Source organism: Equus przewalskii, chromosome 14, assembly GCF_037783145.1.
Source record: "Equus przewalskii isolate Varuska chromosome 14, EquPr2, whole genome shotgun sequence".
In the NCBI taxonomy this organism is placed as follows: Eukaryota; Metazoa; Chordata; class Mammalia; order Perissodactyla; family Equidae; genus Equus; species Equus przewalskii.
The window spans coordinates 62,885,988-63,007,883 of NC_091844.1; the positions used below are offsets into that span (position 1 = coordinate 62,885,988).

The window sequence follows — 121,896 nt, forward strand, 5'->3', positions numbered from 1 at the left end:
TTTATAAGCTGAAATGAGCTAGATATAATGTAAAAAGAATTGAGACTTAAGTCCTTTTTAAAATTATTTTATCATTGAACTTTGATGCAATTATTTTGAAGATCTTTATCATTAAGTGTTACCACCCTCCTCCCCGTTGACTGGACAGAAAAGGATGTTAATATTTTTGGGTTTTAATCCAGTCACTTCGAGTCTTATATGTTTCAGTTGGCAAGCTAGATTTGTTAACTGCTGACACAATCTAGTATATGAAAATAAGTCAATTATTTTTATACCTCACATTATCAACAGTTGAGTTTTTTAATATAATTGATTAGGAACAAGCAATGTTACTTAAAAAATTAATGAATAGAAGAGAATGATATTTCTTATAGCAGAGTTTTTCTCTATATGCATGTCTGCCGGACTCTAAGAATTGGTACATTTGCATTGTGGTGTAGTTGGACACCGGGATGCACAAACTTGGCTGAACTCTACAGGGGAGCAGCAATGTATCCATAGTCCATATTTTTCTGTGTGTTCATTCATCCATTCAGCACATACACATTGAGTGCCCACTAGGTGCAGTGAAGGAATCATGCTTCCGTAGGCACATGAGGAGTGGGACAAGTGAGTGTCTTTATCATGTGGGTCTTGTACATTTCCAAACGTCCTCCACCTTTTCCTCTGTCAGGAATCTTCTTTTGATGGCAAGATATGATGGGAATTGGGAAGATGAGGAGGATCTGTTTACTTTTAGATTTATACATTCATTTATGTTTTTGTGTCAGTTAAAGGAAACATTAGCAAAAGTTCCACCTAATCATGTGGGAAAGCCTTTACTGAGGAAGCCAATGGGACCGGCCCACTGGGTGAGTAGTGATCCTCTTGAGTAAATTTCATAAGGAACCATCTATCTATCCCATGATATTTGTGCCGACACTTACAGTTTGAGCTTAATTTTTAAGGTGTGTTTTCTAATCTGTAGTTTACTAAGTGGACATCCTTAGAATCATTTTTGTGAATCTTAAGATTTATGCAGAATAATTTTATTTGTGTTAGAAGCACTTACCTCATAATTTATAAATATTTTACACAGCTGATTAAAATAACTTGAAATTCGGTATGACGCGTGTTTCTAATTGCCAAATGGATTTACCTTCAAGCCAAAAACTTCAGTGATCTAAGCTTCACACAGTGAATTATGGGAAAGCAAAATGAGAATTTTGTACTTCACATATTCTTTATTATGTTTTGAAACCACATTATTTTGCCTATCGTTTCGTTAATTTATTGTTATAACTTTCGATATTATATTTATTAAATAATTTATTTTGTGCTAAGTGCTGAGGATTCAGTTATGAATGAAACAGACACAGCTTCTTCTCTTTTGGAACAGAGGGTCAAGCAGATTTAAATTCTAACTGGTTTTTTTTTTTAATTTCATTTCAGGAAAAGATAGAAGCAATTAACCAAGCTGTAGCCAATGAATATGAAGTTCGGAGAAAGCTGCTAATAAAACGTTTGGATGTCACTGTCCAGTCTTTTGGCTGGTCTGACAGAGCTAAGGTACACATTAAATAATTTAAAAGAGCAGAGTGTTTATAGACATGATCCTTAAACATTGCCAGCCCAGTTTAGATGTAGTAACGACTACAAGAGAAATACATAGGAGGCACACACAGGAATTTTTCTCTAGTGAGTTGCTGAGTAGCAATTCTTTCAGCTATTCAGCAATAATAAAAACATTTATTTTTCAATTTTTAAAATATTTTTCAACAAAATTGTGTGTTATAAACCCTACTAGAAGTACCCATTGGTAAGAGAAATGGAAAGAGTATCTGAATTACTAAAATAATAAATTGTTGAATTTTTTGTTTATTATACTGTAAGCTAACAATTTAATTTACTAATTAAAGTTAGAAATACTGGCCTTTTCAAGACCAAATATTCTGATCTATTTATAGAGAATTGGAGAATTTAGTTAAGGCTTAAAGTTTTATTTCAGCTTAAATTAGATAACCCAGGCAAAGGTCTTGGTCATTCAACAGATATTTATTAAATATCTACTACATGATCAGTAAGTAGGAATTAATCGGCGCAGTTGATTAATCTGACCTTCCTAGAACCCTGAAATGGAGCTAACCCTCGAGTTTATATGGAGGTCGGTCCAGCTGTGTTAGTATTAGATGTTCCCTTAAGAGTGCGTTCATTTTTGAAAGTGGATTTTTCTCTGAATTTTTGGTAATTGACTCAGAATGTTTTTATTTAGTCTTCGGTTATCTTGCTAATATGTTAGTTTCACCTAAAATCTTTAAACCTTAGCACAGTCCTACTTGGCTGCTAAATTGTTGAGGTAGATGTTTATTGAGTTACAGTATTTTAGTATTGGAAAGGAGTCTTAGACAGTCTTAACTCACCTCATTTTGCAACTGAAAAAATGGAGACCCAGATAAATAGGAGGCTTTGCCTAAGATCTCATGGCTAGTCAGTAGTAACACCGGGAGTAAATTGTTCTCTTCTGTGACTGTTGTTTAGGAAATACCAGTCCTTTCTTAAATTTTCTTTGATAAAAACAATCATTTCACTCTCAGCATGGTAGATATACTTCCAAAACAGTAACCTGCAACTCTCAGCTACAAAACATATGATTGATGAAAGTTCACTGACCAGTCAACACACTGTGGTTCTGGTCTTGGCACGGCCATTAATGGACTTTACAGCTGGCATCCTGATACAGTGTGTCTGAGTTCCAGCTTACTCTCCTCATTTCTGACATCTTTAAAATGCCGTCTTTTAATCTAGGTAATATTTAAGATCTTTTTGAACTATATAATACACAGTGATTCTATGAAATATATAAACATCCTGGGGAGAGGATAAAGAAATATACAAATTAAGTTGCACAAATTTATTGATTGTTTCGTTTAATGGAATTTATGTACTAGTATCTCACTTTGAAAGTTCATTTTAAATCACTTTTTAGAAATTACTTTGATATGCACAAAGTGAATTTTTGTTTCCCATAATGAAATTTATGTACTTATATCTCACTTTGAAATTGCATTTTAAATCACTTTTATTTGAAACATATGAGAAACCATTTTCTCAAAAGTTTTTGTTTACATTCAACATTGATTGAGCACTTATAGGTACTATAGTGACTGAAAGAAAAAAATATGACATATTATTATAATTTTCATAATGACAATCTTTTTATCCTTTTAATTATTAAAGAAGGTTTTTTTAAATGAAGTCACTGATCATCCCTTTGTCTTAACCATAATAACTATTTTCATTTTAGTAGTCTCTTCCTTACTTTGTCCATATGTACAATCGTAGTAAACATACCTTTTTATGTCCTGTTTTTTCACATTATATAATCTAAACATTTACCATCAATATTTGACTACCTGCATATAACTGACAGACTTACCTGATATTTTTTGTTCTTGTGCTATTTTGCTATGTGTTGTGGTTGTAGTTGCTGTTTCTAAAATTTAGGTTACTTTAATTTGCATTTATTGATTCCGTGTGGAAAAAACGTTTAATATTTGTTTGAATATATGTTCTCTTGTGAACTTTCTCTTTATATTCTTTGGTCATATATCTTTTGGGAGCTTGTGTTTCAAATACATTTAAAGGATATATTCAAGTTTCCTAATTTCTCAGTGATCTTAATCATTAACTTAAACTTCTACTAAATAGTTAAAGTATAGTCCCTTTTTTAAGTTTATTATTTATAATAGAGGGAAGTATTAAATAAGGGAAGTCACTTTTACAAGTGTATTATGTTAAGAGCATAATTAGTACAAATTAGTCACAGCTAACATTTTTTATCTCATAGTAAGCAAAATGGGAAAATTAGAAAACACAATTGTTGAAATGGGCTCATATTCTTATATTTAAACAGACAAGATGAATATATTTGATCTGAGACCTGTGGCAAGGGGAACATTTTTACCTTCTCAGCCCCACAGTCCTAAAAGGAAGCCCCCTACCCTTGTGTCCCCCTCCCACCCGCTCCCTGCCATCCCTCCTTCCTGTATCAGCAAGTCTGACAGCTGTACTGTGAGATAGTTCTTGACTAGGTAGGAGCAATGGTGAGTATGTGACTGTTTCCCTCCCTTCTGGAGCCTAGTAAATATTGTCATCAGACATTTTGGAGATCTTTAACTTATTTAATATGAATGTTTCTATGCCATTTTGAAAATTGACATTTGTCTTTGAACACTTTCTTTCAACAGAGTCAGACAGAAAAATTAGCAAAGGTTTACCAACCAAAACGCTCAGTCTTATCTCCTAAAAGCACTATTTCTGTTGCGCATCTTTTGGCTGCAAGACAAGACTTGTCAAAGATTTTAAGGACGAGCAGCGGCTCTATAAGAGAAAAGACTGCCTGTGCCATCAATAAGGTGACTACAATACCTTTAATTTTCTTTCAAATACATTTATTTCTGTTTATAAAGTAAAGTAGTTTGAATATCTTTCTTATCCCCTAGGTGTTGATGGGCAGGGTGCCTGACAGAGGAGGTAGACCCAATGAAATTGAACCTCCGCCCCCAGAGATGCCGCCATGGCAGAAAAGGCAAGATGGCCCCCAGCAGCAAGCAGGAGGCCGAGGAGGAGGGAGAGGTGGTTATGAACATTCATCATATGGAGGACGAGGAGGTCATGAACAAGGAGGAGGGCGAGGTGGACGTGGTGGCTACGACCATGGTGGCCGAGGGGGAGGAAGAGGAAATAAGCATCAAGGAGGCTGGACAGATGGAGGGAGTGGAGGAGGAGGTGGCTACCAAGACGGTGGTTATCGAGATTCGGGTTTCCAGCAAGGTGGCTATCATGGTGGCCACAGTGGTGGCTATCAAGGTGGCGGTGGTTATAGTGGCTTCCAGACATCTACGTATACAGGAAGTGGATACCAGGGTGGTGGATACCAGCAGGACAATAGATACCAAGATGGTGGGCACCATGGCGATCGAGGCAGTGGTCGTGGAGGGAGAGGTGGTCGTGGAGGGAGAGGTGGTCGCGGAGGCCAGGGAGGAGGTTGGGGAGGAAGGGGGAGCCAGAATTATCACCAAGGGGGACAGTTTGAACAGCACTTCCAGCACGGAGGTTATCAGTATAATCATTCTGGATTTGGACAAGGAAGACATTACACTAGTTGAGGCTACAGAACCTTACATTTTGCTAGAGCTCAAGTAATAGAAACTTAGTTTCAGAATCCTGAATCCAGCATAGATTTTGAATTCATGTGAGACCACAGGTGGCAGGCAGTTTCCTGCGTGGCATCAGCATTTGTAGGTCTTCATTCAATTCTGTTGGTTTTTTTTTTTTTTAACAGACTTGCATAGTGCTGTTTATTTGAGAAACACATCTCTCCTTTGTATGAAGAACTTTTTAAAAGGTAATTAAAATTGCCTTTAATTGCCCAGTAGACTAATTCCACAGTCAGAACATGCATACTTTTTTGAAGAAATTACTTGAATAAGTAGTTTTCATGTTTTCAATATGCAGTTTTGAAAATGAGGATTCGCCTAGATTTTTACAACTAAGAAAGCTTCCTCAGATTAACAATCCATTTATATGCGTTTTCCTCAAAGTCTTCTAATGCCTGTTTTCCAAGCACAGTTCTGCCCTGATTGGCTTTTTTTCTGGAAAGATGATGCCGCATTTGCTTCACGATAGGCCTTTTAGGTCGGTTCCTATTAAATGAGCTCTTCTGCAGATAGCACATTCAGTAGCCTTATCCTTTTGATGGAATACTGTACCATATGCTCAACTCTGAAAACCTTGAACATGGCCAAAACCCATAAAGATATAAAAGCAAACTCAGTTGTGAACCTATAGTCCATGTAGGCATTTAGTTAAGTATAGCAACTCAAACTGACCTGCATCCATTCAACACAAGTTCCTCCTTCAACCTTATTTTTACTTGAAACCTGCTAGAAGAAACAGCAAACTAAAATTTGTTTTATGCACGAGTTAATAGCACTGGCTCAGCAAATACAAGTTGGTTTGCTTTGGACGGAAGGCTTTTTTGTAATGGAAGAAATGCACTACCAAGGAAGAGGACAAATTTTTGCTTAGTGCAGGAGGCCCTTTCTTATTGCTGCAGAAAACAAAAGCCTGGCTAAGTTGATGTTTGACATTCTCCTTTACTGAAATCTACATGACGCTTCTTGCTGGGTTTTTGTGTACGTAAACATTGTCAAGCTGTGAAAGAAAATGGCTGGAGGTGTGCTTTGTGTGAAAGGTGAGCAATAAAGTATCTGTACGTTCTCTCTTTGGTTTGAGTTTTATTTTAGCTACTTTTTTAAACTGAATTATTCTGGTCACTTGCTTCAACCTTATGTGCAAGGGCTTTGTTCTCCAAAGATTCTCGAGTGTTTCCTTGAGACGTACTTTGTAGTGAAAGATAGCCCTTACCCTAAAACCTTAAATAAATTGAAAAATAGCCATTTCCAGATTTACCTTTTACCATAACATGATAGCTAGAAAACTTCACTACTCATCTCTGGCCGCTGGGTGTAGCTGTTGCTACACAATGTATTAGGCACAGAAATTAATGGCCCTAATATTTTAGGGCTTTTTTGTTTTGTTTTGTTTCTTCATTTTTCCTAAGAATGAGGAAGATTTTTCTTAAAAAGAAGTGAATTGAGAATATAAATAGATGTTTGTAAAAAAGAGAAATAGTATATCCTTTTCCTACTAAATTGGGCTTTTGAGAGTAAAAAATCAACTGTCTTGCCATTAAAAATATTCTATTTGCTATTGAGATAAGCACATTCTTTTGATAGCTAAAACCATTTTTGAAAGCCTCCCTTGATCATTTTGTTAATTTTACCTGTTTATTAGATTTTTTGGCTAGCATTTACCATACTAAAATGTTCAAACTTGAAGACAATTTAAAATTCTTTCATTTATCATTAAAGATTTTAAGTTCTGTCTTGAAAGTTGTAAGTGTTGGTCTCTTTACTTAACACTGTTAACTATGTTTAGTATGTATAGGAGTTTCCTAATAGAAATTGTCAAGGTTTACCTATCAAAATGCTTTCTTAGAATGCGTGCACATTCACTTTGGGGTTTGTTTTAGTCTGTTTTGTAGCCTCAGATGCCACAGTATGTCTGATGAATGTTTCATTTTTTGACAAATATAATTTTGATTTATTTTTATTGTTAAATTGCTTTTCCAATATGAGCATATGAGAGAGCAAATTATATATTTCCCCATGATGACTCTAAAACTTGCATCTTCATTTTCTGCTTCAGACAAGAATTTTTTTTCACATTATAATCTCATAAGAGAATTGTCTTTTAGTGTCTCTTCTTCCACGTAGATTAAGTTCTCTGGAAGTAGGATATTTCAAACCACCAGTTAGTTTTGTTATGATATTAAAATAAAGCTCTTAGATTTTGTATAGAGTATGTCTATTGATTTTACACACGTTCTTAACCTTAGCCTGTAGTAAATAATGACTTACTGGAGTAGGGAATGTGGGGATTTCTTGGAGAAACAAGAGAAACCAATTTTTTGGGAGGGAGTTTCTGACATTGAAATCTTAAAATATTATCTCATAAACAGAAAGACTGAGACACACAGTACCTTTGTTAGTGCTTTGTTTCCAACCTAACACCAGGAACTAGAACAGGATGTCAACATTCTCTATGAATATTATCAAGGATGTGCCACTATCATTTTCATTTTTTGCTGTAGATCCAAACCCAGCTAGTGCCCAACTGTGCCAGGCATAGAGTTAAATTCTTGCTAAGTGAAAGCATTTGAAGCTATTTCCATGTATATTTACTGTTTTCCCACTGCCCAAATCACATATTCTTGGTTTTTTTAGATTTTGCCCATTATTCTGTCTACCTGTATTATATCTTTTTGAAAATAGATTTTAAATATGTGTAGATAATTATCTTCCCCTTAAGTAATTTGGGTGGTGTTTGATTCATTTGGTTTGTTTTTTGTTTTTTTTTTTTAACAGAGCCATTGGGTTTACCTAAATAAAAAAATATATTCATCACAGGGTATCTAACATTATATAAAACTTTTTTTTCCTGCTTTTCTTGTTTTCTCTTATTCCTCACCAACATGGCTATAGTCACTAGAAATGCTCTTGTTGTTTTGGTTGTTTGTGTGCAGTAATGTATCCCTATGGTTCAGATCACTGATTGAAACAGGTCTGCATGTCAGTGTTTGAACTCACTTATTCACGGGTGCTGTTAGTCACCTGCAAAATTATGTTGGTAAAGAAGTTGCATAAACGTAGCTGCTGGCATGAGAACTTCCACAGTAATCATTCACTGCCTACTAAATGTAAGTGAAGAAGCCTAGGTGGGAGTAGAAAAAACGTTTTAACATGTTCCCTAGGAATTTGAAGGAAAAAAATCTTGAAAAAAATCTATTAAATGACCAGTATTTGTTAATTATGTTAATATACTTTCTTGAAGAAAAAAGGCCTGTAGTTCAACTTAATAAACAGTTGAATCCCTGTTATATTCCAGGCACCGTGTTGGGCATTTGAAGCACAAAGATAAGTCAGAAAGTCCCTGCCTTGGAAAATGTCTGGTTGCAGAGCCAGAAACATTTAATTGCATAATTTGGTACAAAGTGAAAGTTATGCCGTGTACCACGACAGCATACCACGACAGCACAGTGGTCAGTATTGCTCATATGAGGTGGAAATTGGCAGGAGAAATTGGAAGGGTTGTAGGGGCCAGGTAATAGAGGCCTCTACATGTACCTTCCTAAGTAACTTGGAGTGTGCCAAGTCATGTAGCGTGGTCAGACTTGGATTCTGTATAAATCATTGGCTAAAGAATAGAGAACAGATTGAAGGAGGGGAGCAAAGACTGGAATCAGAAGCATAAAGCTTAAACTAATGTAGTGAAAATAAGGACAGAGAAGGGACAAATTTGGGAAATATTTAGGAGGTAAAATTATAGGACTTCATTAGTTGGGATGAGAACAAGAAATTTAGTATGACTCCTCGTTTTTTGTTTTGTAATTGAGTGAATTACAATACAATCAAAATTATAAGAAGGGGAAAAGGTATGCTGGGGGAATGATCTCAATCTGCAACTCGGGAAAGTGCGTGAAGACAGTTTTGGGAATGATCGGTATCCAGTGATTTTGCGTTGAAACATTCAATCAGCGTAATGATGCCGTATTAAATCACCCAAGAGGGGGGAAAAGAGCATGGGACCAAGGATGGAATTTTGGGGAATAATTTTTAAGGGGTGAATGAGCAGGGTCACAGAAATAAGAGAAAAACCAAGAGCACAGTAGCATGGAAGTCTAGGTTTTGTTTAAAGAGCAGTGATTTATTACTGGTCGTTGAAAGCAGTGTGGGCACTACTGTTAACCCATCTCCCACGGGGAGAATGAAGCCCGGGATGGTTGCATAGACTGCCCACAGCCCTGTAGCTAGTAAGCAGGGGAGCTGGGATCAAAGCTAGGTCATCTGGCTCCATAGCTTAGTAACCAGCAAGCAACCAGGTGCTATGGAGACTCAACAAGCCAGGGCTTAAAAATATCCATTACAGAACCAACGCTGATGGCCTAAGTGGTTAAAGTTCTGCACTCTCACCACTTTGGTGGCCCCGTTCAGTTCCCGGTCGCGGAACCACACTGCTTGTCTGTGGGTAGCCATGCTGTGGTGGCAGCCCACATAGAACTGGAAGGACTTAACAACTAGAATATATAGCTATGTACTGGGCTTTGGGGAGGGGAAAAAAAAAGGAAGGTTGGCAACAGATATTAGCTCAGGGCAAATCTTTCCAAGCAAAAAGTATATATATTACATCTCGTGATGTTTCCAAGAGCACTTTCAGAATAAATACTGAAGCGTTTCCTGGAGTTTCAGGAAAGAATGAGACAGGAGAAAGTAAGTTTTAACTACAGAAGCTTCACTGAGGAGGGAAGGACAGAATAAAACAACTGTAAAACTTCATGGGGTTAAGTATTACACTCTGAAAGTTTCCAAAAAGCCAAGGAAATTTTCAAGAAAATGTAGTAATTGAACATCTTTAAGAACCCAGAAGTGTCAAGTGTAGAATTCTTTAGGAAGTCAATGTGAACCTATCTAGCATTGACTGTATCTTAATGCTGTTTTTTATGTGGCATTTATGAGATGGTTGAGATGAGTCAGGTTTTCTCGGGGAAAGGTGTGAAAGTACTATCAAGTCGTCCGAGCAGGTAGGTTTACTCCCAGTTGTGCACAGCCTCCAGCATTTCCCCAGGCCTTAGCCCACACTGTCCCTACTGGCTCCTAAGCCTCACCCGCTTGGGAATCCTTTCTCTCTCAGTAGTGACCAGCTCACGTGGTACAGCAGACCAATGGCAAGTCGACTGCACTAATGTGAAACTACAGAGAAACATGTTTCATTCTAACTAATCCTCACTTATCAGAAATTAATGAAAAAAATTTGAATGAAACAAGCAGAAAGTAAATCCCAGCCTAAAGGGAAGAGTGAGGGCTGTTGTCGTCTTCGTTACAATGATGGTGAAATATAGTTTGCAGTCTTGCGGTGCTGCTGTCATATCAGTTAACTTCTTACCCGATTATTTAAGTGCTTACTATGGAAAGACAAAAGCAATAGAAAGTATGTCCCCCCTCGAGGGACTTGCTCTAACACGAGGACAATGAGATAGGTGCCCATATTAAAATTTGAAAGCACTTTGCGTGTTTTGTTTTGAGGGATGAAACAAATGCTGGCCTAATGTTTCATTTAGAGCACCAGGAAGCAGGTGATCTGGATTCAGAATTCTGGTGCTCTAGCCATGTGACTTTAAGCAAGTTATTCAACTTAGCTGGACCTTAATCTTCCCTTCCAGGTTCAAGTTTGGAACAAGTGTCACAAAGAAGTGTATAGCACTCAGTTCCCCTTCCTACAACTTCAAAACCCCCTAGGATATCCCAATTGCCCACATATACAGAGCCTTTGATGGACAATCTGCTTTGCATCTTTTTGCTTTTTAATTCTAGGGGTTTTTCCTAATATAAGCATCTTTTCCGTTGTATTTAGTGTGTGACTGTGTGGAACAGAGCAGCTCTGCAACAACCCTGTCAAGGACAACAGAGGGTGAGGTGAAGATTAGGAGACTCGTTGCTCATTGGCTCATGTCACAGCACTCTTTTTATATCTCTTCCATTCGTTCCCTGTAGTTGGTCACTCTTTTTCTTTTTTTCATCAAAAACAAAGTAAAATAAGGTAGGATGATGCCTGTGATTTAGCAAAGTGTTTTCCAAAATGGAACAATCAATAATACACAAAGTCATTCCAAAGGATATGCTGCTTGGATGGATTGCTCTAAGGAAGGGAATCAATTTCCAGTCCTCATCTTCCACAAGTACTCTCCCAAACCAGCTGAGAAAATAACTTTCTCCACTTTATCAAAAAAAAAAAAAAAAAAAAAACCCAAAATGCATCTCCTCCTGTGAACTGCTCCAGAGTGGAAAATCCTCTGGGTGCCAAACAGAGACAATTCAAAACGCTGGTTCAAGCAAGTCTCCTTTAACATCTCTTCAAAGCATCTAAGCCCTTTAAGTCCTTTTATACTTACTTCCCTTAAGGATCAAATTGGCCTGTCTAGGGATATCCTGAGTTCAGAGCCACAAAAAGAGTATTGGTTAGTTATATGGTGGGGTTTTTTTAATATATAATTAGACTATTTTACAAAAACCAAATCTATTAATATACATTGGATAAAACTCAAATAAAACGTCAAATGACTTCTTTCAGATTCAGGGGTCTTTATTCAATAACATAGTTAAAACTTGTTTTATCAAATCATGTCATGAGATATCTATTCGAATCACTGGCAAAGCTCATTTCATTTTACAGCAAACAATGAGCTTATTTAAATTTATGGTAAAACATTTTGTATATAAACTTAAAAATGTGCAGGTGAGCAAAAAGGCTTGAAGACCACCGACTGGTAAAAGTTTCCATGTGTGTCTGAGGAATCCTTCATTGCTAATGCATTGTCCTAGACCAGAGATGCAGAGATGTCTCTCTGTTTATGGGACAGAGACAAGACCCCTTTTGAGAATGTCATCTCTGCTATATTTGAAGTGTATAGAACACCACCTTTGAAGTCATTTTAGCCATAGGAAAAAGAAAAGTGATGATGTGAGGTACTGCAAAGAGGACTATATTAGGAGTTCAGAAAAAGTGGGTTCTTGTCTCAGTTCTGCTAATGACTCAGTTCTGTGATTTTTCTGTTGTATTAAGTGATGATTAAAAGTGTGACTATGCATTCTTCTGCAGACATTCCTTAGGAATTTGCTGCACGGGGGCATTTGTCACCCTCGTTCACCTTGCCTCAGTTTGTTCCTCTGTGACACACACCCTAAGGAATTTTCACACCATTTCGTTATTATTATTTAATTTTTGAATAGTAAGAGACAGAAGAAAGGAAGTTTTAACTAGTTACAGAAGCTTCACCGAGGAGGGAAGGACAGAATAAAACAACTGTAAAACTTCATGGGGTTAAGTATTATCCTCTGAAAGGTTACAAAAAGCCAAAGAAATTTTCAAGAAAATTCAAACGGCTCAAAATTCAAACAATAGAAAAAAGGTATTCAATGAAGTCTGCTAACTTTTGTCCTCGGCCATACGGTTTCCCTCCCACAGACATCTAATTTGTTAGGGATGTGTGTGTGTGTGTATCCTCTTTCAGAGATATTTTAAACATATAGAGAGTAAATATATTCATTCTTTTCCCCCATTTGTATACAAATGATGGCATGCAGTACATACTATTTTTCATCTTGATTTTTATTTAAAATTTATTTTGGAGAGCTTTCCATTTCAGTTCATAAAGAGTTTCTTGGTGACAGCCTGGTGGCGTAGTTGTTAAGTTCACGTACTGCTTCAGCGGCCTGGGTTCATGGCTTCGGATGCTGGGCGTGGACCTACACACCACTCATCAAGCCGTGCTGTGGCGGCATCCCACATACAAAATAGAGGTAGACTGGCACAGATATTAGCTCAGGAACAATCTTCCTCAAGCAAAAAGAGGAAGGGCCAATATTCTTCATCAAAAAAAAAGAAGTTTGGGTTTTTTTTTTCCTGCTGAGGAAGATTCTCCCTGAGCTAACATCTATGCCAGTCTTCCCCTACTTTTTTGTATGTGGGACACCTCCACAGCATGGCTGGTAAGTGGAGTATGTCCACGCCCAGGATTCGAACCCATGAACCTGGGCCACTGAAGTGGAGCACGCAGAACTTTAACCACTCAGCCATGGGTCTGGGCCCAACTTCTTAATTTTTTTAACATCTGAATGGTATTACATTGTATGGATGTAATAATTTATTTAACCAGGGCTTTACTAATAGATACTGGATTATTTCCAGTTATTTCCTATCACAGGTAATACTGTTGTGAAAAACCATGTTCGCTTTGTACTTCTCTTGTGTCCAAGTATATCTTGAGAGGTCACAAGTAAGAGCCTGAATTCTGGAGACATACTGCTGGGGTTTGAAGCTTGGCTCCACCACTTAATAGCTGTGTGTCCTTGGGCCTGTTACTTAACTTCTCTGTGCCTCAAGTTTCTCATCAGTAAGAACTCAGATTAGTGAGGAGATTCACTGAATCGCCCTATGTAAACTACTTGGAACAGTGCCTGATATACAGTAAATGCTGTATTAGTTACTGCTAGTACTTCTATTGTTATCATCATCATCATCTTTAGGATAAATTTTCAGACTTGGAATTACTAGGTCAAAAAGAAAATACATTTCTAATTGTGATGGATATCGCCAAAATGGTCTTTATCAAGCTTCCAGATTTACATTTCCAACAGTGATGTATGAATAGAATGTCTATTTCCCCACACTCCACACACCAAGAAAGTATTTAAAATTTTTGAGTCTGATGAATGAAAGTGTTACCAGAATGTAGTTTCAAGTTACATTTCTTTTCAGTGAAGAGGATAACCTGGTTTCATGAGTCCTTTGGATTTCCTTTGGTGTGAATTATCTGTTTAATTTCTTTGCCCATTTTATTTGAAACCAGGATGTTGAACAATTTGTCTTAAGAATTGGTAGCTCTTTCTATATAGTAAGTTAGCTCTGTGTTAGTGACATGACTTGCAAATATTATAAAGGGTTTTTTATTTATGTCTTCACTTAGCTTTTGGTGAGATGAGCCACTCAGACTTTTTATTTATTTTCTTTTACATAGCTAATTTTTTTTTTTTTTTTTTTTTTTTTTGAGAAAGATTAGCCTTGAGCTAACTGCTGCCAATCCTCCTCTTTTCGCTGAGGAAGACTGGCCCTGAGCTAACATCCATGCCCATCTTCCTCTACTTTATATGTGGGACGCCTACCACAGCGTGGCGTGCCAAGCCGGGCCATGTCCGCACCCGGATTGGAACCGGTGAACCCCGTGTGGCTGAAGCGGAAAGTGCGCACTTAACGGCTGCACCACCTGGCCGGCCCTACATAGCTAATTTTATCTATCTTCTCTTTTATGGCTTCTGGGTACTTTGTCAAACTTACAAAGACTTTCTCTAGCCAAAATAATAATTTAAAATAATTACTGCGTAGTTTATAATATGGTTTGATTTTTTTCATTTAATTCTTGCAATCATTTGGAAATTATCCTGATCAAAGTTTTGAGCTATAAATGCACATTTATTTTAAGATCGCTACCCAATTATCTCAAATTATTTTACTGAATAATATTTTTTTTGAAATAGTATGAGATGCCAGCTTTATCGTATACTTAATTACCATGTTGCTGCTTCTATTTCTGGACTTGCTCTTTTATTTCTATCAACTTGTACCTTTGTAATAGACTGTTTCATGTATGTTTTATTATCCAATGGGGCTGATTAGTATTCACTCGCTCCTTTTTTTCAGATATTTCCTAGCTATTCATGTTTGTTTTTCCCCCTATGAACTTTGAAATCAATTTGCTAATGCAAAAAAAAAATTCCTCTTAGTGTTTTTTGGGGGTTGCAATAAGAAAATCAAAGGTTAACTTGCAGAAGACTAAAATCTTCATGCTGTGTTCTTCCTATTCAAGAACTTAGTGTCTTTCCCTTCATTTCAATCTTGTGTGTCTCTCAGGAGCGTTTGAAAGTTTAGCTTGCTTGTTTCTCATTAAGTTTACTCCTTGATATCTTAACTATTTTTGTCACTCATAAACGAGGTATTTATTTTGTATCTTCTGATTGCTGTCTGTATTTATGAAAACTTATTTCTGTCTATTAATTTAATGCTCAACCACCTTATTGATTTTGTTTGTTTTTCCTTGTTTTCTTAATTTTTTTTTTTAAAGATTGGCACCAGAGCTAACATCTGTTGCCAATCTTCCTTTTTTTCCCCCCTCCTTCTTCTCCGCAAAGCCCCCCAGTACATAGTCGTATCTTCTAGTTGTGAGTGCCTCTGGTTGTGCTGTGTGGGCGCCGCCTCAGCAAGGCCTGATGAGCGGTGCCATGTCCGCGCCCGGGATCAGAACCAGTGAGACCCTGGGCGGCCCAAGCGGAGCGTGAGAACTTAACCACTCAGCCACGGGGCCAGCCCCTGTTTGTTTGTTTGTAATAAGTTTTCAGTTGATTCTCTGGGGTTTCTAAATATAGAGTTGTATTATATTAATTATTTTGCCTACTTTTAAATATTTACACCCTTTTCTTTTTCATCTGTTTGTATTACCTGATACCACAAAGGCAATGTTAGATAACAGTGACGATAGGCCTTCTTATCTTAGACAAGTCTCTAGTAAAAATGCTTACAGTGAGGAAACTCACTAAGTATCAAGCTGGTTTGGGGGTTAAGATAAATTTTAATCACATTTAGTTTTCATCTATTTTTATTTTTAGGAGCTTTTAAATCAAAATGTGTGCTGAATTTTGTCAGATGTTTATTTAGCATTTATTAAGACCGTCATATAATTTTACTCTTTAGATTTTATTAACCTAATCACTTATATTCATGGGTGAATAAATATTGAACCATTCTTGAATGAATTCCTAGTATGAACCTTCCATATTTTTTACTGTACTTGGAATATTTCAGGTTTTCTTTGATATTCATAAATGAGATTATTCCAGTTTTCTTATTTGGGGCAATTCTTATTGGGTTTTGGTGTCAATATTATATTTGCTTTATTGAAAAGATTTTAGAAGCTTTTTTCTTGTGTTCTTAGAACAATGTAAGTTACACTGAAATTATCTATACTTTAGAAGTTTGGTAGAACCCTCTACGTCTGATGATAATTTTGGACAGTAGCTCCTCAACAACCCCACTTGCTAATTCTTAAGTCAGTTTTTGCAGATATTTTCCTAGAAAATTATGCATTTTAAGTAGGTTTTCTCTTTTTTTCTCATCTAGATTTCAGCAAAGTAGCCATTTATTTTATTCTTTCTTGTCTGTTAATGTATTCACATCCTTAAGACTTTAACTCTCCTCTGAGTAGTGCTCATGCTGAATCCTGTAGGAAGGATGCACAGTGTTTCTACGATCGTTTGTATACAGTCTTCAATTTCAATTTGCTCTCTGATTCAAGAGTTGTTTGAAAGATTTGCAAGAGGTGAGTTTTGTTTTGTTTTAATTTCTGTATTTTGGGGACTTCACTTTTCTAGTTTTGCCGTTAAGTTCTAATTTTGTAGTATTATGATAAAGTTTTATCTGTACTATTTCTAAATTTTTGAAAGTTACTGATGTTTTCCTTGTGACCCAACATATGGTCAATTTTTGTGAATGTTTCACTGAATAGGATGGAACTGGAGATGCATCTCTGTTTTCAGAGGACAGAGTTCAATATGTATATATATCCATTTTTCACATCATGGTTTAGAGTACAGACTCTGGAATCAGACTGACAGGATCCAAATCCCAGATTCACTACTGTGATCTTATGCAAATTACTTAATTTCTCTGTGCCTCAGCTTCTTCATCTGTAAAATGACTGCAATGATAACATTTACCTCTTAGGGTTGTGGCGAGGATTACATGGGTTAATCTGCACAAAACATTTAGAACAGTGTCTGGAATGAAATAAGTACCATATACGTATTAGCTGTTATAATTATTTAGATCTGCCTTGTTAATTATTTAGTTCTTCTAGAACAATACTGTCCAAATGAAATATAATACAAGTCACATGTGCAATTTTAAACTATATAGTCGCCACATTAAGAAAGCAAGGAAAAAACGTAAAATTAGTTTTAATAATATATTTTATTTAATCCAATATATCAAAAATATCACCATTGCAACTTGTAAGCAATGTATAGAATTTATTAATGACGTATTTTACCTTCTTTGTTTTGTACTGTCTTGGAAATCTGGCATGTTTTGCACGGCACACTTCCATTTGGGCTAGCCGCATGTCAAGTACTCCATAGCCGCTTATAGCTGGTGGCTACTGTATTGGGTGACACAAATCTAGCAACTGATTTTTAGTATACTTGGTACTTGGTATACCATGAGCTGAGGAAGGTGAAAATAAGTGTCTTATATAATTAATATATTAACAATATTAATATATTCTGTGTATTTCTCCTTGAATCTCTTCTACTGTTTGTTTCATAAATGTTGATGCTCTGTAATTTGGTGCAAAAATATTCGTAATCATTGTATTTTCATTGTGAACTGCAGCCTTTAGGATTAAAATTGGCCTGTCGTTATCTCTTTTTGTACCTTTTGCCTTGAATTTAATTTTGTGTGATACTAGATTTATGACCAATGTTTTCTCTTTGTTTGCATTTGCCTAGTATATCTTTGCCCATTTTTAAGTTTTTCAACCATCTGAATCACTTATAAGTCTCTTGTACACATCATAGAACTGGATTTTTCTTTGTTGTCATTCTGAGAATCTTTTTTCTTTTAATAGTTGAGTTTAGCCTATTTACATTTATATGACAGATATGTTTGACCTTAGTTCTATCTTATTATATTAGGTTCTGTTTTCTGTTTTTATAACTTTTAAAAGTCATATAGGGTCTCTGCTTTGGTTTTCATATTTATTCTGATATTTAGAAAGATTTAGAGTTTTGTTCCAATGTTTACTTTTATAACTATGTAGAATTGCTTTCACCTTATGTTTCTTTAAAAAGAATTACTAAGAAAAGTGATCCAAAACCTGGAAATAAGACAAAAAATGGCTGCATGTCCTTTTGAGGGGGTGTCCTAAAGCAATGGCTGACAAGCCTGCCTAAGGGTCATCTGACTTTCTGGAGTAGTGATTCTCAAGTGCAGTACTCAACTAGCAGCATCAGCACCGGCATCACCTGGGGATTTGTTAGAAATGCAAGTTTTCAGGCCCCACCCCAGACCAACAAATCAGGAACTCTGTGGATGGTACCCAGCAATCTGTGTTTGAGCAAGACGTGCAAACGATTCTGTTGCACAGGCAGTGGTTCTCAGCTGGTGGCAATTTGGCCTCATGGAGGACATTTAGAAATATCTGGAGACATTTTTCATTGTTACAACTTAAGCAGGAAGAGGGAGTGCTACTGGCATCTAGTGGGCAGAGACCAGGGATGCTGTCAAATACTCTAAAATATACAGGACAGCCCCCACCCCTTTCCAACAAAAAATTATCCAGACCCAAATGTCAACAGTGCAGAGGTTAAAAAAGCTCTCTTCTAGGAGAATTTAACTCTGTTTGGTATTCTCTTTATTTTGAATTCGGGCCCAGATGCTAACTTGAAAAGAACTTGATAAGATGCAAATAATTTTTATCTAGTAGAGATGCAAATTATTTCTGTGCAGTAGAGAAGATAACCCAAAGGTTATGGTTTAATCACCCAGTAAGATATTGTGTTAGTTATCTATTGTCTAGTGAGATACCCTAAAACTTAGTCACTTAAAACAACATTAAGCATTTATTATTGTCGTGGTTTCTGTGGATCAGGAATTCTTTAGTTTAATTCTTGGAGAAATTCTTAGAGAAACGATTTTTATACGCTTTGTAACACTCTTGTTGGTTGGGTTTTTTTTTTTTTGAGTGAGAGATCTTCTGAGTTTGTTTAACTGTCCTTTTTCCCTCTAGTATGCCCTGGGTTTTTGTTTTTGTTTTTCTTTTTTTTTTTAAAGATTTTATTTTTTTCTTTTTTCTCCCCAAAGCCCCCGGGGTACATAGTTGTATATATTCTTCGTTGTGGGTCCTTCTAGTTGTGGCATGTGGGATGCCTCCTCAGCATGGCTGGATGAGTGGTGCCGTGTCCGCGCCCAGGATTCGAACCTACGAAACACTGGGCCACCTGCAGCGGAGCGTGCGAACTTAACCACTCGGCCACGGGGCTGGCCCCATGGGTTTTTGTTTTTCTTAACTCTGTTTTAATTTTGAGTTTTTATCCAAAATTTACGGGAAGTTCGTGTAGGGAAGGAGCCAGGCTAGAGTCCAGGCCAGGTGAAATTAGTTTTATAACTTACATTTTGCATGTGAGTTCAGTTTGCCTTTACATCCTGGTAGGGATTGGAAACTTGGGATTTTTTTTTTTTTTTTTTTTAATCACAAAGCCTCTGTTGCACTCTGCTATCCTGCAGACTGATCGCTTCTTGCAAATACTCGGCATTTGTGTGTTCTCCCCCTTCTGCTTCCAGGAAGAGCCTGTCACCAGCTGGTATGTCTGTTCCTTCTGTTGTAAACAAAGGATTGAGGATCGGACTTCAGACTGTGCCCCCTTGCTCTGAGAAGGGTATTTGTTGCTGCTTGTTTTTCGTTTGTTTTTATTGGAGCCATTGAATCCTATCTACTGTAGCAACGCCTCTCCATGTCCTCCTAAATCCTCTCCCATCAATCTTTGATGCTTTTGGCTCTCTTTCCTTTTCTGGGCCTAGGATTTCAGATCGCCCCTCGTTTCTCTGTAAATGAAACTTGTTTTTTGTTTTTCTTCTCGTCGCTTTTTAAATGACTCCCAGAAAGAGCGGTAATGAATTCTTTTTTCCTCAACTTTTTTTTTCACTACAAACCTTCAGAGAAGTTTAAGAAAGAGTACAGTGCATATCCATGCACTCTTTTCCTGGCTTCAACAATTGTTAACATGTTGCCATATTTGCTTTCTCCCTCTACACAGACTTGTTTTCTTTCACTGAACCATTTGAAAGTAAATCGCACATATTGATACTTCATCCCTAACCAGGGAGCAGGCATCTCCTAAAACTAAACACACCCTCCTACCGCCTACGTAACCGTGAAATCATTGTCACACTAGCACTTCATTAACATTCATTCAATGCGTCATTTAATATATCGTTCGTATTTAAATTTCCCCAATGGCCCCCGAAAGTGCTCTGTTTATTTTTTGATTCCGAATCCAATTAAGGTTTACCACTTTTCATTTGGTTGTTGTGTTTCATTAAATCTCTTTTGATCCAGAACTACCCCTGCTCTCCTTTTTCTGTTTTTTATGACATTTTATTTTTTAAGTGTTCAGGCCAGCTGCCTTGTAGAACGCCCCCAAGTGAGGCTTTCCTTATGCTATTGTGTATAAACTGCAAGTCACTTAGGTTCTGAATGGATGTGGATTCCAACATGCTTGCCAGTAACATTTTTAAAAGAAAATAGTAAATGTTTTTGTTTGAAGTCCAAGTACTCTCGAGACTTCAGCAGGCAGTTTTTGGACGCAGCCTGGAGGAAGCTATTTCCTGATAAGCCTTAAATTCCAAGTAGTTTCCTATCATCATCACCTTCAATAGTTGTAAAATACATTCTGGCTGTCAAATAAATGGCGTATTTTTTATTTTAAAAAAGTTAATTTTTGTTTTTCTCTTTCTTCCTAGGTCAACTAAATTCTTTCAAGAGCTAGCCTCTTAAGCACACTTGTGGTTTGACCTATTTTTCTTTAAACTCATTTGCATTTTACCCATTTGCTTTCCTGATCTCGCCTACCTATTTTCAAACAGCGAGAATGGCCAATGTTAGAAAACAGACCAGACCTAACCCTACACACACAGAGTGCCAGGAAGAAGAAAACCTCTTTGGAATATTTTTCATTTATACTTCTTTGTTTAAATAATTCTTTTTTTGACACAAAACATAGTTAAGTCTTGTGTTCAGAGCCTCCAAACTACACAGCTGTGTAACACATATAGTCTGGGATCTTGAAGACCAATTTTAGGGAAGAACCCTGCTTAATTGCAGACTCATATTAACCTACTTATAAGGTTTTTACAAAGTACTTTTACATATATTATTCGACTTGATCTTTACAACAACTCTATGAAGTAGTTGAGGAAGGTGGTGAAATCTCTTTTTCAAATAAGGAAATTGAGGCTCAAATAGATGTACATGACTTGCCCAGGATCTCATGACCATAACTGGCAGAGATGAGATTTCAAGCTGGTTGCAGATTGCGTGCCAAAGATATATTATGGTAATTTCATTTGCCTGGATTTACCTCCTCGGTCATCCTCGAGTCTTGTGTATTTTGGCAAAATCAATTTGTTTATTTTAGGAATAGTTAAGCTTCCTACTATTAATGACATCTCCCCTCTGTAGGAGTCCTGCTGTTAGACAGTGAATCCCTCTGACCTTTGGAGACTCTCTGCTACCACGGAAATCTGGGGACATTATTGCTTCAGGAGGCAGCCCTTAATACAGCATTCAAATACCAATTAGGGCCACCCTCTGGTTTAGGCAGATCTTAAAAAGCATCAATCCAATTTACACATCCTTCACTGAAGACACAATCGCATCATCTAATGTACCCTCTTCTGGTACCTAATAATATTCACTGTTAAGCGTTTGGTTTTGCTTTTGCTTTTCACCTAAAAATGTGACCATGATCATCAAACCTATAAAACAAAAGTCTGGAGGAATCAGCTCTAACAGTTCTTTCTGCTCCACCATGGGTTTGCCTATTTTGTTTATTTTACTGATTGTGGGAAATTGATAGATTGGAAACATCAGAGTCGCCATTGGTTATGAGTAAATGATATAATCAAAATTATAAAGCAGCTTATTATGGACTAAAATTCCTCTTCTGCAAAGTAATAATGGTAGTGTGTGTATATACATGTATATATATATCTCTCTATATACACACATACACACATTTATAGTTTATATACATATATACACACACATGTTTGTTTTATTTGTGTGTGTATTTTTCACTCAAGTTACACTTAGTGTCTTTGTAACAGGAAAGCTGACGACATAAAACTTTTCGTATATATGAAAACTCAAAAACAATCCCAACTAAGTGGCAAGTGCAATCATTGTTTTGAGAAGAAAAAGAACAGTCCAACATTTATTAAGAAGCGTCTTCGTGAATTTTCTTAAAATTAGAAAAAAACCACAAGAAAAGTTTCTTATAGTCAAATTGCCATTTTTTGTTTTTAATTTTGTTAACATGTATTTCCTCACATTTATGGATAGGATAGTGTACATACATAGAACCAGCACTTGGGGATGGCTGTTTGCCTTCCACCGTGCTTGCAAATGGTAACTGTGTTCTCTTATTTTCTAGCTTAATCACAGCTCCCTCAATGAATAACTTCATTGAATTTGCAATCTCTCTGCAAACTGATCTCTGAATCTGCATGGCACAGTTAAGCCAGTTCTAGCAAATTTGGAACTGTATCTTAAAAAACCGTCTCACCTTACCACCCACAGGCTCTCAGCTCCTGAGAGCAGAAACCAAGTGTTGCTTGTCTTTGTGCATCTAGCACAGAACCTGCCCAAAGCAGGTGCTCAGCAAGTATTTGCTGAGCGGAACTGTCCTCAACTACCTAATGGAAAAAGAGAAGAAAGGCATTTCTTCACTGGACTGGCAAGTAGAAATGAATTCAGCCTTACCTGAAATAGACACACAAACTCCCAGAGGCGGACCAGCGTACCTCTGAGGGTATGGTTTCTGACCGGTCACTTGGGAGCATCATGCCCCTCACCCACAGGCTCAATTCCATCTCTGTTTTTGAACATCGTGGTCCAAGTTCTGTCTCCTCTCATAATGTAAGAAACAGATCCATGTCTAGTTATTTTGAGTCAATGGAAGATATTTAAAATATTGATACTTTAAAAGTTTAAATGAAATGTTAATCAAAGGTGGTTTGTGATGATTTGCTTTCTATGACTATTTTTTAATTACAGATGGCAAATTCTTAGGAAAAGCACAGGGGATTCTCATTCACAACACAAAGTTTTCTTTTCTTTTCTTTCTAAGATCTTATTTTTCTCCCAAAGCCCCCTGGTACATAATTGTGTATTTTCAGTTGTGAGTCCTTCTAGTTGTGGCATGTGGGATGCCGCCTCAGCATAGCTTGATGAGCGGTGCTGTGTCTGCACCCAGGATTCGAACTGACAAAACCCCCGGCCACCGAAGCAGAGCATGAACTTAACCACTCAGCCATAGGGCCAGCCCCCAAAGTTTTCTTTTTTAACAAACAAAATTCTTAAATCTATTTTGAGTTTCTAAAAATTTCTGGTGGTTTTGCATTTCACTAAGCGGTTTGTTTGATGGTTTGTTTTCCTCCTAAATTTTATTTCCAAAGGCTTGAACTGATTTTTTAAATTTCTAGTGACATTTCTTAACAGTAGTCTTAATAGAAGACTTAAGAAAGATAGCTAAACCTAGTCAGATGGGGCCAGTATAGTTAGTTATCCCCCATGGCAATCATAAATATTAGGAGAGTTTTCACGGCTGTGTCATAGCTTCCTAGTGATGCAGAATTGGTAAGACTTATGTGATATATAAACGTGTGACTTGTTACACATCATAATAGCAACTGTATGGTAAGAACCATGTAAACAGCTTCTCCTTGTAGAGATCATCATTAGAAGAACCACTGCACTCCAGGATCTTAAGAGCTTCCTTGTCCTTCAAAAAAATGCTAAGTCCTGGTCCCATCCAAAAAGCACGTGAAAAGACTTTTAAATTGACTCCTTGTTAAACTCCCTCCCAAAAGTTTATAAAAATACTGAAATAATATTCTCACAAAAAAAGCAAAGTCTGAGTTTAGAGAATGAGTATCAAGCACATGCACAAAAGCTTTCATTTGACCCGTATACAAATGGCTCTAGAGAAAGATACATGAGAAAATTACCAACTACAGAACACGATCTTCGCGGCACCTGACTCAGGGCAGGGGAGAACGAAATAAATAGTTCATAGGGTAGATAAATCTTCTGTCCCTTAGTCCTGTTAGGGAGAGCCCACGGTGGCACAAGGCAGTAAACTTCCAGATAAGTTCCTGAGAGTTGAAGTGTTCTTCAGAGTTTCTTATCTTGCTTCTTCTAAATGCCAACGTTATTGCCTTCAGTATCCTCAGCCTGAAGTCAGCCATCCTGCAATATGAATCAGAATCTGTTGTATGGCTGGGTCTCATTGAACAAAATAAAAATATTCCTAGAAAGTAGTTTATCAGATAAATTCGAGGAAATATCTCAAATGATCCATACCTTGTACTCTCAACATTTAGAGGGAATTAAAAGATTGTGTAGTCCACCCATCCCATGAAATCTTAAAGACGTCCATGCAGAGTCCAACAAGGATGCTTACTATAGTGCTCCCTAAAGGGTGACCCACAAAACGTTGGTCTCTGAAATGTTCTTTGTTGAAGTTTCCCTCTTAGAAATCCACATTGTAAATTAGTATAAGGGCACTGAGAAAATTTGTAAGGGAAAAAGATATATATCTCTCTATGTATAGCTATAGAGAGAGATATACATGAACATATTCAACTTTGTTTAGTCCAGCATTTTCTAGCCCTTCTATGATATTTGTTGATTATATTTAATTTAGCAGAAGATAACAGAAAACAAAGAAACATTATAACAGAAATATACATATTCTTACTGCCAAGAGATTAATTCTGACCTGTCCCTGCCATCCAAGGGGCTGAATGGTCATTGGTGAAATTATATCCACCACCACAGAAAACGTTTACACCCTTATATTTTAAAATGAGTGCAAATCCTGGAACTCTGCCAAAGGAAATGTACAGATTACAAACACAGTCTTTTCTGTCTATCAGTTTTACTTATAGGACTCATAAACATCATCTGATCCTAAATAATAAAATGTGTAGATCATGTCTCCTAGGCCATTCATTGATCTTGCCTGGCAGAAAAATTCTTAAATTTGAAAACTCCTTTGCCTACATATTCATCTCTTGGTATAATTTTGTCACATTTTTTCCTTCTTGCTTTTTTCCCAAGCCAGAGTAAATGTCTTCTCATTTGTTACTGATATCGATGAAAGTGAGACTGTATCCTCTATGCATTTTACATAAGAACATTCTGCTTTCTTTAATTAGCACAAATAAAATTAAATATTAGTGTTCAATGAATATCTCTATGATTTATGAGATGAGAAAATTGAAAGGGTAAGCGAACACCTGAATATAAAGATCCAGCTTTCAAAGAATAAAATTAAGTTAAATTTTTAAAAACCCAGATCTTGTTTCTATTTCCTTATAGAGATTGGAGAGCAGGAAATCCTACCCATGTAAGTGATTGTCCTACGCCTAACAGGCTGTGAATTTCTCCCATCCCAGGAGCAAGGTTTCCGTAACTTGAACGGTGCTCAGCCAATAGAAGTGAACTCACGGCTAGTTCCACTATTTGTTAAACAAAAGCAGGTACTGCTCTGAATTCAAAGATGGCGCATGAGGTGGGAACCATCCTGAGAGCTCCATCCTGAAGGGGGCATCCTATGTGAATATACTAAAAACCATTGAATTCTATACTTTAAATGGGTAAATTTTATAGTATATAAATTATATCTCAATAAAGCTGCTTTTAAAAGTTGGTGTTATAAGAAAGAAAAAAAAAAAAGGCTCAGCAGGAACTCATAATAACCTCCATAAGACTGAAGATAATGTATGGCCTCCTTATTAATTGTCTTCAGTGAGGAAGGAACTTGAGGAATTTTGGTGAAAGGTCATGGGAGTTTTTCTCATCATGGGAAACTATGGAGAGAGACCGTGTGTTTAGGTCTCCTGAAGAGTGGAATGTGGAGGACCACCCATAAGAATAAAGAGCACTGACTTGATCCAATGGGATCTCTGCCTAACCCAATATTCTGTTTATGAGAATGATTCAGTAGGGAAGCAATGGCTGCCCTCCATGACATTGCTTTAAAGGTTAGGAATATGACACCAATTTCCCTAAATCCTTTTTTCTTAATACACGATGGACTATTGACAAATTTATCTAAGTCCATCTTGAATCAATTTACATTTTCAGCTTGTTCTAACAATTCCATATGCTTCCAATTCACTTTGGATGATTTGAGTGAAATTTCTGTGTAGAGGCAGAACCTGGCTTGTAGAACCTTGAGGTCCCCACGTCTCTGATTCTTACCACTCCCTTCTCCCTGATGCTGTCAGAAACCTCTTTTTTCAGTAGGGGCAAGAGTTTCCAACTCTCCTTCTCTGTCTGTAAGTCTTTTGCTTCCACTGCCTCCCCTGGGTTTGAGTCCTGATTCTACCTTGGAAAACTAAGCTGATCAGTATAGTGTATGGGTATATTGGATACATGCCATAGACATGGGTCCCTAGATATCATTTCAGCACACAGACATGGCAACCCTTACTAAATTTTAGAACCTATCTGGTTCAATTTTATCCATGATGAAACTGAGGTCCAAGGAGGAGAAATCATTTGCCCAGGGTCACAAAATTAGGCAACAGCAAGACTAAAAGTGATGTGTCTTGATTTCCAATTTCAAAACTAACAGGCTGCCTCCCAGACTCACTCATGCTCATCTCAGCCCCTCAGCCTCCCACTTCTGATTTTATCACTGGTTGGATCCAGCACTGACCTCACCATCCTGTCTGGTCGCACCCATGTCTGCTTCATCCTGGTCGGGTTCGAACTCGGTGCCCCTGTCAACAACATCCACACCAGCCTGCACCCTGGGCTTCTCATTTTCCCACTTGGCAAAGCCTTTGTCCTTAGCTGCTTTGTTATGGAACTTGGATTTCATTTTGGGGAAGGTGTGGGACCCTGAGTCCCCCCAGCCAGCCTCAGACCATACAGGCTCGGTCTGGGTAGCCTGGCTCGTGGTGGCCCGCTGCAGCCTCACAGAAATCTTGCGAGAAGAGCCTGTAACCAGTGTGATGGCTCTGCTGTCCAGGTCTCGGTGTCCAGCAGCAACACCAGGGAACTCGAACACTTCATCCTGCACTGGAAGGGGAAAGATTGTTGTGATTATTGTGATTCTTCGACATCTGACTGCTTTATGGCAAACCATCAAAGTTGGCGCAAACAAATGGAGTTTGACAAGCAAGATCCTGGAAGAACAGACAAGAGGCAGAACTAAATTGGTTGCAGGTGAGTTGCCCATTAGTGAGCCCTGAAAGCAGAGGGAAACAAGCTTGACTCAAGGGTTTTGCCACCTCTGCTCACCCTGAAGAAGGTCTTGGTGTTCATAATGACTCTGGGTTCAGCTCCAGAACCCAACCAAGGTCCAGGTGTGGGAAGGTGAGCAGAGAGAAATCGTGGTAGGAGAGAAAGTAAAGAACATTACCTGGGGGCAATGAGGGGCTTCCAGGCAGCGAGCCAGGACTACTGCCCAAGGAGGGCACCCGGGCAAATCTCCTGCAGGCCAGAACCAGGAGGTCTTTGCACTGTTTGTGACAATTGGCTCCACAGTCTGAAAAACCCAGAGTATCACAGATGATTAGTGGGAACCACATGCATTTGGTGCAGACTGGTCTTCCAGGGTGGCGCTTGAGCTGTCAGCCTCCCCTCCCCCATCTTCATTTCTGTGTTGAATCTGAGTCTGGCTCAGGCACACAGAGTGTGTCTAGCAGCTGGAAAAGGGCCAGTGGGTCACTCTTGCCTTCCTGGCATTCCTAAAGTCTCACATTTGTTCAGCTTCTTCCTCTACACAATTCATTGAAGCGCTGGGGAGCAAACGAGCAGGGGCTAGCCTGAGTGGGGAGTTGCCTTTGCCCAAAACTAAATGCAAGTCATAAAGGACTGGGGTTCTTTCCTAGGCCAAGACAGATTCCCCCAAAGAGGCCCCTGAGCCGGAATGAGGGCAAGAAGCCCCAGCTTCTAGTCTCTCCCAGGACCAACTCTTGTCTCTTTTACAGTGATTGTTTACAGCGAGATGTCCCTCCAAGCAGTATTTGTCTGCACTTTTCATTCTTCTTCATTTCCCAAAACCTTTTCTAGGGCAAGTGACGGTATCTTTTGCTTCCTTTCTTTGCATAGACACAGAAAACAAGGTGGGCACATGCTCAATAAACATGTTCCAGATTTGACTATGGCTTTGAAATGGCATGCGGCAGATTCCATGCCATTTCCCATTAGGATGCTTTAGTTAAGAAAGAATATTAGTTACTACTTGGGGTAAAAAATTTTGGCCACTTTGGAAGATAGCAACACAATTATTTCATATGACGAGGGCCCTGCATTTCCGTTAGGCTCACTGAACAGATATGATCATTTTAAAGAGTATACTTCTCTCTTACCATCAAAGAGAAGAACCATTCTAATTATTTCCAATACCCATTTTTTCCCCAAATGGTCTTGTGTCAAATGGTCTTATAAAGACATCACGGAAAGATCAAATTTTAATATGTTCAGTGTATTTTAATTAGTTTTTTCACTCCATGTGCCTTTAAGAGAAAATATCATATGTACAAAGATGATCCAAGGGTTTAATTGATTTTTATCTTCATAAAATTGTGTGTGTGTGTGCGTGTGTGTGTGTGTGTATGTGGGTGGGTGGGTCTTTTAGGAGATAAGAGACAGAAACCAGAATAAAACTAATGACTTATTGCTGAGTAGTAAGATATCGCAATATCTTTGCTGCTTGAAAGTAAAAATCCAAAGTTAGACGAAGATAACTGATACAGAGAACTAAAGGGGAAGTTTTTTTGAGCAGTAAAAGGTGATTCCCATCAAGGTTCAGGAAAGCTCTCTGTTCCTGCAAAACGAGGGCCAAATACTGACAGAGGGCTGGAGAGAAAAAGGCATCACAAGGGTATAACATTAATCTGAAGGCATTCTGGGATTAAGATGTTTCTTTTTGTAGTTTATTCTATTTTTCAAGAGCATTATCCGATTCTTCAAAGAACCGGTATAGACAGTATGCATAAAATATCCAGGAATTTTTTAAATTAAACACCAATAAAGTATAATAATCATATATGTGCAAGTAGCAACACATTCCTAAATGCCTGTTAATATGCATGTGTATTGCATTTATCAAATATATAGTTACTCAATTGTTTATAAATTTCAATTAAATGAGGGAGACATATGAACGAATTCATTGAAAGCGATAAAAATAAGTTTTCAGGTTTCTTTTCTCATCATCTGTGATTCAGTAGAGAAAGGAAGAGCTATATGAGAGCGGAAAGAAACGCGTATATATTACAGAAATGAGTGTGTGTTTTTTTGTCCCTTGAAGGGTATAGTTCTTGTATACAGCATTTTAGTTAGGCCTGTCCTGCTTCAGAATTCCCACCATAACCATATGCTCATGATTAGCAAGACATCTTAGAGATGGGGGCTCACGTATGCAGGTTGATAAGGGTGGTTTGCTTGCTCTTGTAACAAGCTAAAAAACTCCAGTCTGGGCTCTCCAGAATTCCAGGGATTCCTTTCCTGGACTCATTAACTCTTCAGAAGCCAGTGGCCCAAAAGACCCACGTTCTCCATGATGCCAAGAGTTTTCGGAGTTTCACCAGACAAGTTTGATGCCTGCCCCAAATGTCACATTTTTAAATTTTAACCAAGTAACATTTATTTACCTTTGCATTTGTATCCTTGCTTGATTATGCCCCAGAGCTGTAACAAAAGACAAAGGAATGTCAGGGAATCTGAGGAAAAAATCTGGAAAGAAAACAAGGCCACAGAGAAGGAAATCCTGGGAAGCGTGATGACTGGTAGAGCACAAACAGGATGTAACTGCTCCTGACACCCTTCCTGTCAGATAGCAGAACCCTCTCCCAGCCCCCACCCCAGCTGGGGCAATAACAGGAGTTATGCTTCCCTTTTCTTTCTGGGAGCCAAAGGGAGCTGGGATGGGAAACCGATGCTGGTGCATTTACTGGACTTTGGCATAATATGCTCTCAGGGAACTTTATGGGGGAGATTGTCACTCTATCTTTGGAAGCCCCCAGCACCCTCTGCCTTCTTTTTAATCACACTAGCTGCTCTTGACACCCCCTACAGGAAATTTAGCAACCTAAGCAACACACATCCCACTAAAGCATTTCGATTTTGCTAGGTTATTTTCTGAGGAGCATTTGTACCTTGAAGGAATACAGAAGAGAAGAAGATCTGCCATTTATTCATGTATTCATTCTCCGTATTTGCTCCGTGTTTGGCCTGTGCCAAGGCTGTGGGAGATGCAGAAAAGGCAGAGATTCTGCCAACCAAGTAGGAAGCAGGCTGGAGGAAAGTGACAAACGACTCAGGAGAGATGAGAGGGCCTACAGTTCCAGGAGGGAGCTTTTGCCCAGCAGTTCAGGGGCATCATCCTGGTGGTGGTGTCTTTGCCCACCTGACACACATCAACTCCATAAAGAAGGGGCCTTCCCATGTTCTTTCTCGTGCCTCCCACAGCACTTGCACATGGGTACCAGGGACACCAGAAACATGCGTTAACAAATATTGATGCATTAAATGGGCTGAGCTCAAGCTGGAGAAGCTCCATTCCCAACCTTTTAGTGTTTAGGTTAGGTGGCTGATATCTACTTAATAAAATGATTTGAAGGAAACAGGGCCCATGGCCTACTGAGGCTGATGGGGGTGTGTTCACAATGTATTATAGGGGAACAATGTCCTGAGTGTCATCATGGCCCAATGAGAAGAGTGAATAGCTGCCAATGTGAAGTGACTCAAGGGCATTAGGAAGGCTACCCCTTGCCTTCTTTCTGACAAGGAAATTCCACCAGTGGAGAATAATTCCGCTGAGCCTTAAAAGTTACTTGGTCCTTCAGAATACATTATTAAGATGCAAATGTCTCCTGGAACAGGGCATTATTTTGCTTTGGGGACAGGAAGAATTATTAAGACAACTAACTGGAAGCAAGTCGTCAGGTGCTTAGGATGACTGGAAGAGGGATGGGGAGGAGTGAACACAGAAAAGGGAAGTGGGTGGTCAGGACAATCACGTGTTCAGAACTATAAGGATCTTTAAGATCATCTAGTTTGCTTCTCTTTTATACAAGGTGAGTGTGATGATCCAGGGAATTAAATAATTTGCAAGGTCTCACATCTGGGAAACTTTGTAGTGTTAAGAAATTGTTTTCTAAGGGAGCCCTTAGTAGTAGTCACAACAATAATCATGATGGCTAGTGATTATTGAACTCTCGCTATGTGAGAGGCACAGTTTTAAGCTCTTTATGTGTATTAACTCATTTAATGTTCACAATATCCTTATGGGATAGGTAATAATAATTTTCTCATTTTTACAGATGAGGAGACTAAGCTACAGAGAAGTGAAGTCACTTGGCAAGGTCTCATAGCTAGTAAGTAGGGGAAGGAGAATGTGTCACTTGAGGGAAAGACAAGAAGCCATTGCCCTGGGTGTTTTGTGTGTGAGCAAAAGCTACTGATCTAGGAAAAGAAAGGATAAGATTTAAGAAGAAGCATCCTAATATCTGGATATGGCACGTTATTAGCATAGCTGCAGGAACTGCTGAAAAAGATATAGTCGAGATGAGTGGTAGGTATCAGGAGGGGAGATCAGCGCATCCATCGCTTGCTAATGATTACTTAATAACTTGGAGATGACTCTAGGCAGGAAGAGGCTCTGGGTCAGCGTGCCAGCCAAGGACAGGAGACGGCGACCTCATGTAGCTGGTACACAGGAGTACTTCCCACAGTCCTTTGATTTGAGACCTCAAGCTACCGTCAGATTTGGAGCAAATGTTTGTGGTATAAGGAGCACTGGACTGGGAGTCAGGAGACCCGGATATGAGTCATGGTCCTGCTGCTAATGATCCATGTGACCTTAAAGAAGTCACTTAACTTCTCCAGACCTCAAGTAAGGGAATTAGCAAAACTCTTTCAGTTCTGGAATTCTAATTCTAAAATAAATACATTTCAACTAGTGTCTGTTTGCCCTCCTTACCCTTAAGATGGAATTTATTTCAAAAGCAGGTGGTCCAGGCACTGAAAAATGGTTCCTCCACATTCTCCCACAATTCCCTCCAAGAACACATCTACTGAGTTAAATTTATAAATCCCTTTAAAAACCAATGGACTTTAAAAAAATGTGTGAGTAAAGATCAAATCAAATTGTACCAATGAAATGAAATATATTTTGAAAAAATAAAAAGGGCTATCAAAACTTTAAATGAGTTAATTTCAATTAAACTCCAAAAGTATCAAGGAATACTAAAAAAAAGGAAACATTTACTCTGAGCTATGTGGCATGCAATACGTCTGCTATCATTTAATCACCACAACAACATGACAGGTAAGTTTTAACCCCCTTTTACAGATAGGAAAACAACCACTCACAGGTGGTCAAGAAGTTGGTCAAAGACATAGAGTTAATAAGGGGCAGAATTTTGATTCAAAGCTAGGGTTCCAGACTGCAAGTCCAGAGCTTTCTACCTCATCACAGCTGCCTCAAGAACGTAGTGCCAGCAAAGCTGCTTTCATGAGTTGGGGAGAGGAGTGTGGAAGCCCCTGAGAAAAACTACCTTTCTGCTTCTACAGAACCAGTGACTCCATAGAAGGAAGAGACCTCCAGAAGGGCTGGAGAGCAGAGATAAGATCTTGAGATATGATAAGGGCCCTCCAGCTCTCACACCACACCAAAGGACAGATGTCTCAACCTGACTTTTGGCTGAGCAGTGCCATGGCCCAACAGATTCACCGGGCCCCAGTCTGAGGGAGAGAGTTACACATGGCCCCATCCCACTTCAGCATTTTTCAGGTCTAGATACATCCAAAAGTTCCCATCGGAAGTGAGAAACAAGAAAAAGGAGATGTATTCGTTGTATGATAAAGTGGTCAAGTGATGCAGTCCAGAGGCAAAGCTACTAGAAGAAGAACCTCTCCTTCCCCGGGGTGGGTGAAAGGAGCTAGTTAGGCCGGCCTTGCCCTTGATGACATCAGCTGTTATGACTACCTGAGGCCATTTTTGAGGTAACCACTGCCTCTTATTTACCCATGCTCAGAGGGGTGTGTGCTTGAACACAAACCCCTCCCTTTGGGTCTGTCACAGCCAGTTCTTCAAGCATAGTATGGGAAAAATGTAATTTAGTGGTAGCATATAATATCAGCTATGAATTCAGTATGGGTCACCAGTGAGCCATGACTCCCGAACGAAGCTAACAGAGCTGAGCTCTGGCATCTTAACAGAGGAGCAACAGTCATACTCACCTGGCTGCTGGGCCACCCTCAACTAGAGTACCACAATTTCCATTTTATATAACTTGCGTGTCAACTAGAAGATGTTCAGGGCCCAAGAGTATTTGTTTAATATGAGCACCAAAGCCAGATTTAGTTGTCAAAGAATTACCAAGTGTGGGGAAATGAAGTGTACAATCTTCATTTGTTGCAGTGATGCAGGCAGAGCACAGGATTCAGAGTCAGAACACCTGTGTTTGAGTCCCAGCCCTGGTTCATTATTGGCTGTGAAATCCTGGGAAACTTGAGTTATCCTCTCTGGACCTCTCCATCTTCATAGGCAAATGGGGAGAGCCACATGCCCACCTCAGGGACTAGTTATGAGGATTAATTACACTAACGTCCATGGAAGTACTTCCTTACCGTCAAGTGCCAAGTAAATGTTATTTATTACTATAACCATCTCCTCCCCAGAAAGACTTTTTTTTTCCTTTTTGAGTTATGAATTATTGAGCCATGCTATGATGGATTTCTAGTAACTGACACCATATGAAACAAGAACTGGGAGGAACTGGCTAAGATGAATACTCCCCTTAATTGTACTCATTTATGAGTATTAGCGATGAAGGCCAGGGGCCATTGGGTGGAACCTTTCCTGGCAGGGATTACAGACACTCCGCTCTCGAGTTATCAGGCCTCATCAACCTTCCCTGTCTTCACCAGCCCTACATTCCTAGAAAGAACAGAGCTAACCCCGCAGATTTTGCTTTTGCTTTTCATTTAATTTTTAATTTCAAGGAGCCATCCTGTTTTGTTTCTGATCTAAGGCAGGCGCTGGACTCCGTTAGTGTCTCATTTTCCTATCTTCTCAGAATGATACACAAATAACTCCATACAAGAGAAAACAATGGAAAACAGACTTACAAATCCTGCACAGTGTTCGCAGAAGGTTGGCTTGAGATAGGTCATCTCCTGAAAATTATGGACAAATCCTGGTCCCATTTTACAGTGCAGTTGGGACTTAGCTCTCAGGAAGTAAGCCATCATTTCATCTTTACTTATTAGGCCATCCCTGTGAAAAGAATCCAAGAAGTGAGGGATCTTTGAATACCATATTGCTAAGTAGTTGCCACGCTTTAATCATCCACCTCCCCAACCTTTGTGGCCAAAAGCAGGTGGGGACTATTCACATCTCTGTCACATCTGAAAGGAACAGAGGACCTCAAAGGACAGCTTTAAGTGCCAAAGTCATTCTTAGTAAGCAGAAGGTGTGCGTGTGTGGAGACCACATCCTTCTGTGCCAATTCAGAATTCCTTTATATCTCATCTGTCCTCTCTTGGGGTGCTCCTGTTTCGAAGGCAGTCATGCTCCCATCCCCTGTTCTCCAGCCTCCACCGGACACTGCTCCTACCAGGTTTTGCTCCATCTCTTTACCCACTCCTTCCTCTGTCTATAAATACACTCAGGACTTCCCCTCTTAAAAAATGTCTTTCCTCATTCTTTCTGCCATCTCCAACACTTGTCTTTTCTCTCTTCCTTCTCTTACTCCCAAAGTTTTCGAAAAGAGTATTTATTAGACGTTGTTTCCATTTCCTTCAATTACTCTTTACTCCATATAATCAGGTTTCTAGCCCTACCGTTCTGTTGAACCTGTCACAATGACATCCTCATGGCCTTTTCTCATTCTTTGAACTTGCTGACCTCCTGGCAGCATGTGACCTGGGGACAGGTTTCCTCCTTTTTGACACTCTCTCCTCCATGGACACCTGTGATTCCATGCAGCCCTGGTTTCCCTCTCGCCTCTCAGGCTCCTCCTTCTCCAGCTCTTCTGCAGAACCCACTTCTTCGTTTCAGCTTCTACTTGTGGGGAGAGGAGTCCCCGAAGCTGCATTCCTCAGGCCCCACGCTCATGTTCCTCTAAACTTTCCCATCAGAATTTGCTCACACTTCTGGGACTCCAGCTTACACAGCTGGGCTGAAGACCTAACAGCTCATATCTCCTGCCCTGACTGTTCTGACTCTTGGTACCGCATCGTCAACAACTTGCTAGAATCTCTTCCTGGATGGTTCACTGTCCTCTCAAAACCAACATAGCTAAACTGTCTGAAAAGAAATCATGGGAGCTATGAATACTCCAAATTTCGTTTTTAGAAAAATTATAGATATTTACATATCTGCTTGGATAATCTCAGTTCTAGCTAAAGAACCAGCAGAGAAAAGAAATGAAGACTAGGAAGTGATTTTAAGTCCACGTCCTATGTGTATGCCACTGACAGAAGCAAAGTAAGGGAAGAAGTGGGTAGTTTGCAGGCAATTTAAATTTTATTTTCTAAGGGAATTTTATGTTTCTAATAATTTAATTTGTTTAAGAAGTTTTCTTTGTTCTAGATACACAATGAAGATGAATTAAGGTTTTAAGACATTTATGATGTCTTTCCTTGATGTGTTGAATTGCTTACCGATTTTATTTTTAAAAAATCCTCACACCAACAAAAATTTAGTGGATTTTAGTGTGATATAATTTGGATATTTAACCAATATGAAAATCCAGCATTTCATTACAGTTGATTTCTAAACTAGGAACTAATTAAAAATTAAGCAATCAAATTATTAATGTCAGGGTTTCTTGGCAAAAACTTTTTTTAATCATTATTTTTTAATGAGCTGGGTTTTAGCTTCTAAAGCCATTTAATTTTTCAGGAATCATTTGAAGCTAAAGAGAAACATATACAACCTTTGACTAGCAAAGAAAAAAACAAAGCATGGCCATCTCTTAGCTATCTGCAGCCATCACCTGCTCTCCTAAAGACCATGAGTAACATAAAATAATCTTACTTACTTGATGAGTTTTAAGATTGCCTTCAGGCCCGCTGGTGCTGAGGACTCTCCCAGGCTAGATCTAACTATATTTCTCCTCTATTCTTTTTTCATGGCGGTTTTGGGCTTGATGAACTAGCTAAGCAGTGGAAGTAATATGGGAAATGGAGAGCCAGGTTAACTTGCAAATGAGTACTTGTACCCAACATTGATGAGGCGGTCTGCCTTGTGAGTCCATCCAAATAGTCATGTCAGTGAGCACCAAGGAAAAATCAGTGAAAAGTTACTTTTGGCTCGTCAACACACTAAGACTGAAGCAGTCAAGATGTAAACTAAAGATTCCCCTGCTTTCCTCTGAAAATCATTTTCTGCTTCAGGACAGTTGCATTAAAATGTAACAAAATGAAAACTTACTGATCTTTGTCCAGCACACAGAAGGAATCCAAGAAGGGAAAATTGGCAGCTATACTTTCAAAGTCCTCTTGGGAGATGTACCCATCATGGTCATGGTCATAGTTTCTAAACACAGACTGAAAAGGAAAGACAAATATTTATTGAATGACTATTGGTGAGTCAGGCTCTGAACTCATGATTGAGAAAGCAATGATAACTAGCATATTATTCTTTCTATCAAGGGGCTTAGAATCTAGTGAGAGATAATGAAATCAAGAAGCCTCTATGGTATAATAAGATAAGTGCGATGCTGAGGACAAAAACAGAGTGCACTGCGGGGAGATGGGAAGGAGATTTTAAAAGGTTTCCTGGAGAAAGTGAGGTCTAAACTGAAACCTCAGGGTTGAGCAGGAGTTAGGCTTGTGGAATTCACAAAAGCCAATACTACAACAATAGGAAATGCAGCTTTAAAATGTTTATCTCAAAAATTAAAGCATACGTTAAATGCAATTCCAATCAAATTCCAGTGGGAATTTGTTTTAAATGAACAAATTGACTCTAAAGTTAAAAAAGAGGTGACCATGTTGAGAAGAGCCTAACACTGTTTAAGGTGAGAAGTAATGAGGGAGAATGAGCCCTATAGGAAATCAAACAACCTACAAAACTACATTAATCAAAACACGGCATTGTAACTTACTGCAGAGAGTAAAGTCCAGAAACAGATCCCTGTGTATATAGGAATTCAGAATATCAGAGAGTATCTTTTCAAATCCACAGGGAATTTATGGATTCTCCAATAATTGCTTTTGAGTTAAATGGCTAATAATCTGACAAAATTAATTGCCGCCGAAATAAAGTCTAGATGCATTAAATATTTTAATGTAAAGCAATAAAGCTGTAAAAGCACCAAAGGTAAATAGATAAAAGTATTTTTCATGCTTTATCATCTTTCAGTGAGAAAGGCCTTTCTTAGCATATCAAAGTCAGATGTCACAAACAAAAACATTTTATTACAATAAAATGTAAAATATCTGAATCAAAAAAGCTCAATTAACAAACTTAAAGAAAAATAGAGAAAATTATTTGCAACATATACGAGAACAAAGACACAAAAGGAAAATAGGCGATCACTGAGGTAAAAATGCAAATGACCGATATACTCACGGAAAGATGCTCAGCTCTGCTAATAATTATAGAAGTGCAAGGGAAACTTTTTATTTTTTACCTCTCAGACTGGAAAACATTAAGATAAGTGATAATTTCCTAGAGTACGTGAAACTAGGCCCTCTCATATCAAGTTGGTGAAGTAAACAGCCGCAATCTTTCTGGAGGCCAATCAGTGCTTACTCTCTGACTCAGCAACTCCACTTCTAGGAATTGTCCTGAGGAAGTAACTGAACAAGGCTTCTCAAAGGCGTACACGTGTATATGCATGTGTGTGTCTGTATATGTATGTGCGGGGAGAATAAAGTCACATAAGTTCATTTACAAATCATCAGTGGTTATCCCTAGAGAGTTGAATTACCAAGGCCTGAAAGTAAAACTTTTCATTTTTTGTATTTTATGTAATGTTTGATTATGTACAATGATTCGGGCTTTCTTTATAATCAGAGAAAAATAAAACAGATTTTTCCACTGCTCTCTACTAAGTTGGGTTTTCAAAATGGTTTGTAAGTTCTCCCTTCAAACACATGTATGCAAACATATATTTGACCTAGAGTCCAGTTAGAATGAATCTTTCTCTCTTTTTCCTATGGTTTCTGTCTATTCTATCTATATTGCCCTAGGTCACAAGCTGCTTTAGGAGTATTTTGGGAAGTTGGCAAAATATAAATGAACAAATTACTTAATTAAAAATATGGTTGTTTAGCACCCATTGTAAGTTTATCCATAGATAACAGAATTGTGCAAAGTCACAAAGCATTACATTTTTTTGCAAGTCCAATATTAATACTTATCTACCATTAAAATTAACTGTTATGGAGTGCCTACTATTTATAGTCTAATATCCATATTTATACTGAGAGTACAATATTTTTTGTGGAATAATAGTTAGTATGAAAATTCACAATAGAACCTAGTCTTTCATTTAATTAAACCAACAGTAGGCAATTTATTAAACTGGGCCAACCTTCCCCATGAAATTGGAATTTGAGAGAAGAGAAGAGAAAAGAGGTAAGGAGAGAGGGAGAGAGAATGAGAGAGCAGGACGGAGGGAGGGAGGGAGGGAGAGACAGACTTCCCATGTGGAGCAAAGAAAGTCTGTCTGCAGAGAATGGAGTAAGCATTCAGAGCAAAGCAGAGACGAGAGTAGGAGAAAGAATAGCTGTGTCTTCCATTTCCTGACTCCAGACCTTCCTGAGCTACAACTCCATCCACCCTGGATCCTTTACCCACCTTCCCTGGTTCCAGGTTGGGTCTGTTACTACTGTATCATCATGTGGCCTCCACTGGACCTTATGGCTTTCTTAGCCCCTTCCCTCAACTTTCTAATCTTTCCTTCCTGCCTCAGATACTCCGCATAACGTTTCTTTCAGCACCGCATAGTTTCCTGGACGAACCAAGATGTAGAACATTCTTTCTTTTTCTTTAAACACCTTTTCCTATCAAAAAGCACATTATATCCCAAAAACTTGATCCTATGGCATCAAAGTATGTTCCAATCCATTAAAGGAGATGTTTAATCAAGGATCACAGTTTCTAGTACCTAAGATGTCTCCATTTTTCCCACATTGGCACCCCTACTCTTCTTTCTATATGGAAATTCTGACAGAGCCTTGCCCTTCATTAAGTGATGTCTCTGACCTAAATGGCATTGTGCTACTGTGTCACAGACCCCCAAATATGTATAGCCAGAGAAACTACCCAACCTACAGGATCTTTTCCTACCCTCAAGTAACCAATTGTTCAGGCATTTTATTGTGACCTATGTGGGTTTTTAATGAGTAGATTCTAATCCACGAACAGTCCTTAGGTTGAGGGACAATGACAGAGGTGTCAAATGCCTGGGAAAACTAGGAGTTAGAAGTAGATGAGAGTATTTGGGCAAGTGAGAACAGACTGACATGAAGGGGAAAGGGGGCCTTTCTGGGAGATTCTCCTCCAGAGCCCAACGCCAGGTAGACCTAAGTATCTGCTGAATTGTTCCTACCTCCAGAGGGCTGTTTTCACGGACTCCATCTGATTCCTGGACAACCAGAGAGTATCTGGAAAATATTCATAGAGGAAGGGGTCTTCTAGCCCTCACTCTTTACTCTCCCTCAACCACTTACCTCAACTAATTTCCTTATGTGCTTGTTGATGACCGTGGGGTCTGGCTTTGGCATCACTCCTGATGCCCACTCCAGGGGCACCACGGGCTTGGTGGGCGTCGTAGGGGAGGTAGGCTGCTGATAGAAAACACACACATTTTTCAACTTTTTCTGGAGCCTTGAGTAATTAGGACCAGGGACATTGAGAAAGAAATATAAGTTTTTTTATATTAATAATACCATTAAAGACTTATGTTTATGTAGCACTTAAATGTTTTGAAAACAAACGCTGATGGAATGTTTGTCAGTGGAATATTCTGTCAGTGGAATCTAATCTGTAACCGAATACATGCTTGGATTGTGCATTTTGTTTAGCAGCAGCCTAGGTTCTATTATTTTAAATGGAAAAAAATATATTGCTCTCCTAGCCCATCCAAAAATCCTACCCAAGTTCCTCAAATATTACTAAAACATTCTCAAACATGTATACATACATACATACAATTCAGACATATTTTTGTATAATACAACATATATAAAACATTACTTATGCAATTCTTTAATACTTGGTGTTAGTGATAATTTAGTAGACATGTGCAGTAAATGGGTCCCAGTGCACGGCCAAGTTTATGTCCTGATGCCAGCATCTCTCTTGATATGCTTAATCACTTCTGACTGTTTGGCTAATCATTAGGTCTTTCTAGCCCTCTTAGGTGAACATGCTTTCTCCACAGGTTTTTCCAGGTTCTTGCAAGACATTTTCACTTAATAATGAGAAGGAGATGGTGGCGATAATGCATAACATCTTTACACAACACAAGCATGAAACACAGCCCTATCAGGAGACCAGCCAAGAATGCTGTGCACTTTGCATCCTCCCCCTGGGACCCTCAGACAACGTAAATATTCTTGCTGGCGCATGCATTCAAACCTGTATTAGCAGGGTTTTTTCACTTGATACTGAATTGGGAATAAACATTTTTGCAAGAGGAACTCAGGAGTAACTGTACTGATTTAAGCCCCTAACCACGTTGTGAAGTAGGTGTTGCTGGTCTCCCGTGGGTTACCAACAGGAGCAAAAATTACCTGCTGTCTGGCTTGGTCACCCACACACTGACACACTCATGCACACACACTCACACAATCACTTGCACACACACCTGCACACATCATGGCTCTTTCTATCAAGCTTTTCATCTTGTTGATCTGATGAAGGATAAACCCACGGTTCCCAAACCATACAGCTAGGTGCCCTGCCTGAAGCATTGCAGCGAACTCAGAGCGCACCAAAAGGTGCTTCAAATGTCCAAGGGAAACAGAGCGCTACTCACTATCTGTCGGACACCACACGAACTATCAGCTTGAAGTAGTTCGCAATTCACCCATTAGATCGTGCTACATTTCTTTCAACGATACCATATCTTTACAAAGCAAAAAACTCAATGTGGAACAAGAAATAAGAGCAGCAGAACAAAATTTAATTCCAGAATTTAAGAAACCGTACAGTGCCCAACAGGTACACACATCCTTTAGTAAGTAATTGTGGTTACTTAGGAATGAAATAAAAACTTTTTTTCAATGTATGTATGTCATTTTTTTCAAATGGGCGCTAAGTCATTAGAACATAAAATGTTTGCTAAGTTGCTTGAATCTAACTATTCTTTAAGTGGAACCGTTAGGTATTTCTTCTGACCCAGAGGTGAAAAAACACAATTTAATTAAGCCTTTTTGGTTAGAAATTCATGCTCAGGTTTTTATTCGGAAGTAGGAGTGTGAAAAATCTGACACGTGAAGTAAAACGCAAAGAAGAGCGAGTGAGGCACTGAGGGTGCCACGAACAGAAAAAGGCGGAGGAGCTCCGGGACTAACTATTCAGGTTAGAGAAGTCGACACCCACTGTAAGCACAGTGAGGTGACAGGTTCTCGGTAACGTCATCCTGACTAGATATTGTTCCCTAGTATCAGCACATGTCGATTACTAAGTACAGGGGCCGGTCAGTGGCGCAGCGGTTAAGTGCGCACGCTCCGCTTTGAAGGCCCGGGGTTCACTGGTTCGGATCCCGGGTGCGGACATAGCACCGCTTGGCACACCATGCTGTGGTAGGCATCCCACATATAAAGTAGAGGAAGATGGGCATGGATGTTAGCTCAGGGCCAGTCTTCCTCAGCAAAAAGAGGAGGATTGGCAGCAGTTAGCTCAGGGCTAATCTTCCTCCAAAAAAAAAGGAATACTAAGCACAAACTAGGATAACATTTCCCTTAGAGAAGAGACAGAAAGAGACTGGGAAATGTGTTTTAACAGACCCATAGGATTTTAGCACTCTGAAGGGGCTTTCAAAGCTTCTGCTTTTACAAATGATAAAAAGACTTTCCATGTTTGATGGAAATGTCCCCTAAAATTGGCAGCAATTTATCTTGAAAATAAACCAAGGTAAATCTAAAGAGCACAAAGCAGGCAAGCATGATAAATGGGCTGTTCCTCCCCTGTTCCTGATACAAGGGTGCTGGGAAAATGATGGGCAGCGCGGCCCGGCAGGAAAAGCACAGACGCTGAACACAGACAGGCCTGAGGCCGAATCCCACCTCTCCCACTACTGGCTGTGTGGCCCGTGAGAGACGCTTTTGCTCACCAGACTCAGTTCCTTAACATATGAAAGAGATGACACATATATGATGCCCTGCCAGGCATCTAAAAACCAACTGGTAGCAATTCAGGTGCCTGGTTATGGTTAAAGGAATGTGTCTGCAGGTGGAAACGCTGCGTGCGCATATACAGTACAGCTTACTGCACCACGGCCAGGTTCCTCACACCAAAGCTGCAAAATGAGGGTGGAGCTTAGGCATTCCTGTTTTTTCGGTAACTTTACCTTTCTCTAGCTCTGTCTTAGCCATGCTAACTTTGAAGTGTCTGGTCCCCACTCCTCACTTTGTCTGTGCTGTATCTTCTGCAATGTCCCCAGGAGAAGGGCCTCTGGGGACTGGCAGGGAGTTGCATGTGCTGATGGAACCACCACACTCACCATTTTAAAAATGGATGCTACCAGGTCCACTGACTCAGACTCAAGTGCATGCCCTCCTGGCACCAGAGAACAGCTCTTGCAGTCATTCTGCCTCTTTCAGTCTGAGGGTTCAGAATCACAGCAGGTATTAACAGATGGACAGACTTAGGGTCTATAGTCACTGGCAACATTCCACAGAGTCCAACTGGTAAGAAGGTAATGCATGAGACCTTTATAAGAAAACTAATCTCAGGATATGAGTATAAGAAGTGAGCACAGGGGCCGGCCTGGTGGTACAGCGGTTAAGCGCACATGTTCCGCTTCTCTGCAGCCCAGGGTTCGCCAGCCTGGATCCCGGGTGCAGACATGGCACGGCTTGGCAAGCCATGCTGTGGTAGGCGTCCCACATATAAAGCAGAGGACGATGGGCACTGATGTTAGCTCAGGGCCAGTCTTCCTCCATAAAAAGAGGAGGTTTGGCGGCTGATGTTAGCTCAGAGCTAATCTTCCTCAAAAAAAATTAAATTAAATTAAATTAAAAAAAAAGAAGTGAACATGGACACTTTTTCCTTCAACATGCAAACCTCATCCTCACTGTAAATTTCAAATTCACCCAGGTATTTTTTAATTAGTGCAAAACATATCTAAGATACAGTCCACTTGCTAAAACTAATGAGCAGTGTACATTCAGTAAAACAATGTTCTCAATCTCATTATAGAATGTTTCTTTACTAAGAGTCAGCCATCAATTAAGTGAGACACTAGTTAATGTGATATTGAAATTCTGAGCTGAGTCAATCATTAGAAGAGGAATTTGTGAATTATGATGAGAGTATTTAAAATTCATTAAATCTAGTTTTATATTGAAGGGGATTTTTTTAAAAGCCTGGAAGCGTCTAAAACATCTTTAACGTTAAGATAAGCTGTGGTTTGTTGTTTTTGGTCCTATATGCAGGTGAGAACTCACCTTCAATCTCTAGATCACAAAGCACCATTGTAATGGCCAATATCTGTAAACGACAAACTGTTGTGTTTGGCACTGATCCTTAGAGAGGACACAATACCTACCGATTTAGAATTTCTAGGCTCCAGCACCAGTGACAGTTTGTAAATATCATCTTCTGTGTGATAGAGGTCCAGAGAAAGCTACAAGAAATTAGAATGGATAAATAATTATGTTGGATCACATTTATTTATTTATTTACATTGCTGAAATATTTTTCAAATTGAATGTTTAAGCCCAGTGTCTAATAATTTGAGCGAATGTAGAACAGTAAAAAGATGGCATGCAGGTGTGGAAAATGAAATTTTAAAAAGAAAAGGTTAAACCTTGTGTGGTCATCAGCATCAACAAGAACCATTGACTCAATGCCTCAATAATATTTATTGAGCAGCTACGAAGCGCTGAGCTGGAGATGAGGGATCCTTGATGTTTACAGGCTTGAAGCAGGGGCAGAGATGTAAAATAAGACTGGTAAATGCAATAAATGCTGTCTTAGAGGCTTGATCAAAGAATTCTAGAAACAAAGGAGTAATTAATAGATTTCTATTATTTTAGGGCATTGTGCTAAGTCCATGTGATAGAAAATGGTATACAATCATTTCCTGCCCTCAAGGGCCTGACGGTTTATTTGAATAAATAGGAATTGCACACAAAATGATGTGTTCATATCAACAAAAGGCAACACATGCTAAGTGTGAAGTAAGTTGCCGCACTCTAAGTGCTGTAGGAATTGTTCAGGGAGGCAGCCTATAAAGCACGAGGGAGAGGTTTTCGAGTCAGGTAAACCCAAGTTTAAATGCGGAGCCTGCTACTGGTTAGCTCTGTCACCTTGAACCGGTTATTTCCTCTCTGCCACTCAGGTTCCGCATCTGTAAAATGGGCGTGGCCATAAAAGTCCCTACTGAATTGGATTTTTATCAGGATCAAATGGAGTAATGCATGTGAAGTGCCACACGGGATCTGGTACACAGTAAAATCTCAAGAAACATCATTTAGTGTTGTCGATGTTATTGTTATTATTATAGCTGTTACTAATAATATTATTACGGGTAGGTGCCAGTGAAGACAGAAATGATCAGGATGGCATCACAGAGGCATTTGTGAACTGGGACCTAACTGAGAGGACTTGGACAAATGAAGAGGGAGAGAAAGATCAGGGTAAGGAAGACAACAAGACCAAGATTGGAGAGCACTGAGGAAATCTGTAAAACCTTAAAACGCACAGTGCCCTTCGCCAAAAGAGAAGTCATGAGACTTAAAATAAGACTGGCTCCTTCTCACCCATGTCCTTCAATGTTAAACACCCAATTCATCACCCACTTCATCAGCAGAAGATAACCACATGCTCTCTCTTTTCTTCAACCACTTAGGCATGAAAAATTTCCTCCAACATGTTTTGTCTAAAGATACAACTTAATGTGTATGGGTGCAGAGTGAGGGGAAAAGAAAGAAACGAGAAAACTCAGATGCAAAGGATGTCCTTCAAGGATTTATCTTCTTGTTCTACCTTATTTAAAAAAGTAGACATTAAAAAATGTCATTTTTGGGGGCTGGCCCCATGGCCGAGTGGTTAAGTTCGCGCGCTCCGCTGCAGTAGGCCCAGTGTTTCATTGGTTCGAATCCTGGGCGCGGACATGGCACTGCTCATCAGACCATGCTGAGGCAGCGTCCCACATGCCACAACTAGAAGGACCCACAACGAAGAATATACAACTATGTACTGGGGGGTTATGGGGAGAAAAAGGAAAAAAATAAAGTAAATTTTAAAAAAATAAAATAAAATAAAATTTTTAAAAATGTCATTTTTGAATCATTCATTCATTCAACAAATATTCATTGATCACATAATATGTGCCACAGACCATTTTAGTCACTGTTCTAGTGACTAAATGTAACATTTAAATTAAGGATTTCATAGCTCAGGGCATATATGGTTTTCCCTAGACTTTGTCACCTAGAGTTCTTTTCTAAGCATAATAAAATTGACATGATTTTACTATAAAATTTCCCCAGCATCAATTCAGGTCATGAAAATCCAAAGTTCACAAAGAATGGAAACTATATCCACCCTCCCCTGAACAGCAGTCACTCCAGCCTCCCAGGGGCTCTGCCTTTTTGCAGGAAAGGAACCATTCCCAGGTCACAAACAAATGCCTTGAGGAGTCAGCCCATCGCACAAGAGTGAAGCGGGATTCATGAAAGAGAGATTTTGATAGAGACATCGGTATAAAAATGTCTTATTTGGAAAAAGTGTCTTTGCAGATGTAATTAACTTAGGGATCTTTCCTCTTAGCTTGACGATAAGAAAAATTTGTGATAATAAATGGGATCTGACGCTGGGTCTCTGTGTTAGGGAAGCAAGAGGGAGAGGTGTGGTCTCTGATGAATGGGCAACAACCACTACTCCACTGAGGCAAATTGTCGTCAGGCTGACAACAGTTGCCATATCTTCTAATTTCTCAAGAGAAGTCAAAAATCTGGAGTTTTATATGAAACATCCCAATTTTTAAACAGTGGAAACTAATAAAAATTTTTATGATTCTACATGGGCCAAACAAAACACACCTGCCATTGGCAGTTGCCCACCATTTTGTAAATTCCCCAAAAGATTCTGCTGGTCTCTCAGCCCCATGAAAGCAAGCAGTGCATGTGTTTTTTCCACCTCTGTAATCCCAGTCCAGCTTGCCGCCTTGCATTGTGAATGCTACACAAATAGAAAACCAAGTGATTTCTTCCTTCTGAATTCCTTGTTATCAGGAGTTAATCCAGACTTTGATGAGCATCTTCCTTTCCTCTTAACTCAGCCTCCAAGGCCTGACTGTGCACTGATGATTGATGCTGGCATCTGCTGAAGGTGGGATGGCAGCACTGCTGGAACATCTGACCAGAAATCCAGATAAGCTACACACGAAGTGGGGAGGATGCTCTTTCAAAAGAAACAGAACATCTTTGGGTGTTTTTATATGTCAAATGGATAGACATCTGACCCTATAATGGAAACGTTTTGGTCTTTTCCAAATGTTTGCTCTCCATTGATTAGTGAGAACATGGGAAAGTCACTAATCTTCTTCAGTCTCAGTCTTCTGATCTGTAAAATGGGAATCATAAAAAAGCTCCCTCCCAGGAGTGTTGTGAAGATTAAATGAGCTCGTGTGTGTCTGATGAGGTTTGTTCAGAGGGCCACATGGATGGGGGCTGCAGGGATTGCCTTCCAGTCAATGCAGCAGCCAAACGCCACTGTGCTCATCCATGAATGTAAAGCCAGCCTCTGGGTCACTCCTGGCATCTCTCTGCTTTCCCAGCCATGATCCTACTTGCTTTCTCAGATCTCTTCTGGGCTTTACAGCCCTGCACAGAGTGACCTGTTCTACTTCCTACACACTTTTTTTATAACAGGCAGCTTGTCAATGAGATTTCAAGAAGGTTTGCTTGTGTCTAATATATTTTGAGTTTGGTTGTTTCTGAAAACTGTTCTGAGTCACTATTTCAGGTTGTTGCATTCACGCCTGATCCTATCAGCAAAGATGGGTTGTAGATTTATCCTGCACATTAGAACCTGCATTGCCGTCACTGGAGAATTGTGAAATAAAATACACTTGGTCATCAAATTACCTACATTCACCATTTTTGCAATTGTTCTTCTTCTTTTTTTTTTTTTTATGAGACTGTAAAAATACAGGGGCTTTCCACTTATTTGCATAGACTCAGAATGGTAAACGTAACTGATAGATCTAAAAATACTATCAAAAGAATCAGACTATTTCATATACCACAAAATAAGAAGCCTCAGCTTTGAAAGCTCCTGGTTATGTGAACCGGGATCACAGTGGTAAACGTCTTCTCCAGATCTTCCGTGAAAAGGGGAACAACCCAAATCCCAGGAGTCTGGTGGTGTGCCCCTCCTTCCTTCACACGCCCAGTGCTGCGCAGGGGACTAAGGTTACAACGACAAAAATGGTATACACGGTCCTCGCCCTCAGAGACTTTGTCCTGTAATTAACTCCTTTTCTACACATCCATGAAGAGGGAGAGAGAGAGATATTAAGTTTTACAGCTGCAAAATAAAATAAATGTCAGCAATATGCCCACTTTACAGAGGAAACATCAATCAGAGGCAAACTGTCCGAGAGAGAAAAAGCCCCAGGCTGGGATTCAGAAGTTTGCCCTCTGCAAGCCTTTGGTCCTTTATGGATCTCAGGTTCTTCACTTGTAAAATAGGAAGAGGAAGGGGTGATGTTATACTCGCTGCTCCGCCCCAGCATCATCTCACAAACGGGGCATTTGAGAGAATCTACCAAAGAAAGGTATGTGAAAACTGCACTCAGTTATTACAGAAAGTTCGAGCATTGCCGGGCAGCCTGCTGCACAGAGGAGGCATTTAGTGGTTGTTGATTCACTTAAGAGCTCTCATTTTTCATCTTCCAGGGTGTTAATCATATATCAGCTACGTCACCTGGGGCCACGATTAGAATGGCAGAAAATTGACCTACAGTCTACAAAAGAATCGGCCCCTCAGATGCATTTGGGCAGCCGCAGTCAATCGTATGGTTCTAATCCCAACATGTGTGCGCTTCATGAAATGCTCACCGGACTCCAGCAAACGCCCCATGGGAATCTCCTCAGTCCTCATTCTGAGGAGATTAATCCCCCAGGGGCCAGGAGAAATGCATGAATATTTCTCTGCCTTGAACTTTCTCCTCAGTTGTGGGGAGAGAGGAAGGATCTTGGCTTTAAATAGAAATTGGCTTGATGATCAGTGACTCATATGCGGGACCGTGCTGGCCTGATGAGCCGCTGGGCCGGAACTACGGAATCAGGTTGACACTTGGTTCTTTATTCTCAAAGCTCCACCATTCCTTACATCTAGAATCATAGAAGTTGAGAGCTGAAAGAGACCTCACAAATGAGCACAAAACCCTTTACAAACAATCCAGAGTCAAGGCTGGTTAGCAACGAGACAAAGCTGGGTAACTGCGGAGGCGGGGCTAAAAGCCGGATCTCGGATCTAAGATTCTTGCCACCACGCTATACTATATAGCACTGCCAGTACTAAGTATGGTGTTTGGTGGCTTCTAAATTTTCCTTCAACACCTTTGAGAGTGAGAGAGAGAGAGATTAAGCTGGCATCCTCTTCGTTTCTTCTTTCCTTTCCAACAAAATGGAATCGTTTCTTAGCTTTTATTTGTAGAGTTCAGATTTTCCATTTGCACCCCCAAAATTTCGTTCAAAATCCTTCAATATTTTTCTAAATATCTGTCATAAGGTTGCATGCTTCATTTACAACTCAGTTTCCCTGCTCCATCATTATCTTTTATCTGGATGAGACATTGCCCCAGTGTAGGCATCTGCTCTGTGAAGTGATCCTCTACGTCGTGGGGACAGCCTGGATACAGACGCTTGAAACCTGGTTGCACCTTGAGACTAGTCTACAGTTATCACCTGTGTCTGTGGGTTTACAGTCTCATTGGGGCTGCAACTCTGGTCACTTATTCATGGCAACAGATTTACATAGCAAATGATTAATAAATGCAGGTGCCGGGATTATTGAGGTTTTTTCCCCCAATAGAGAATGTGTGTTTACTATTTGCCACACAAACTCGAACCCAAGAGATTGGTGTTTCTGTGTGTTGGCCACTTCTGCTTTATACTAAGGATGCGGCTGGCATTACTGCGTACACTTAGGGGTTTTGTTGTTTGGTAAACAATTTACATGCTCTAGCAATAACTTGTGAGAAGGTCTGGGAGCCACACTCTTACTCCAATGCAGCAGTTCTGGGGCATCTAGGCTCTCAGAGCTTCAGAGGGGTTACTGTTTTCATTTTCCATGGCCATCAAAGGAAAATAGTCAATTCAGTATTGCAGCCAAGTTTCAGATGCTACAGTGCTATAAACTCAAACAGGGAAGTTGCTCCTCCGCTTGTCTAAGCAAGGGTGAGAGAGTTTGGTTATGCCTCTTCCCCCAACAAAGAAGCAGCCAATGGGAAATGTTCTCTTCTACACACCTGTTGTGTCTAAAAGTGCTAGGACCTGGAGACCAGCAGAGGTGTGTGCCACGAATGCCAAAAAATAGGAATGGTAGGCGAATGTCTTCTGTCTGATGTACATCATTCCTAAATACAGCATTCAACTCATCTTGTTGAGCTCCTAAATATGCCAGGTACCATGAGAGGGGCTGGGAACGTGATGTATAAGGCAAGTAAACAGAAAAAAATCTAATGCAAAGCGATACTTCCTATATTTAAGAAAGTGTCAAGTGCAAGGGCGACACATGACAGATACATTGCTGTTTTGAAAGGAAACAGACAATGCTCCAGAAAGATAGAGGCTTTTGAATTTGAGCTAGTCAGAGAGGTGGGCAGGGAAGGGATTTTCCAAGAAAGTGCAAAGGCCAGGAAGCAGAAGGCAGCAGATAGTGGTGGAAAGTGTAGGTCCAATATTCCTCAAAGGCAGGCGTGATGCGGGATCGAGTGATGACAAATAAGTCTAGACTGACAGAAAAGGAGTCCTGAGGGGCCTCAGATGCCAGGCCGGGAACTGAATCCTGGAAGTTTGAGGAGGTTGGTGGGGGGCAGGAAGATCAGAGGGGAGGTCCTTGCATTACTCCAGGCTTCAGCTATAGCAGCACAGCGAGGATAAGAAGAAGCAGATGAGTGGAGGATGTCCAGAGGGAGCTGATTAATTAGATGAGTGTGGTGACAGAACATGAGGGGCTGAGGACGGGTCTGGAGGGCCTCTCTAAGAACTCCAGAAGCGGGAGCTATAGGGGCAGAGAGCAGGCCCCTCAAACCCAAGGGAATATTTTTTGCCTGGCGATTCTAGTCTCAAGTCATGCTGGTTGTGTGTGTGGGGTTCCCCTCCCTTCATCCTTTGAGATTTCTTCCTATCTACTGACCCTGAACTCAATCTCCACCCCCCTACCCAGTGCACTGCTGGCACAGATCTTCCCTGCATCCGCTGGGAAGTGAGGTGGAGAACAGTTACTAGCACAAACTCCAGTCCCCTGGACTCACCGTGAGCAGGTTGATCAAATCCATGTTGGGTTCTAAGTGGTGAGAGGCATTCTGTAGGGAGACCAGTTCACTCAGGGTAACGGAGAGCTGGTGCATTTTCACAATATTCACTTTGTTCTCCTCTGTCCAGTCTGGGAAAATGACATGGACTGCTATCAAGTCTTTCAAGTGGACGCCAAGGATGGGGATTTTGAAGCCGTCGCAGTCGGCAAAGGCTTTGCGGTAATTGCAGTAATTGCCGTTGGAAGAGACCAGCTCTGTCATTTCGTTCCAGTTCTGGGAACAGATGGAAAAGTAGAATTTTCAAACAGCCTGCCCTTCTGCCCACCCCCAGACCCTGCAGTGTGTGGCTAGAAAATTCGTCAGCTACTGAGAGAGGTATCAATTGCACCAACGTTGATGCAAGGAAATATAAACCGAGAAAAAGAAAATTAGAAAAATGTACTAGGCCTGGCTATGAGTTGGACAGTCTGTTCCAGTCTGCTGCAAAACAGAAAGAGCCTGCACCTCTGCCTACGTACCAGGGATGTTGGGATGTTAAGTAGCATCATATATATATATGATTTATATATATATATATAAAAGTATTTTGCAATTCATGCAAATATTATTGTCCACAAATACAAGCATGTATTGTATTATTTAAAGTATGTAGTATATTCAGATTTCCTAGTTGTTCCAATAAAGTTGCATTTGAGATACTACTTTTATGGGGTAGGAAAAGTCACACTGAGGTGTGAGATAGCTGTGGTTCTGGACTTTGCCACTAACTAGAAGGGTGACCTTAAGCAAGTCACTTCACTTTAGGGAGCCTCAGTTTCCTTTTCTGTAAGAAAGAGGAGTGCAGATAATTTTTGAAGACATACTGGTAATTCCAAGCCCCTAGGAGCCTACACTGAATTCTCATTCTTCAAAACATTTAAAATGTGTTTTGCTCTTTACTTGAAATTCAGTACAAAGCTAAAGGAAAATGAAACACTTACATAATGAGCCCCATTACACTTGGAATGAGTGCAGTGTTTGAGGTCAGACAACAGTGCTTCTCTGGCTTATATCCTCCTGTTTGTATGGACAAGTTATTGTTGGTTGCCTAATAGCAACCAGACCTTCCTAACAGACCCCAATTTTGATCAGTCTACTCTTTCCCAAAGCAGCTCATGTGACTCAGAGGGAGCTGTTTCCTTGCCCTGGTCCAAGGATGGGTTCTGATTTACTATCATCATCATTCCATCCCTCTGGTTTATGATTGGTTCAGGAACATAGAATTAAGCCAATCAGTACATTGTATTCCTCTGGCAACTGTTACTGGTCCAGGGGTGGGGGTGGGCATGAGACTTGAGATGGTCCAATCTGTCTAAAAAGATCTTTAATTCCATGGGGGCAGAGCTGAAGAGAGTTCTCCCGTCATGAACAAGAGAGCATAAATTTCCTGTTGCCGCAGACAACCCAACCAGGAGGGAAGCCAGTCAGGTGGAAAAAAACAAACAAAAAAGAAAAACTGATACTCAGAGGAACGCAGAGCAACTGAGCCAGAGCTCTGATCAGACCAGGCCTGGAGTCGGCCCTGCCTCTAGACTTCCAGGTATGTGAGACGATCCATTTCCTTACGTTTAAGCAATCTCAAGATTTTTTTTAAACTTACAGCTGAGTGTCCTCAGTGATACAGCGAAGTACACTCTTACAAGGAGATCTTTTCATAAGGATGAAATGTTCTTTTGTGCTCAATAAGGAAAAATATTATTTTGGTCTGGAAATAAATATGGCAGAAAAGCTCGGTTTGAGATATGATCATTGTTTGTTTAAAAAATATATTTTTGTTCCTGACAACTCAGCTATAAATTTGAGGAGTTTCTACACAAGGCCCACCTCTCCCCCTTCGTTTGTATCTTCCACTGTGTCGAACACAGTGCTATGAATAGAGCAGGTGTTCAATGACTTCATTTGAGGAGGGGAGGGGAGGAATAATTTCTGTCTTATTCCCTTGTACCCACCCCCTGTGTGTATCACAGCGCCCATCACGTAGTAAGTATCAGATACATGTTTGTTGAATATTTACAAGTGCAATAGGTTAATAGTATACAAGGCATTCTTATTGGGACGGTTGTCACCACTTTCAACTTGTTTTTCCAGGTGATGTGACCATGCCCTTCCTATTTTGTCCCCCATGTGTAACCTACCATTGTCTAAGAAAACTTCCCCCCTCTGAGTGACATCTGTTAGGAGGGTCCTTCCCCCAAACAATTTACAAATGAGTTTTTCACTTTGGATTGGGATCCAATCCATTGTACCTTTGTAACTTCAGAAGAAAGATGAGAATGGGTCTCTTTGAGGCGTGAAATGGAACTATGACTAAGGCCTCCCACCACCGCCATCAAGGTGTTAAAATTTTTGAGCTGAAGGAGCTTCTGCAATAAAAAAAATTGTTAACATCAATGCTTTGTAACAATTTTTCAATTATTCTGACCTTTCTGAATTACAGGTGAATGCATGCAAAATTTTAATAAGGATCAGGGAAAATAATATCAATTTAGAATTAAGTACAAATGAATTACACTAGAAAAATATATCAATCATTTCACAGAAAAATAGCTACATTAAATGTTCTAAGTATTGCCAATTAAAAGCAATCTTCTCGCATGAGAGAAGTGTGATTTTGTTTATTAGACATTTATAATAGTTTAATTGTCTTTTATATTGTGAACCCCAAATTTCCTCAATGACTTTTCTCAATGAAGTGAATGGACACCTAGAATCCTTTAAGAACCCCAGTTTAATTACCAGAATTACATACCTTGGCAATATTGATGAACTTTGTGATGACTTCTGCTCTTTGCTGGGGAGTTGGTTTGCTAAGAACCATCAACTGGACCCACTTAGAGATTCCATTAAATAAAGCAATAGATCTCTCCAAAGTTGGGTTATTCTCCAGGCAGCCATGGATGACATAGCTTTGGTAATCGGTGAACTAGTAAAGGAAGATTCAGAGACTCTGAATTACACAGAGTCTTTGCAAAACCAGAAATTGGAATGTTGCATAGAAGAGGTGAGATATTGTTTCGTAACAACATAATGATTTCTTTCACTTCACATTTATAACGGTATCTTAAAAGTTGGATATACATGTACACTTGGCATGCTATTTTGTTGTATTTCACTCCCTCATACTCAGAGACACACTTAATATACACATCACAGTGTTGGTGGGGGAGAGGAAAGGACAAGGCTCCAAGTCACATTCCAGTGAGTCCCAAATTTGCTGGATCATAAGATCCATCCAGGGCATTTGCTAAAATAAATGATTTCTAGGAACACCCCAGACCTAAATGGTTAATATCTCTAGAGGAAAAACCTAACTCCATTTTTCATCCACTACTGGTGATTCCAATGGTCAGGCAAGTTGGACATACAAAGGCAAACATTAAAGAAGAGGAAATGAATATAAATATAATGATTTCAAGTCAGAATAATTTTGTAAAGGTTTTCAAGAAAAAATAGTAATTGAAGTAAGGCAGCTCGTTAGAAAACAGACACATTTCAGGAAGTCAGCGTGGATGCTGTCAAATACATATGAGCCTTCTATCATGTAAACAGTACGGGGGTTCCCGCTCATGGCCTGCCTGTGGGGAATCATGAAGGTCCTCTGCAAGTAGGATTGCTTGGTGAAAAGAATCGGTCTTTCAGAAATCCATACTTCTAACCTCATGTTCTTTTTTGCAAGCAATAATGTAATTCCTTCCCCGGCATCTTAGAAAAGAAGGAGGAGGAGGAGGACTGCCCCAGAGCTTGCTGACGTGAAGACAAAGGCTGATTGTGAACCATTGTGGAAATATTATCGTAACGAGTGGAGAATGAGTAGGTGCCGAGAAGCGACCACCGACAGGAGGAAGAAAAGGGATGTAGAGAAGGAAGGCTATTAAGACAGAGCAGGAAAGAAAAGTTTAAATCAGGATCTCCATCCGGGGAAAGAAAGAACCTGAAGTTGAGATTCTCCTCAAAGCCTACAATTCCTATTTTCAACCTATACCCATAATTAGGCATTTATACAAATCCCAACCCAAATAAATATTTCTTCCCCCAAATGAAGGGCCTAAGAAAACATGTTCATTTGGGAGAAGTCAATGGAACGAAATAAACCTTGAATGGTTAAATTTCCGCTGAGAATTTAGAAAATCATGCTTTAATCCTATGAAAGGAGACATTGAAAATAGCGACAGAAATATAGCTCCTGAGCCATAAAATAAAAGACAGGATAATATTTATCTTTGGTTAAAAGGGATTGTTCCCGTGAATTAAGGGCACTTTTCCAGGGGAGCACAGTGACAGAGACTGCCAACACTTCAGAGCATGAAAACGCGGCTCTTGGGAAAGTTGGCATGGTGGTTGTTATCCTTGGAAGAATAAATGTCAAGTTTCTTACTGAGATCCTTCTAAAAGATTTATGCTCCAGAAAAGTGAGGTGCTCAGCCAATTCAATGGGCTCCAGATGGTCAAACAGCAGACAGGCTTTTCCCTTCTTGGATACTTTTTTCCTCTGTGTGACTCTTCTCATCCAGTCATAGGAAGGACTATAAAAGAAAAGTGAGTCTGGTCAATGTGCTGAAAGCCCATTTCACTCAATGGAAGTTATTAACCTACTGACTCTGTAACTCTTGGCCTGCTTCCAGGGGCTTGTGCAAAATACACACCCTGTCCTTCATATTTGAGGAGAAAACCGCTGACCCATTGCCAATAGAACATAAACTTCCAGTTATTTTTCCAGACAGGGTGTGTTTGCACTGATCCATCCAGAATCCCTTACTTGGTCTTTCTTATGACCAGTAGGATTTGATCATAAGGGAGAGGTCAGGGCTAGGTATATAAATTTGAGAGTTTATCAATATATAGGTGGTGATTTAAGGCACATGGAAACCACCAGAAGCTGGTGCTCATGCTTTAGCAACATGTGGATTATCTAAAAAGCTTGTTATAAAGACAGAGGCCTGGACCTCACTGCCAGAGATTCTGATTTACTAGGAATGAACCTGAATAATCTGTATTTCTAACAATGTCCCTAATGATTCCAGGATTACTCACTGTTGATAACTCTTAAAGAAGTATTCCAGGAAAATAGACAAGAGTATGAATGCCTAGGACACTAGAGCATGTATTTGCAAGATGGATAACCATACTTAGGCTCATAAAATAGTTTTCTCTGTGCAAAGTTAACTAGTTGATAGAAAATACTAGCCTAATTAGCACCAAGTTCCTAATAACTGAGCCGACCAGTTCATGACACAACTATGGTCAACATTTGCATAGCCTTAGGCTGACCTCAGAAGCACCATGTTATAGGACTTCTCAAACTTGAATGAGCATATGAGTCACCTGGGGATTTTATTAAAATGCAGTTCCCAATTCACCGGGTTTAGAGTGGGCCCTGAGATTCTGCATTTCCATTGAGCTCCCAGGTGACGCCAATATGGCTGTCCACAGACCACATTCTGAGTGGCAAGGGCATGGGAGACATTAACTAGATTCAGTAACTAAATACTGAGTATCTATTATGTGCCAAATGCTTTCACTTGATATCTTATGTACTTTGGGGATGCTCATAATAATTCCAGGAGAAAGGTACTATCTTCATTTTACAAGTAAAGAAATTGAAGCCTGGAGAGATGAGCTATGTCTACTGGGACTGCGCTCATTGCAGTAAGGCTTTCTTCAAAAAAGTACAGCTTGACTCTAAAATGGCATGAATTGAGGTTAAGTGGGGTCATCACTACTCCCTCCCCCAAACAGTGGACTCATCGTGTTTAAAGAAATGTGTACCACCCTTACATGCTGGATATGTCGATGAGGCTGATGTGTTTTTCATATCCTAGTTGACTAGCTACTTCCCGGAATTCCTCAGTCATACGGATCAAACCAAGGTCCAAATTAAACTCCGCAGGAAACTTCAGAATCCAGTACCTGAAAGGCATCAAATATTTTTGACAACTGGAAGATTTCAAGTTAGACCTCTATGGGAACCATTGTATCATTTTATAGATTACATTTAACAATGAATCCAGGACCATAACTCAGATTAGCAATCGCCTATCCCCCATCCATCACATGGAGTCTCACACTTCCCTCCTTAAATCAAGGACCCAAGTCCACCAATCTCACTCTGAGCCTCTCTTTCTGACCCTCTAGAACCATAGCTGAGAGGTAGTCTTTCTCTCAATTCATGGGAAGCAGGTGGGAATATGAACAGTGTAGGAAGAGGGAAAAATGAGCTGGTTTCATTCCCTAATCGCCATTTACCACTGCTTGATCTCTAGTCCAAAAGAAAGATAAACATTACCCCCAAGAACAGAGGAGGACCAATTTTAACAAAGTCAGGAGGATGGGGATCTGAGCTGATCCTATTGTCAAACTAGGTCTGCTGCTTGGGGAAAAGGAAATTGTCAACAACTCCAGAGCGAGAAACTACAATACAGTTAAATTTGCAAGTATATTTACCTTATGAAGTAGCAGATCTTTAGTCGAAATTCATCACAGTTTTCTCCACTGGCACTTCGATACGTACGCTAGTTAAAGAAAAAACCCTTGTACTTTGTTTCCTTTGCTCACACCTGCAGCTGTTTGATCAGTTTAGATGAATTCCTAATAAGAGGGCCATACTGGGCACACTTGGGTTATGTGGACATTCAAATGGGGAGAGAAGTGGGTTCTGATACATCAACACTGAATAACTGAAATTTGATGTATTATTACCCTGGCATGTACTTTTTGGTCTGGAAGGGAAGCCACTTTTAAAATTAGTTTTGCCTTCCTGAGCACGTACCAAGTAATGACTGTCAACAGTAATTACTAATATACTGCCAACTATAGATAATTTAAAATTGATAGTACCTAGAAGCACCATTTTAGCCAAAAGGGTTTGGGTATTTAGGATTAATGCCTTATCTAAGTACTCTAATTTCTTTAGTATTTGAAAATGTCATTTTTAGGTATATTAATACACGGGTTGTATTGTAACTTATCCTTAAGTCTGTTTATTCATACTCTTGTTAACAAATTTTTATTGAGCTCCTTCTGTTTACCAGGCCCTGTGGATATACAGTGAGCAAGAAATCAAAGGGGGGGAAATCTAAAGAAATGTTGATTCACAGGCTGTTTCAACTTTTCTACAATCCGTACTTTCAGACAGTAGACTTTACTATGCCTAAATATCTTTTTCTACTTGTGTTTCATACATTAGTGGACATATTAATGAAAACGCTGTTTGTAGGCACATTCTTGGGTCGGATCCCAAGACGGGATAGGGCCAGACTGAGTCAATCCTCTCCATCCTTCCCTATGCGCTACCCGTAATAGTGGGACCCATGGAACCCTTGGACCCCTGTGGACTAGGATCTTGCTCACTTCCAGGGATCTCTGTTTGGGGTGAATGTCCCATTATCCTCTCTAACATCCCCTTCTGCCCTGAGTTGTGGAGAGGACAAAGGGAAGAAGCAGAAAGTGGGGGAAGCTTAAAGTGAGCAGGTGCCCCTAACACTGAACAGGCCCTTTCCCTCTTAGGCTTTCCCTGCCCTGTAAGTCTTCTCGCTCATCTACAGGGCTCCCTGGGCTTGAAGCAGGCAGAGACTTCAGGAACCAACGTTAGGATTATATAATATACATTAGCCCTTAGGGAACAAAAGCTCCTTATAAATGGGAGACTATTTTGCCATTTACAGTCATTTGGCTTTCAACCACCTTTCAGGAGTGCATTATGGACAAAAGCGGTGTCTGCTAAAAGCCCTTAATATAGAATGGGGGTTCTAACTATGCTTTTTTTTGCTTTTATGTCAGAAGAAAATCTAAAATTAATATCAACCAACAAATTACAAGAAACCTGCTAGAATGTTCTTTGTGTCTTGCCAGCAAGGGAAGATGTGAAAACCTAGGTGGTGTTTGTGAGTGAGCTGGATCATATTATTTTGGCTGACATTTCCATACATCTAAGCTGTATCCTCTAGGTCCTCCATTTTGTCATCCTAAAAGAAGTAAATTAGGTTGTGAATCGGTGCTAAATATTCTCTCATTGTACTAACAGCAGAAATGTTTAAGACAAGTTAGAAACATTCAGCCTACAGCTCCTGTTTCATTTTATATCTAGCAATTATTTTCAAGTAGAGCCAAAACATCCAGATGGATAGTCAACTATTTGGTCCATCTTCCAGCTGTTTTGTCTAGCCACTATATATATTCTCAAAACAGCTGGATCACTGACTGAAGGCTGTTTATTCATCTTAATTTACTGGCTTTGGTTAGACACTTTATCTAAATACAGAACTTGATTTATGATTGTAAAAATTACACAGTAGTTGAAAAGATATATGCAGAGAAGTTTTTCTGCCAGTTCGGTGGAAGATAAATACCATCGGTGCATCAGTAGAACTATTCTTGGCAAATAACTCTTATTCAGCTCTCCATTGTCATCTGTTAAAAAATAAAATACAATGAGGCGGGAGGAGACAACAATACTACTCTTCTCTTTTCCTAATATCAGTACAGAGACATTAGCATCAAAAATTTCTTGTAGACTCAATTATCGCTTTCCTCCTACTTCTGCCAGTATTTCCTCGCAAGCTAAGTGGGTCGGTCTCATTCTTCCTCCAGTTTAGGGTTGCCAGATTTAGCAAAGAAAAATATAGGACACTTAGTTGAATTCAAATTAACATAAACCACTAATAATTTTTTAGTGTAAGTTCATCCCATATATTATTTAGGACATACTTATGTTAAAAATATGGTTTCTCTGAAATTCAAATTTAACTGATCATCCTGTGTTTTATCTGGCAGCCCCACTCTGGTTTAATTCTTCCTACAACAATTAGTTCAGCATACAACTCCTTTATGATTCTGTCTGTGCAAGGAATAATCCAAAATGCTGAGGTGGATACATAAACAACATAAAAAGCATGTAGCTGTAAAATCTAAAACCCAGTAGGAGATATAAGACATACATGCAAATATAGAATCCCACAGATTGTGCTACCCACACTTGTCTAAGGCAAAAGACCAAGAAAGGATCACAGCAGCGTATGCCATGTGCTATTAGAAAGTTACAAGAGGCTGTGGGAGGGTGGAGAAAGCAAGCATCATTCCTGAATGGGAGGCTGGGAATGGTTTTCTGAACATCAGAGATGACATCTGAGATGAGCCTTGAAGCAGAATTTCAATGAAAGGAGTATGACAAAAGCAAGGAGGTAGAAAGATGCAGGGAATGTTCCAGAAACATTAAGTAGACAGTGTGGTTGGGGTATGAACTGTGGGCAGTAAAAGGAAGGAAATGCAGAGAGCAGTGTTACTGGGGAAATGGATTGGGGTCAATCAAAAAGGCCTTAAATTCCAAGGTATGGAGATTGAAATCTGTTCCACAGCAACATTTGCATCTGAAAAGGGGGAAGAGATGGTGTCAAGATATACAAAAGAGAGAAAAGGCTCATACCAAACATCTCAATGCAAGTACTCAGCAGTTCATCTAATGTTGCTGCTTTCCCAAGTCCGCTGGACCCCATGGTTATTTAGCCGTTGTCAAAACACTAGAGACATTTTCAGCATCAGACAGACCATCTCTATAATCATGCAAGTTGGGGATGTTTGTGCCTAGTGGTGGTCTCTGTCCTTAGTTATACTTCAAGACTCTAAAGAAACAAGAAAAGAAAGTTATCAGACTAGGCTTCAGACCCCATTAAAGCATCACTTTCCGGGACCAGCCCGGTGGCGCAGCGGTTAAGTGTGCACATTCCGCTTCGGCAGCCCAGGGTCGCTGGTTCGGATCTCGGGTGCGAACATGGCACCGCTTGACAAGCCATGCTGTGGTAGGTGTCACACATATAAAGCAGAGGAAGATGGGCATGGATGTTAGCTCAGGGCCAGTCTTCCTCAGCAAAAAGAGGAGGATTGGCAGTAGTTAGCTCAGGGCTAAACTTCTTCAAAAAAAAAAAAAAGCATCACTTTCCTACCTGAAAAGATAATGACTTTCATTGACTGTATCTTTCTGCAAGTATCAAAGTGACAGAGACTGCATCAACCTCCATGATGGCAAAACGCCTGCTAAGTTGTTCGTTAGCATGTGTGGTGCTCTGAGACCGCAGAGATGTTCCCTATTAAATACCCCGTTTTGCAGCTGAAATGTTTTTGATACAGATCTCATATTTTCTTTGCATTTTTAAGTGGTAAGACTTTCAGGAACATTATAAACATGGTTTAATATTATTAAAAATATATAGAAGAAGATAAATTTTAAAGTCCAAATATATTTATGAGCATTATCCTCAGTGATCACATAAATGTTTGATAACTGGTAAAAAAAATATCTTATTTGTCAAAGTTTTCCAATAGTAACATTAGTAGTAGTAGTAAAAATATTAACAATAATCCGTTGAACACCCAGATTATGTACCAGGCACCATACCAAATGCTTTACATATGTTATCCAACTTCACCTTCAGAACAATACTGGGAGGTAGTGATTATTATTCCTAGTTTATAGATGAGATCATGGGATTCACAGAGATTCAGTAACTTGCCCAGAAAAGCACACAATTATTAAGGTCTAGAATCAGGAGTCTATTATCAAATACAGCTTTGGGGTTCCATTTTCCCTTTTATTATTCCCCCAAGTGTGAATATCACATGCTGTCATAATTTTTCCCCCTTAATCTAGTGTGACAAATATCACTCCTCCACATGGTCTCAGAAAGAAGATATAAACCAGATTATCTGTCACAGAGGTAGGAAAAAAATGTGGGGATGACAGCTGTCCCATTTTATAGCACTGTCGGGAAAAAGGGACTGGAAGCAACCTCTTAGAGTTGCTTATACTGAAAGCATCCCTGTCGGGGACACACGACCATCTTATTTTACAGAGCAAGTCTTTGATGCCGGGTCCCTACAGGGCTTGAAGTCCAGAGGTCACCATGGTATAAGACAGTTATCCACTTTGGACAATTTAGTAGGTAAAGGTGGCCCTTGGGAATTCATCTCATAAACTGTTTGAAGTCAATGTCTCTTTCACTTTCAAAATATATTTAGTTAGCTGGTAATCACTGATCACCTGACAAATGCTAGGCACTGGGCTAGGCCTTGAGGCTGCCAAGATGAACAGGTCATTGTTCCATCTCTGCCTTCAATGGGCTCATAGTCAATTTCAGAAAGCAAACACATGAATGAATAGGAAAAAAGCTAATGTCCATACATACAGTTATACTGGTTCAATAGGACCACTGAAGAGTGACATTTGAGTGAGTCTATTCACCAGGCACATAACTATGGAGGAAAAATGTTTACTGTGTATCATTTCCATGTAAAAACCATATTCTTGTGCTGAACCTACCACTCTTAGAGCATAAAAAGAAGGGTTGACTGACATGTGAAACAAAAATAGTAGAAACCCTGGATCAATACTCTCCCACTTCTGCTGCTCAAATGATCTGTGAAGGAATATTATAGTTGTCTGGAACCATCTCTTTTACCAAGTTACCTTGTCGGGAAGGCCTTTCTTGACCATTTTATTTAAAACAGCACCACTTCTCTCTCCATACCCACCTCCCATCTGGCATACCCTACCTCACTTCCTGGATTTTTCTTTATAACACTTATCCCCATGTAACATATTATTTATTTTATTTGTTTGTTCTTTAAATCTCCCTAGCACTATAAACGTAAGCTCCATGAACTCGGGGATTTTTGTGTTTGTTTTTTGGTTTACTCCCCAACTCCCAAGATTTTGCCTCTCACATAGAAGATATTCAGAAAAGCATTTGCTAAATTAACAAATGAGTGAATGGATGGATGAAGAAAAGAATAAAATAAAAATTGTCAAAAGTTTGTCTTTGAATAGGTGTATATTTGTGTGAATGTGTACTATAAATTTTTGAGTCTATTTTTTAAATTTGTTTTACTAATTTAAATCAGCTTTTAGTAAACATCACTGAGACAGAAGTTCCTACCCGCTTTCTAGACTTAACAGCATCTGCTTACCTTCATGATAAGAACTTGGTACCTCTTCCAGGACATTTTGGGGCAGCACTTAGCTGATTTCCCTAATGTAAGTTCTGCCAATCCATTAAAAGTCAAGATTAGACAACTGACAAGTTTGATTACCTTTGGATAAATACAGACATTTTTTATCTTGTTAGTTCCGTTACTGAGTAGTAAATATATTACTTAGAACCAAACAACCTAGATTAACTAAACTAGTTTCTCAGGTCCAAACCGAAATTATTCAGCTGATCTGTTTGGGGAACGTGCCAACCTTCCACAAGGGGCTAGAAAGAACCTGCAACCAAAGATCTGTCACCGTTGTTTGGAGTTATATTTGCGATCTGTAAAGAAACCAGCACAGGAGAGCCAGGTGGGCTGGGCTATCCGGTTACAATCTGTTTCTGTAATCAGTAGATGTGTCTGAATCCCTGCTTAGCATTCTGTCGCCTGCACATATACTTGAGATCTCATTTCATGCGTGTGGATATTATTGTGTCTACAACTGCTTTTTCAAAAGTAAACCTTCTTTACTGTAAAAGCAATATACATCCATCATTTAAAATGGGACAGTAAGGGAAAAGAAAAGGAAAAAAAATTACCCATAATCTCATGATCCAAAAATAACTTGTTAATATCATGGCATGTTTCTTTTAGTTTTTCTAGGCCTATTTATTTCAGTGTGTTCCTTACATAATCTACAATAGTTTAAAGAAATACTTGCCTATCAGTTTCACACAGATAGATATCCAGGTCTGAAAGAATTTTAAGGGCACTTATCATCATTGGAAAATGCAGTGGGAACACAGTCTACAGAACTTTTTATCCATCTTGAATAATAAGTAAGTTGGAGAACCTGATAAAAGAACAGAAGAAATCCCCAGACAGAGTTAAATAATAGAAACCCAAAAGAATTCACATTATGTTAAAGACTTTTCAAAAACCTTGAATTATAGGTGGTTTTCGAGTTTTTGTCTTAACTTCACCCACAAAGTTAATTAAAAGACAAAATATTCATAGTATCTGATGACATGATATTTTTTAAACCAAGTAGCTTTAAAAAAAAATTCAACCCATTAAAAACCTACAAATGTAGCAAAACCAAAATTTATACACATAGTACAAAATACTATTTTAGTCCAAATACACATAGATCGGTGGATTACTCATTAAGAATTTCCAAACACTGACTTCGGAATGTTAGTATCTTTAAAACAGTTTGTTGTAGTGATCATCAAACTCTGATCTAAATCATTCCTGAGTGTCTCAACGTGAAAGTCAATGTTCTTTATTCCAGGCTGTTTAGTCTCCCAATGGTTTAGGACTTGCTTTAGTGTTGATAGGTACTCTCTGGCTGCAATGAAAATTATTGCTCCCCAGCATCGACATTTTCCCACAAATCTGAAAAGGACACAATAAGCCAAAATTTCCCCAAGGCTTGAATTAGTTGTAAGAGAAAATTTCTCACTTCAAAAGGGCCATAGAGTTCCGTTGAGTGTGATTGCCAAAGGCCATGATGTGTTCATGCAGCAAAAGACTTTCATTAACACGACTGGCGAAGCCTCTGTCTTCAAAAAAATCCTTGTGAGGTTGCCTAGGACAATAGGAACTATGCTCCCAACTTTAGAAATAGTGGAAAGGAGCCAATTCCATGCAACCATCCATTAACGGTTATAAATTAGCACCCAGACTATTGACTCAGAACTTTTAGAGTTTTTAAAGATTGGATTTCAGCATTAGATAAACAAATGAGGAAAGTTTTACTTCCCTCTGAGTAAAATGTGGATAATCCTCTTTACTCTACCAGATTAAAGAGTTAGTGAGGTAACATAAAATGTACCCACTGTGTGTCCTGCAAAACACTGGCTGCTCAGGAAAGGTGTCTCTCTCTGCCCACACTACCACTTCCTTTCCAATATTTAAAGGCTTTTAAGTTGAGAACTTAAAGTGATGTGGAGGACCAATGTGTAGAAGTGAGAGGAAAAGAGTTGTTAATTTAGAGAAGGTAAAATAAAATAGGAGAAAAAATATTGTGACACTTGAGCATCTAGTGGTGGGGCAGGTGGCCTCATCAGCAATGGAATCCCATTCCTGAGAGCTCTTGAGCCAAAGTAAGGTAATGACTATCAAGGATGTTGTAGACTAAATTCCCAGACGGTGTCTAGGAAGCACGCCAAAATGACAGCGAAGGTTGCTCCTGGCTCTAGGATTGAAGGATTTATAAGGTGAAATATAACATCCAGTAAGAATTCAACAAATAGTTTTAAAATGATATTGGCCGCATAGGAACTCCCAAAGATAGTCTTGTCTATAGCATTATCTCTGTGCAAGAAGAAACAAACAAAAAACCTTGAAGACTCTTCCCACCTAATGGCAGATATTGTCTTTATATATAAACAATCACGTGTATATCTTTACATTCATACGACCTTCATATGGAGACAAGGGAGTGTCTCTAAATGCCTAAATCCTTTGTGAAAATGAGTGGTAATTATCACAAATCTTTAAACTTTAAGGACTAATGACTAAGATGTCACAGCATTTTTTTCTTCTGGCAACATTTAAGCTTATCTCCCTTCATCACCATAGACATGAGATTTTGAAAGTGCTGTGATTATATTCTCTGAGACTCCATGGGGGAAATCAGGACTACTGAGTTCAGTAAGAGAAATGATAACAAAACTCTGAAAGATAATTAATTTATTTGACAAATCTTACTGAGGATATATTAGACACCAGATACTATGCAAATTACTAGAATGACTGGTAGAGGAGTTTGGGGGTGAGCAGAGAGGACAAATTGGCGAACAAGACAGACATGATTCTTGCTCATATACTTTAGCAAAGAATTAAACAAGTAATTATAAAAGTATCTTATGAAAGGACGGGGCACTAATTCAGTCTAGAAGCCAGAGGAGTTTTTGTTCGGCAAAGAATGGGTGAAAAGATGGCAATTAAGAAAAGTTGAAAGACATTTAGAATGACTGAAGTATTAAAAGCAGCAAGAGATGAGACTAAAAAGTCAGTAGGAGTAGCTCAGGAACAGTATCGTAAGCCAGATTATGGAGCATGGACTTTTTGAAGGGCAATGGGAAACCAGTGTTTTAAAGGTGAGTAGGAGAGTGGCAGGATCATATTTGGATTATTTACAGATCCCTCCAGCTGCAGTATGGAGAATAGATTAATAAAGACCTAGACTGGTGATTGAGAAACCAGTTAGTACTCAATAATAACCGTCCAGACAAGAGATGAGTGTTGTCTAAACCAGCGTGTGACCATGGAGATGGAGAGAAGTGGTTGGTTAGAGAATATATTTTGAAGACAGATCCAGCAAGATTTGCTGATCCATTGGCTACAGGGAATGAGCAGAAAGGAGGAATCAGGGATAAACCCTGACATTTGGTTGGGTTATGGTGCCATTCCCCTAAACTGAGAAATTGAGGGGAGGGAGGATGAGTAGGAAGTTTATGGCAGGGAGGGGACAAATGATGAGTTCACTTTTGGACATGCTGAGTTGGAGATGTCTGAGATATCCAAGGAGAAATGCTGACTTAGCTTATGGATGTCTGTTACAGACTTCTAGGTTGATACCTGAGCATATTTAAGTCCTAAGAATCAGTAGAAAGGGGAATTTAAGGGACGGGAGAAAGAGAATTTGATCCACATAACAAGGTCCCTGGGAGGACAAGAGCGATAAACTCATGCACAGGTGGAAAAATTTCCTTGGATAAAGTAGCGGGTCATCTCTTTCACTGTAACAGCAGGAAAGAGGAAAACATGGGTACAGATATGGGCAGATTTGTCCTTTTGATAGCAAGAAGTCCAGGAAGTTCTTGTCTGGTGACCTCTACTTACTCTGAAAAGGAGTCAAGGTCATGTCCTGGAAGGTATGATGGGGACAGGTCTGAGGTTTATCAAGAGGAGAAAATATGCAAAAGATATTGTGAATAACAGAAGAAAGACACCAGAATTATTAGGATTATCTTCATCCAGAGTAGAAGGCTGATGCATCTCTTCTTCTGGAGTTTGCTTTGAGAAGTTTAGCGTTCTTTGTTCCTTGGGCTGTTACACCTCTCACTTGTGTCATGTTTCTGAAACTGTTCAAGGTAACTTTTCTAGAACAGGTCATATGGCAAGTTTCTTCTGTATGGAGCAGACATTTCTGAGTTTCTGCTGTTATAGTCTAGTTACACATGGTTTCCATAAGTATGAACCTCTGAGCTAAAGCATGGTTGGCATTTGCAAGGTGGTTTCTTCCCAATGGCATGGATCCCTGCTCCCATTTCACCTAGCCTTGCTTGAAATGGGGAAGAGGAAGATAGACACATTGGAAATGAAATAATAAAAAAATCATGTACCTCTCACCCCTTTGGCTTGATCCAGGATATTTCATTCTGGCAATTACAACCGCAGCCACCATCCCCACATTCTCTACCCTGCCAGCCAGGATTTCTGGATCTCTGCCCCACCAGACACATTCTCCAATGCCCTCATCATCTGTTACCTTCAAAAATCTCATAAAACGTGCGAGATACATTACTGTTTTTTCTCAGTTCACTCTTCATATTTAGTATTGTTTGGGTGTTTCTGCATTGGTCTTGTTTTAACTTTAATTTTCTTTTTCTTTCAACTTCACCTGTCAGTTCTTTGAAGATAGATATCTATTTTATTTCCTCCAATCAGTTACTTTTCCCAGTGTGCTCCATCACAGTCTCATTACCAGCACTGTCACAGTTGTTTCTACCACAAACCAATTGGGATGGTATGAGGTTAGGAAATGAGCCTAGTGCTTAAAGCAAAGTTAAAACATTATAAATGGGCCATAGTGATGATCCAGAGAATAAACTATCCCACATTTATGGATAGTGGAGCAATATCCCCAGTGGCCACCCCGTGGCTGAGTAGTTAAGTTCGCGCACTCCACTTCAGCGGCCCAGGGTTCGCCAGTTTGGATCCTGGATGCAGACCTAGCACCACTCATCAAACCATGCTGAGGTGGCATCCCACATAGAAGAACCAGAAGAACCTACAACTATGATATACAACTATGTACTGAGGAGCTTTGGGGAGAAAAAAAAGAGAGAAAGGAAGATTGGCCACAGATGTTAACTCAGGGTCAATCTTCCTCACCAAAAAAAGAATGACAGTAGGGAGTATGCATGGATAATACTATAATTCTCAATTCTAAACGTAATTTTTTTCATTCTTGCCTTGGATGGGTTTATTTAATGTGATAATGACGTTTCCCTGGGTTTTAAATTTCTAGTTGTTGTTTATTTGCTTTTTCCTGCAAAGAGGTTTTACTAAGTTAATGGGGTATTAATAATCAATGTTCTCCTGGATTTTAGAAAACAAAGTAATTATAGCCTCTACATATACTACTTGGTGGTGGCATATAATGTGATAGACATAATATTGGGAAAATTACCTATTTTATGTTTAAATCTTATAACACCCTGAAAGCTAAGTATTATTCTCATTTCATAGATAAGGAAATTGAGGCCTAGAGAGGTTAAATTACTTGTCCATATCATGTTACTAGTTAAGTTGCAAAGATAGGTCCATATGACTCCAAACATTTGTCTTTTTTCCACTACCACACAAATTTTAGCTGTTGTTAAGGCTTGCCTATTGGATCAATTTCTAGGCATTGTCTAGAACAAATGTTTACTATTCCCTGTGCTTAGCTTCTAAGCATGCTATCACTGGCCTATTGTCTGAAAATGAATAACCATCATTATTACAGCAAGCCTCACAATTCAGGGACTCACTGGTACCAAATACTGAACAGATGTCAATAACCAGCTCAGAGCTCATCTCTCACGACCTCACTGCATTTTTTGGTAACAATTAAGTAACAAGGTTAAGCTGCATTTTATTTATTTTTTCTTGGTTACTGGTATTTAATATTGGTGATGAAACTAACTTATTTAGAGCTTCCTGACGAGCTGAATGAAAAATGAAAGTCTTGAAGAAGCTCTAGTAATAAATGCGATGAAATGCCAAAGTCCAACCAAGGAGGTATTTTCCTAGCATTTGGCCAGAACTGAACACAAAAGAGAACTGAAATATACACATATCAGATATTTGCAATCAGATAGTTTCCAGCTCAACATGTGCAACCACACAGAAAGGTTATGACCTACTACGGCAACTCCAACGTTCAAATTGTAAATAATATCCCAAAATAAAACCCAGAACTAGGAAATGTTTTCCTCAGAAGTCAAAATCTTAAACTTTGGTAAAATGATTTTTTTTAAAGGTCAATGTTTTCTTCTCCTGAAGATGCCAGTATTATATTCACAAGAACCCTGTCTGTGGCACTAATGCTCTGGAAGGACCTTGTTCCAAATCCTCTGAAATAAAGTCGCTTCCTTCCTCTTTGACTGTTCATTTACTTCAGAGTGAGTTTGATGATGATGATAATGATGGAGGAGGAGAAGGAGGAAGAGAAAGAGGAGGAGGAAGTCATCTTTTTTAGTGCTCCTGTGTTAGTCACTGTGTTGAGTGCTTTACCCAAAGAACTCTGAGATGCCAGACCCCACCCCAGAAATCCAGCAATAAATAAAATACAGCTAAACCTTGTTACTTAACTGTTCCCAAAAAATGCAAGGAGGCCTTGTGAGATGAACTCTGAGCTGGTTATTGACCTCCGTTCAGTACTTGATATCAACACTAACATGCTCACACCTTATGCATCCATCGTGAACAAGAAGACATTTTCAATAATTGGCAGGAGTAAGTAAAACCCTTAGAGATCCTCCTGCTGGGACCACATAACAATCTCAGGGGACAGAATCTGTACAAAGTGAACTCCAACAGAGTGAAGACACTACACAGAAAACCTCTAAGAAGCAAGAGAATGTGAACAGAAGGCACAGCCTGGAATACAAAATCTCTCTCTAACCTGCGTTCTAGGGGTGGAAGCTGCCTGTCTCTGAAAATGTCAGGAAAGGGTTTTAAACCCTGAGTTCTAAGTTGCTTCACAGGAATGCAACAAGAAGCACTAACATAATGAAAGATTGCCCTCAAAAGTATCTCCACCCTCTCAAAAGAAGGAATTTGTTTGGTTGAGCAAAAAGGCCAATGAATGCCTATTAAATGTTAAGCCCTGTGCTACAGGCTGGAGATGTAAAGAGCCGTTCACAAGGGCCCATTCCTATGTAGAAGACGGATTATAAACTGGTTATTATAAAACAATGAACCTGTTAAGTCCAGTGTCATAAATGTATGCCCAGGACATTATGGGAGCACAGAAATGGGACCGAATTCAACTGAAAAGATCTAGGAAGACTTCCTAAAAGAGGAGACACCCAAGAATATTAAGTTTTATGGGTCACGAAACTAAAACAGAAAATGCCAGCTAAATTCAGTGGTGTCGGACAGAACAGTGGCTGGAAATATCTGAGCATGATTCCAGAATTGGGCACAGGATAGATATCACCCACCTGCTATCAAGAAACTTCTCACTTAAAAAAAGAATAGGAACGCACAAAAGACAACACTTAGAACAAGATCTGATGATGGTAAAATGATTGGGGTCAAGTAAGGATGCGTTGAGTTCTGAATTGTCTTTGGATTAATAAAAAGCTTAAGTAAATGAATGCACCTTGACAAGCATGGGGGCTGCACAATGCTTTATTATTATTGTTGTTATTCATCTTACCATCCAATTTCACTATTGACAGTGATAAGCTTTAAAAGCTAAATTTCTTACACTATTTTAATGCTAACTTTCATATAGCTAGATACAGACCTGCTTGAAGGTGTAATATTAATTTCTCTTCTACAAATGAAATTGTACTATGTTATCATCTAAGTAAAAACATCTTCCTCTTGTTTAGAAACCGATATGTTTATAGTAGTCTCTTATAGGATGGTAAAGTCTCAGTTTGAAATTACTTCTGAATCAGAGATTTGGAGCTAGATTTTTTATTGGAACCAATTAAAAGTAAAGTATAGTAACCAAAGGAAAATATGCTTTTGAAATTATTTCTGTACTCTCAGTTAAATTTACACAGCTTGAAGCCCACAATGAGAAGGCTCCACTTAATAAATTTGTCATTCTATTTTATTTCAAATGTTTCTCCTCCAGCAAATGTTTCTTCCTTTCTCTAGAAGGAAAACAAATCTCAAGAAGTGCTGACATTTCTCTTCCTCCCTTCTAAGACATTAACTAATTTCACCTTACTCTTGAAGAGAAATCACAGTACATATTGACAAAAGAGAAAATGTAGATGACTAGAAAATTTCAATAGTATCTTAGGTCCCATTCAAATTCTCTAAGGTTCACTTTCATCATCTTTAACATAAGAGAAATAATATTACTCTGCCTTCCTCAGCAGAACAAAAAAAAAATTCATTTGAAAAAAGTTTTAAGAGTACAAAGCACAATGAGAAAAAGGAAGTCCGAAAATTATGAAATTTCCAAACTATATTTGTAAAGTGCTTATTCAGAATTTAGAATATATTTCCCCATTAGAACAATATTATAAATCAATCAATAGCATATTATATATGGAGGACACGTTACATATGGTGGGGATTTGTCAAAAGTGCTGAAAAGAACTTTTGGAATTCTCAAGGAGTTTAGAGGTTCATAGTACTGGTTCCTTAGAAGACAAATTAGCCTTCACAAATCGTGTGACTCCTAGATACACGAATCTGATGGATACTTTTTGCTCATTAGTAGATCTAGAAAGACAAAGGAGGAGAAAGAAAGAGGAAGAGAAAGACAGCTTTTCAAAAGTCCACTGTTAAAGAGAGGAGGCGAAGGAATGGAAATAAGGATTTTGTTGGTACAGTTATAAAAGAAGGGAGGAATTAACAAATTGGAACTAAATTGTTAGCAGTTTAAGTAAACATGAGGTGTCTTTTCTGGCCCAAACAAAAAAAAAACATGAAAAACACCAGCTGTCTATTGGCCATGTCTCCTGTCTCCCCATCCTTCACCGTCAAGTAGAATTTGCTGGCTCGATTCCATCCCCCTTCAGACCACCAAAACCAAGCTCTGTCCAATTCTCCCTCCACTTCCCACCCCCACACCTCACCAGAACCACTCTGGCAGAAGTCACCAAGTTCTGGCAGAAGTTACACTAAAGCTCAGCAGCTCTGTGTTATCTCCTGACTACACCCTCTGTCAAATTCTCCCCTCAGATGGTTTTCCTGGCAACTTCTCTTCTCTGGTTTTCCTCCTGTGCCTCTGGCCACCCCTTCTCAGTCCACGTGCAGACTTTTCTCCTACCACCGAGAGTTCACAGCTCTCCATGCCTGGTCTTTTCCTCTTGCCTCAAACTCTCCATGGTAAACTCATCCACAACCATGGCTTCAATCATCATCGATGTCAGTGACTCCAAACCAAAGGGCGGCCAGCTGTGTGGTGTACTGTAGAGGACAGAGTGGGCTCTGGAGCCAGGCACACTGGAGATCACATCCTAGCTCTGTTACTTACTAAGGTGTGACTTTGGACAAGATTTACTTAACTTTTGGGTAAGTGTTCATATACCATCATACATTGTTAATGGAAATGTAAAATGATCCAGCCACTTTGGAAAACAGTTTGGCAGTTCCTCAAAAACTTAAACATAGAGTTACCATATGATCCAGGAAATTCACTGCTAGGGATATACCCAAGCAAACTGAAAATTTACATCCACACAAAAATTGGTACACAAGTGTTCATAGCAATATTATTCACAATAGCCCCAAAGTGGAAACAAGCCAAATGTCCATGAACTGATGAATGGATGAACAAAATGAAGTATATCTCTACAATGAAATGTTATTTAACCATAAAAAGGAATGAAGTACTGATACATGCTACACATGAATAAACCTTGAAAACACTACGCTAAGTGCAAGAAGCCAGACACAAAAGGCCACATGTTGTATAATTCCACTTATATGAAACATCCAGAATGGGTAAACCCATAGAGACAGGAAGTAAATTAGTGATTGCCAGGGTCCAAGGGGCGGGAGGCATAGGGAGTGACTACACTGAGTTCAAGGTTTGCTTTGGGGATGATGAAAATGTTCTGGAATTTGATAGTGGTAGTTGTACAATCTCGTGAATATACTAAAAATCACTGAACTGTATACTTTAAAGGATAGATTCTAATGATATACGAATTATATCTCAATTTAAAATTTTTTAATTAATTAAAAAATATATCCTGTTCACTTTCCTAACTTGCTGTATCTCGTATATTGCCTTCCTTAATTTATGGCTCAAGATGCCTCCCAATATTCCATGCCAGAAACTTGGGACTCACCCAAGATTTCGCAGCACCTTCTGTCACCATCCCTCCATATCCAAGCCTGATCATCTGCTTCTCAATTGTTTCTCATATGCCTCCACTTCTCTTCACTGACGCTTCTAGGTTCAAGCTGGCATTACCTTTCTTCACTGACACTCTTGGGTTCAAGCTGGTGCACTGCAATGCTTACTCATCAGGCTTCTAGATCGACTCTCACCTCCCGTTTCTCTCTCCTCTCTATTGGTGCCAAATCAATCTTTCCAAATTATCAGATTGATCACACAACTCCCCTATTCAAAATTCTTCCACCGTTCCCTATTGTGTCTTATTAAAATCTAAAGTCCTTTGCATGGCATACAAAGCCTGTCATGAATGGCCCTCACTCTCTGTCCATCCATACCCTCACACCCCTTTCCTCACCTCCGCTTTACTACACCACGTGTTCTATTGCTATATAATGAACTTCTTTTTCACAGTGCCCATGTGAAAAGGACTGAATGTTTGTGTTCCTGCCAAGTTCCTGTGTTGAAACCTTAATCCCCAATGTGATGGTATTTGGAGACCTGGCCTTTGGGAGGCGATTAGGTCATGAGGGTGGCTTGTTGTTGAAGTCGCCCAGTCAATGGTATTTTTGGTATAGCAGCCTGAACTGACTAAGACATTGTGCTTTGCACATACTGTTTCTATTTTTTAGAACGTCTCCCTTCCCCCCAGTATGTCTGCTTGGCAATCAAATACTTACTTTTCAAATGTCTCCCTGAATTCTCCTCCTCCCTCCCCAAAGTCCCAGGCAGACTTGGCGCTCAACATTCTGACTTCATTTAGGCTTTGTATGATTTATGTTACTGACTGGTTCTGTCTCCCTAGTAGTTTCTTAAGAAGCAGACTGTGTCTTTTGTCTTTCTAGCCCTCAACACAGAAGTGTGTCTGATAGATTTATATGGTTATCTTTCTCTGCCATCTTCTTCTTCCAACATGGGCTTCAAACTTCAAATTTGTTTCTTCTCCAATTTTCTTCTCTAAACTTATTCTTGTCTTGAACTTTTTCTTTTGATTATTGAATGAATTTACTCCTTTTATATTAACATGCCTATAATGGAATTTCAAAATGTGGTTCCAGATTTTTATTATTACAGATTTATGTTAAAGAGAATAAAAATGCACTTGCGTATTTCTTCTGGTCATTTTATTATGTATTTAGTAAACTCTTATTAGTGCACCAAACACTGTGATTAACCCATGGCAGAGCTACAAGTAATATATCAGGCTAGATTGTGATCCCAGAGGCCTTAGGACTTAAAGAGGGGCACACATGAACAGAAATTATGATGCAGGGCATTAAGAAAGAGTCAGGAAAGAAGTAAAAACAAGTTCAACTCATAGAATTAAGCTGTGCCTCGAGGCATGAGTGGGGTTGCTCTGAGCAGAGGAAAGAAAATGACACTGAAAAAGGCAGAGACATATGAAAAAGCAGGAATGCTAACCTAATGGTGAGGTCTTAAAATTGGAATTAAAGTATGCATGTGTGCATTCTTTCACTCAACAAACACTGAGAGAGGAAGAGAGGCACCACCATGCTCTAAGCATCAGAACGAAAAGGCTCTGTGACGGTCCATGTGACAGTCCAGTGCAGCCCTTCCTTGTGGGTATGTGTAGGCTTTATACATTTTACTCATTCTATGAGTTCTTTTCTGAGTACAGTTTAATGGTTAAGAGCATGGACTCTAGAGCCAGACCACTGGGATCAAATTCGCCTTCCAGCTGTGTGGCCTTGGGCAAGTTATTTAATCTTACTGTGTCTCTGTAATTTTATCTATATAGTAGGATAATAACAGTATCTATGTTGTAGGATTGTTATGAGAATTAAATGAGTTAATACAAGTAAAGTACTTCTTAAGTGGCACATAGTACACTCTAAATAAGTGTTGGCTACCATTATTATTTTCCTAAGTGACCAAAAAGTGTCTTCTACACAAGGGATAAAATGATTCCTATTTATGTCAGCTCTCTCAAACTCATAGGCCACATATATTTTACCTGCTTATACCCATTTTGCAAAAGAAAGAAAGAAAAAAGAGAAAGAGAGAGAGAAAGAAAAAAGGGGAAAAAGATATAGGCTAGAAATTTGAGTCATGAAATAAGAAGTAGTTTAAATCCCATTTCTACCAAATGTACCTTAGTCCCATATTTTCCTGAATGAAGATTCTACAATCAACTTCTTACTCTGTCGTGTTCATTATTTAGGGAGGATAAAACTAGCTGTCTCTAGACGTAAAACCCAACCTATTCAATTATATTTTTATTGATCAGTTACAATCTATTTTTGTTTGTTTGTTTTTAAGGTATGCTTTTTCTTGGTGACGAAGATTGGCCCTGAGCTAACCTCTGCTGCCAATCTTCCTGGTTTTTTTTTCTCCCCAAAGCCCCAGTACCTAGTTGTATATCCTAGTTGTAAGTCATTCTAGTTCTTCTACGTGGGACGCTGCCACAGCATGGACTGATGAGTGGTGTATTGGTCCGTGCCCAGGATCCAAACCGGTGAACCCCAGACCACCGAAGCGGAGCACGTGAACTTAACCACTCAGCCACCGGGCAGCCCCTACAATCTATTTTTTAAAGAAATATTTATCAAGCATATAAGATAGGTCCTTAAGGGGACACAAAGACACTTACGTGCCACCAAAGAGCTTAAAGCCCAGGAGGTTTCAGCAGATTCATATAGAAATGCCAGTAGTCGCTCATGTGAACTAATGAGTCAGGAAGGGGATCCAAGTCTGGACATTGCATTCACTCTTCTGTGGAATGGAAATAAACGCATGTCATGTCCCTGACAACAATCTTGAGAATGGATATTGCACAAAAGCCTTTCCACCCAAAGTTTTGCTGATGGATCTACTAGTCACAATAAGGACGTTGAAGAGTTGAAATAGTAAGTGAAACCAAGCTGGGCACTAAAATTAGAAGGTGAACCTCATCAGCTTCTGTGGTAATTTGTGGGGATTTCACAAGTCTGCATGTTAACACAGTCTCAGACCCCTGCCAGTTTTCATCTCACCACAATATCTCATCTTTAGTAGCTTCTTTTCAACACTTGCTTCCAATTTTTAGTCCAAGAAACAGGGCAAGTATTTATTTATTTAGTTATCTTAGCACTCTTTAAGTATTAATCACATGAAACCTGAAAGTATTCACCAAGCGTTCAGCTAAAAAGATACTTCCTCACTACTAAATGCAACACAAATCACTTACGGCATTTTTAAAACAGAAAAATACAAATGAAAATTTTTGAACCTCTGCTTGACTTATTACAATATAATAATATAGTTTGGGAGATAAACACAAAAAGCCACCCTAAAAACATCAATGACTGGGGAAAAAACACTGGAATCTCTGAAGCAGTATTTACTCGGAATAATCAAGGAGTGTTCAAGACCCAAAATGTATTGCCTCCACGCGTCTAAAGCAGTGTGTGAGGAACCCAGGTTTTGTAAAAGCGTTTTTGTATTTTAAGTATTATAGTTCCTTTTCCAAAATTTAATTTTGCTTTTGGATAAGGATGTCTTTACTTTTATAATGTGCTGTCTACAAAGTGCCAAACATCTATTTTATAAAAACTGGAAAATTCCTTATGTCATCTAGATGTATCCAAATGGCCATGTCTTTGTTGTAATATGGAGCAATTGGAATCGTTCCAATGAGTTTTTTTATTGAGAATCATATTCACAGCAAGATGACTGAACAGACGCCATATGCTTGACATCAGCAACATCTCATATAGATGTGCTTGTGGGTCCCAACACAAAATTATGCTTCCATAATAACCAAGAATTCTGGCTCTGATGCTATAGCAATTAAATATAAAAGTACAGTGGTTGTTCAAACATTATAAACATTGTTGTCAAATGCCCTTCTCTTTTAACACTTTTCTCTTTATAAAGACATGCATGCCTATTTAAAGACATACAAATAATAAGCCACAAGTCTTAGCTTTTTCTCCAAATTGAAGTTGGTGCAAGTTAACAAGTTCTTCCTCACTCATCATCCACAGGTTACAAAACGATGACTTCTTGGACTTCTTGGACATCTAGCCTGTAGATGCATTTTTTTGTTAGGTCCGCACAGGATTGGCTCTCACAAAGTTTCAAAAATTTAGAATTAGATGTAAAAATGTACAAATCCAGACTTTAAAAAATCGAGTTTTCCAGATTCTTGTGGGAAAATTGATCTGCCGGTTTAGGGCTACATCCCAATGGGGCAACATCTAACCGGAGCTCAACAGCAAAGGCCTCCTGGTCCCCCAAAGTCCCACTACCTCTATTGTCTCCCCAAACTGAGGCCAAGTGTCATCGCCATTTATTGTCCCACTATGTGCCTTTTCTTGCTTAGAAGAATTAAGAGGAATGAGAAACAGCACTTGTCTCAGACAGAGAGTTTTTCATATCTCTAATCACTAATCCCACTCATTATGGGATCTTCCTGGCCCTGCAGACATTCACATTTGTGAATCCCTACCTCAGACTCGTCAGGTCGCCTGCTGACATCTTGGATGCTAAGTGAAAGCTAAGGAGGAGACTTCAACACGCAGATCTCCAGAATGTTACTATTTTTGGATTGAACAAGGAAGAATCACAAGACAGCTACTATGCTTAAGCCTTCTGGTATATTTTCATTCAAAAAGTAGGCTCAAATTGCAAGACAAATTTCACCTCTTCCCCAAGCAAGAAAGAAAGTTTGGGCATTTCTGCAGCATTTGTCAAGCTTGGCTAGGCTAATAAACTATTATTTATTTCCACTTACAATATGCTTAAGTGTCTAGATAACCTCCAAGTTTTGCAATTTCCTCGGATTTTTGTGGTTTTCTTTCACAGAAAGCTCTCAAAATCAACAAAATACATATTCACGAATGATTCCCAAAGAGCATGGGACTTGATGCCACTGCCCTCTCAACACTTTATTTTGTAGATTCTGGAAAGATTAAGGGAAAATGGAGTGTTTACTGGGCTGTCTCTAAAAAACATACGTACCTGCTCGTGCTTAGAGGCAAACGCATTTTCATATTCCACACACTGTCGTATCTAGTTTCACTCTCTCCCACTTCCTCTCTATGTTGCTTTGGATTCGTTGACTACAACTAGTAACAACTTACTCCTTCATGCCAGATTTGAATAAATCACAGGTACTCATCCCTCTGGACTTTTCGAGATAATTTCCTGTGGATAATTTCCAACACTTAGGTAATGAGTCACTTGGATAATTAGCGACTATACAAGTTGAGCTGGTAGTCTTCCTTTGTTGTTGTTTACTACTCTAAAAAGAAACCAGAAACCAGGGAAGGGTTATTTACTGGTCAGTGCAGCTGCAAGGATTGGTCTCTAAAGACCTGATTTCATCATCTTGCTCATTCAAGTCTTCTGATTGTGCTTTTTTGGTGTACTCAGAGGAAACTCTGTGATTCTAATAGAGAAAGAGACTGTGGTAATAGGAGAGACAAGGAACATTTCCACTTTTCAAGGGGACCTTTTATTTACCAGGTTAATGATCTCATGTTATAAAACAGAGCCCCAGAGTCTGAAAGATAACATCATTTTCTCAAGTTTACACAGTGAGTTAGTGGAAGAGAGGGAAATATTCCAACACAGTGAGCTTCCATAGAATCCAGACTCATACTGGGGTCCCTGGGACATAAAAAGTGCATATGTCAGAAGGCTGATTTTGAACTAATGCATCTGCTTTAAAGAGTCTAAGGTTTCTGAGATGAAGCAGTCCTTTTGGCATTTAGATTTGGAGAAATGAAGCAGCTATATGCTGTCAGCCATGAAATTTCCTCTCACCAATCTGATTTCAAGGAATTTGGCTCTTTGACTTTGCAAAAACTATTCTACCCTAATCATCTCCCTTTGTCAAAATAACTTTTGTATTCAGGGGTTTAAAATGATAGTGCAGGTTTTAGCAAAAAGCTAAAATCCCTGGGTGGGGGGTGCTGGGTATCTGAAGCAGTTCTGGGTAGCTTTGAGATGGGCAAAGACGTGTTGGTAAAGGTAAGCTTAAGAAGGTGGAGCCTTGGAACTCAAGATGGCTCTTGGCACAAATGGCTGGCTCTTTGGATCTGATCCTTGGGTCATGAACCTTGTCTAGTCATTTACTCCTGTCACATGGAACCCTATATATTTTATGGGTTACCTTTTGTCACTGAAACATTGGCTTCTCAAGTCTTCCAGAAAAGACCTGCACATGCTCCCTTGCCCTAGTCTAAGCTTACTCCTAAACTTGCTCACCGCAAGGCTTTGAGACTCTGCCCCGGTCTCCTAGGTTTGGGATCAAATAGTTTGCAAACTATAGCTCCCATTGTCTTCATCCTCAAATTCCACCCACACCAGACAGGAGCAGCTTTTTCAAGAGGGACAAGGATGGGGTAAGCTAATTTTTAAGAAACAAATCCTTCCCATATTCCCAGTGGTTTGTTTAGGGCTTGGGTGGCTCTGATCTTAACTGTGGGGAGACATGTCTTTACTTTACAAAATGGGACAATTGTCTTCAGGGGGATACCTGCCTCTCATTAAATGCTTGAAAGATATTGAAAGAGGTCCCTGGGTTCAGATGGACAACCTTCCCAGGGTCTCAAAGGAGTCTGCCAAACACTACTCGAATGCACAAAGACTGAATGTCCCAGAGAATTTGAGAAGAAGACAAAAGGAAATCAGCATTCCCTGAGGTTCCACCATCTGGTATCATTTTTATACCTTAAAACAGAAGGACTTGCCCCATGCAAAAGGAAAGAGAAAACAACCTCATTCGCTGATTCTCACCATCAGCTTTTTAGGCAGAAAAATCTGAGACACTAAAATTTTCTCCCCCTCTCAAGAGTCCAAGGGCGGCCTCAGACTGAACATCCAAGATACAAATATAAGGGTTTCCTTTTTTGCAGAGGCATCTATGACCCTATCTAGAGACAATACTCCTTACTGCTCCCCGTGAAGCTGCTTCCTTTGCCACTTTGTTCACCTCAGTCATCCTTCAGTACCTTGGCCAGACACCATCAGCCAGGGGCCATTGTGCCGTGCTGTCCACCAGCTTCGTATGGCACTTCCCCACTGGGCAGGGCAGCCGAGGGGAGGGCTCCAAGGCTGCATAGACAATGATATAATTCTAGCCACTTCACAAAAACACTGTCTTATAGTGTCCTTTACATTGGGCTTATAACAATAAAGACTGATGAGATTTGGTCAGCTCACAAACCACAAGAGTTCAGACATTAGTGCAGCACAGGCCTCAGGCCAAGGACATTGGTAGTACATGTAATCTCTGCACCATCTCACATGGGACTTTGTATGTATTTAATGTCTTTCTTCAAAGGAGATTAAAGACCAAGAATCTAACTTCACCCTATGACATAATTCTGAAAAAGAGAGTTAATGGTATTATTTTTATGTTATAAATAAACAAATTGGAATACAAAGAAATTAAGTGAATGTTCTATTGGTTAATCAATCTACCCATCAATCAACAAGCACTTATTAAATATTTTATTTTTTTCCAGCTGGTGTTTAAATGTTATCTTTTAATATAAGTAAAAGTATGATTCTAACAACAAATGGACTAATTCTTATCTTGGCAGGAAAAAAAAAGTGTTTTAGGCCCAGTATCTAAATAGTCCTTTATTGACTCAACAAATATCAACTGAGCACATACTTCTTACCTTTCAGACATTATGCAGGGGCCTGGGTATCCAGTGGTGAATGAAACAGACCAGGACCCTCACCAATGGAGTGTACAGTTTGGTGAGGGGAACTGACCCGTAGACAGACAAATTGATATATAATTACAAATTGTTATAAGAGCTATGAATGAAAACCCACACAGGCTGCTAAGATAGAGAATGACAGAAGGGATTATTTTAGGTGAGTGGTAAGGAAAGATCTCCTTGAAGAGGTGATATTTAAGCCAAGAGCTAAAACTTGGAGATTAATTTAGTGAAAGATGTGGGAGAATGTAAAGCTTGAAAGCTGGCTGGATCATAATTCCATTTACTGAATTGGAGAAGATTGGCAGGCTGAAAAGAGTGGGTATATTGGAAGGAATCTAGGGTTGTGCTTAAGATGTGCTAATGTTGAGATGCCTGTGAAACTCCTGCATTCAGGTCTCAAGATACAAATTTTTATTTATTTATCAACGGAGTTCCAAGGAAAGATCTGAGATTGAATTTAAAATTGAGAGTTATCCCTATGTGAATAGCATTTAAAGCCACAGGAGTGGCTCAGATCTCTTAGGAAGAAAGTATAAAGAGAAAAGACAAGAGAGTCCACCCTTAAGCCTTGGGCATTCCAACCTCTAGAGGTCAGAGAGAGGACGTGAAGCAGCGAAGCCTCATGAGGAGGAGCTAGAGAAGCAGAAGGAAAACTTAAAGCATGTTATGCCGTGGGGCCAAGAGAAGAATGTGCTCATGGAAGTTGAAACCATCAGCTGATTGAATGCTACTGAGAGGTGAAATAAGAGAAGGGTGGAAAACTATCTGCTTAAAAAATTTTTGCTACAAGGAGGTCACTGGTCACCTTGACAAGAGCAGCTTTAGTGGAGCTATGGGCAGAAGGCAGGGTGGTGTGAGCTGAAGAGTAAATGGGAGGTAAAGAAAAACAGCAGCATGTGTAGAATACGAATCGAATACGTTTGTCTGGGATTGAGGTGAAGAGAACTTGGCGGAGGATGTGAGGATCAAGGGCTATTTTTGTAAGGTGAGAGTTGCTGGAACATATCTGTACACTGATGAGGATGATCCAGTAGAGAGGAAGTTAAAGACGCAGGAGGAGAAGGGGATAACCGAAGATGAGAGGGTACCAGTTGTAACAAGAATAAAGAAAGAAGGAGAACATGTTTGCAAACACAGTAGAGTATACATAATTAGTAAGGGGAAGATGAAGGGAAATAACACAAATCAGAGACATATAATCATCAGGTTGGCAGCAGGAGTTCATTCAATCCACCTGCTTCCAATATCCTCAGTTCTCATTCCTGAGTTTTTGAAGAGGAAAGAAGAGAAAAATGAGCTCCCCAAGTCCCAGAGGGAGAAGTCCTGGGATGAAGTGTCCCATGACTTAGGATCTAATGATCCTTTTCCCTGCTCCAGTAAACAATGTGGCTCTAGTTCATTTTAACACTTTTCTGCTAGTTAAATGTCTGTATTGTCACCTGATAACATTTGATGCTCTTGGACACCAAAGCGTGCTGCCAGCTTGTGATGCGAGTCACTCAGCTTGCACTTTCATGAACTTATTCACAAGAACTAGTTACTTTACAGTTAATTTTTGCCCTGGAGCTGATACAGCAGTATTTCCTTAAGTGCATTAGGTCTTCACGACTTACTGTTTAACAGCAGTTACGAGAAAAAATGGCATGTGTCAATCACATAGAGTGTTTGGAAGGCATATTAGAGTAAGATTTGTGATTGACTCTTACAGATCAAGGTTTCTCAACCTTGGCACTACCGGTATTTCAGCTGGATAATTCTTTGTCGTGGGGGTCCCTCCTGTGCATTGTAGGATGCTTAGCAGCGTTCTTGGACTCAACCCACTAAGTGCCAGGAGTACTCCATCCCGACTCCCACCCCTATGCCTGCCCCCCTCACCGTATGGACAACCGAAAATGTCTCCAGACTGCCAAATGTCCCCTGGAGGGTAAAATTGCCCCCAGTTGTGAATCGCTGATATAGACTGATGTCATAACATCAAAATAAAAACTGAAAAGTCAATCAAACACCTAAAATTTCTCCTGGTATCAGAATGTCTGCCTTCTGTATAGGAAGATACCTGGCTATTTGACTGAATTTTTCAGTTTTTAAATGAATCCTAGATATCTTCATTAACAAAAACATTTGAATGCATGCACTTTCTAGACGTCATCTCAGCTTGATTTTCAATTCTTGAGCTAATTGGCAGGATTTAACATGTCAGAATTTGGCTTAATTTAGAACGTTTCAGAGCTTTCTAAGTTTAAACTTGTCCCTCACTCTACATTGGCATATTTGGGCCCTTGTTTTATTCCTATGTTAATTGTCTTGGTTTGATTTGATTTGATTTTTGCTGCTTATCATAAGCTGTTTTAATCATTTTTGGAGGGTGTCAGAGGATAAATATTTATGAACACAGGCACAGTTTTTTCAATATGTGAAGACAGAGTTCTGTTTTGTGAGAACAGTTTACCTCCTTTCCCAGTGCCCAAATACTGGCTCTTCTTGCGAAATCTCAGGATGACTTTTTGTAGAATGAATTGCCTGTGTTTCAGTTTTTACTTATAAATCATTCACTATGTTGTGTTGTTACAGGAAGAGAGTCATGCTCAGTGTGAAACTATTAGAGGTGATTTGTTCTCGTACCAGCTCTATCACTTACTGGCAGATAGCTTATGCTTCTGGGTGTCAGTTTCATCACATTCGAATTCAATAAACATTTACTGAGAGGCGTGTGGTTTTGCCAAGTCAATACTTGACAATGCCTCAAAGGCTGTTTTGTGGTAGGGAGTGGCTGCTCTGTATGGCAACAACTTTTGAGGATCAAGAAGTTCGCAAACAGCTTCTCGTTTTCATAAATAACCCGGTAAGAATCAAACATGAATTGTGTTAATCCTCCTTGAATCACAGCCGTTCCTTGTAGCAAAATAAATGTATAAATTTAATCTCTCTTGTGTAAAATGTGAATTCTGTATAAACAAATATTGAACTCTAGTTAATGATATGTATGATGAAGTATTTAGGAATGAAGTGTACTGCTGTCTGCAACTTCTTTTGAAAAAAAAATGGACCAATGGATGGATAGAGTAATGGATAAATGGTAGATGTGTGAAAAAAGAAAATATAACAAATTGTTAATGGTAAAACTGAATTAGTGGTATACAGATATTCACTATACAATTCTTTCAACGTTTTTGTTTGTTGAGCATTTTTATCATGAAGTATGAAAAAAAAATTCTTCCATTATTTTAAATGCACATGTTTCAAACCTTTAGTGTTTGGGGATTTGGTGAATAAGTCATGTGTATTAGCCTTTATGATTTTGTAACTATTAATCATATGTAAACTGAAGAGATCTCAGTTATCAGCCTGCCCAAGTGGCTGCTCAGTCCCCTTGAGCATTTTAGATGCTATTCTTTGGATGTTTTCCAATTTTTGTTAATGCCTTTCTTAAGGAAGAGCAATCAAAATTACTCCAAATGGTCCAAGTCTCAGAGTTTTGTTTGAGAGTAATAGGAAGATATTTTGGGATTTGTTTCCAATCATCTCTGGCTAATGAAGAACCAGGCTAACTTGCTTTTCAAGGAATCCCCACACCGCATCAGTTAATGGCATATTCATACACTAATTATGCAAGTTAGAACCTCCGAATTTTCCTCAGCTCCCTCTTCTCCTTCACTCCCATATCTAAATTGCTCTCAAAAACTATCAATTTTGCTTTTTAAATATTCTGAAAATTCTTCCACCCTCTCCATTACCATTGGCTTATTTCACATCCATCTCTGGAGTCTTCTATTGGCCTCTGGTATTTTTTCTCTCCAATCTGTTCACCTCGTTGCCTCCAGAGTTTTCTTTTCATAATGCAAATATATTCATTCACTCCTTTACTTGACAAACTTCAATAAGAGTTAAGGATTACTGTTAATTATTTTAGATGTATTAATGACAAAGGAGTTCATAGGAGAACTTATCTTTTAGAAATACATAACAAAATATTTACAGGTGAAATGATGAAATGTCTGGATTTGCTTCAAAACACATGAGAAGAAGAGAACATGGGTGGCAACATAAATGAAGCAAGATTGGCCACTGAAAATTGTTAAAGTCAAGTAATGAATACATGGGAGGTCATTAAATTATTTTGTCTACTTTTATATATGTTGGAAATTTTCTATAATAAAAAGATATTTTTTCAACTTTAAATGGTTTTCAAAAATATCTAAATGCTTCAGAAAGGCAAGCATCACCCTTAACCATCTGGATCCACTTTATCTTTTGAGCCTTTTCTCCAATCTCTCCTCCAACATGTACCCTATGATTCATCTCTACAAAGCTACATGTTATTCCTGGAAAGGAGTCTCCAAAAGCACAGTTTTTTCTTCTTGACTACGTATCTTTTTATAACCAGTTCAAGTGTCACCAACCCTAAGGAACCTCCCCTGACTCACTCTGATACAGTCATCTCCTTTTCTCAGACTTCCACAGAACTCTGTACAAACCTGTTTTATAAAAAAAATATTTGTATGTTGTAAGATTATTGTCATAATGATTTTTTTAAAATGTTGATGTGCTTATCTAGGTGCTAATATCCTAGGGTAAGGTCTGTGCCATTACTTATGTTTGTGCAATATGCAGCACAAAGAATGTATTTAAAAATACTTGCCAAATGACTTGTATGAAAATATATTTTGGATTTTTTTTCTTTTGCTTTTGTTACCTAAGTGTAAAGTCTGGCTTCTACATAAGGAGTCCCATAAACCAGTCTGTATTTATGGAGATTTTAATAACTTTTGGTTGGGTAAAACTTCCAAATCTGAGGATTAAAACTCAAAACAATTTTTCAAATATATTAGCCTCTCTTCCACAAGCTTCACGTGAGAGAGTATTCCAAATAGTTGCAGAATTTCATGCATGACACATTTCTCAGTCATCCTTACAAGTGAAAAGATAAAGCCTCAATTCTTATGCGATAAAACCACCCTCACTGGTTCAAGTCAACCAAAGTCCCTGCAGCTTCCAAAGAGAGCTTGAAAGAAGTATTCTTTTAAAACATAGAGAATTAAAATAGAATGAGACGTGTTCCACTGGTCCTGCTTCAAAGTCTGCTTGGCCCTTTTATCTATCTGTAACCACGGCCCCAAGAAACAATTTATGGAGTGAGTATGATTGCCCATCTTGGTGCCAATATTATGTCACTTTTTGTAAAAACCAAATATAATTTAAAGCAAACTGTCACTGCTGGTTCATCAGCCAGTTCCTATAGTCATGGTCCTTTTTTACATCTGTCATCATCTAAGATACTATAGTGATTTTTGAGTGTTGCCAGAAGCTTAGCTCTGCAGGAGCACCCTGCCCGAGGTGGAGACCACCACAGTTAAGAGAACATCTCAACGATAAAAACAGGATGAGTGTGTTCTGGGTAGGGCCTAAAAGGAGACTGCAGAATGCAATCATGAGTCCACAGAGTTCTAGGATGTTTCTTTGTCCTACAGCATCCTTCTAATGGAAACGGCTATGTATTGGGCATGACATAATATCAGTTGCATGCCAAGGACAGAAGAATCTGAACTGCACAGAATGACTGCCCTTTCCACAGTTTTTAACATAAATATAGTGTGAGATGGGGTGGTTTAAGAGAAAAGGCATGCATTTTGTTTCCAGGCATACTAAGACTAGAATCCTGGCTTTATTACTCATTGGCTGTGACCTTGTGCGAGGTACCCAACCTCGGTGAAATTTAGTTTTCTCTTCTGTAAGAGCATCAGTAACATCAACAACAATGTTTACCTGTGGGTATTGTGAAAATAGACATCAGTTTCTTTCCTTACCCAGTGGCAGACCCAGTTTAAATGCCTACTTCAGAATGAAAATAGAAAGAGACAGATTCATCTTAGAATCAGAGTGACTGGGGAGAGAAAGAGATTACAGAGAAATCTTGAGCACCATCATTCAGATTGAGCACTGTCCTTGCCATAAAAAATAACAATCTCTAAAACATCCTGTCAACTCATATGATTTTGAATGGCATTCATTCCATGCATAAATGAAATACTTTCAACTTTTAAAAAGCAGAACTGAAAGTAAAGCAGAATCCAAAGTTCAGTCAAATTGAACTCATGGTATGAGTTTTCCAGGACCAAATATGGAATTATATTCAGTTCTATTTTAAAACTGCTTTAAATTCTTGAGTAGATTATGAATTCCAGAAATCTATATGAACTTGAGATTTGAGAACATTCATCTTTGATAGTCACAGGGACAGTTGTTAGAGTGTGACTGGAAAAGGACATTTGTCCTTCCCAGCTCCTTGATTCCAGGTCTAACAAGTTCTGTAAAACCAGGTTGGTTTGGAGTGTATAAATTCCTAAAAAGGAATCTCTGGGTGGTACCTTCCCCAAGTGAACTTGTGTAAAGGATTCCAAGGAAACTTAGTTCCACCCATTTTGAACTGTTGGATGAAAGGAAAAATATTACTTTCTGAAAATAAAACCGAGGAGTGACCAAACAGCTCTTTAAAAAAAATGTGGAGTCTGATTCTGTGGCTGGATGACGGCCTCTTTGCCCGAGTTCTTCTCCAGCCCATGGCCTCCCTTTTGATCAGTTCATCAATGGCTAAGGTCTCTACCACAGTACAGATGTCTTAGAGGGGAAAAGAGAAGCAACTCAAACCACTTACACACATTCAAATGCAGTTACCTGTCTGCAATTTTTGAAACAGTTAAGCAGCAGCAAAGTTTCTGGAATTAACTATGAACTTAGTTTTTCCATGTTGTTTTTCCCCATTACTACTTCTCTGTTAAAGATTATGTCTGGACACATTCAAAGACAAAACTCTGAGTACACTTACGATACTAAAGCAAGTCAGTGGCATAACGATCTATGCAAGGGTCTTGGAACGTTGTGTGGGGTGGGGACAGGTCCACCTAAACCAACGCTGAGTTAAGTGTAAAGATAGGGCAGCAGTTGGCAAATGGAGAAGCCTTCAGAAAATAAAATTACCAATCTGAGCATACAGAAACTTCAAAGATGTTGGGATATCGGCAGCGACATAAATCATGCAGATATTGAGTTGAACCCTCCATAACGTTGAGTTGAATTTGTTCTCTTGAAAGGTGCAGAAAGTTCTGACTATTACGGTAGTCACTAAGGAAAAATGCCCTTTGAGTTGATTCATCAATTAAACGTTTTTTCAGAATTTTTTAAGTTCAAAGAAGGCTAGCTTTCACATTCATACTCACAAAAAGCTACTGCAGAAAGAAACACTGTAATAACTGTTATTGTCATAAAGCTGTACACTTGCTTCTCCACCCTCCACCTCTAAGCCCTAGCTGTTACAATGTTCAGCGGCACTGTAAAATCATCAGGCGTCATGCACTGTCATTTTCATGACCTTGCCAACATACTGATAATGCTGTTATACAATGAACTGGATTGCCATAACAGAAAATCAACCAGTAGTGAAGATTCTGTTATTCCAGCAAGCTAAGACTCTCTCAGTTGTGGGTAGATAAATCTGCAGAGGGAAATGGTCACAGTGGACACTGTTCCTGGTGTTAAGAGTACTCTATTTCCCACGAGAATAAGGATACTGTAACCAGGCGGAACTTCCAAGAATGCTGATGGTTTTGTTGGATAAGGGGAGTGCACACTTGACATCAGACTGCACTTTTTTAATTTCAAAAAACAACAAGATCTCTTCTAAAAGCTGAATGTTACATCATGCCATAGTTGGTATGATTCCAACTTAACCACATTGGGTCTGCAGGGGAGGAAAATAACTACCAAGTTCCTTTAAAAATATTACCCTAAGCAAATACTATTGTGTCTGTAACTAAGCGGACCCTGTTTCCGAAGCCAAATATCCATTTGTTTGGAAATACCATCATTGACATGCATGAGACGGCATATCATAAATCAGTCATCCATTTACCTTTTGCCCATCAGAAGATAATACAAATTACAGCACTTGTGATCACAAAGGACAATTCTAAGCTATCATTCAGAGTCAGAAGACTGAGGACTTAGTTGAGCTCCGCCAGTTACCGGTTCCATTACCATGGGCAAGTCCCTCACTTTCTCTCATTCTCAGTTTCCTCCCTGTAAACAATGGTGATGCTGTCTTTCATAGGATTGTGGCAAAGTGCAAGAAAGTGCTTTATACCAGAAAATTCCCGTACAAAGGCAGGAGCTTGCCTTCTCAATACCTTAGAGGGGCTTAAAAAAAGATCACAGCACAGTGGACCTGCACATCACAGACTCAAGAGGGACTATTGTGATCATTTGAAGGAGCAAAAAGCCCAAAGACTTTCAAATCCCATAGTACAATAGGAACGTGACACTCAAACAACTCAAGGACTCCAGGAACTGTAAATGAGCAGTCTATACAGAGGGAAAGTGGGACTCAAGGGAGCTAACACTTTGCGAACAGGTTCTTTGGAACACACATAATCTGACAAAAACAAAGAAACAAAACGAGCTGCATCACAAAATTTGTCTCCTTATCCTAAAAGGTCCCAAGAAAATAATCATTTTATTTTGCTTCAAACCTGCTCTGGAGTAGTGAACTCACGTGTGGACTCTGCTGCGATTTCGAGTCCATCTCATGTGTTTCCATGTAATGCCCGCTGGACTATGCCAATTGCTATGAAAATAAACAATTCGCAGCAAGAATAGGAGGTAACTTCCAGTGGTTCTGCTGTAGCAGACTATATGGCTAACTACTCTTGAGTTAGGCTTGGTTTTAGATGCATCAGGCAGGGGAGGAGTAGATTAAAAATTCCCTTCTTACCATAAATGGCTTGATCTTCAAAATATGTAATCTTGTCATAACATTGAAAGAACACTGATAACTTTCTCAATGATATCCATGAATGGTCTACTTACTTAATTTTCCTCCTGATTAATCAAAGGACCCCTCTGCTACTTATGTATTCCTCAGTGCTCTTTCTCATCGCCAGCCCTAACTTTGACATTTAACCACACGGAGGATGATGGAGAGCCAAGTTAAATTTCTAGAAGGGTTCAAGAAATGGGTTTCTCCTAGGGCTCTGTCTCTGGCTGAAGACGCAGAAAGGCTGCAGGTTCATAGTCCACAAGTAAGATGGCCAGTCTTTCGCTTGGCAGCAAGCAGGTCGGGGAGAAGTGTACCCCCGGGCAAAAGTGGGTGCAGGCAGCCCCAGTCAGCAGAGGAAAGCACACCTCTCCTCCCTCCCCTCTCACACCCAGTACCCTGGCCTGTGACCCTTCTCTACAGCTCAGAACAAACAGACTAAAAGGAGGGAAGGATTGCATTGTTTCTATCCATTAATAACAGCAACTTACTTGGACAATCAACCTTCCAGGTTGAGCCACAATGAACAAATCTGCTAATAGTTTTATCACCACTAAGCTGGCTATTTGGGGTGGGGCATGGGTGGAGTGGCTGTGTTCCAAAGGAAAGGAGTGACAGGAAAAAGTGAGGAGAAGGTCAGAAGGGGCAGTGAAAGCAGTGTGTTTCAGGACAACAATAAAGCCCTCGACCGCTGTTCGCACCGATGTGAGGGCCATCACTGAACTACACCAGAGAGAAAAATGTGCTGCCGGTCCGCGAGTCTATGGAGCTTGGGCTCGGACTGTCACAGGGGGAAACCTCGCCCTTCCTGCCATGGGGAGCTGGAAAGGGCCATAACACACATTGTGTGTCTAATTGCACTGCGCTGAAATATTCTCATTTGCACTTCACGAGCTTTTAAATTTAAACATGTGGGATTAGCGTACGTGTTCCACTTTTAGTTTTTAATGTGTGCATGTTCTGGAGTCAGATCTGAGTGCCACTTCTGCCTGAAGCATGTATAGTTGAGCGGCTAAGGGGGTCTCCAAGCTTCAGCTTGTCTATCTATAAAACCGGAATGATAATATACAGCACCGAGACTTATTGTGAGGATTATAGGAAAATAAATACACTTGCTTAGCACATCATTTGGCATACACATTAAATGCACAATAAATATAAGTTATAATTATTAGTGTTAATATTATGATGGTAACAGTAGCAGAAGCCTTGAGCTTTCTTTTCTGGCCCTGCCACTAACTTGCATATGAGCCAGATAAATTTGCTACAATTTCTTCATCTTTGAAATGAAGACATTAAATTGCACCTTTTGTAATTCTTATCCAGATCTAAAAGTCTTTGATTCTAAGGACATACTATCTGCATCAAAAATAATTAATTTTATTATTCTGTTATTAATATTTCGGAAGTCAGGGTATTATTTGGTTTTTCAAAATAATTGGTGGGCATTCAAAAATTCAGCACTTGAATAATTCAAAGGATACTCTGACTGCCCTTTAGACTACCCTATTTTATCATGGGTGGCTCTATTAATCCAGAGACACGGTTTCACCGGAGAGTTCTTTTCCTCTATCGGCCTGTGGAAAAAGTGAAACCAGCCAGAAGTGAACACCCTAAAGAATGGCCCAGCGGGCAGCCAGCGCCCTGCAGTCAGACAGGGAAGTCACTGGCCACGTGGCCACATGCTGACCCAAGGACCTCTCACAAATGGCATAAAGAGGAACGGAGGAGTTGGAAATATATTTCTCACTGAACACTCTAGGTTTTGTGGATTCTTCTATTTCAAGGAAATGAAGGGGGAAGACATTCCAATGCCAGACTGGCCATTTTTTCAGATGGGGCATCCGAAAGGGCTTCCATCCCAGATCTCTGGCTGATGTGGTACTCAGGACCAGCTGTGTTGAGGAAACTGCGACAGAGCCAGCACATCCTGGGTCATTTTCAATCCACTCTCCACATACATCACAGGTTGGTGGTGGTGGTGGGGGGGGGCTGTGCTCCCTCTCGGCAGGGGGCAGAAATGGCAAGAAAATTATATGACCTGAGCCTACCTGACAATCCACTAGCCACCTGGGGATTGTCACAAGCAAAACAAGTGTTTAAGTAAGAATTCAAAGAAAAACAAGCCCTCTCTGCCCACCCTCCAGCCCCTCTTAACATCCAGGCGATCCAGAAAAGGGAACTTGTTTGGTTATCTCTCTGCAATGCTCTGACTAAGAGGCCAGTCACTTCCAGAGGTTTACATCACTGATTCAGGGTTCTGCCCTCTCCCTTTCCCCTTTTCTTTTCTCCTTAAGCGTTCTGTCTAGTGACTACCACGGAAGGACACAAGGAAGGACATTGTCATGGAAGGACACAAGCCCTGAACGACAGCTCCGTTCCGGTACCGTGTCTGCTTTGCTGCTCTCCCAAGGGCAAGCTCCATTCTTGCCAAATGAACCAGCAATAGAACAGGTCCTCTCAGCTATTTGGGTGCCAGGCCTCCCAGAGTTGATAATCAGCTTAAGGCAACACTTCTATAATCCAGACCATAAACAAAGAAGAAAGACTCTGAGCCTCATAAAAACATGAACTTTCCCTTATCTAAAATAAGACCAGGGGCAAGTCAAAATTTTAGCTTTAAAGTAGTCAAGGTGAATTTGCTTGTTGAAGAAAAGAGCTATAAAATATATCTTTCAATGAATTAGAAAGCGTGCCTGAAATCTAAATGTGATTTCAAACCTAAATATTATTTTATTCATTGTGTCTATTGCAGATTGTTATACACAGTTAAATGAGATAGTCTTGAAAATTGACTGGGAATGGTCAAGTCAAACATACAATAAATTCACAAGTTATTTCTCAAAACACTATTTTTCAAGTTTCAATAGTAAAACTAATTAAAATCAAATCTAGCCCTCGACTCACTTCAATAGGTTCTCTACTTTAAAACCTGAATTTTGGTTTTGAACCTAAACACCACAGACCATAAAAATCCTGGATGCCAGGGAATAAACTCGATGTTTCCTATATAGGAATCAAACAAAATACCTCATTCATCCTTAAAGTTAGAAACAACGTTGCTGAAAATAACAGATTCTAAAAAAAAAATCAGTAAAAATACAAATGGCTATTAATAACAAGTACAAATAAAATACGTCGCTTACTGCCAGAGGGAGACCAAAATCAAGATTAAAAATTGTCGGTAGCTTGCAAATACACACACACACACACATACACGCACATGAAAGTTCTCCAGTTACTTACTGGGGCGGTTTTGTCGCGGTATTCCTCACATCAGCACCCTGCCTGTCCAGCTGCCAAGTCCCGGAGCATGCCGCCAGCAGCTGTTTCCTTCAAGCTGGGGCTGTGTGTCTTAACCAGTCACATGCGCCTCCTGATAAATACTGCTGCCGTGCCAGGAGGTCAGAAACCGAAGATCATTATTCTCTTAATTTGCAAACCTTCTCATAACCCCTGAGCTGGCTCAGCCATTTCGTTAACATGCAGAGCAGTACATTCCACAATTTGTTTTCTATTAGTGACAAACCCGGAACAGCTGATAAGTCACACTGGCAGGCAGGTCACTGTAAGTGGAAAGTTAATGTGTTTGTGTGGAGGGTGGGGGTGCAGTGGGGAGGCTGGCAGTCCCTGCACTCTCTCATCTCACTCAAGTTTTCACTGGGGCTCTTGAACAGCAGGAGGAAGGAATCACAGACTGGCCAAGCAGGTGGAACTGCTCTGTGTTCCAGGTGCCACCGGAGTACTCAATCTGCCACTCCATCTTGGTTTCACTTTCTCAGCATCCCAGGCTCCAGTTTGTTGGAGAAGCCACAGGACTGAATAGACCGTTCTGGAGGCGGACTAACACTCTAAGAATGCTTCAGTTTAATTTCAAAGGTCAGGGCTGCTGTGCAAGTGATGCTCAGGGGCAAATGTGTGAGGGCTTATTGAAGAATATCAAATGCGGCTTTATGTAAAGAGCTAATGGAAATGATTTCGGGTAGCTAACAAGCAAACTTCCGCATAGCTGTCTGTTGGATTGTGTCAACATTTCAGGGCACACCAGAGCACTTGAGATTATCAACGAACGAGAGTAGAAACAGAAATTATCACAAAATTTACAAAGCATTTTACAGATGCACTGCTGCCCCCTTTGGTGTGCTAGGAAGTTGGACCAACCTGTTTCCCGTGCTGCTCACAAAGGTGGCAAACCATCCTGGATGCTTTGGTGAATTCATCTCACCTGAGCTGATTTTCCCACCCTTCCTCTTCCTCCATCTCACCAAGGAAAGCCCTTGGACTATCTGACTTTGGATAGTATTCGACCTTGGGTACCTGACTTTTTGGTATAGTAAGAGTGACACTTCTAAAATCAGTGCCCGGGCAGGGTAGAGTGGAGATATGACAGGGAGTCCGCTCATTTGGTAAAGCGAACATCCAAAAAAGAGTTTAAAATGTTAAAATGCCCCAGGGGATTTCTGAACCATAATGCGCCTGTTAAACTGTCAACCCTGATTTTTAATAAGTGAGATCTTACTCAGTTGAGGAGCCTACGTGGGCAACCTCTCATATCTGGGTTTTGTCTCATAATTATTTACAGTGTTAATCAAACCAGAAGTTTTCCTTCATGCAGAGGATAGACTGTTTTTCCAGAATAACAGAAAAAGACCAAAAAACCCTCAGTCTTGCCATTCCCTCAGGGGATTAATTTATCAACATGTGAGAACCCAAAGTGCAAATGGGAAATTTTTTTGCAAGCTTCGAAACATATCCCTTTTTAAGGGTTCAAAGTTAGTAATATAAATAAACTACAGATATCAAAAGACAATGAGCTAAAATACACGTCACCTGAGAAACATTTTTCCTCATGTGTTGATGTGACAATCATTAATCAGAAACAGAAAAGGAGGCCTATTGAAGATTTGAAATATTATTTTGATTTATTTATGCTTTGTATTTACAGTTACAGAAGCTTTTGTGACCTTATGGCATCCATCAATCACTTTATTTGCAATTGATTGTATTAATTATTCTGACGATCCATTGCATAACACATAGTTGGCGAGAGACTTCTGGAAACCCTTCACTGACCAATAGAAAAAACAGCCTTGGGAAAGTAAGCATAGAAATTCTTCTCTTGCTGTATTGGCCGAGAGGAAGGGATGAATCTTGAGTCATACCTATGAAGCCAATGACCAATGCAGACCAAGACCCCGGACTCTTCCAACTGGGTCCTGGAGTGTAACTGAAGTTTCTACAATGATACCTTCTTCCAGCCTTGCAAGGAAATGGGGAGATCCCACATCTCTGCCCCAACTACCTACAAATATCCATCATTTCCTTCCACTCAGAAAGATGTGCCCTCCTCCTGTCAGAGGCCATCCACCCCCTGGGCTGTGGGTCTCACCCTGTGACTCCCACCTGTTCAGGACCCTTTCACCAACAGTCGTGCCTTCTCTCCCTGTCTGATCACCCTCCCATTATCTAAACATGCTCACCTTGTTTTGATGTCCTAAAACAATCTTTTTTGATCCTTTGCTCCTTTAATTACTGCCCTAACTCCCTCATTCCCTTCACAACCAAGCTTCTGGAAAAACATTTCCTGTCTCCAACGTCTTGTGTCTCATTTAAGTCTCAGCCTGCATACAGTCTGCTTCTTCCCTCACTTCACTGCAACCGCTTTCCCCAAGTCACCAAAGAGCAGAGCTATTGGACGCCTTTTTTGCTTTTACCTTACTCGACCTCTCAGCTGCGTTTAACTCAACTGACCAACCATTCCTTAAAATGTTCTTCAACAGCTTCTGTAAAATTTTACTCCTACCTCCTCCTTCAGCCTCCTATGTGGACCTTTCTTCTAGCTGCCCCTCAAATGCGAAAACCCCCTCTGTTCTTCCTGTTTCCTAACGTCTCTCATCTGTCTTAATTTATTACCGAATGACTATGATGGTTTCCTAATTAGTTGCCTTGCCTCCAAAAGCCTATCTCCGCCTTCAATTTACCTTTTTTTTTTTTAACACTTGGACTTAAAGCCTCTCAGGGGGCATGTGGTATCTTAGGCATCTCTGTATTCCCAGAACCTATGACAGGGCTTGCATTTCTCTTTTGTACATTCCACTGCTGTCACGTTTCTTGCTCTATATTATAATTAGGTCTTCATGTGTCTATGTTCCATCTAAACTTCGACAACCTTGAGAAAACTTATGACTTGTTCATTTTATATCCTGCAATGCCTAATACAAAGCCTCACATGTAGGTGACACATAGCTGAAACAGTGCTGAATGAATAAACGAACGATTAAAGAGAAGGATCTTCTATCTATTCCATTAAGAAGAGATACAAAAAAAGTTTGCAAAAATTAATTTTATATTAGGCCACCAAAAAACTTTAAATAATTTTGCCCCCCAAAGAAATTATTCTGGCCACATTCTATGACCACACAGTAATAAAACCATAAATTAATTACAAAACTGTAAGTCAAAAAAGAGTTAAGCTTTGGAAACTTTTTATAGCTCTTCTTTAAAAAAAAAAATCATTAATTGGAGAAGAAATCCAAAAAGCCATTACAGAATGCTTAGAAGTTTTTAATAATGAAAATACCACATATCAAATATTGTGGGCAAGCCAAAACAGTTAATTAGAGGCCAACAGACCCAAGAAGAAGTTGAAAAACAAGAGATCAATAATCATGAAAAAATATATAAGTTATCGAGAAATTGTTTCCAAGAAAAGTTTTTTGTCCAAATTACTTACACAATCAAATTCTCTCTGAGCTTCAAGCCACAGATAATTCCCAGGCCATAAAATGTTCAAGTGGACAAAAGTAACAGCAAGCTAACATAATACTCCTGACTTAAACCGATAAAGGGCAACAAAGGAAACCACAGACTAACCTCACATACAAACATAGTTTACCCTAGACAGGTAAAAATATCTCAATGTTAAGAAATATGTTAGCATAATGATATACATAAATCAACAGAGAAAAGCTTTTGGATTAGCACAATTGGTAATCTTGAAAAAGTCTTTCGATAAAATTGAATATCAATATTTTTTAATTAATAAAATGGAGTTTGGAGAATTTTTCTCAGCATGATAAAGATTATCTATCTTAAACCAACCACAGGCTGCATACCTAATGGTGTAATGCTGGAGGTATTAACATTAAAATCAGAAACAAGAAAAGGATGCTCGTTGTCACTATCGTCATTTAGCACTCTTCTGGACATGTGAGCCATTGCAACCAGACAAGAAAAAGAAACTGAAGAAGAATTATGAGAAAGCAGGACACAAAATTTTCCAATTTGAACATGTTACAATCATTTACTTAATAGAATCAACCTAAAAAACATTTTTAAAAATTAGAAACATCAGTGAAGTGAACAGTTACAAATAAATACACAAAATTAATGGAATTTTTCATATAACAACCAAAACTGTTAGAAAACATAGTGGGAAAAAAAATTTCATTCATAATAGTAGCAACAACAACAACAAAATTTCTAGGAAATACAAAAAAGTGAAAAACTTATGTAAAGAAATTTGTGAAACTCTATTGAGAAAACATTTCAACAAATGGAGAGTTGTACAATTTTCCAGCACTGGAAGACCCAACTTTGTAAATATACCAGTTCTCTCCTATTTAATTTATATGATTAAACTTTGGTTAAAATCCCAAAGAGATTTTTTTAAAACAGGCCAAAAAAGAAAGGCCAAAGTTTGTTTAAAAGAATAAAAAACTGAGAATGGAAAAGAAAATTTTAGAAAAACAGCAAGGGGGTACTAGGTATTAAATAGGCTAAAAACATCAAGAATTAAGTTTGATACTGGTACCAAAAGAGGCAGAGCAAAGGAAGAGAACAGAAAGCCTGGAAAGATAAATACATGCACTATGTTAAAATGTTATTTTGTTAAATCTGGTATTCAAACCCAGTGGGAAAAGAATGGGTTACTCAATAATTGGTTGAATAGTTAATTATTAGAAAAAATAAAGACGCAATTATTACCTCACACCATCACTAAGGAAATGGCTAGTGGACTAAAGAGTTAAATGTGAAAAGAAAACCACACACAAACTTGAAGAGAATCATGTCATTGTTTTTATAATCTTAAAACTATTTTAACCATGATTAAATACTTTTATCATGAAAACTATTTTAATTATGATCACAAAAGCAGAAGTAATAAACAAAAAATTGTAAATATTTAAGTGGATAAAATGTAAAATTTATATATGTCAGAAATAACCCGCCATAATCAAAATTAAATCACAAATGACAAAATGTGATTAAAAAATGAAACCCATATGGTAAAGAGTTAATAGTGTTAACATATAAAGAGCATTTATAACTAACAATTGGGAAAAGGGTAATTCAAGCATTTCGTAAGAGAAGAAATATAAATGACCAGTATGCATATGAAGAAAATATTCAGCTTCCTAAAAAAGAGAACAAAGTAAATGATGATACGATAGCATTTATTATCTATAAGCTTCACAAAGATGAAAAATTGATCATTCCCAATGTTGGCAGGAGGTTTATAAAATGGCTCCTTCATACTCTGCTGGCAAGAGCATAAACTGGTACAACATGTGAGGAAGATAATTTTGCAATATGTAGCAAAAGTTTTTTAAAATAAGTATGCTCATTAATTCAGCAGTTCCTGTTCTAGAAACATATTCCAAATAAATAATATGGATTTTCGTATGTGTAAGGATGTTTCTCAAGCATTATTTATGAGCGAAAAATTAGAAACAATCTGTGTCCCAAAAAGTAGTTGAATAAATTATAACACATTCGTAAGATGTAGCACTGTACAATCATAAAATAATCTTACCGACATATATTATTAACATGAAAAAATATTCAGCATAAATTAAGTGAAAAATTCAAGTTACAAAACAGTTTATTCAGTATAATCTCATTGTTCAAAGAAAATACGTGAATATTTGTAAAAGTCTGAAACGTTACATATCAAATTTTTAACAGTGGTTATCTTTGGGACAAGGGGTCACATACAGTTGTTTTCCCTTCTTTAGGCTTATTAGCTTTTTTCTACTGTTTCCATGATAAATATGTATTATTTGCTCATTTTTAAATGAGATCTTTTATATAAGAAAAGAGATACTAGAGCTATGATCATAAAGTACTTTAATCATCTACACAAGAGGAGAAAGCCATTGACAAGAAATGTGATCAAGAAGAAAGGACCCAGAGCAGAAAGCCTGAGCATTCGTTAACTAAACCGGACGCTTCCTCTCGACTAAGTCTCGGTTCTCTGACTTACTGGTCCTGGACCCAATATTTGATAGCAAGTCACTGGAAGTGCTTGAACTACCAGGCTCAAAGGATGCAAGAAGAGGAGGGAAGCACAGTCCCGCTCGAGCACTTTGGATTCAGTTTCTCAGAGACGTCCTGATGGACCTTTGTGCCTATCTGAGGCATTTCCTTAAGTAGAAATTCCCAAATGGTATCCATCCCATGCATACACGGTCAGATAGCATAAACCTCTCCTACCAGCTGCCCCTCCTGAAGCTGCACCTCCACCTGCCATGTCCCAAACTGCAAACAAGCTGCTCCAATTTGGTGACACACCACCTGCTGGTCAATTTGAGGTACTAACACCATATGGCATCCCGACCGCACCTTCCTTTCCTTTTAAAGGGACCTTGAATGCAACATTACTCTCTTATTTCTCCAGATTGGCAAATTCTACCTGGTCATCTCTTTCTCACATACATACACTTTTTGGACCCCTTTCCTCCTTCTCTTTTTTCTTCCAACATTTGTCTAAGTACATGGGGAATTTTCTCTCCCCATCTTGTTCTTCCCCTTGCACCATGTGTGAACCAAAATAAATACCAGTCATAATCAGTTATCATAAGAGCTGTGCTAGCTACATGCCTGTAACAAACAGAAAGAAAGAAAAAATTGTGAAAGAGAGTAGAGTTCTTAATCTCTAAAGCCCTTAAACAAAGCAAATAGTTTGAAAAAGGATAGCGTTTGTGTTGAATGCGCATTGCATTTAAGGATTGACCAAAGCACATGACAAAAATCTCTGCTCTCAAAGCTGTCATCTCGCTGGGAGAAAAGTTGGAACATGCAGAAAGCCACATACAAGAAATAATAATAATTATATATGAAAACAAATAAGTATCTATTAATATTATCACATTTATATTAATAGATTATGATTAATATGTAACAAGCTAATATCTGTGCAAAATGCTCATTGAATTCTCACAGCAATGCTCTAAGGAGATGCTATTATCACCCTCGATGACCTTTCATGCCGTTATCTAGCCTGTCCACACTAGTAAGCAGCAAAGAGAAAGAGAGAGAAATATGGAGGTGAACTCAAGTCTGTCTGGCTCCAAACCCACACATTTACCCCTAGAATGATTTAATAGTCATAGAAGTTTTCACAGACTTGCACGTCCTTTCCTAATCAAACCTGCTCACCCTCAAGCACAACAGCCAAGCCAATTGTATTGTACTTTTGAGTCTAATTATTGGCATGACAATAGTAGTCTGCTACTATTATCCATTGCAAAGTGTGATAAATCAACCAGTGATACCCATTAAGTGGTTGTGGAGCAGCCTGGTAGACTGGGTGACATTTATAACATTGTTCCTGTGGCTCGTGCCTTCTATGGATTAAAAGCATTTTGAGTTCCAAATAACTGATTTATAAGCGAACATTTGGAACACAGGACATTCATAAACTAGAGATGGGCTATACACAAATAAAAAGGACAACAATGAAGGAGCACAGTCTCCCCCAGACGAGGCCTCTGCAGAAGGTGTCCCCACACCCCAGTCTCTGTGCCCCTCCCCCCTTTCTTCAGCATCCCTAGGGAAACTCTCAAATTTCTGGACAAATTAGTCCCGATTAAAAACAGACTTCCGCTTTCATTCTCTTTCTTCTTCCTGTTTTTTATCTCTTCTCTTTTCTTTTCTTCCTTTTTATAAAATATCATTTACTTTTTAAAAACACACTACACATTAGGATAGTTGCGTTTACTTAATCTAATTCATTTCACTTTACCTTTATGGCAGCATTTTTCCCTCCATCTAATCAGTTTCTTAGATTAAGCTAGATTTATAGCTGAAGCTGGATTCAGTAAAATACGAAAAGGAAAATTTAGCCTTCACGGCACAAAGCACCTTGCTTAGCATAATTACTTACATAATATCTTTTTCCCCTAATAGCTCTATTTCAAAACCCTGATTTGACCGCAACTTTCATTAATCATTGAGGATCTCGCTCTCATAAACCTCAGACTAGCGGTAAAGTTAATCTGAGTCTAAATCTAAAATGCGACTGCTGTTTCCAGAATTCTTTTAGTTCTTGAAAAGAGTTGCTGAGAGTAAAAAAAAAAAAAAATCCCCGAGACTGCCTCTGTGCATTTTTCTGATAATCCTTTAATGTGCAAAGAATAATGGAAGGGCCCTTTTCAGATTTATGATTTCCTTTCTCGTCAAGTTTCAGCATGGTTGCTATTTCAAAGCAGAAAGTAAAAAGCTGATTCAGGGATAAATGAGGCAAAGAAAATATTTAAATTTATTTTTTTCTCAAAATGTGTGATAGCTAAAGGCATGAGGTGGAGCGCAGTTTGATCTTCGTAGGAATCAATGGAAAAGCGAAGTTAGAAACTCCAAACCCTCTTATTCTCCTATGCAAACTAGAGGACCCCACTGCCGCGCTTCTCCCCATATTCCCAGGGCTGCTTCACTCTCCGTGACACTGGCCTCCTTCTGAGTCAGCTAAGCTGTCCTGGGTCCACACCACAGCCCACTGGCCTTGGCTGGAAGATGACACTCAGTGTACACTTTCTGAATGAATGAATGAATCTTTACACCATGGTTGTAATTATAAAATAGCCTTATTATTTCGATACCAAATCCTTCTGCTCAAAATTGTTCATAATTCTAAACAAGGCCAATGTTCTACTTAATCGCTTCTGCTTTTCACTTTAACTGCTATGTTATCCAAACCCAGCTAGCTGACTATAGATCCTGTTTTCCAGTCCTTACTGCCAAACTACTCACTCAAGTTTTAATCCAACCATTACCGCCTCTAAGTTATAAATCCATTAGGCCTGAGCTTCTAACCTCATTTCCATATCCTTTCCTAAGGTATCGCTGCCTTTATCATCCGCCTCGTGGAATATCACCACAATTTACTTACTCTGTGTTTGCTCAACTTTTTGGCTGCAGTCTTGGAATTCTTAGACTCTTTGTGCATAGAAAGTCTTGGGATAAGAAATTCTTTTTTATGACTTCCTGGGAGAACACAAAGGCAACCACAAGCAGAGTGGGAACCCGCTAAGGAAGGAGGATCTAGAGTTCTTGCAACAGGATTTTCTTTTTTGTAGATCAGAGGGAGTAAACTAAGCAAGCACTGTTAGAAGCACATAAAAAAAAAATGGCAGTTTTCCTTCATGTTTTAATTAAACAAGGAGTGTTTGTTCTCAGGGCTCATCTTTGTGATTGCCATGCTTTTTTGTGAAAAGCAGATCAATTTCTGCATGGTAAAACTCTCAAACTGAGGGGCATCTGGAGGGGAGGGGTCAGAACTGAGAGGGGTGCTGTTTCCTTAGCGGAACCATAGGAGGATGAAGCTCAGCAAAGAGGCTTGGCCGGTGGAGAGGAACACAGGGTGGTGAGAATTCAGTGCAGGGGAGCACTGAAAAATAGTTGAAAAATACCAACTAAATAGAGAGGCTTCTGTAGGCATTTGAATGCCTGTAAGTTCTTTTTAAATGTATATTCCAATGGTCAGAAAAACTAAATTATCATATGGAAGAATAGACTTATTTCCTTGTACAAAATAACAAAAGCAGGACTTCTGCGTTTGTTTTTTACTTTATAAGATATTTAAATTTAAAAAGCAATAATGCTCATTGTAGCAAGTCAAACGACACAGATATACATAAAGAAAAATTTATAACCTCTCTTCCCAACCATTCCTATCTCATCAAGATAACACACACTTGTGAGAAATGGATCTCATACACAGATACGTATGGGGTTCTGTTTCTCCGTTTAAAAACAAAACATTATTCTGTAATTTGATTTTTCCCCCTAACAATGCATCACGGTCACATATATTGGCTCCAAGGTCAATAATTTAGTCTATTTAATTTATTCCTTTTAATAGTTGTGTACTCCTCCACAGTGTAGTTATATCATAATTTATTCACCCTATTAATGAATATTCAAGATGCTCCCAGTGTTTTGCCTCTATAAACAGTGTTGCACTAAATATCCTTGACATATATCTTTAGTTTCTGGTGCATTTATTTCCATAGTATAGATCTCCAACACTGGGATTATTGGAACTGCAAAGTTATTCATTTTACTATGCATTCTTTTATTTTCCCAAAACTAAACTAAAAGCAATGCCTTAAAAAGAATGATAAACGTCAACTTAGGGGATCAAGATTATAACATGAGAGGCACTAAAAATTCATTTCAGAATCATATCCCATCAGGCATATTAACTAAATCATTTCTGTTGAAGATGCTTGCTTGCTTTTCATGTATAATAATATTTTTTTTAAACCAAAGCATCTGAAGACAAACTGACTAAAATTTGTCAGTTAAAAGTTGGAGCCTATTTCCCTCCAGCTAGTCCTTATTACCTGCAAACACCGGAAATTCCATGAACCCTAAAGGCCATTCCAGTTGTAGAATCAATTGCTGATTGACTGAAAAAATTTATGAGCAAATGTGAACTGATATGTTATGAAGAATGAAAATGTTAATGTTGGACTAAAATTATTTTACTGTACTTTCAAAGCATGCAATGCTGCTAATGCGGAAAAGGGTCAGTCGCACCCTCACTTGTTTCTATCTTGTTTTCTGGACTCTAGCCTTAGTAACTGAAGAGCCAGCTCTTCCACATGCCATCTCAGTGTGGCAGGAATGGGGCCCACAATCCAGAGATAAGGGTAGAAGCACCTGCTGTCTACAACTGCACTCCTCCTGGCATGGGGTGTTGAGTTAAACCACCTCTTATAAATTATACGGTTTTGCCATGTCATTTGGTTTGGGACTTCGGAGTGAGAGGTTGGAGTATATTTTTAACAGCCTATATATTTCGTATTACTGTTAACTGATATGACTATACCAGCCAACACACTCAAAGACACAAACAACTTAGCGTAAGGTTCTCCGCCCTAAGAACAGAACAAATAAGTTATATTTAACATAAATTAAGGGAAATTTGTTCACATTACCAAAGCATTCTTTGTTTTAGAAAGCCACTCATTGCAGGATTACAAGACATGTGTGCACCCCTGGTGCATTAAAAATGGCATTCAACCAACCAAAATTCAAGTCATATTATTCAAGAACACATTTATTAACTAAAATAAACATGAGTCCAATTTTGGACCCAACTTACTGGATCGGGTGGTCTGTGTCCTTTCCTTCAGAACAAAAAAGTGGGCAAGCAATTCCTAGCTGCCTGTGATAGACAAGTTATTTCACAACCTCCCCAGAGTGCTTAAAAGCAACCTGCTAAAAATACCCCTCAGTTCTCACATTAGCGTCCTCAGCTGAAGGGCCAGGGGAAAAATATAAACTGCCTGAAATATGTCCCCTGCATTCTAATTCCACAGGACTATTTACTATTAGCTGAAAATCCCCAGTAATCCTCCTGACAATTCCAACATTAATAACCTTTTTCTTTTTAAGCGTTTTCCAAACTAGTAGTAGTGTGGTGAGTAGTGAGGATGTTGCACATTGGAGAACTGGGAAATCAGGATTCTCATTCCCCAACCAGCCACTCACTAGCTGGGTAAGGCACTCAACTCTTGAAGCACAAAATTCCACAATTGTAAAAGGGAAAAGATACTACCCAACTCAAAGGGTGGCTATCTAGGTTGGAAATAATGCATTGCGCTTCAGGGTTTTCTCCTGTAAAAATATTCAGTAAGTGCACAAAGATACATGTAAGATAATTTCAATGTGACACTTGTAATAACAACAACAAAAAAGGGAAACAACCTAAAAATTATAGGAGAATAATCAAAACAATCACAGTGCATTAATTCATCATGCATCCATGACATCATCAGCCATGAAAAGCATGGAATGGGAAGATGACTTTGATGTAATAAGTGAAAAAAGCAAGCTGCAAAAAACACTATGCATACGTGGTTATTGTTTAAGCCAAAAAAAAAAAAAAACTCCGCTATGCTTTTAGCACCATTTTTATTATAATCACATATGGTTTCAAATGCATAGAAAATATATGTAGTGACAATAAGCAGTAAACCTGTATCCACTCTGAGGACAAAAAGAGGGTTGCAAGACTCGCACGTCTTTCCTTTTTTATGCTATTCATTTTGGTATTAAGTACCTTCATTTATAGCAAACTTTTATTGGTTTTATAATCAAAAATTAAGGACAATAAAGAAAGCAATGAGAAATAATTAACATAGAGGATTTAGCACAATGCCTAGTGGGTTTTGATGAATGATGATTATCATAGTTACTCCTGTCCAGAAGCTACAGAAGTCCTTAAGTAAAAGGAGTTTACAGAAAACTAGCTGACCGTGAGAACAGGCGGCCAGCTATGGTCATGTGTGAGCTGGATTGTTTTTCTTAAGTGGTTTTTTATTATCTCGATCGTAGTGATGGCTTCACTGGCATATACATATGTCAAGATATCAAATAGTACACTTTTAATAGGTGCCACTTATTATATGTGAATTATACCTCAACAAAATTGTTTAGAAAAAGAAAAAAAGTGAAGCTAAAATTTTCAACAGTAATAACAGGAAAGATGGTCGAATGAGATTAGAATTAAAGGTTTCTAAGGTTTTATGTTATTCGGAAGATTTCTTTATATTATTCAGAAGAAGACGTCAATATGAAGATATTAACATTAGACTCTGCTAAATCAAATACGTATTTTAAAATTTTAAGAGTAACCACTAAAAGAAAAGAAATAGATTATGTAACTTCCAAAACACTAGAGAGGAGAAATTGGAATAAAGAAAACTTGAAAATCCAAAAGAAGGCAGGAGAGAAAAGAATAGTAAATAGAAAATAAAAAATAACATTATTAATACCTTAACAATCACAATCAGTGTAGATTACCTGAACTCACCATTAAAGTGCAAAAACTATCCTTACATTACAAACGAAAAGATGGACTCATTTTTAATCAGTTCAACTCCACAGATATAGGGTGCTAGCGTGTGTGTGTGTGTGTCTGTGTACACACACACAAGTAAGAGGATCAGATGCTTCTCCCCAACTCAACTTCTTTTAACTGCTTTTCTGAAGCCTTGAAATTAATTGAAGGAAAGTTCTTTATACCAAAAATAGCAAAGGGAACTGACTTGGTGGGGAGGGAGAGGGTTAGGTGTCTACTTAGAAGTGAGACAAAGAGAAATAATGTTTTCCTGCTCTAACCTCAGCAGAAGGAGAAGTGGAATGCATGTGAAGTTGTCTAGCTGATGCCCAGCTGGCCTACTGAAAATGAGGCAGCTCTTCCTACCCAAAGTGAGGTCCTCAGGGCAGGGTGGGGCTCATGTCTGGACTTCCCAGCTCCTCTTCTCTGTAGGATGTCTGAAGGTAAAGAGGCCTTCCCTGCATGGCGGAGCTAGAACTCTTCTGAGAAAGTGAGCTAAACTTAACCAGGCCAGACGGTACAATTCATCTGTTCTTTCATGGAATCTGCAAAACCGAATAGATGGTTCTAATCAATCTTATCTGGAAAACAGATGGAAAATTCTCCCCAGACAGTAATTCTTTAGTCTTATTCCAAAAGGAGGCCACGTGGCTCCTCCGGGCTGTGTGCGTTTGGCAGCGTTCTCTCAGCTTCTATTGAGTTTACACGTGTTGGGGTTGATGTGCAGGGAGTAGGGGGCGAGGCCCTAGGAGACTATGAACAGTCACACAGTTCATTGCCTGTAAATAGCATCTTCAAATGTCCTTCCCAGCCCAATTACCTAGGAATCTGTGATCCTGGCATAGTCACTAGGATGCTAAAATAGAAATCGTATCAGACTAAGAATCAAAAGACAGGCTTTCTCATACCAACTCTGTCTTAATCTAGTTGAAGGATATTGAGTGAGTCCATCACAAGGCCATTGTGAGTCCCCCTTAATAATCAATAAAGTGCAAATGACAGTATCTCTCTCACAGATTTTTCTGGAAAGCAAATAAAATAATATAGGAAAAAAGTACTTTGAAAACCCATATTGTATTGTAGAAATGTAAAGTGCACTCATTTCTTACATTTGTAAGACAATTTTAAGCCTTCATGGTACCTCTGCTGACATGACATCATCTCCTATGGAGGAGACTGATAAGTTTTACTTGACATTTTGACACTGTCTGCCTAACATGCTCACTTTCCTTTATCACTCACCTCAACCACAACCCCAACTGCCCCTCCTACCTTTGGAATGTCCTTGATCTTTTGACCAAAGTTCATTGGTCCAGGGATGAGCATATGATCCAAACTGGGCCAGTCACAGTGCCTCTCTTGCTTTGGCCACATTTGAGTGTTTCAGGGGTGAGCACCCAACTCAGGCAGATGATTCCCTAACCTAATGAGTCCCTTCCCCATGCTTTTCAGAAGTGGAGCCAAAACATCCCTGTTGGCTGGCCACGTCTCAAGATATGAACCCTAGAACCTATTAGCAGTCATATTTTCTGCTTTGCCTACACTTCTGGGAGCTGAGTGGAAGAAGAGTGCTAGGTCTCAACTTTCAATTAATTATCTGGTTTTAAGTATAAAATGCCTGTCTTCAGCTGGGCCTCATCCAAAGACCAGGGTCCCCCATTCTAAACATCTCATGTTTTGTCCTCTTGAGAGAATAAACCTCTAGCATCCTGCTATGGTGGGAGAGGGGCAATCTCCCAATTGTGTAAAGTAGGGAAGGAGATCTAGGAATCTAACTGTGCTTTAGGAAGATTTTCCAGCCAGTCTTCCTCATTTTACCTTCATCTTCACCTGCAGTTTCAATGGTACCTAGTGCCACGAATTCCTGAGTCTTTGAAGTGTTCTCCAGTACAAATTAGACTGCTTTTCTGATTTCCACCGTTGAATTAGTAGTCAACCATCTGTTCTCCAGCTTTCAAAATATTGTCGCTGTGTATTTGTGACAAAAAAAAATGCAACCCTTTGATCTCATTTTAATAGGAGTTCAGAAAGAAACAGAGATAGGTAAAGGTGTGTGTTAAATCACTTTCAGCTGAAAACTCAAGGTCCTTACAATACGCTCATCACTCTTTAGAACATTCTTAGCTGCTTTGCTGTTTCTCTGGTCCCTGGGCCCATGTACTACCATGCCTGCTCTCTGCATTGGCCACCTCTTCCAAGCTTGTGTCCCATATTTCAAAACTATCCCTCTTCCCATACAAATTCCCCTTTCTTAAGTTACAGGATTATATCAAACCAAAAAAAGCATAGATAACCAACTTTGTATCCGGGTAGCAGGGACTGATTTGCTCCTATTTGGAATGGGTATGGTTTTCGAAAAATACGCTGTGTTGATTTGTATGTGTGTGATTTCAAAACTCATGTATGTTCACCATAAAAAATTAGAAGAGCACAGGAAAGAAAAATAAGATCAAACTCCAACCACATCACTCTTAAAATTTTGTTTTGGGGTGTGAGTGTGGTAACCTGCAGATGGTCCCCAGGGATGCTCACATGCCCTTGTGTGATGTGACCTTGCCCACACGATTCAGGACTGGCCCTGGGGTGACCAGTAGAATACAGGGCAGTGATGGTGTACGACTTCTAAGGCAAGGTCATCAAAAGCACTGCAGCTTTCACTTTGGCCTCCTGGATCTCTCCCTCTGAAGGGAGTCAGAGGCCATGTCTTGAGGACATCCAAGCAGCCCCACTGAGCAACCCAAGAGGAGAGGAACTGGGGCCCCCAGCCAAGAGCCAGCGTTGACCTGCCAGCCTCATGCGTGAACCCCCTCAAAACCAGATCTTCAAGCCCCCATCAGGCCTTCAGGTGGCTGCGGCCCCAACGGACCGCTGACGACAGCCTGCTCTTTAAAGGCACTTAGCTTTGGAGTGATTTGTTATACAGAAATAGGTAGCTAATAAAATATCTTTCCTGTCTTTTCTAAAATTTATAATGGCTATAGATTTTCAGTCTGCCTTTTTAATTTACCATATCTCGTAACTATTTCCAACGTCATTAAACATTTTTAAATATTCCAGTGTCATTAAATATTCCTCTAAAATATGATTTTTCCCACGTGGCTGCACAATATTTCATCTTAGCTACATAGTATAATGTGTTATGACTTAAAAGTAGGTTTTTGAAAAAAACAATGTCTCGGACCTAAAGAACAAATCCCCAGTGGTGGAAAGTTGGTAGCAGAAAAACATATATATATGGAAATTCTATATACTTTATTAATACTTTTATTCATTCTTTCACGAAACATAAGATCAGTAAATTGGTATGTGCAATATCTTATAGCAGGCACTCCAGGAGAGGCAAAAATGATTAAGACAGAATTTAGGATCTCAGACCACACCTGGACAGCACCTGGCATGTGTCTAAAGACCCACCTTAGCATCAAATAGCAAGAAATCACGTTTTACCTGGTATACATAACTGGGGAAACATATCTGCTCTTTCTCACATAAATTTGTGTCCTAATGAATCTCATTACAACAACTAACACAACAAATATTCCTTAAGCACTTATTATATGTAAGGCTGTATCTGGTTCCCAGAGGGAATTTTTAAAAAATAGGTTTAATTCACATACCACACAATTTATTGGTGTTTGGTATATTACACTATTAATTTTTTAAAATTGTGGTACAATATACAACAAAAAATTTGCTATTTTAACCATTGTTAATTCAGTGGGATTAATTACATTGACAATGTTGCGCAACCGTAACCCTCATTTCTAAAATGTTTTTATCACCTCAAACAGAAACTTTTGTAACCATTAAGGAAGAACTTCCATTCCCCTCTGCCCACAGCCTCCAGTAACCTCTAATCTATTTCTTTCTCTATGATTTGCCTATTCTAGATATTTAACACAGGTAGAATTATGCAATATTTCTCCTTTTGTGCCTGGATTATTTCACTGAGAATAATTTTTCAACGTACATCCACGTTACAGCATATATCAGAGCTTCATTTCTTTTTATGGCTGAGTAATATTCCATCATATTTATATACTACATTTTGTTTATCCATTTTTCTGTTGATAAACACTTGAGTTGTTTCCACTCTTTGGCTATTGTGTGTAATGCTTCTATGAACATTGACGTACTCCAGAGGGATTTTTTTAAAAGCACAAAATATGGCTCATACCTCAAGGAATTTAAAATTAAGTTGATGAGAGAAGAAGTTCCTGGAAAATTAACTATAGAGACAAATAAAGGCTGAATAAATGAAAGAAATATCACCAAACTTCATGTGATTAAATATATTATATAGATAGACAGTGTGTTACAGCATTTTGGAAGAGAGACTCTCACTGAAGATCATAACTGGCTTCATCAAAGATGGCAGTTTGTGCTGTGTCTGGAAGCATCAGTAGGATTTGGACTGAGAGAAAGGAGGAGGAATTGGTTAAATCAGCACAGGGAAATCCATAAAGAGGGAAAATACACAACATATTCAGGGAAAATTAGAAGACACGTTGCTTAGGGCCCGAGAGAGAGAGAGAGAGAGAGAGAGATCAGAAAAAAAATATACTATTACACCTATGCCAGATGTAAGAGACAGCTTTGGGGGCTCCAGCTCAAGGTCCTCCTCGCCGAAAACTGCTCCCATCCTCAGGACCCCACTCCCGAGACTGTAATGAGCTGGACAAGGAATTGACACCTGAGGCAAGCTTAGGCCATTCCGATAATCATATTCTTTCTCAAGAGAATTTGGAATTGAGAGCAGAAGATTTATCCATTTCTCCCAATGCTTGAACAAACAGGACGTTCAAACTGGGGAGCTGATGGACATCCACCTTCTCCCTGTGCATGGCGAGGTAGGGAAAGTGGGAGAGGGAGGGAGAGAGGCAGACGGAGGGAGAGAGAGAGAGAGAGGCAGAGCCTCAGAGAGGCGTGGAGATGAGATACCATCAAGTTCTAGCAGTCATGGCCTCAGGGCCATGAGCAGCTCTTTCTGGAGGGAGGCCCTCGCCAGTCTCAACTTCACTTCTTGTGCTTCTATGAAATAAACTTTTTTCTTATAACCAATATAGCTACTTTGAATGTATTTCCATTCATTGCAACTTAGCTAAGATCCCAGGCAGTTTGTGGCCTTCTGTCAAGAGTTCATCGAAGCTACTCCATTGTGTTGCTACCTCGGCATCCATTTTATTTGGACAAGTGGCCTGCAGCTCCTTACTAAGGGAATGTCCTAGATAACAGCCAGCAGAGTCACAAGTAAATGTAACCTGATATGACTTTCCTGAAGACCCTTGTGATGAACAGCCTCTCCCCAGCCTTCCAGAGCCTTCCTCTTCTGCTCCCTTAGATAAGACCCACATGGAGCTTATCAAAACCCTCACTCTTTTTGGTTGGAATTGACCAAGCTGGCCTTAGCCCAGGAGCCCCAAAGCATTTCACCCACAGACCCTACCCTAATAAAGGCATGTGCCCCAGGTCCTGTGCCTGCACCCTGCCTTGACCTCCCCATGCAACCCCTGGAGGCATGCTGTGTATTTTCTCCGGGACTTTTGAGTAATAAACTTCTCTGTTTCAATTTCTCTTGTGGTCTTTTATTTTGCTCACCATCCAGCACCTGGGGCTCTACTGAACAAATGTTAATTTAACAAAGTCGTAACACCCTCCAAGAGATTATTCTCTCAGGAGTGTGGAGAATCGAGTGTGTGCGGAGGGAAGACCCTGAGGGAAGGAAACCAGCAGGAGGGGTACTGAGAGAGTCCTTGAATGAGGTAAAAAGAGCAAGAGTGGAAGCAGTAACAACAGGAAGGGAGGAATGGGATGTGAGACACATTTAACAGGAAGGATGATCCACTACGTAAACCGGGAGGTGAATGACAAGATGGAGGAGAGATGGCACCAACCCAGATGGGATGATGCCACCATCAAAGGAAACAACACGGAAGCCGAGTGGATATGATAAGAAGGGTAAGATTTTTATCTTGGACGTGCTAAGTTTGAAACGATGATAGAACATCAAGCAGAAATACACTACAGATAGTTAGACACCTGGTCCTAGAATGTAGACTAAAATTCTCTCAGAGCTGGATAAGCAAATTCAGAGTTATTTACATATTGAAGTTATGAATCAGCTCTCAGAGAGAAAGGATTTAGAAATAGAAAACAACAGCTCTTGGTAAGTAGATACATTTAAGAGCAGAGAAAAAAATGCTCATGGAGATTGGAAGTAAACAATGACAACAAAGCATCTCAGAATTCCATAGAGGAACATTTTAGGATATTAAATGGTGCAGAGATCAAGAGCGATAAAAGTTAGAAAACCATTGTTCACTGCATCATTTAGAAAGTTTCTGACATAGTTTTGGTGAGGGTGAGGAAAGAGTGTCAGATTTTTATGTGTTTCAATCTTGAAAGAGAAGTGAGAAAATAAAGGTGGTAGGTGACCAAACGTGCACAGAGAATGTCAGCAGTGAAGTCAGAGAATTCAAATGGGTGACTAGAGGGGGCAGCAGATTCAGGCAGATTGGGTCATAGTTTTCCATGGCAAAGAAGAAACACGGATGTTTTAAAGAAAATGTCCTAGAAGCGAAAGAAATTGAGAGAGAAGATACTGAGGAAGGATGGATTAACTCATCAGGAGGCTGGGGGAAGTCAAGAGACAGGAAACAGAGAGCTATCTGCCTCTTTGAGTAGCATGTGGCACAGCCACCCTCCCCCTGCCTTGGTCTTTGTCAGTGGACCTCCATTACCAGTTCTCAGCCCCAGTTCTCAGCCCGAAGAAATAGAAAAGTGTTCCAGAAGAGGTAAGTCACAGGAATACACTATTCTCCTGACCTAGGCTCCTGTTCCTGGAATTACGTAGATAATCTCAACTCACCCAAACATCCCTGAATTCTTTTGCTGATTTGTGAAACCAGCCAGTGGCCCCACTCCACCCAGATTTCTTGACCTTGCCTGAAGGCCAGTTGATGTGTGACTTTGCCACTTGCTCCTCATTTACGACTGCTTAGAAAGAGCAGTGGTTGTATCTGCAGGATCCAACAGTTAATGGCACTCACGAAGATAGAAAAACTGTCTCAGAAAGCACACTCTACATGCAAAAGTCAGCTGCACACACCTCCCTCCCCTCCTTTTTCCTGCCCTGGAGGCTGCAAGGGCAAATTTAGAGAATGACCCAAACCCCAGTCCCCTAGGGCTCTACCTTTCTTTTCCCCTCAGGAGGACTGAGCAATTTTGCACGATTCTTTTTCTCAAGGGCCCACGTATTCTCTTTCATTGTGACCTTTCTCTCCACCTTCCTCTCTTCTACCTCTCCGCCAAATGTTACTCAGGAAAACCTCAAATAGGGAACCAAAAAAGTTCCTAACTAGGGCTACACCATGAGAGCAGTGCTGAGTACTTTGTCCTTAAGGAAAAAGCAAATCTAAAGTTTGGAAGTAAAATTAGAGAGGTGAAACGGCCTTCTCCTCCTAAAAGTCACATAGATAAGGCATAAGAATTCCACCTATTTCCTCATTCTTCTCTAGTGAATTTGCTTTCCTACCGACATTAATGGACAAATAAATGATTTATCTTTTATGTTTGTCCTGGCACGTGGTACAGCACCTGGCACTTCCAAAATTCTCTGCCAGCACTTGTTGCTTTGGATAAAAGGTGATTGTGAGTTGATTCAGTATATTCTATTTGTTTTGGTTATTTATATTATTAATTAATGTAATTATTAACATGGTATTAATGTATGATATAATGTATTCAGGTAGAAACAATATGTTAATAATTATATTTCATTATAAATGTATTATAATAATTTAATAACTAATACATATTCATAATAATTTTTAATGATTTAATAAGGAATTATTTAATGTAATACATTGTAAATACATTGTAATAATTTCATTATAAGTATATGGAATTTAGGTGCACATACCCACTCACTATTTATGACTTTGTTCCTATGGGAAAATGAAATCAGAGGCCCAAGAAAATTCTTAAAAACAAGCTTTCGGAGTACTATCAATTTGTAAATCATGCGATGGATGGTCATTATTTCTATCTTAAATGTCTTTAACTTTTATTTTGATTTTAGAATTTTCTGACTTCTTTCAATATAGCTTCACAACCAAAACCTCATGGAACACGAAATAAATCCAAAATGTGATCGTTCCAGCTGGCTGCGACTCGTCCCCAGGACTTCAAAGACCCTTGTTTCCATGTTTCTGCCTCCGGCAGGGCCGTGAGAACCTACAGCGTCTCTTAGTTTTATCCACTTCCACCAGGTCTATTTTTGCATCGCCATATTTAGCACACAGAGCTATCTTTATCACCCCAGCTGACTGGCATGAGAGTCCCCGGGGCATAGGAGTTACACAAGATTATTGAAGCACGCTTCCTACCCTTCAAATAAAACAATGCAGAATACAGAAAAGACATCAGCAAGTGGTCACAATGTTAGGAGGAGGGGTGTGTGTGTGTGTGTGTGTGTGTGAATTGCTAAAGATTTTTATCTTTGTACTATATTTTATGCATGATTAAGAGCACAATTTCTATAACACCTTCTGGAAGTTAGTTTTAGGCTGTGTAATGTAATCTATTCCAATGCCTAAATTCGCTTGAAAACATCATGATAAAAAAGTTTCTTACAACCACATAATCCAGATTTCAAAAATTAGGAGTTTCTTAAAACCTCTACTACACTTCTTCTCAATTGCGAATCCATAGTTACACAGCCTAAATGAACAGTTGGATTGTTCCAATAGACCAAAACTCAAAAGCTGCCAAGCCTCGCGTTGCCTTGCTTGCTACTGTCCAGTGCAGTAGCCGCTAGACACCTGAAGCTATTGAGTGACATGAGGCTTGTCCAGACACAGATATGTAGTAAGTGTAAAATGCACGCTGGATTTCAAAGACTTAGTATCAAGAAAAGAACATAAATAGCTCATGAATAATTTTTTTATATTGACTGCACGTCGAAATGATAATGTTTCAGATATATTGGGTCCAATAAACTAGATTCTTAAAGTTAATTTTACTCGTTTCTTTTTATTTTTTTAATATAAAATGACATACGTAGCTCATATTTGTGGCTCACGTGATATTTCTATTGGACAGCACTGGTCCAGAGGCCTCCACAATAAATCATATCACCACTAAGCGGTCTTTAAAATTAGAAGTCAGAGTTGCTGCAAAATTTTACCCCAAATCAGGCTAATCAGAGGACAATCTAACTTGGAGTGAAGGTTAAAGAGCCCCTGCGCGCTTAGTTCTCTCATCCAAAGAATTTCAACAGGACCCAACAGGAGAGTTAAGTTTTGTCTATGGATACAAGTCACTAGGAGAGAGAAATGTTACTACAATATATGTAATACTTGCCTCAGTTACCTCTTTCCTAATTGGTAACACATCCCTCATTTTCATCTCAGTGGTTATTAATTGTCCTCATTTCATAGCATGAAAACTGGAGAGTGAATCATGAATTCACTTGTTTTGAGTTCCCATTGCTTGTTTCCTCTGCCAGTGCTGCTGAAATGAAGACTAGGAATCATTTCACCAAAAATAGAGACATGATTTTTTTTTTTAAGTTTAGTGGAAAATAAAGCTTTTAAGATTCTATGTACGGGCAACAGATAACTAGTTATTATTATAGGAGCATTGTTCCTGGACACACGCACAGGGAGAAGTTCACACTGACCCTGAATATTAAAATACATAAAAAATTCAGTACCAAATCCCTGAGGTGGGATTACCAGATTACTGAATTAAAAATATACTGGGGATCACCGCTGCCAGCAATGAATTGTGTAACTGCTGGTAAAAACAATAGTGATTTCAGGAATAGATCGAGAGCAAAACAATAATATCTTTGTAATGTTCTGAAACTGTTTCATGAATAAAACTGAGACTGGCTCCGTTGCATTTCCCAGTCTGATTTGCTGACCATCTTGTCTGCCCATAATTGTTTTCTGCCATTCATTTCCTCCAATTGTCAATTATTACTAAAACAATCATGAAAAAAAAAAGTGTGTGTCTTTGTTTCCTGTTGCAGATGGATGCAGTGAAGTCATAGACGAGGCTAGTGCATCATAATCTTTTCCATTACAATGAATTATGCTGTCACAAACAGGATACAGCTCCTTACTGGGCAAAGAAGCAGTAGATGGAGCTGAATTAGCACAAACATATTATTGTCAGCCGTGACAGCAAGATTTCAGAACACTAGGACTTAGCTCTCCGCTTTTTAAAAACATACTGGTTTTTGTTTCTGATTATAAAAGTAGTATATGCTTATCCTAGAGAATATTCCCGGAGACAAAGTAGAAAGTAAAAATCACCCTTACCCCACCAGCCAGAGATTCCTATTGTTAACCTTTTAGTACACGAATTTTTATTTCTTCTTTGATATTTTTTGTGTGTGTGTGAGGAAGATTGGGCATGAGCTAAAGTCTGCTGCCAATCTTCCTCTCTTTTTGCTTGAGGAAGATTGTCGCTGAGCTAACATCTGTGCCAATCTTCCTCTCTTTTATCTGGGATGCCACCACAGCGTGGCTTGACTCGTGGTACTAGTTCCACGCCCGGGATCTGAACCTGCAAACCCTGGGCCGCCAAAGTGGAGTGCATGAACTTAACCACTACGCCACTGGGCCGGTCCCTGAATTTTATTTCCTAACTCCTTTTCATATATAATTTTTAAGAAAATGGGATCACACCATGTATATAACTTTGTTGCCTTCTCTTTTTCACTCAACATTTACCATGAACAGTTTCCAATGCCATTAAATATGTTAACGTAATTTAATGGCTATATAAAATTTCACATTGTGGAATATTATTTAACAATTCCCTTCTTTTTCTATATTTAGGTTAAGTCAAATATTCGTCTGTCACAAATAGGTAAACATTCTTTTATATACATTTTTGTCTCAATTTATGAGTATTTCCTTAGGGTACATTCCTAAAAGATAGACTATCCACTTTTTATTAAAAAATATATTGTATATTTTGAAGTAAATATGTAGAATAAAAGGTCTGGAAACTTTTCTTAAGAATAGAGACACATGTGTGCATTAAAGATTTAACAGCCAAACTTGCTACACGTGTCTTCTTAACAGGGTAAACAAGTGAAATACTTTTAATGATTACAGAGTTTAAGATAAATCTAAAACTGGTCTATTCAAAATGCCCTTCAGACCAGCCAGCTGTAAGGGTGAATGTAATTCCATGAAGTCCTTTTCCAGAATCTCCTAGCACAACTCGCCTGCACACCATTTAGATGATTCTGCAGTGTTACTGTGAACTCTTGGTCTCCTAAGAGCTTCCTTCTAGCTGCTGGCTGCGCCGTCCCTGGACTGGGCTGAGCATTGTTATCAGGTCCTGCCACTAGAGGGCAGCCAGCGACAGAGACAGGAGTTTAACATTCTTTTTGGTCCTGTTTTTCTCTTCAGCGTAATCTTTATTTTACCAGATAGCCGAGGAGAAATCGAAAACTGAAAGGAAAACAATTTAGGTAGTAAACAAATGTTCAGATAAGTAAATAAGAAAATCTCTGTGTATAAGCGATTCCCTTTTCCTCAGAGAGATTAACCAAAAGTTGCAGAATTCTAAGGGTTACCACAGTTAGGAGTAATCAGAGACGAGGAATCCAGTTAAAAATTGGGTTAAAGCATGGACAATTGGTGCCCTTAGAACTTTGCAGATGGAGAAATGGAATCCAGAGCAGATACTCAACATTCACTATGAGAATTAGCAGGAATATGAGCTTTGACCTCACACACACCTGGGTTCCATTTTCTATGTGTCTCTCACTAGCTAGGTAATCATGGACAAGTTACTTAACCTCTCTGAGCCTCAGTTTTCTCATCTATAAAATGTGGCTTGCAATGGAACCTGCCCATAGGTGGTTGTAAGCATTAAATAAGAGAATGGATATAAAAGGCTTGGCATATGGTAAATGCTCAATATTGGCCATTGTTATCATTTCTGGTCCTCACTGCCCTCCTAAGCTGTTTCCCATTTCCAGCTGTCCACTCACTATTTCTACCTGATTATCCCATCATTGTCTCAATTTAATATGTCTGCAACCAAAATCCTGATCTTCCTTACTAACTCCCTGACTTGCTGCTATCTCTTTGGCTGTTTCTTTGAACGGACCATAAAACATAATATCCTCTCTAACACATCATCTCCTCCTTTAATCATATCCAATTAGTTTACAAAACATGTCGATTTGTTCTCTAATGTGTCTCCATCTGGTTTCTTTCTCTCTGTTGTCACCAGCACCCGGGGCTTGGCTGCCTGCTCTCTTAGCCCCACCAGGTCCTGCCTCGAATGGGCAGATCTTATTGATTCATTTCCCTTTTCAAAACCCTCAGTGGCTCCCAAGTGTCTTTAAATTAGATTATAAACTCCTTAGTCTGACATGACAGTCCCACCAGTCTGACTCCAGCCTCTTCCAAATGTTTCTCTCTTGCCCCACATGCTCATTGCCCCTGCTCCTGTCAAGCTGCTTGACACACAGTCCCCAGGTATGGTTGCCGGATTTAGGAAATAAAAACACAGAACACCCAGTTAAACATGAATCAGATAAACCACAAATCATATTTTGTATAAGTATGTCCCGTGCAATAGGCCTCGCACCCACCCATGCAATGGAACATACTTTTACTGAAAAAAGTATATGTTGTTCATCTGACATTCACATTTAAATGGGAATCCTGTATTTCATCTGGCAACCCAAGTACATTCCTATCTCTGCCCTGCACACAGCTCCCTTCTTGTCCTGAATGCCCTTATCTCTCGCTGTCCCCATCAGATCTCCTTCTGCCCTTCAAGGCCCAGCTCAACTTCACACCTCCACAAAACCTGCCTGGATCAGGCCTTCCTTATCTGGCACTTGTTATCTACATCATTCATTTGGTTCTACATACAGGATGTCTTCTGTCCTATATAATTCCCTTTCTCCAAGTAAATGTTAAGTTTATCAAAGGTAGAGATTGTACTATAAGTAGAACTTAATAAATATGCTTCGGTGGTGAATGGTGCTGCCGCTGACCCATAATATAAGGTGCAAGGGGATGAGAGCGTAAGAGAAAGAGAGGCTCCAAAGGCCACTAATCTGGATTTAAGGTACTCACAGACACACAAAATCAACATGCACCTCCTCCTCCTCGGGCAGCAGGAGGCTGACGGGTACGGCTGCCTGACCTCGGCACACTTCTCCCCACAGCCCACTGCAGGACACCCTACAAGCTGTGGATTCTATTTGGTGACATCTAAATTCCTCACCGCTCCACACCATCTCTTCAGTAATCTGTTTCACTTACATTTAAATGTGAGGGCAAGGAGTGGCTATGCTATGCAACCTGTAAACATGTAGCTATTACAGAAGTTATGCTGGAAACCAAGCAATGGATTTCTATTTAATTCATAGAAAAGCTTAAAAAACATTGACAATGTTTTTTCAAATTAGCTAACTCTGATCATGTAAAATACTCTTGGAGGCTTGAAAACACATCAAGAAACATGTAAAACTTTTAGGCAGTTCCCAAGAAATCTATTTTCAATACCTGGCATTTCATGAAGACATTTATAAGTATCTACGGGTAGCCAGAAACCAATGACCAACAATAAGACAATTCTTAGAATAAAATATATAACTCATAATTTTATCTATTATTTTAACCTTCAATAGTGTTTAAAACATTTTTATTCTCATAACGTAAACACACAAATGTGTCAAGTGAGAAAGTTGTTTTAAGACTGTAAGGAGAAGGAGTTCAACATTAACAGAAGCCAGCACCACTGTAAGCAATATCTCCATCACTGGACCCACGCAGAGTGGCAATTAATTAGGTTACCTTAAATTTCGCTTTCTGGAAATAAATAATAAAATGGATTCAGAATTGACATTGCAGCACTGGAGTGTCCTGGAAATAAGCCCTAAGAGGTTTTTATCTGTTTCTTCAGACTCATCATATTTATCCAGATTACTTGTATTTCCCTGTATTTTTTAAAATCTAAGTTCAGGTAAGATATATCGCTCTTTTTATTCAAGACCATTATGCTTTGCTACAGTTTCCATGGAATGAATTATCATTTTCTAATCAGAAAAAAATAACCCTGAGTTCTCCCAGGAAAGAGAACAGCCAATGAGCTCCCCCCTGAGACAGAAGCTAGCCTTGGCCTCCTGCTCCAGTCACAATCTGGCTGGCTCAGCTTTTCTGGCTTCCAGCTTTGCTATCTTCTTACACCAGACTCTAAACATACCAGTCTCAAACTGGGAGAAGCCAAAATGACAGCAACACATTTCCTCCTGCTCTTCCTTTTCAATAAACCCCCAGAACCTCATTCCTTTGTTCGACATTGTGGTGACATTAATCAAGTTACTCCAAGACACAAATGTGGATGTTAGCAGCAGTGGATTCAAATGTGGTGCCGCATTTCAACGAACGTACTTGTTGGATGGCAGGGAACGTTAAAAGAATTTGGAATGTCCCTTGGAGCTTTCCAAGTTTTTGTGGGTAGCATCAACTGTTCTTGGATTTAATCCATTCCTTTTTGACCTTTCCACTTCCAAACCTGGTGACATTTTTCAGGTCACTCAGAAAATACATACTAAATGAATGTTTTGAAATAATAACTTAAAAATGTAAACAATTATTGTGGACAGTTTCTATCACTGGAGCTGTTCAGTGCAATATTTTGTGCTTCTAGAAGGTTCTCCTCTGTCTGAAACTAAATGTCCAGGAGAAGAAGCTTTGTATTAAAAAATGACAACAACTTTATCTTCACTTAATTTTACACAAAATTTAAATTTTAGTTCAAATAACTGTTCTGAAATTAGCCATTTTTGCTTGAGGGCCTACTAAATGTGTTCTAAACCAGTAAGGAAATGGTACAGGGATTATTAATCAGCACTTTCAAAAAGATAGAAAAACAGACAAATATCCAGAAATTATTTTTCAAAAATGATCTTCAATGAAATTATTTATAGTATTTAATCTCCTGGTGATTATGAAACTGAGGAAAACTTAGTGGAGATAAAGTTATCTTAAGGAAACAACCGCTTTTTAAAAAATATTTATTATTGTTAAAAACTGAATATGTCCTGACTGAGGATGATTTCTACATGGCTTCAGAGACAAGCAAAGCTCAGTGAAAAGCTGCATTAGGATCTGCCTTCAAATCATATACACTTTCTACAGCAAATATTCATAGTTCATGATCTGCATGGAGACACAACAATGGACAGGCTTAAAAATGACACTTACCTTAACTCACAGACGTGTAATCATTTCAAGTTCATCTCTCTGTTGAATCGTCTCTTTCTTTCCACTTCACCAACCCCGAACAGTTTTCTCTTCCGCGTGTCTAAACACCTAGAGATTCCTATTCTCTCTTCTAAAATGCTGTCATCACCTCCATTGCCCAAATCTAGTTCAAAAGTGGGGAGGGAAAAAAACATCAAATTTGCAAGCTGTTTACGCCTAACAACGACAGCGAAGCTGCTAAGCTTTGAGCTCAATGAATTAAAGGTTGTTTGGCTAAATGGCCGGCACACTTCCTCCTATTCTTTCTGAACTTAGTTTTCCTGCCTCCAGTGGAGCTTTTTCCTTTCCTGGGCTATAAATAGGCTGGTCGTAAGGATCCTGAGGAAAGAAGGCAGGAAATGCATTTGATTTCAAAAAGCAGCCTTAGGTGAATGTGTGTGTGCCTGTTTCTTTCATGTGAATACCAATAAACAAGCTGAGGAAAATTCAGCTTTGATATGTGCATCATAGTCAAAATTCTTTTTGTCTATAGTCTCGGTTTGGCAATAAATTGTTGTTTCCCATAAGCAAAGCTTGGGTTTAGAGATGTCTCATGTTCTATATAAAATGCAATGAACAAAACTACATCTAATCCTTCATTTCCCAAAGGAATGCCACATAAATTGAATGTCCTGGGGGAAATGAGGCAGAGGGCAGACAATGGGGGTTACCATACTTGTTTCTTTTCATTCAAAAGGAGGTGAAGTACTTTTAGAGGCAAGGTTCAACAAAAGGAAGATATCATCAGATGAACAAGAAAAGCAGATATTTTGCTTAAAAGAAATTATGAAGTTGAGTTTATAAACCAATCATCCATCTGCACTAAACTAATAGAATGTCCTAGCCTTGCTACTCAAAGTTGTTTAACATGTCTCACGATTATACACAACCCAAACTAAAATAAAAATTCGTTGTCATCTTTCACATATCAGATGGGTAGATCAAAATTTTGGACATTGTCTGATACCATTGAA

At 39.2% G+C, this 121,896-nt stretch overlaps 2 protein-coding genes across 32 annotated transcripts in view; one reads left to right on the forward strand and one right to left on the reverse strand.

Annotated features, from left to right (window-relative positions):
• Window positions 1–6,261, forward strand: part of FAM98A (family with sequence similarity 98 member A) — a 15,983-nt gene extending 9,722 nt beyond the window's left edge. Inside the window, exons 5-8 of the mRNA XM_008531566.2 lie at window positions 771–851; window positions 1,432–1,548; window positions 4,227–4,394; window positions 4,482–6,261. Coding sequence (XP_008529788.1) covers window positions 771–851; window positions 1,432–1,548; window positions 4,227–4,394; window positions 4,482–5,147 — 1,032 coding nt within the window. The 3' untranslated portion in view covers window positions 5,148–6,261. The remainder of the gene's footprint in view (window positions 1–770; window positions 852–1,431; window positions 1,549–4,226; window positions 4,395–4,481) is intronic.
• Window positions 6,262–22,186: 15,925 nt separating this feature from the next.
• Window positions 22,187–121,263, reverse strand: RASGRP3 (RAS guanyl releasing protein 3). Of its 31 annotated transcripts, XM_070574093.1 has the most exons (21): window positions 90,982–93,832; window positions 84,426–84,563; window positions 77,972–78,157; window positions 75,621–75,742; window positions 63,416–63,547; window positions 60,155–60,350; window positions 59,040–59,142; window positions 57,178–57,240; window positions 56,512–56,643; window positions 55,112–55,259; window positions 53,486–53,659; window positions 52,983–53,099; window positions 50,695–50,970; window positions 43,750–43,827; window positions 39,704–39,820; window positions 36,453–36,568; window positions 34,145–34,292; window positions 29,662–29,698; window positions 27,423–27,548; window positions 26,715–27,079; window positions 22,187–24,235 (listed from the first exon to the last, which is right to left on the reverse strand). In XM_070574093.1, exons 6-21 carry the CDS (start codon window positions 60,222–60,224, stop codon window positions 24,227–24,229), a joined length of 2,079 nt encoding a protein of 692 aa, XP_070430194.1. In that variant the 5' UTR covers window positions 60,225–60,350; window positions 63,416–63,547; window positions 75,621–75,742; window positions 77,972–78,157; window positions 84,426–84,563; window positions 90,982–93,832; the 3' UTR covers window positions 22,187–24,226. The 31 variants fall into 31 exon arrangements, with proteins under 31 accessions (XP_070430194.1, XP_070430191.1, XP_070430195.1 ...); XM_070574090.1 differs by lacking the exons at window positions 75,621–75,742; window positions 77,972–78,157; window positions 84,426–84,563 and adding exons at window positions 114,990–115,136; window positions 120,884–121,129 and having other exon boundaries at window positions 92,744–92,883; XM_070574094.1 differs by lacking the exons at window positions 84,426–84,563; window positions 90,982–93,832 and adding an exon at window positions 120,884–121,059 and having other exon boundaries at window positions 77,972–78,254.
• Between the last annotated feature and the right edge of the window lie 633 nt (window positions 121,264–121,896).

Excerpts from the sequence above, each read along its gene's own strand:
- RASGRP3 (XM_008531575.2), bottom strand. The coding sequence starts at position 60,224 with ATGGGGTCCAGCGGACTTGGGAAAGCAGCAACATTAGATGAACTGCTG. Across the intron at positions 53,660-55,111 it reads AATCTTTTAGAAGGATCTCA|TTCACCGATTACCAAAGCTA; the intron begins GTAAGAAACTTG and ends TTCCTTTACTAG. Across the intron at positions 50,971-52,982 it reads TTTCTTCTGAAGTTACAAAG|AACTGGAACGAAATGACAGA; the intron begins GTACAATGGATT and ends ATCTGTTCCCAG.